This window comes from Bombina bombina, chromosome 2 (assembly GCF_027579735.1).
Source record: "Bombina bombina isolate aBomBom1 chromosome 2, aBomBom1.pri, whole genome shotgun sequence".
Taxonomy (NCBI): Eukaryota; Metazoa; Chordata; class Amphibia; order Anura; family Bombinatoridae; genus Bombina; species Bombina bombina.
This window is the reverse complement of record NC_069500.1, coordinates 402,419,029-402,563,207: the sequence shown is the minus strand read 5'-3', so window position 1 is coordinate 402,563,207 and position 144,179 is coordinate 402,419,029.

The window sequence follows — 144,179 nt, the reverse complement described above, 5'->3', positions numbered from 1 at the left end:
TTGCTAGCTGCTACTGATTCTCTCTGCACTCCACCCACGGGGCATTGCGCTACACCATGTTATCCCTTCAAGGCGCTCAGGCAAGAATCAGAGGTCCCGAGCCGACAGCCGAGTCACTATAATCATACTATATTCTATATTCATACTATATACTATAATCTTACTATAAACATACTATATACTATATTCATACTATATATTATAACCATACTATCTACTATAACCATACTATAGACTATATTCATACTATATACTATAACCATACTATATACTATATTCATACTATATACTATATTCATACTATATACTATAACCATACTATATACTATATTCATACTATATACTATATTCATACTATGAGGCCTATTTAACAAAGGTCTTGCGGACCTGATCCGACAGTGCGGATCAGGTCCGCAAGACCTCGCTGAATGCGGAGAGCAATACGCTCTCCGTATTCAGCATTGCACAATCGGGTGCCAGCAGGGAGTGTCAATCAACCCGATCGTACTCGATCGGGTTGTATTGTGGAGATTCCTGTCCGCCTCATCAGAGCAGACGGACAGGGTTATGGATCAGCAGTCTTTAGACAGGCCCCTATATACTATAATCATACTATAACCATACTATATACTATATTCATACTATATACTATAATCATACTATATACTATAACCATAGTATATACTATATTCATACTATATACTATAACCATACTGTATACTATATTCATACTATATACTATAATCATACTATAATCATACTATAACCATACAATATACTATATTCATAGTATATACTATAACCATACTATATACTATAATCATACTATATACTATATTCATACTATATACTATATTCATACTATATACTATAATTATACTATTACCATACTATATACTACAACCATACTATATACTATGACCATACTTTTTAAAGAAATATTATATTTTTTAAACTTTTTTTTCCCTTTAGTGCAGGTACAAAAACAAAAAAAAATATTCCTGTTCTCTTTTATCTTCTTATGGAAATACAAAGCAATCTATGCTCTCCCTGAAAAACACTTATGGCTCGATGTACTAAGCATCGTATGCTGCTTTTTCTTGAGTAAGAAACTTGAAAACTGCCATGTTCCAGCATATTTTCATCATCAAGTAACTACAAAAATTGTGGGTTTTACAATAAACACTGATGTTGCTGTAGCCCCCCAAAGAACATTCATTGAAAAGAAATGAAAACTGGAACTCTCATATTTCTGTTTTAAGTTTATATGGGGTTTCTTCAAAGTAGCAATGTAAATCATCGTTTTTACAAAATAACTTGGATGGAGGAACTTCATCCCATTTTTAAAAAAAATGTGACTCTGTCTCTGAATACAAGTGGCAACTCTACACAGGTGTTTGACATCTTAGCAAAAAAAATAAATCACTCCAGGATCATTTCTTAATAAAGAAAAATGGGGTCCTAACTAAGGCCTGAGGATATGATCTGTTTTAAATAATTATTATAACGAGCAAAGAATATATAAATGCGCTACTGGAGTGAGGTTATACAAATGCTTAAAATAACAGGGTTCAATTAAATATATAAAAAATGCTAACTCCAGCACAATAAAATTCAGCTAACTCTGGCCTAGATTTGGAGTTTGGCGTTAGCCGTGAAAACCAGCGTTAGAGGCTCCTAACGCTGGTTTTAGGCTACCGCCGGTATTTGGAGTCAGTGATTAAAGGGTCTAACGCTCACTTTTCAGCCGCGACTTTTCCATACCGCAGATCCCCTTACGTCAATTGCGTATCCTATCTTTTCAATGGGATCTTCCTAACGCCGGTATTTAGAGTCGTTTCTGAAGTGAGCGTTAGAGCTCTAACGACAAAACTCCAGCCGCCGAAAAAAAGCAGGAGTTAAGAGCTTTCTGGGCTAACGCCGGTTCATAAAGCTATTAACTACTGTACCCTAAAGTACACTAACACCCATAAACTACCTATGCACCCCTAAACTGAGATCCCCCCACATCGCCGCAACTCGATTACATTTTTTTAACCCCTAATCTGCCGACCGCCACCTACGTTATACTTATGTACCCCTAATCTGCTGCCCCTAACACCGCCGACCCCTGTATTATATTTATTAACCCCTAACCTGCCCCCTTCAATGTCGCCGCCAGCTACTTACAATAATTAACCCCTAATCTGCCGACCGCAAAGTGCCGCCACCTACATTATAGCTATGTACCCCTAATCTGCTGCCCCTAACACCGCCGACCCCTGTATTATATTTATTAACCCCTAATCTGCCCCCCACAACGTCGCCGCAAACTACTTACAATAATTAACCCCTAATCTGCCGACCGCAAAGCGCCGCCACCTACGTTATCCTTATGTACCCCTAATCTGCTGCCCCTAACACCGCCGACCCCTATATTATATTTATTAACCCCTAATCTGCCCTCCCTAACATCGCCGACACCTAACTTCAATTATTAACCCCTAATCTGACGACTGGAGCTCACCGCTACTATAATAAATGGATTAACCCCTAAAGCTAAGTCTAACCCTAACACTAACACCCCCCTAAGTTAAATATAATTTAAATCTAACGAAATTAATTAACTCTTATTAAATAAATTATTCCTATTTAAAGCTAAATACTTACCTGTAAAATACATCCTAATATAGCTACAATATAAATTATAATTACATTGTAGCTATTTTAGGATTAATATTTATTTTACAGGCAACTTTGTAATTATTTTAACCAGGTACAATAGCTATTAAATAGTTAAGAACTATTTAATAGTTACCTAGTTAAAATAATTACAAAATTACCTGTAAAATAAGTCCTAACCTAAGTTATAATTAAACCTAACACTATACTATCAATAAATTAATTAAATAAAATACCTACAATTACCTACAATAAAACCTAACACTACACTATCAATAAATAAATTAAATACAATTCCTACAAATAACTACAATTACATAAACTACCTAAAGTACAAAAAATAAAAAAGAACTAAGTTACAAAAAATAAAAAAATATTTACAAACATAAGAAAAATATTACAACAATTTTAAACTAATTACACCTACTCTAAGCCCCCTAATAAAATAACAAAGACCCCCAAAATAAAAAAATGCCCTACCCTATTCTAAATTAATAGAGTTAAAAGCTCTTTTACCTTACCAGCCCTGAACAGGGCCCTTTGCGGGGCATGCCCCAAGAAAATCAGCTCTTTTGCCTGTAAAAAAAAACATACAATACCCCCCCCCCAACATTACAACCCATAACCCACATACCCCTAATCTAACCCAAACCCCCCTTAAATAAACCTAACACTAAGCCCCTGAAGATCTTCCTACCTTGTCTTCACCTCAACAGGTATCACCGATCCGTCCTGGCATCCGGCATCTGTAAATTTCAGTGAGCTATGCAGTAGAGAATATATAAGTGGAAAAAATTTAAATGACCAATAGTTTTACAATAATCTGTGTGCTTTCAGTGTATCACACAAGGATAATTACATTAGTGCCACCTTATAATTCTAATATCGTTATAAAAGGTGACTGTCTCACAATATAAGGTTAATGTGTGCAAATAAGCACTCAGTACTTGCGATAACAATGTTCCTTGGAAATGGTGGATCCGTATCTCCAAACAAAAACGATCCAATGAGTTCCACTATGGGTAATCTCCTACAGGGGAACTCGTAGTGCAGAAATGAACCCAACCCGGTGCAGCTTGACTGTAGAGAGGGATTCCCTCAAATCTCTTGAATGTGGCTGTAGATATGTGAAAACAAACAACAGCGCAACCCGGATCCAAGGCTATAATTTATTAGCAAAACAGGTGCACAAAATATATTGCACTTACTGGTAAAAGAAGATAAAAGCAATATAAAATGTTCCACTCCATATGGCTTTTAAAACCGCTTTTCGGTGTTCACATCCAACTCCAATACCTGCAACTGCTACAGGTTTGTGGGTCTACGGTGGCCATGGAGGGACAAAGATCTCTCGGCTAGATTTAGAGTTTGGCGGTAGCCGTCAAAACCAGCGTTAGGGGGACCTAACGCTGGTTTTTACCGCCCGCTGGTATTTGGAGTCAGTCATTAAAGGGTCTAACGCTCACTTTGCAGCCGTGACTTTTCCATACCGCAGATCCCCCTACGCCAATTGCATATCCTATCTTTTCAATGGGATCTTTCTAACGCTGGTATTTAGAGCCTTGGCTGAAGTGAGCGTTAGAAATCTAACGACAAAACTCCAGCCGCAGAAAAAAAACAGGAGTTAAGAGCTTTTTGGGCTAACACCGGTTCATAAAGCTCTTAACTACTGTGCTCTAAAGTACACTAACACCCATAAACTACCTATGCACCCCTAAACCGAGGCCCCCCCACATCGCCGCCACTCAATTACATTTTTTTAACCCCTAATCTGCCGACCGCACACCGCCGCCAGCTACGTTATACTTATGTACCCCTAATCTGCTGCCCCTAACACCGCCGACCCCTATATTATATTTATTAACCCCTAATCTGCCCCCCTCAACGTCGCCGACACCTACCTACACTTATTAACCCCTAATCTGCTGACCGGACCTCACCGCTACTATAATAAATGTATTAACCCCTAAAGCTAAGTATAACCCTAACCCTAACACCCCCCTAAGTTAAATATAATTTAAATCTAACTAAATAAATTAACTCTTATTAAATAAATTATTCCTATTTAAAGCTAAATACTTAGAATATAATTATAATTTATATTGTAGCTATATTAGGGTTTATTTTACAGGTAAGTATTTAGCTTTAAATAGGAATAATTTATTTAATAAGAGTTAATTTTTTCGTTAGATTTAAATTATATTTAATTTAGGGGGGTGTTAGTGTTAGGGTTAGACTTAGCTTTAGGGGTTAATACATTTATTAGAGTAGCGGTGAGATCCGGTCGGCAGATTAGGGGTTAATTTTTGTAGGTAGGTGGAGGCAACGTTGAGGGCGGCAGATTAGGGGTTAATAAATATAATATAGGGGTCGGCGGTGTTAGGGGCAGCAGATTAGGGGTACATAGGGATAACGTAGGTTGCGGCGGTATACAGAGCGGCAGATTAGGGGTTAATAATAATATGCAGGGGTCAGCGATAGCGGGAACGGCAGATTAGGGGTTAATAAGTGTAAGGTTAGGGGTGTTTAGACTCGGGGTACATGTTAGAGTGTTAGGTGCAGACTTAGGAAGTGTTTCCCCATAGGAAACAATGGGGCTGCGTTAGGAGCTGAACGCTGCTTTTTTGCAGGTGTTAGGTTTTTTTTCAGCTCAAACTGCCCCATTGTTTTCTATGGGGGAATCGTGCACGAGCACGTTTTTTAAGCTGGCCGCGTCCGTAAGCATTGCTGGTATTTAGAGTTGCAGTGGCGGTAAATATGCTCTACGCTCCCTTTTTTGGAGCCTAACGCAGCCATTCTGTGAACTCTAAATACCAGCGGTATTTAAAAGGTGCGGGGGGAAAAAGCATGCGTAGCTAACGCACCCCTTTGGCCGCAGAACTCTAAATCTAGGCCTTAGCTAACTACAATATAACTACAAGTTATATTGTAGCTAGCTTAGGTTTTATTTTTATTTCACAGGTAATTTTCCCATAGGAAACAATGGGGCTGCGTTAGGAGCTGAACGCTGCTTTTTTGCAGGTGTTAGGTTTTTTTTTCAGCTCAAACTGCCCCATTGTTTCCTATGGGGGAATCGTGCACAAGCACGTTTTTGAAGCTGGCCGCGTCCGTAAGCACCGCTGGTATCGAGAGTTGCAGTGGCGGTAAATATGCTATACGCTCCTTTTTTGGAGCCTAACGCAGCCCTTCTGTGAACTCTAAATACCAGCGGTATTTAAAAGGTGCGGGGAAAAAAGCACGCGTAGCTAACGCACCCCTTTGGCTGCAGAACTCTAAATCTAGCCGATAGTTTCCTCGACGTGTTTCTCCCACGCAAAGGCTGGGCTTTCTCTAGAGAGTTAAGTCTAATGACTTAACTCTCTTGAGAAAGTGCAGCCAGAGACCCACACACCTGTAGCAGACACAGGTATTGGAGCTGGATGTGAACACCAAAAAGCGGTTTTAATCGCCATATGGAGTGGAACATTTTATATTGCTTTTATCTTCTTTTACCAGTAAGTGCAATATATTTTGCGCACCTGTTTTTTAAATTATACCCTTAGATCTGTTGTTTGTTTTCACATATTTAAATATTAATATACAAAAAAGGAAGGAATGAAAATCAAAGATTTAACCACAGTCAGACACAGGGACCTTTAAAAATAGGTTAAAGGGCTATGATACCCAAATGTTGAAACACTTGAAAGTGATGCAGCATAGCTGTAAAAAGCTGACTAAAAAAGAAATAAATTTTACCTCAATAGTTCCTCAGTAGCCACATCCCATTGTAAAAGACTTCTAAGCAGCAAATCAGTATGTCTGTCCCAGGACAGCTAAGGGAGTGAGCTTACGTGCACACTCATCTTATTTCCCTATTCAGTTTAAGGAAGTTTACTATGAAATCTCATGAGAGTTAAGTCAAATCTCATGAGATCACAATAAAAGACTTCATGACCTTAGCACTGCTGATGCTGATTGGCTGCTGTTCATTTCTTCATTTTTTATTTTTTTTTACCTGCAGCTGAGCAACTTTTTACACAGAACTTACTCTGCTGAGCTGAGGAAATTGTGAGGTAAAATATTTTCTTTTTTTACATAGAGATGCTCAGGTGATATTTTCCTGTCAGCTTTTTACAGTTATACTGCATCAGTTTCAAGTGATTTAGAATATGAGTATTATGTCCCTTTAAGAAACACAGGGTTCTAAACAATGGCATATAGCACACAGTAAAGCCTTAGGGTTCCCTGCTTTGGTAGTTTTTACCTCAGAGTAACCACAGTGCACCAGACCTTGATAAATTCAAGAAGCCAGAAAGCCAGAGCTCCTATAATTTTATATCTGGCTAACCATATATAAAGAACATTCCTGGTTTGTCTCCAAAAAATATGTGACTAGCTCCTCAATATTCTGTTTAGCTTCTCTGCTTCACTGACATTTGTAAAGTACTGCATTATACCATTGTATCAATCAATGGCACAACTAAACTAAATGTATATGGGACATTTTTATATTTGATAAGCTTTTCTAAAGGCTCAACCCTTATGTTGGATCAGACATCTATTGTATCCCTGTATTGCTGCAGGCCACAATACATATTCTGAATACAGTTTATCTAAAGGTCTTGTTGAGATGATACAGACTAGAAGTTATATAGATGGTACCCAAATGAAATTAATTGATTATGAAATCTTAGCTTGTGCACTCAAATCCATAAAAGACTCTTGCAGCTAGGGCAGGTGGCTTTCATATCTTTTACTACAAAAACATCTAGAATAGTGATTAACACAGTGACTGTCTGGAGATCTGACATTATTTTTCTCCATCTTATTTGGATTAAGTGTCATAATGTTCATTGTCCAGCTGAAACTATTATGCTGACCAATTTTAAGGAACTTATAACTCTGTATGATACTAATGGCTTTTTCAATGAATACTTGCCAAAGTGACAAATAAAAATTGTTTCCTTGATGTAATGGCTTCCCTTGCTCTGTGCCAATAAAAATATTCTATGTAGGAGAGTTTCTCCTTCACCTTAAGAGACTTTTAGAGAGCTCTATTGTCTGTGTTGATTTATTGATTGGATTGACCTTTAACTACAGGGATAAATTAAGCAGTAAATAAATCGAGTGATGTACAAGGTGTGTGTTTCACTGTTCTAATGCATTAATATCCATGTAAATAAGGAGTAAGCTCTTTGTTTAAAGGGACACTCAGGTTAAATTAAATTTTCATGATTCAGATACAGCATGTAATTTTAAACAACTTTCCAATTTACTTCCATTAAAAAAAAAATGTGCACAGTCTTTTTATATTTACAATTTTTGAGTCACCAGATCCTACTGAGCATGTGCAAGAATTCACAGACTATACGTATATGCATTTGTGATTGGCTGATTGCTATCACATGGTACAAGGGGAGTGGAAATACAGGACCGTCTTTAACACAGGGCAAAAGGGGCAGCTGCCCTGGGCCCAGTCTCTGTTGAGGGGCCCAAGAGTCCTAAAAAAAAAAAAAAAAAAAAAAAAAAATTTTTTTTTTTTTTAATGGTTTATACCAGACTGCTGATGTGACATGGGGAACACACACATTCAGTCCTAATACTGTCACAGTCAAAAGTACTCTGCTTATATTTTTTTTAAAAACTGTGCCAGACCTTGACAGTGTCATGTGACATGCCAAGCTAGTGCCATGTGCTGTTTAGATGTGCACTGTGCAGCACTGAATGCAAAGCCCTAACTCGGCATCCAGCCATTTCCCACTGCATCAGAAAAGGTCCTACTGGGGTTACCACTGTTACCAGGTAACTGCTCTGGTGGTGGGGATTGTTTCTGGGTAGGGCTGACTGTAGGCGCATGCATCAGAAAGCTGGAGCGGCAGGCACATGAGGATTTGAGCATCTGTGCAGCTGGATACACTGCTCTCTTCAGTCTTGAGGCTGTGTGACTCATCTCACACTGTATCCATGCAGCCTTGGACAGACAGCATCCAGTCTACTGGTCCCCTTAGCCCTGCTCTTTCTGCTGTGGCCCTAAGATCAACTAACTGAAGTTTGTTAGGGGAATAGTGCTTTGTAGAAAGGTGTCAGTGGGAAGAATAAGTGAGTGCACACACGCCCCTCCCCATGCAGCATTGTCTAGTTCAGGGTGAGAGGGAATTTGTTCCTAGCAAAGAAGCGACATGTGCTGGTGTGGCTGGTGTATAGCGTCATGCTGATACTTCACACATTAATGTAAGGTTTATTTTTATAGTTTTTATTTTCTCTCTGTCTCAGATTTTACAGCTTCCCATAGTAGTTCTGCTGTTCCAGTCAGTAAATTTATATTTGTCTGCACCTCCATGCTTCCTCCTTTACCTTGCTTTGCTCCTGTTGGCTGCCCTAAATCTCTTTAACCAGCTAACCTCACACCAGAATCACATTCAAAAGAATATTAAATGAATCCACAGTGGAGGAATTTATATATTTATTTACTTATTTGTACTGCTTAGGTCCAGTTTCACATATTGCAATTTTTATTTTTTTAAATGATTAGCCCAGCAGTGGATGATCCACCACTGGGCTAATAATAAAAAAAATTGATTTAGTTGTTTTTTGGGATGTTGGGGTGGAGAGCGAAATTGCATGGGGTGGGGGGGGGGGGGCCAAGAACATTTTTGTCCAGGGTCCAATCAATATTAAAGACGGCCCTGTGGAAATATACATAACTTTGAAATTTGTTATAAAAAAATCTACTACTCATTTGAAGTTCAGACTAAGTGCTATTGCATTGTCTTGTAATCTTGCATCTGTTGATTATGCAAATCTAATGTGTTGGCTGGTCCTTTAACCTAAACACAAATTACACATTCTATAAAAGTAAAGTCCATTCATTCTACATAACACCTGGGATTATAGCTTCACAATTTAGAGCTCTTCAACCCAAAATATTTATTTACAATGAGATATTTATATACTATAGAGATATGTCATTTTAATCCAGTCAAATATAAAGTAATCTAGTGTGAAGTGTGCTGGACATACCATTACATTTAGAGACTGGGCTATTGTCATTATATGTCTTTGCAAGGTACATAATATAACTATGTTGTAGTATTTGACAATTCTACTTATTTATTTCTCAAATTTATATTTATATTTTAAGTTTCTATTTTTTTCTCATCTAAGGTTCAATATACTATTCCAAATGTAAAACCGTGGCTGAGTTTATTTCTGCATATGTGATCTTGATGTTTTTTTCTGTAATGTTAAAAATATTTGGCCAACTATTAGTGCTGCACTGATGAGGATAACCATGGTGATGATCTATAACTTTTATGTCATGGGTATCTATAGCAACCAGTTATTGGTGGTTTTTGAGGCAATGGGCATTTCAAACATATTGAGATGGTAGATATAGCATGGTTGCTTGATTTGGGTCACATTCTGTAACCTCAACAGATAGAATAAGTGCCCTCCTATGTTAGTTATTATGCAATATTTTTCTTTGGCAAAACAGTAGCGAATATTAAAATGAGATAAATACTAAACATTGAGAATTTGGTTACATCTTTTAGCTAGAAAGTGATAAGCAGCCCAGATGAGCTGCAATTTCATTAATTCCTCTTGCATTTTTAAAGGGACATTAAAGACATTTTTAATTTATGCATCAGAAATTATTTACTGCATTAAAAAAATATCGTCACGTGAAATAAATGTTTTAAAGGCATTTTAAAACTGTAATTTTATTACAAAAATATATATTGTTTTACAGGCCTCGGACACACCCCTTGAACAAATAAATTTTAATGCTTTTTATCTTATTTCTTTTGCTGCAATCAGTTAGCGCTAGATGCACATAACCATCTAAACATATTAGCCAATCACTGTACAGGATGTGTGAATGCCAGGCTTCTGCATTTTAGCCTCTCAAGGGGATTGGCAACACTACAATATTTAAAGCTAAATTACATGAAAAGCAGTAAAGTAAATAACAAAAGTGCATTGCAAAGTGTTTTTTTAAATTAAATATAATCTGCCTTTATATTTAAATGTATATTTTTTAGTGGGAAAGGTGCTTATATTTTTGCACTCATACCTGTTTGTGAGTGCCGTCCATATCAAAGTTTTCTATATATTTATTTAAAGGGACATGAAACACAATTTTTTTCTTTCATGATTTAGATAGACCATACACATTTAAAAATGTTCTACTTTATTTCTGTTATCAAATTAGCTTAATTTTTTCGTATACTTTGATGAAGGTGCAGCAATGCACTAGTTGAAAGTAGCTGAACACATATGGGGAAAAAAATCAATCAGCAGCTAGCTCCTAGTAGCAGGGCCGTTTCTAAAGAATCTGGCTCCCAGGGAAAAATTCCAAAATGCGACCCTCACAGATTCTAAAGTCCCCCTCTTAGACCTTGCATGTAACTGTCATTTAGAGGTCCGTTTCAAAGCAGCAGTGCACTACTGGGACCTAGCTGAACACATCTGGTGAGCAAATGACAAGAGACAAATGTGTGTTGCGGCCAACCACCAGTTAGTTCCTAGTAGTGCATTGCTGCTGCTAAGGATATGTACATATGCTTTTAAACAATGGATACCAAGAGAATAATAATAATAGAATTGTCTTGAAATTCTATGGTGTATCCTGAATTATGAAAGTTTAATTTTGACTTTCCTATCCCTTTAAATATGTCCTTTTTCTACTACAATGTTTTTTCTAAATATATTGATATCATCTAAAAATATCTTTATATCTTCTACTAATTGCTATTATATTTATACTTTTCTGCATATTTATTTGTTTAATGCATATCAATCCCTTTACATTCTTATCCAAAATGTATCTACAAAACTTCCAATAGACTTTAAAGTTGAACTTTGCAGAAAAGTCATTAGGTAAGATTTTCTAAAGGATTGCAATATGTCACTGGGTGCATTTTTTTTAACATATTTAGGGGTCTAAATTATTTAGAAAAGTTATAACAATTTTTTTTTTTTACAAAATTCACTATTAAAGTCTATGAGATTTTTGCACATAAATAATTTGATAAATAACTGTAATAGCTGTTTAATTTTCAAATATTCTATACACACATTCAGTAATAGACAGAGATATGCACTTGCAGACAGTAATAGACAGATACATTCACACACAGGCAGTAAGAGATGTGCACACACATTCAGTAACAGACAGAGACATGCACTCACAGGCAGTAATAGACAGAGACATGCACTCACAGACAGTAATAGACAGAGACATGCACACACAGGCAATAATAGGCAGATACATGCACACACAGGCAGTCATAGACAGAGACATGCACACACAGGCAGTAATAGACAGAGACATGCACACACACAGGCAGTAGTAGTCATGGACATGCACACACAGGCAGTAATAGACAGAGACATGCACACACAGGCAGTAATAGACAGAGACATGCACACACAGGCAGTAATAGACAGAGACATGCACACACAGGCAGGAATAGGCAGATACATGCACACACAGGCAGTCATAGACAGAGACATGCACACACAGGCAGTAATAGAGACATGCACACACAGGCAGTAGTAGTCATGGACATGCACACACAGGCAGTAATAGACATAGACATGCACACACAGGCAGTAGTAGTCATGGACATGCACACACAGGCAGTAATAGACAGAGGCATGCACACACAGGCAGTAATAGAGACATGCACACACAGGCAGTAGTAGTCATGGACATGCACACACAGGCAGTAATAGACAGAGACATGCACACACAGGCAGTAGTAGTCATGGACATGCACACACAGGCAGTAATAGACAGAGGCATGCACACACAGGCAGGAATAGGCAGATACATACACACACAGGCAGGAATAGGCAGATACATGCACACACAGGCAGTAATAGACAGACATGCACACACAGGCAGGAATAGGCAGAAACATGCACACACACTCAGGCAGTAATAGCAGACACAAGGACTCACAGGTGAGCTTGTGAAAATGTGCCATTGTCATTATGGAGTAAATGACACATACACACACCCATCACTATTAAGCATTTGTAAACACAAACAGCTAGATTACAAGTTTTGAGCGCTATAGAGAAATTAACAAACGCAACAAAAGTGGTGTTATTTAATCCCCTATAGCGCTGCCATTACAAGTTTTAAAAAAACAGGCTTTTGCGGGCGATATGAGGTTTTTAAGCTCCATACCGCACCAAAAACAAGCGTTGTTCTGACGTGCTCGTGCACGCTTTCCCCATAGACATCAATGGGGAGAGCAGGTCAGAAAAAAAACCTACCACCTGCATTAGCGGAAAGAAAAGCTCCGTAACGCAGCCCCATTGATGTCTATGTGGAAAAAGAAATTACAGTTTACACCTAACACCCTAACATAAACCCCACGTCTAAACACAACTAATGTGCTGCCCCCAACATCGCTGACGCCTGCCTACAGTTATTAAACCCTAATCTGCTGCTCCCGATATTGCCGCCACCTAAATAAAGCTATTAACCCCTAATCTGCCGCTCCTGATATCGCCGCCAATATACTAAAGTTATTAACCGCTATTCCGCCGCACCCTAAAATTGCCCAGACTATAATAAATATATTAACCCATATTCCGCCCTCCCCGACATCGTCACAACTAAATAAACCTTTTAACCCCTAAACTGCCAGCCCCCCCACATCGCAACAACCTAAATTGAACAATTAACACCTAACCCTAACGTAACCCTAACACCCCCTAACTTTAACATAATTAAAATAGAGCTAAATTAAACACAATTATTAACTAAATAATACCTATTTAAAACTAGATACAGTGGGGGCGGAGCTAGCCTAAGAGCAGGGCAGACGTGGTGTGAGAGAGCTCCTGCAAGAAAATAATATAATAGTTGCTCAGAGACACCAGAACACCTTTCCCAGGGGTATTTTATCTTTCGGTGGTGACCGGAAGATCTGCAGCAGTGATAACAAGAGAGATTGGTGTTTTCTCCCTAACACTGAATGCGCACTTTGAGCTGAGACCGCAGGTGACCATCGGGCGGACCGGAATCCAGAGGTCCCGCAAGCAACTTCTCCCCTGAGGCATCTAAACAGTGACCGAGAGTGCCGGTGAGTCAGAGGGACACTGGGGGACACATTTGTAGCTGAGCAAACTTTAAATTAAAGACAGCGGTAAAAAGGCGCGAAAAACCGCCATTGCCGATTGACGTCACAGACAGCAGCAGAGTGAACCCGGAAGACAGAGCACAGTTAGCTAAGGGGCAAGACGCTGCAAGGAGAGAGGTGACAACACAAAGCACTTATAGTTAGTGAACCCTCCAGAGCCTGCAGGTTAAACAGAAAGACGTATGACCAGTGGATATTAACTCTGAACTCGCTCTGGGGGTTTATGAAGAGACTTTTACACTTTGCAATTGCCTCATAAATCAGCTGACAGCCCTAGCAAATACAGAGCTGTTTATAAAAAAAAAACAAACAAGCGGTGCAAATCACGCTCAACATTTTCGTCACTAACGCCAAACACTGGGACATAGAAACGCAAAATAAAAGGTCACAGAAGTGAAGTCATAGCATAGAGCTCCCAATCTTTTGCAAATAAGACCTCACAGACATTCTAAGAACCCATTAACCCCTTTGGGCCCACTGCTTGATTCTTGCACACTTTAACAAGCAAACAGGTGTTTTTGTAGTAGCTAACTACTTTATTGTTGCAGACCTGCAGAAGAGACTTTCTCTGACTTTTACCCAGTGTTTTTTTTTTTTTCCTTCTCTCACCACCCTCTCCCCCCCCCTTTCCTGTCAGCCCTGTGTGGTGGCAGGTCATACCCCCTTTACCCTTCTCCGTGATCATCCTGTGAGGATAAATTCCCTGGGGAGAGGGAAACCACTAAATACCCGCACTCCCTGAAAATCATTTGATAAGCAATATTGGGGAATTGATAGGTCAATAATTTCCTCGATCAGAATGTGAAAAACACCCTAATCTGTACAGGGGGAATCAATCTCTAGCTGTCATAATGAAAACAACATCGATGTAACTTCCTATATGCTGCAATAACAAAATATACCTCAAGTTTCACTATATATAGATTGTCTGCCGGTCTACAACTTTTAAAGAAACATAAGGACCAGACCAGATCCATTATTAGATTAAATACCCCGCAGCTCATTGCTCAGCAAGAATAAGCCTCTGTAACCAATAAAGGAGGCCTGAACTCTTCATAACTTCATAACCTTCTTACTTGACTTATCTAATCCTGACCACCACTAAGATGACTTCCAAAAGATCCACTAAAGGGGATAAAACAATAAAATCTACAGCTGTGTCTCAATTCTTTAAGCCTGCTTCAACAACCAAATCCACTCTGGAAACAGAAATGGACGAAGAATCTGACACTGATTTGCAACAACAACACCAAGACAAAAGTCCATTAACAAAAGCCGACCTCAGAAACCTGGTGTCTAAAAAAGACATTGCAGATAATTTCGAAAAATTGTGGGAAAAAATTGACTCTATACACACCTCAGTAACCAGCAGTCTATCTGAAATTAAATCAGACCTAATGGAGATGGGTAATAGGATAGAGACACTGGAAGATCAAAAAGATTCCATGGTGGACCAAATGGATGAAATGTCTCAAACTATCTCTACACAACAACAGACACTGGAAGAACTCCAAGACAAAATGGAGGATTTAGAGAATAGAAGTAGGAGGAATAATATCCGTCTCAAAGGAGTTCCAGAAGAAGTGACTCAATCAGAGATACTAGCCTACCTTACTCAGCTATTCACCCAGATTACAAATTCTCCAGCTGATTACATTTTTCACATAGAAAGAGCTCATAGAGCGCTAAAACCAAAACCCAAACCAGGTCTACCTCCAAGAGACATTATCACCAAATTAACATTCTTTCCGGATAAAGAAAAAATCCTGCAAGCAGCAAGAAAGAACCCAACATATAAATATCAAGGCAATGTAATCCAATTTTATCAGGACCTTAGCGTCAAAACTCTACAGAGGAGAGGAGCCCTACGTCCTCTTACAAGCCTACTTAGAAAACACCAGATCTTATATAGATGGGGTTTTCCATTTGCCCTACATATCATGAAAGACTCTAAGACTATCACACTCAAAGAACCAGAAGACATACCAGAGATATGTAGTATATTGAATCTAGAAACTCCTACCATCTCAAACACGATATCAACCCCGGCGAAGAACAAAGACACAGACAGACGCCCAGATCCTTCAAAGTGGCAGGCAATCAATCATAAGAAACAAAAGATAAAAGAAACAAAGGGAAAAGTCTCCTAATCTAAACTACAAACAAAGTAGGACTGCAGCTATTTATTTTTTATCTTTCATAAACCTCGTTGCATGAATGATAACTGGGAGTAGATGAAAAGTAGAGGATGGGAGTAATCCAGATTGTCCTCGGACTGTCTGGAGGCGAAGACTTTCTAACCTCCAATTTAATGTAAACACCTTTTCAATGTTACCTGCTCCTAGTGACTTCATGATGCGAGATAAAAATAATGGTTATAAGATGTTGTGGGGATATACCCCCCCTATGTACAGTATTTTCTTGTTTACAGGTTCATGCTAATAATATGTTGTAAGTTATTCCTGAAAAAACCTCATACCGAGGATTTCAGATTATTGTTATTTATGTTATTGACATTATGTTTTCTTTTCAGTTCCCTCCCCATTCCCAATGACGACATGACACAGACCACCAAGTTTAACTCAGACTGCTCACACACTCTAAGAATATTGTACCGGAGCAGAGGTCACCAGGTAATACACATAACCCTGCAGCACACACACCTAAATATAACAAAATGACCCCTAACATAAAGATACTGTCCCACAATGTGAGGGGCTTAAACACAGACGTAAAAAGAAAAATGGCAATGTCACAATACACCTCATTACACGCTAACATCCTATTCCTACAGGAGACCCATTTCCTTAAAGAAAAAATCCCGAAATATTGGGCAAAATATTTCACCACCCATTATCACTCAACTACAACTTCTAAAAAAAGAGGTACATCCATACTTATACACTCCTCACTGAACTTTATACAAGATGATATAATTGCAGATAATGAAGGGAGATATCTCATAGTTAAAGGGCGAATTTCAGACTTGGAAATCACACTCTGCAATATCTATGCACCGAATGAAAATCAACACAGCTTCTTTCAACACATTTCACATTTACTCACACAATGGTCCCATACCAAAATATTTTTAGCAGGGGATTTCAATATCACTATGAGACCCATTAATCCAACAGATGTTAAACCCCTATCTCATAAACAGGCTAGACACAACCGTATTGTTAAATCAATTAAGGACAGTCTTTTGCCTCACTCCCTGATAGAGACCTGGACCACTCTTTATGGCTTAACCAACGATCCTACCTTCTACTCAGCAGCACATAAATCCTATATTAGGTTAGACTACATTTGGGTCAGCCAGGTTTTGCAGCCTTTATTAAGCAACTCTCAGATTCATGCATGCGTATGGTCTGATCACTCGATCATTACCTTACAGGTGGAGGGATTGAGCGATCCGAATAGAAGTAAAACATGGACCTTTGACAAAACTTATGTTAGTGACCCCCAGACATATGACAGCACACTTAAATTATTAGCAGAATACTGGAACATAAACACAGACACGGTTTCTAATCCTGGAATTGTCTGGGCAGCTCATAAGGCAATTTTAAGAGGGATACTAATTAAAGAAAAAACACTGAAGATCAGGAAGTACAGACAAAACCTGAAACAGCTGCACACAGAAATTGAGGATTTAGAAAGACAACACAGGCTCACTAAAACAAAGGCAATTCAACAAACTCTCCAATCTAAAAAAACAGCGTTAGCCACACTCCTTCAAACCCAAGCCACTAGATCCATCCAGAAACTTCAGGCACAATACTTTATATTTTCAAACAAACCTGATAGGTATATGGCATACAAAATTAGAGAACGAAATAGAGCTTCAACGATCGCCCACATTGAGACACCAAACAACAAATTAACCTCACACCCACAGGAAATAGTAGATACTTTTGCGACATTTTATGGTGAATTATATGACGGGAGAAAGGTCCTACATAACAAGGAGACAGAGAAACTCATCTCAGAGTTTTTCACCCACAATTTATTACAAACCATATCTAACGAACAAAGAGATATATTGAATGCACCCATATCCACTATAGAAGTGATAGGGGCTATTAAAGATCTTAAACCAGGAAAAGCTGCAGGCCCGGATGGTTTTCCGGGAGAGTATTATAAGCTCTTTAAATCAGCATTGATCCCACACCTCATTAAATTCTGTAACTATATCATGGAGGGAGGGGATATTCCTCCTGACCTGTTAGCTGCTAAAATCGTAGTAATTCCCAAGCCCGGAAAGGATCACAAAAAATGTCAAAGCTATCGCCCAATATCCCTCATCAATCAAGACCTTAAAATTTTTACAAAGATAATAGCTAACAGACTTAAACATATCCTACCCCACTTGGTCCATCCAGACCAAGTGGGTTTTATTAAAGGTAGAGAAGCCCCAGACAATATACGTAGAGTCACCAACTTAATTCAAACCATGAGAGAGACACGGACGCCTTCTCTGCTCCTATCGTTGGATGCGGAGAAGGCGTTTGACCGAATTGATTGGGACTATATGTTCCTAATATTACACAAGATGGGGTTTCAGGGAACACTCATTAAAGCATTGAAAGCCATTTATTCCTCCCCAGGAGCGCAAGTATCATCGGCGGGTTATAAATCTAAATCCTTCCCAATTCGTAATGGGACTAGACAGGGGTGTCCCCTGTCCCCGTTGCTCTTTGCCCTGTGCATAGAGCCATTAGCAGCCAAAATACGCTCGCAGGTGGATATAACGGGAGTTAAGATCAATAAAATGGAATATAAGCTGTCCCTTTTTGCGGACGATATACTCTTGACTTTAACAAATCCACTGATATCGCTGCCTAACTTATACCAAACCCTAGCGACCTTTGCCGCTATTTCAGGTTTCAAAATCAATGCAGAAAAATGTGAAGCCCTCCCCATAGCGATCCCCAGACAGACTCAGACTCTGATAGAGTCCAATTTTAACTTTAGATGGATGAACCATTCTCTCAAATACCTAGGAATCCACCTCCCTAACTGTCCCACACAGCTTTACAAAGTAAATTACATCCCATTATTTAAACAAATTAAAAAAGATCTATTGAAATGGAAGGGTTTTAATTTCTCGTGGTTGGGAAGAGTAGCGGCGGTTAAAATGAATGCTCTACCGAGGATATTGTATTTATTTAGAACCCTACCCATCAAAATAGTGAAAACAGACCTAGAACTATTACAAAAGGAGATTCAAACATTCATTAGAGGTAACAAAACGAATAGGATAGCAAAATCAATTTTAAATAGACACAAAAAACTGGGAGGTATTGGGGCCCCTAATTTAATAGATTACTATAACGCTGCTAGATTAGCGCAAGACGTCTTATTACTGAAGAGATCTAAAGAGATTGTATGGCCTAATTTGGAAGCGAATCTAGGTGGGTGGAGTGAAAGTGATACAATTATCTGGGACCCAGAGAAAACACAAACCACTAAAGAGACACTAAGACCTTACACTGAAAATCTCATAGTGACTACCTGGAAACGTGCGAGAATTAAATACAAATTACTCCCACAACACTCCCTATACATGCCACTAAGATTCATACTGCCTAATGAACTCAGAACTCAAATTAAAAAATGGGAAAATAAGGGCTTATACAGAGTAGCGGATTATTTAGAGGGTGGAAATGTGATGCCATTTAATCAACTTCAGACTGTAATACACCCACTGAAATTGCACTGGTATCTTTATTTACAAATACAATCAGCTATGCAAGCATATATGAAAAACCCGAGAGAAAGCAACACCACCACAATAGAACTCTTCTGTAAATCAGCAGACCGCGATAAACATGCTATCTCCATCCTATACATAGCCATACAAGCTACACAGAACAACACAAAAACATCAACTATGGTGGCGTGGGAAAAGGAACTACATATTTGTAAAGACACTAAGGAATGGGAAACAATATTTCAGAACGCAGAGAAGGGACTTATAAGTGTAGACCTTAAAGAAAATGTTACTAAAACCATTTACCGCTGGTACTTAACACCCACGAGAACTGCTCACATGCACGCACAAGGAAATATCTATTGCTACAGAGGATGTGGGGAAGTAGGAACATATAGACATATGTGGTGGGATTGCAGAGAAATCAGAGGAATTTGGAGACATCTATCTACCTTCCTTAGTCAAATCCTAGGCGAAAATATCGAGCTCACAATACAACAGGCCCTCCTACACGAACATATAAACATATACAATAAACACATCAACACATTTTTCAGAATCCTATGCACAATCACAAGGACGTGTATAGCTAGGTACTGGAAAACAGGGAGCCCCACCTGGACGGAAATATATAATAAAATTAATCATACATATACTATGTATGAGATGGCATCAAATACCCTAGACAACAGAGACACGGTCCAAGCGGTATGGTATTACTGGATAACTAAGTGAGCCCTAATGATGTGAACACTCAAGGAAATGTTACTCAAGGTGGTTTATATGATCACAACCGACTTTACTCCTTAAAATACATATAACACAGACTGATAGATGAATCATATAGACAAAAAAAGAGGAGATATGTCGTCACATCATATCCCCCCTCCCCCCCTCCCCACCTCCCTTTAATCTAGTTCTCTTTAGCTCACCTTCTCTCAGCGATATCCTATTTAGTTATGACCACCTAGAGTGGAGTAGATATTATTTACTTTATGATGTTTTCCTGTTAAATGTTTAGATAAGATAAATACAAGTCCAGATATTCTAAAAGAACAATTCTCTCTATAATCAAAAGGAAGAATTCTGGAAAGAATGTAAGACCATGGAACTTATACCATGCATGAACGGGAACTGCAAGACTCCATTCTTGTAAATTGTGATACCATAGTTCATTATTAAGACTGTAAGTTGAATTGCAGGAAGGTCAATCATATGCTATTGTAAACTTTATCTCCGAGTCTTCCAGCAACAGAGGTAAAAGGAGAGAAAGGTATGTTTCTTGTTGTTATGATTTATTTCTGAAAATTAATAAAAATTATTCAAACATAAAACTAGATACATACTTAACTGTCAAATAAAAGCTAAGCTAGCTACAATATAACTAATAGTTACATTGTAGCCATCTTAGGTTTTATTTTTATTTAAAAAATAAAAAATAAAAAATAAAAAACCCACCATTACAAAACCCCCCCAGAAATGATCTCTTTTGCTACAAAAAAAAACAAACACCCCCTAACAGTATACAAACCCCCACCCCCAAACTACCAATGGCCCTTAAAAGGGCCTTTTGGGGGCCCTTAAAAGGGGCCTTTTGTAGGGCATTGCCCTAAGTTAAACAGCTCTTTTGCTACAAAAGAAAAACAAACACCCCCTAAAAAAATACATTATACAAAATAACCATCAAATTATCAAAAATAATAAAAAATATTCCTATTCTAATAACCTTAAAAAAAACACCCCAAAATAAAATACCTAATCTAGAATAAACTACCAACGGCCCTTAAAAGGGCCTTTTGTAGAGGTTGCCCTAAAGAAATCAGCTCTGTTTATGAAATAAAAATACAAATACCCACTAACATTACAAACCCCCACCCCCCAAACCCAAAAAATAAAAGAAAACTGTCTAAAAAACTGAAGCTACCCATTGCATTTGGATGGGCATTGCCCTTAAAAGGGCAGTTAGCTCTTTTACTGCCAAAACCCTAATCTAAAAATAAAACCCACCCAAAAAAAACCTTTAAAAAAACACTAACCCCAAGACGATCAACTTACAGTTTTTTAAATCCTGCTTGAACGATCTTCATCCTGGCGGATAAGTCCTCATCCAGGCGGCAAAAAGTCTTCATCCAGGCGGCCTCTTCAGTCTTCATCCCGGCGTGAATTCCTCATCCAAGCGGCGAGAAGTCTTCATCCAGACTGCCTCTTCAAGCTTCATCCAGGCGGCATCTTCTATCTTGATCTCGGTGGCGTGGAGCGGGTCCATAATGAAGACATCCGGCATGGAGCATCCTCTTCATATGGTCGCCGCAGTACACTGAATCTTCAATGCAAGGTACGCGATCCAAGATGGTGTCCCTTGCATTCCTATTTGTGAAAAATTTGAATCAGCCAATAGGAATTAGAGCTGCTAAAATGATGAATCAGCCAATAGAATGAGAGATGCTTAAATCCTATTGGCTGATTTGAACAGGAAATAATATTTTAGCAGCTCTAATTCCTATTGGCTGATTCAAATTTTTAAGCCAGGATGGACCCACTCCGCGCCATCGGGATCAAGATAGAAGATGCCGCCTGGATGAAGATTGAAGAGGCTGTCTGGATGAAGACTTCTCGCCGCTTGAATGAGGACTTTGCTGCCGGGATGAAGATTAAAGAGGCCGCCTGGATGAAGACTTCTTGCTGCCTGGATGAGGACTTCTCCGTCGGGATGAAGATCGTTCAAGTGGGACTTAACTGTAAGTGGATCATCTTGGGGTAAGTGTTAGGTTTTTTTAAGGGTTTTTGGGTGGGCTTTATTTTTAGATTAGGGTTTAGGCAGTAAAAGAGCTAAATGGACAATGCCCATCCAAATGCCTTTTCAGAGCAATGGGTAGCTTAGGTTTTTTAGATAGTTTTTTTTTTATTTTGTGGGTTTGGGGGGGGGTTAATGTTAGTGGGTATTTGTATTTAAACAGAGCAGATTTCTTTAGGGCAATGTCCTACAAAAGGCCCTTTTAAGGGCCCTTGGTAGTTTGGGAGGTGGGGGTTTGTTTACTGTTAGGGGTGTTTGTTTTTGTAGCAAAATAACTGTTTAACTTAGGGCAATGCCCTACAAAAGGCACGTTTAAGGGTCCTTGGTAGTTTATTTTAGATTAGGCTTTTTTATTTTGGGATGTTTTTTGTTTTTTTTAAAGGGTTTTAGAATAGGAATAATTTTTATTTTTTTGGATAATTCCGTTTTTTTTTTGTAATGGTAGGTTTTTTATTTTTTGTAATTTTAGGTTTTAGTGTAAGGTAGCTTAGGTTTTATTTGACAAGTAATTTTGTATTTATTTTGTATTTATTTTAACTAGGTAGTTATTAAATAGTTAATAACTATTTACTAACTAGTCTACCTAGTTAAACTGAAAACAAAATTACCTGTAAAATAAAAATAAAACCTAAGCTAGCTACAATATAACTTGTAGTTATATTGTAGCTAGCTTAGGTTTTATTTCACAGGTAAATATTTAGTTTTAAATAGATATTATTTAGTGAATAATTGTAAGCTTAAAGGGACATGAAACCCCATTTTTTTCTTTCATGATTTAGAAAGAGCGTGCAATTTTAAACAACTTTCTAATTTACTTCTATTATCTAATTTGTTTCATTCTCTTGATATTCTTTGCTGAAAAGCATATCTAGATAGGCTCAGTAGCTGCTGATTGGTGGGTGCACAGAGATGCCTCGGGTGATTGGCTCACCCATATGCATTGCTATTTCTTCAACAAAGGATATCTAAAAAATAAAACAAATTAGATAATAGAAGTAAATTCGAATGTTGTTTAAAATTGTATTCTCTAACTGAATTATAAAAGAACATTTTTGGGTTTAGTGTCCCTTTAATTTAGCTCTATTTTAATTATGTTAAAGTTAGGGGGTGTTAGAGTTAGGGTTACGTTAGGGTTGGGGGTTAATAGTTTAATAAAGGTTGTTGCGATGTGGGGGGCTGGCGGTTTAGGGGTTAATATCTTTAGTATAGTGGTGACAATGTTGGGGAGCGGCGGAATAGGGGTTAATACATTTTATTAGTGGTGGCGATATCGGGAGCAGCAGATTAGTGGTTAATAAATTTAATTTAGTGTTTGCGATGTGGGAGGGCTTCTGTTTAGCGGTTAATAGGTAGTTTATGGGTGTTAGTGTACTTTTTAACACATTAGTTATGAGTTTTATGTTACAGCTTTGTAGCGTAAAAATCATAACTACTGACTTTAGATGGCATTACGGATCTTGTGGGTTTAGGCTGTAATGCTCACCGCAAAACTCGAAATACCGGCGCTATGGAAATAACATTAAAATACGTCATTTTTACAAGTGCAGTACTGACGTTGGGTTACAGTTTAAAAGGCTTGCGGTACACCTATACTGACAAGATTCGTAATGGCTACGTTGCTGTTTTAACTCTGAAAATACCATATTTTTAGCGTTAAAAGACGAAAGCACAAACTTGTAATCTAGCTGAAAGTAAATACATACAAAAAAAAAATGCATAATTTCAAAAAGATTTGATTTTAATTCTACAGTTCTTAACAGAAAACCTGTTCCTTAGTATGTGGAAACCCAATTTTTATAAAGCACCTTTTTTATTTAGTTCAGTAAAACAAAAAAATCTGTACATATTATGTAAAGACCATGAATAATTTGTCATATGCATAAAACATCACCTCTTTAGTGACACAGATCAGTGAGATAGGAGATTGCTTTCCTCAGGGTGATTCCTCTCCTTTTTACTTTCAGTTTTAGCTCTAATTAGTTATCCGGTCTTAACACGCCCCTTTGTAACCTTGTTGCTTTATTAGTATGATTGACATCCAATGCAGCCAATTAACATAACAGCTTCCTTTGAAAAAGATAATATATATATATATATATATTTTTTTTAATGTATATGCTTGTGATCTGTGTATTTTTTTTTGCAGAAATTTTTTTTATTGAGATAAATGAAAAGTTAAACAATAACAAATGGGTAAAATACACAGAGAATGAACAGCCAAAGCATTTACAACAATGAGATGATTATTACCAGGTTATGAAACAACCAGCATAAAACCATACAATAATATGATACACAGTTGTGAATAAAGAGTAACCCATGTTATGATGAGGGAAGGTCTCAATTAGTTTTTTCCTTTTATGGGGGAGTGGGATTAGTAGATGTAAAGTTAATATGAGTAGTTATATCAGAAGTATGAGCGTAGCAGTAGCAGAAAATACCAGATGTATGCTGGGTACAGAGCAAGAAGAGGGGAAATGGTTCCCTGATCAAGGGGCGAGGTGACGGGAGGGGGGAGGGAAAAGAGGGAGAGAGATCGAAACGTTTTTAAGTTCCAGGGTTTGTTGTTTGATGTGATCTGTGTATTTTAACCTTTGCTATACCAGTAGTTTATCAAGCAAGCAAGCACTGCCACTTTAACACAATAAAAGAAATAATAATAATATTAATTTTTATTTTTTTTCAAAGTGCTCCCCACTGCTCCCTATTGCTCCCCGGCTACTGCCCTGTCTGCCCGCCCCTAGAAACAGCCCTGCCTAGTAGTGCATTACTGTTCCTGAACCTACGTAGGCATGCTTTCCAACAAAGGATACCACAAGAATTAAGCAAATAAATAAATAAACAGTATATGTTTATTATACAGTATAAGTATACTAGAAAATTGTTTAAAAGTACATTCTCTATCTGAATTATAAAAGTTTAATTTTTACTTTACTGTCCCTTTAATATATAAATTATTGTATTAAACATAGAATGGTTGTTATTCTCAATTCAGTTCTATTTTTTTTTGTTGTTGCAAAAATAAGCCCATTCGACAGAAGGTGCTAAGCTGCAAAAATGTAAATATTTTGCAAAATACATTGAAGAGTTGTATCTTGCTGAGTGCTTTAATTTAATAGCAGCTACACAAGTATGTTCTATGTAGAGCTTACTGTAAAGCTTGGCACATTGCAGCATATAATTCACACATTTAATAGAACGCTTTAGGAGCTGGCAATTTATAATTAGTGTTTTAGTGTTGGTGAGCTGTATCTTGGCTGCAAACCTTTTTAAAAACTGAGAAAAAATTATTGAAACATTACAATACAATGTGTGTGTTTTTTTGCAGAGTTGCCTGCAGGCTTCCTTCTCGCACCTTACTGACTTTAAAACTACAAATATCTATTTTAGAAATAAATGCTGACATTTGTGGAGCTGCAAAATCATCATAGGATTTTTTTTTTACCATTACATAGTAATTCACCCTTCTCAAAACTCCCTTGTAAAAAATAAAGTTTTATGATCTTGTATGAACTTGTTTATAATATAATCAATTAAACTGACATATAGGGGCCGAATTATCATTGTGCAAGCGGACATGATCCGATATTGCGAATCATGTCCATTGCACATCGATAAATGCCGACAGCATATGCTCTCAGCATTTATCATTGCACCAGCAGTTCACTAGCAGGGGGTGTCAATCAACCGGAACATATTCGACTGACTTGATTTCTGGCGATGTCTGTCCACCGCCTCAGAGCAGTGTAATGAGTAAGGCTATTTGCTGAAACGCGTCTACCTGACTATCCATAGCCTGTAAGATTGATTTCTATACAGTTTCTAACCCCGGGGTGGTTGTATTTTCCCCCCTCACACTGTGTTTGTGTTTGTTTGCTTGCTTTTTGACATGCAAACCTGTTTTTCTTCACTCATTTGCGCATGAGCGCGACTTGTAATAAATGTATTTTTATTTGCAATCCACCCTTGCCTGTGCTCCTCTTATTTCTTTCTACATTTGCTATCAGTTGCCTGCCCTTTGAGTGAGCACAAGCGCCGGGTGTTTACAAGCTCCTGACCGCTAAGCACGTATATGGCTAGGGACGCAACCAGGAGGAGGAGCTACTTACCGCACCGTTAGTGGAGGGCATTCGGGAATCACATGCAACCTTTGGCACGGACAGAGGCATTGGTTACACGGAGGGGAGCGGAATCTTACAGACTGCTCCAAGTGAATGTCCTACGGTCCTTGTTAAACAGAAGGTATGTGCCTTTAAGTTCCGAATACTTTACAGCTTTATACAAATATTGCTTGTTACCTCTTGGGACAATGCCAATAAGAAGCGGTGGGATTGTTACAACATTTGTCCTGTCAGGGCAGGAAACCTTGCGGAACATTGATCCTCTGGGCTATTATCACGTAGCCCGATACGGAGTGCACGCAAGCTGTATAAGACTTAAGTTTCTGAGTGAGTTCCAGCAGTCTTGTGGAGCTTACCGTATTAGGGGTTACTCTTCCATCTTACCTTTCCTATTTTTGATTACATATGTTTTTTTGTTGTTTTTTTTTAAATGTTATCATGTCCGCTCTTTTTGATAAATTGACCCCCCTGGTCTTTTAAGTAAACCTGTTCTATTTGCTCATCCATACTTGTCAACATGTTAATAGAAAGCAGATGATCTGTTCTTAATTTACAACAAATTAAGGGAAAGAGGCCCATTTATCAAGCTCCGGATGGAACTTGAGTGTCCGTGTTTCTGGCGAGTCTGAAGACTTGCCAGAAACAGCAGTTATGAAGCAGCGGTCTAAAGACCGCTGCTCCATAACCCTGTCCGCCTGCTTTGATGAGGCGGACAGAGATCGCCGCAATTCAACCCGATTGAGTATGATCAGGTTAATTGACATCTCCCTGCTGGCGACCCCTTGGCCGCGAGTCTGCAGGGAGCGGCGTTGCACCAGCAGCTCTTGTGAGCTACTGGTGCAATGCTGAATACGGAGAGCGTATTGCTCTCCGCATTCAGCGAGGTCTTGCGGACCTGATCCACACTGTCGGATCAGGTCCGCAAGACCATTGTTAAATAGACCTCAAAGTGTCAGCTCTTATTATCAAAAAACATTTATTATATTATGATTGTAAATATAGTGTTCTGAAATGTATTATAGTTTGTTTTGGTAAAGTAGATATAGCGAGTAAAACTACTTTTAGTTTTCATGTTCATGTGCACCAACAAAGCTGTGGCAATGGTTCTTATCAGCCAGCAATTAATTCGTCCTTATGGATGATTTGTTCACAAACATGCATTTCCCATTAATTAATTAGACCATTTTTACTTAACTTATTTTACATTTTACAAAGTGTGTGGTCAGTAATAGAGAGTTGACACCTTTTCTGGGGGAAAAATACTAGTATGCTCATTAGCATAAATTTGTGTAAATATTTATTCAGCATAATTTAGGAAATAATGCTGCTAGGACTGATTTTAAATGACTATTGGTTTATAATTAGATTTTAACACACTTAGGGCACCATGTACTAAGCAGCGAAAGCTGCTCCGGAGCCTGCTTCCCGTAATGTAAGAAGCAGCAGCCCACTCTAAGGTGGCGAGGAGAAATCACTGAGCCCTCGATTGTTCTTGGAGATTGACAGTCCCTTCTCTCATGCGATTTGTCACACAAGAGGCAGGCTTCACACGCTCACTTAAAGGGACACTGAACCCAAATTTTTTCTTTTGTGATTCAGATAGAGCATGAAATTTTAAGCAACTTTCTAATTTACTCCTATTAGCAAATTTTCTTCATTCTCTTGGTAAACTTTATTTGAAATGCAAGAATGTAAGTTTAGATGCCGGCCCATTTTTGGTGAACAACCTAGGTTGTCTTTGCTGATAGGTGGATAAATTCATCCACCAATCAAAAACTGCTGTAAAGAGTCTGAACCAAGAAAAAAGCTTAGATGCCTTCTTTTTTATGTAAAGATATCAAGCGAATGAAGAAACATTGATAATAGGAGTAAATTAGAAAGTTGCTTAAAATTGCATGCTCTATTTGGATCATGAAAGAAAAATTTTGGGTTTAGTGTCCCTTTAAGCGTGTAATGATACATATGGGCAGCATATCCTGTTCATCCGTTGCAAGTATGTAGCGAAGGCGAGCGGACAGCTTCTGAAGTTGAGAAGCTTGTTTGCTGGTCCTTTAGAATATGTTTCACAATGATAGCATCTTTATTTCTATATTTAATCTTTATTTCAACATTGACCTGAACCTTAAAAATACTGGCCATGTCGGTAAAATTCTGGCTGGGTGGCAACTCTAGTGATGGAATCCTTTTTTTTTTGTTTCCTCCCTGGCAATAAAGTTTTATTTTTATTTCTAGGAATTTATTTTTCAACAGCGGCATATTATGAATTCTAATTGGGTTGCACTTCTTCAGGAGCAAGTGTAATATTTTAAAAAGTCAAAGCTTTATTGATTCATGTTCTTATTTGATAAAATAAAGAGAAAATGCTCATTTATATTTATTGTCTGCCACGTTAATGAATAAGAATACCATTAACATTTTTCCTTTCCTCTGTTTCCTTCAGATATTTTTATATAAATATACAGAATTAACAATTCTGACAAATGGACATTTTACAATACCCCATTTTCTTGCTCTGCACAATTGTAATATAAATTTGTGTGCATCCACTTTGCCTACATCCATTCAGCCTGAACACTGAATGTTAATTACACAACACATATGTTGTACTCTCGGAACCTTGAGGATCGGATATGCAGATCTGTATACAGCTGAATGGAGGAGCTCATTGTATTTGGCGGTGTGTCAAGTGCACTTTTTCTCCAGCTGTATTGCAGACTCAGAGAGTGTTCTCTACCTTATTTCATTCTGTAAGCTCTGAGAGGACTTGGCATTCATTATTTTTTCTAGCTTTAGGCCTAAACGTTCACTCACTCATTGCCAAACAGATCACAAAAACAAACAGTGCAGCTCTGGATATAAAGCGGAACTACATCAAACCAGAGATGGATTCACAATGTACAACTCATATAATGGCGGGTTTGGATTCAATATGACTTGAACACTTGTATTGTAAATGAGAAGCTGGCTTCATAATGCTGCTTAAAATATATAGGCCCCAATTTATCAAAGTCTGGCGGACCTGATCCGAAAGGCACAGGTGAGTGCCGTTTAAAAACACATAGGCCTCTAGTTATCAATGTCTGGCGGACCTGATCCGACAGTGAGGATCAGGTCCGACAGACATAGCTGAATACGGCGAGCAATACGCTCGCCGTATTCAGCATTGCACCAGCAGCTCACAAGAGCTGCCGGTGCAACGCCACCCCCTGCAGACTCGCGGCCAATCAGCCGCCAGCAGGGGGGTGTCAAACTCAATCGGGTTGATTTCTGGTGATGTCTGTCTGCCTGCTCAGAGCAGGCGGACAGGTTATGGAGCAGCGGTCTTTGTGACCGCTGCTTCATAACTGCTGTTTCTGGTGAGCCTGCAGTCTCGCCAGAAACACGGGGCATCAAGCTCCATTCGGAGCATGATAGATAGGCCCCATAGTAGGTATATAGGTGGAGGAGCGCCTCCAGCAGAGGCTTAAGTGTACTATAAACAGAGCATTCAACACTGTGGTTAGGTGTTGCGTTATACCACTAAAATAGTTAAATTGCGATATTGTACAACATATCTGCAGTTACATTTGTAACTTTTTAAATACGCTTTGCTAGATACACTTGCTATACATTTTAGTTACATATCTGTGCAACATTGGCTATACTGATATCACACTCTAGCATCTTTTGCTTATCCGTTCCATAAATATTAATGTTTTATCCGGTCATTTTATATCAGCTCTTCTAATAGCACCAGAATACTATCGCAATTTAACTACTTTAGTGGTATAACGCAACACCTAACCACAGTGTTGAATGCTCTGTTTATAGTATACTTAACGCTCTGCTGGAGGTGCTCTTTCACCTATATACCTACTCCATATAACTAGAACGATTCGGTTAGGCAATCGTTCCCTCTTGAAGTCGAGCTTGTATACTTATTTTTACTTTTGGCGATGTCCTCTATATATATATTCCTTACGTTAAAATATATAGGAAACAATTTCCATGATTAAGAAATAGGTAACTTAGATTTGGTAGAATTGGTGCTGGTTATTACAATAATTAAATACATTAAAAATGCAGTTGCTGCTATGCTCTTACCTAGAAAAATATTACATGGCTGAACACTGATGTTCATGCTAGAGCTTAAATACTTTGGAATTATATTATAAAATGCTTAGTTATGCATACTGAAAAACTGCAATATATTTATTTTTGTCCTCTTTTCCTGTAATTTAAGAAAAAAAGTTGTTGTTTTTCTAGTTCTCAGAATTGGTAGTGTAGTGCACACTGTCTAATCCTGCTACATAACTGTCCCTAACTGGTTTATATAGAAACTAGTCCTAAAGCCCATTCACACGGGCCATTTTTTGCAGTACAGCGGTCCCACCCCTTGCGCTCTCTCCGTCCCCTCTCTTTTGCTCTCTCTCTCTCCCTCCCCCCTCTCTTTTGCTCTCTCTCCCCCTCTCCTTTGCGCTCTCTCCCCCTCTCTTTTGAGCTCTCTCACTCCCCCCTCTCTTTTGCGCTCTCTCTCTCCCCCTCTCTTTTGCACTCTCTCTCTCTCCCCCCTCTCTTTTGCACTCTCTCTCTCCCCCTCTCTTCTGTGCTCTCTCTCTCCCCCTCTATTTTACACTCTCTCCCCCCTCTCTGTCCCCTCTCTTTTGCACTCTTTCTCCCCCCTCTCTTTTGCGCTCTCTCGCCCCCTCTCTTTTGTGCTCTCTCTCTCTCCCCTCTCTTTTGCGCTCTCCCCCCTCTCTTTTGCGCTCTCTCCCCCCTCTCTTTTGCGCTCTCTCCTCCTCTCTTTTGCACTCTCTTTCTCTCTCTTTTGCGCTCTCTCTCTCCCCTCTCTTTTGCGCTCTCTCTTGCGCTCTCTCTCCCCCTCTCTTTTGCGCTCTCTCTCCCCCCTCTCTTTTGCGCTCTCCCCCTCTCTTTTGTGCACTCTCCTCCCTCTCTTTTGCTCTCTCTCTCCCTCTCTTTATCCCCCCTCTTCTGCTCTCTCTCCCCCTCTCTTTTGAGCTCTCTCTCTCCCCCCTCTCTTTTGCGCTCTCTCCCCCTCTCTTTTGCGCTCTCTCTCTCCCCCTCTCTTTTGAGTTCTCTGTCTGCCCCTCTCTTTTGCGCTCTCTCTCTCCCCCTTTTTTTTTGCGCTCTCTCTCCCCCTCTCTTTTGCGCTCTCTCTCTCCCCCCTCTCTTTTGCACTCTCTCTCTCCCCCTCTCTTTTGCGCTCTCTCTCCCCCTCTCTTTTGCGCTCTCTCTCTCCCCCTCAATGTTATGCTCTCTCCCCCCCTCTCTCCCCCTATTTTGCGCTCTCTCTCCCCCTCTTTTGCACTCGCTCTCTCCCCCTCTCTTTTGTGATCTCTCCCCTCTCTTTTGCGCTCTCCCCCCTCTCTTTTGCGCTCTCTCCCCTCTCTTTTGCGCTCTTCCCCCTCTCTTTTGCGCTCTCTTTCTCTCCCCCCCCTTTTGCGCTCTCTCTCCCCCCCTCTCTTTTGCGCTCTCTTTCTCTCCCCCCCCTTTTGCGCTCTCTCTCCCCACCTCTCTTTTGCGCTATCTCCCCACCTCTCTTTTGCGCTCTCTCTCCCCCCTCTCTTTTGCGCTCTCTCTCCCCTCTCTCTTTTGCGCTCTCCCCCCTCTCTTTTGTGCACTCTTCCCCCTCTCTTTTGCTGTGAGATACATACATATACATGTCTAAATATACAGTATATGTATATATTTATATATATATATATATATATATATATATATATATGTTCTATGTATTTATAAATAGAGATATTCCTATATATATCTGTATATATATATACCTATATAATCAGTATATATATATATATATATATAGTACCAAAATACCATCAGATATATGTAGGAATATGTATTTATGAATAAATAGAATATGTTAAGAACTTTGGAATGTGAAATATTTGTATTTTCATGTCAGGTTAGCGCAGTTGAGAATATGTGATCGGGTCTGCATGCAAGCAAAAAGTGTTTACTTTCAACTTTTAATACGAGTGCTGCCTGAAACCTACTCCTAGCGCTGCTCCTTTTGTAATCTGGCCCAAAGTGTTAAATTGTCCCTTTAAGTTGATTTGAATTAAAAGAAGCAGGGTACTTCCTGGTTTAAGCTGCTTCTTCCTGAAAAAGTATAACTTAAACTCTGGCTCCCATATGTCTAGGGTTGCCACCTGCCCCGGTATCACCAGGACAGTCCCAGTCTGGGACTGCATATCCCTTGTCCCGGAATTACCCTCAAATGCCCCAGGCTAAGAGCTCCCCTGGCGCAGCATTGAGCACAGATTTAAAAAAAAATTGCTGGCCAGGGAAGCTCTTAGCCCGGGAGGAGAGACAGAGCCTGGAGTGTGTGGATTGTGGAAGGGGGAAGAGGAGGGTTGAGGTGATTGATTTGTCACGTTCTGCGCAGCGCAGCTGTGATGTGCATAACCATGTGCGCAGATTCATTAGCGCGATCTGATAAGGAGAGGGAGACAAACAGCAGCGGTGTGTGAGTGTGCTGCTGCGTGCAGCAGGATTTACTGAGCAAAATGTAAAACCAATAATTGTCCTAACTACTGGTGCAGAACTACAAGGTAAGGATCAGCAGCTGGCTTCTCTAGCTTGGTGTTCATTTACTGAAAACACAGAAACCTGCATTTATTTCCGGCATCTGTACAAATGTCCTAGGGTAACTAGATATAAAAAAGTCCAGATTTTAGCTGTGGTCAGAGATGGGGAATGCTTGACCATCATATATAAAATATATATCATATATATATATATATATATATTTATAAATAATATATATATATATATATATATATATATTTATAAATAATATATATATATATATAAATAATAATAATATATATATATAATATAAATATAGAAAATAATATATATAGATATTGTATATATAAAATAATATATATATAATATGTATATAATATATTTATATGTAATATATATAAATTTGATTTCATATTGAATTTGAGGCCGCGAAAAGTGACGCCCCAAGCCATGCCCTCTCCACCCCCATTTAAAAAGTGTCCAGGAATCTTCTGGGCAAAAGGTGGCAACCCTACATATGTCACATGTAAGTGGAACTTAAATATTATCTGAACCTCCTTACCAAGAAATCTTAATTTAATAACATACATTTTTTTCCAGGGCGGTAGCAGAATTTTACATTTCAAGGGAACTTTACTTAAGTTCCCTTGAACTGCCGCCACACACGCTTGACACCATCTGAATCAAATAAGTTTTTCTTGGTCTCATCGGACCACAGGACATGGTTCCAGTAATCCATGTCCTTAGTCTGCTCATCTTCAGCAAACCATTGCAGGCTTTCTTGTGCATCATCTTTAGAAGAGGCTTCCTTCTGGGACGACAGCCATGCAGACCAATTTGATGCAGTGTGCTGCGTATGGTCTGAGAACTGACAGGCTGACCCCCCCACTCCTTCAACCTCTGCAGCAATGCTGGCAGCACTCATACGTATATTTCCCAAAGACAACCTCTGGATATGATGCTGAGCACGTGCACTCAACTTCTTTGGTCGACCATGGAAAGGCCTGTTCTAAGTGGAACCTGTCCTGTGAAACCGCTGTATGGTCTTGCCCAACATGCTGCAGTTTCAGGGTCTTGGCAATCTTCTTATAGCCTAGGCAATCTTTATGTAGAGCAACAATTCTTTTTTTCAGATTCTCAGAGAATTCTTTGTCATGAGGTGCCATGTTAAACTTCCAGTGACCAGTATGTGAGAGTGATAACAGTACATTGAACACACCTTCTCCCCATTCACACCTGAGACCTTGTAACACTAATGAGTCACATGACACCGGGGAGGGAAAATGGCTAATTGGGCCCAATTTAGACATTTACACTTAGGGGTGTACTCACTTTTGTTGCTAACGGTTTAGACATTAATGGCTGTGTGTTGAGTTATTTTGAGGTGGCAGCAAATTTACACTGTTAAACAAGCTGTACACTCACTAGTTTACATTGCAGCAAAGTGTCATTTCTTCAGTGTTGTCACATGAAAAGATATAAAAAAATATTTACAAAAATGTGAGGGGTGTACTTACTTTTGTGAGATACTGCAACTGTGTGTTTAACCTTTGCAAAAGAATTAAAGACATATTTAAAGTCAGCTGCAAAACAGCAATGCCCTACTGGGAGCTAGCTGAACAATCTCGTAAGCCAATAGTAAGAGACCAATGTGTGTAGCCAACAATCACCAGCTAGCTTCCAGTAATGTAGGATATGTAAGTAGGCCACACTTCTAAAAGCTGCAATAATACGTAGTAATATTAGTTTTGTGTAACAACAATAGTGATGTTTGTAGAAAAATATTAAGCAGAAGATAAAAATTAAATTCTGTGTGATCTCAACTTCATTGATTGAGGGAACATAATAAATGTCCCTTAGTGTCACATCTGTAATTAACCAAGGGATGCTAGGCAGTGCCTTTACACATAATGCTACTTGTGAGTCTGGTCAAGTAATGCATTCGCTCTCCCTTAACTCAGCCACCTGCTCCAACCAATCAGAGATTGCACTGGAGGATATATAGCTTCTTAGACAGAGATAATATAGTAGTGAAAAGACGTGTTGGTAGTGATGTCACTAAACACAAGTGGAGATGATATGTTAAAAAGAATGCATATTTTGTATTCTTCGAAAGAGGGCTGAAAACATTTTTTAATGGGGTAAAAGCATGAAGTCAACACACATTTGATCTAATATTCCTTTAAAGGGACATAAACCCAACATTTTACTTTAATGCTTCAGATAGAGCAGGCGATTTTAAACAACTTTCTAAATTACTTCTTTGAAATTTTATTTTTCTCTTGGTATCTCTTTGTTGAAAAGCAGAGATGTAAGCTCAGGAGCGTGCATGTGACTGGAGCACTATATTGCAGCAGTTTTGCTAGAATGTTAGCCATTTGCAAGAGCACTATATGGAAGCACTATTTTCTATAGCTTTTGTGAGCTGATGGTGCAACGCCGCCCCCTGCAGATTCGCAGCCAGCAGGGAGGGGTCAATCGTACTCGATCGGGTTGATTTACGGCGATGTCTGTCCGCCTACTCAGAGCAGACGGACAGGTTGATCAAAGTGATTGAACTTGACTGTACCTCATTAAACTCGTCTGTGCCCAAGCAGAGATATTTGCATCCCCTGGCATATCTGCAGCTGTCTGGAGTTGCTTACCAATGGTTTACAAATGTTTTGTAACAATTAGAAACAGTAAATTGTGTTGCTAATAAAATGAAGCATTTTGCTGGTTGGTTCCATTTTTTTTAAACCATATAATGATTTATTAAATATTTTTCAAACCATTTCCAAAAAAACAGGAGAATGAGAATATCTTACAATTTCATCTTCTTGCTAAAGCCAGAGAGAGTTAAAATAGAAGAGAGTGGTGATAAAGAATGTGAAATTATTGTGATCCTTATATCAAGCTCAGTGACAAAATATACTATTTTCAAGTATCAAGATATCCAACTGTGACTGTTCACCTCTACAAGCATCTAACTGTAGAGAGACGGCACACTGTTATATGTCTATAGTTTTTTACTAAAGTGACAAGTCATTAGATGTATTGTGTAAAAAATGGAGATAGTTTTCTTCTTTCGAGTAACACCAAAGGTTCAAAATGTATGTTCTGCAGGCTGACCTGCACTTCTGAATACCTCAACTTCACTTAGTGCTGTATGGGATTTAGAGCAATACAACTACTTTATCATATTAAAATATACAGTTCTCAACCGAACAGATGACAAATACTATAGGCAAGATTACAAGTGGTGCTCGCGTATTACAAATTGAAAGTAAGCGCATTTGCTGGAGTGCAAAGGGAGGTTTTTTTGGATATAGTTTGCTTGATCTGTAGAATTTTAAAGGTGTTTTATTGGTGCTGGAATCCTTCCCAGTGGAACTTGGTGGGATTTTCTGCAAGATATTCATTTTATAAATCATTTTTTTTCCATTCTCGGCTAATGGGGCATATTTATCAAGCTCCGTAAAAACCGCTGCTCCATAACCTGTCCGCCTACTCTGAGGTGGTAGACAGACAAATACGATCGGTTGATTGACACCCCTGCTGGCGGCCGTGAATCTGCAGGGGGCTGCATTGCACCAGCAGTTCACAAGAACTGCTGGTGCAGTGATAAATGCAGAGAGTGTATGCTGTCAGCATTTATCGATGTGCAGCGGACATGGTCCGCAATATCGGATCATGTCCGCTTGCACAATATTAAATCGGACCCTTTGTCTTTGACAATAGAATAATGGGAGTAGATCACCAAAATATAATACTACACTGACTACATTAAAAGAAAATAATTCTAAAATCACTTTCTTATAGCTTGAACTTATAGCCTGGTTTGTTCATTTAAAAACAAAAGGGGGTTACATATATACCCTGTGCCACTCCAGCTAAGGATACAGCTAGTGAGGAAAAGAGAAGCAGGAATAGTTTTATTGTTCTCTGTTACAAACTGCTATTTGTAACTGGCCCTTTAAATGGGAAATTGCCCTGCTTCCCTGGATTTTGGAGAAGCCTATTTGCCAGCCTCCTTCCTCATGACTATGGCCCCTGGAAGATTGTGCCCCTGAGAACATATTAACTTTTATTGGGTGTGTATGGCCCTTTAAGAACCGTCTGGGACATATTGTGACTTTGGTGAACAATGCCCCTTTAAGACTATGTCCCCAGACCTGTAAAATAGCTTGTCCCTGGCTTTCTCCCACTTGGTTCAGTGAATGGGACTTGCTGAGCCAGGTGCCACACAGGCAGAGTGTTCCACAGAGGGGGAGCACTGTTACAGAGGCATTGGTTTTCATTGTGTGCCATTAAGTGCTATGTGACAGACCCTTCGGTCAGAACTAAAGAGATAACTTTGTTCAGCTTCAAGAAGCATTCTAAATACAAGTTTGCTGGGATCAGCTCTAATTAAGTTTAGTGATAAAACATTCCCATTGTCTAATCAGACTGCTAGTGATAAGGTGGACTGCATTGTTTTATTGTGTGTAATGTTATCTGCTGAAGTAATGTATCAAATGTGTGATTGGGGGATTTTATGCCTCCCCCTGAGAGTGTCCCTTTTTTGCATGTAACCTCAATAAAAAGCAGGCTGTGTATTCCAGCACATCAGACCTATTCTGACCCTCTAACTTGCAGCTTTGACTCATGTTTGTAGGGGACAGCTGTAATCACTACAGGGATTGCTATGCTCTTCATACTCCCTTAGCTACAGGGATTGCTAAAGAAGGAAGAGGTTCACCTACTGGAGCCTGGTCGTAGGTCCAGGGTGCAGAGCAGACGGCGAGATACCAGCCCAGCAGCGGTGGTTTGTAGAGTCTGCATTACGTATGGTGGCTACGCAGCAGTTATAGTGTCTACGGTGCTGATGATCCTTTGGGGAGCGCTAGGAGCATCCTTTTCTACGGTCCAACTTCCAGCCAGCCTGGAGGCAACCGTAACATTCTCTAAAGGGACCTTTATAATGGGTGCACCATGTGGCTGTTTTTACTGATCACCCACCTAAAGTTTAATTCAGGAAGTTGTGGGTGAAGGTCGTCTCTTCTGTGGTAAACTGGAGATGGGAATTGAGCTTGCCGGGCAGCTTGCTGTATGCGCACTGTGTGTGCCCTTCTTACATGTGAGTGTACACCCTGTGAGTTATTCATTTACTTACCTGTGAGTGGTAGCTCTACACCATGAGGCGCTTTAGAAGAAAATGCTATAATATTACAAAGTATTACACTGCCCACACCCAGCTTCTCATAATGCCAACTAACTGGCAATATTTTCTGTGGAGAACACAATTTCTTTTGCACCAATCACTGTGTCTCCTCATCATCAGTATAATAGAAATGGAGCGTTCCAGGAGTGTAAATGTAACTACTTTTTTAAACTTTTTTTAAGGGTGTGTGATACATACACTGGATTTGTGTCTATTGTGATATTTAATATAGTGATGTTTCGGAGCAACAATGCCCCTTCTTCAGACCAGCCAAATCAAGTGAAAAAACAAATAAGAAATTCCTTCATAAGCCGCACCCTCAGCACAAAATTGCACCAAAAATGGTTGCCAAAGTGATGGTGTATATTAAAAAAATTATCATTGGCATAATGTGCAACATGTGACTTATATAAATATATAAATATATAAAAAATGTGACAATAATAAAAGTGACATTAATAAGCAATGTGCTCATATAGCAAAAACATGTGCATCATAAAACACCTAAAATGGATCCTTTAAAAAGATATGCATCATCCAGATTAAAAACACAGTACTGTGTACCATATACATCTTATGTAAATATTCATGTTCATATTGTCAGATAATAGATTACAAATCACCACAGACAAGACCATACCCCATGAAGGTAGAATAGATATGCAGTTGCAATGATCAAACATCATTACCAAGTAAAAAGACATCAAATGACAAATGGAAAGTGCAGCAAACACAGAACCATAGCAGTATCATCAATTCAGGACTAAAAACGGAAAATCATTGCATATATTTTCTTACCTACAGAGCTTAGAAGTGAGTGCACCGAAACCCAGCATAGCAGCAACAGGCAGCAGGGAGAACCCCTGTTAAGTGATTGTTACAGCGTAGCTGCTATTTGTGTGATTCATTCACTCACCACAAGCCCCTCCTTAGAAAATCTACTGTGTCATCAAACATAAAGTAGTAATGCTAACTTTTACCCTTTTAACGCTGTTGCAGCGTTCTATTCCGCCCTAACCGCGTCAGGCTTTAGTGCCGTTAGGATGGAATAGAACGTCCAAGCCGTTTTGTTGTCCTGAAGCCAGCGACGCTTCCTGGATGGGATCATGGTCTGGAGGGCGTGCCTAGTTTCATAGGGATGCACCCCTGACCTGATCCCATCATTGAAATGACCCTGTCATGAAAGGGTTACCATATCGCACCTGTGTATTGTGCAGAGTGGAATATAAATCTACACTATCTCATCAACTCCAGACAGTGGGACCGCTTATATAGCGCATAGAGAGGACTTGTTAAAAAAAAAAAGGACAGAAAGAGAACAAAAAAAAAAAAAGAAAAAATCTGTACAGTCAAACCAATATATAATCCAGCATATAACCGCAGTGCTATCCCAAAAAAATAGGATCAACAGGAGTTTGACTTCATCTGCATCTCGATCACTGTACAAAGTATAAGTCATGCTGCATATCCCCATATACCCTAAGATTTGTTTGTTCCACATAAATTAATCTGCTTTAATCACTGTATCTGGGAGCCAGGGGCCTAATCTGATATGCAGCGTCGCCCGCAAAAGCCGGCGATGCCAGTTTTTGCGTGTTTTTTGTATCCTATATACAGCGCCGCATCTAAATGCGGCACGTATATTTCACCCGTCGCTCGCAATTTTTACTCCCATAAGCTAACATGGGGCCGCATCGTGAGTCGGTATCCAATATCCAGCGCAAGGCCTTACGTGGCGAAAATGGAGAAATCTTACTCCATTTTCACCTCACCATAAAATGCAGCCGTAGCAGGCCTTGCTCTGAGTATGGGAGCACCGTAACTCCCTAAAATGCCTGCAAAAAAAAACATAACACCTAACGCATCGCAATGTCTATCTACCTGTCAGCCGCAATCCCCCACCGCAATAAATAATAAAGTGTATTAACCCCGAAAACGCCATAGCCCACACAGCAATAAACCTATTCTATTATTAACCCCTAAACCGCCATAGCCCACACCGCAATAAACCTATTCTATTATTAACCCCTAAACCGCCATAGCCCACATAGCCTATTAAATCTATTAACCCCTATTCTGCCGCCGCCAACGTTGCCGCCACTATAATAAAATTATTAACCCCTAAACCTAAGTCTAACCCTAACACCCCCTAACTTAATTATTACTTAAAAAATCTAAATATTATTACTATTATTACAACCCACCGCCCACACACCCAACCCTACTCTAAACCCACCCAATCCCCCCCTTAATAAAACCTAACACTACCCCCTTGAAGATCACCCTACCTTGAGCCGTCTTCACCCAGCCGGGCACAAGTGGTCATCCGATCCGGGCAGAAGTCTTCATACGATGGGGCAGAAGAGGACATCCAGACCGGCAGAAGTCTTCATCCTATCCGGGCTGAAGAGGACATCCAGACCGGCAGAAGGCTTCATCCAAGCGGCATCTTCTATCTTCTTCCATCCGACGAGGAGCGGCTCCATCTTGAAGACATCCGGCGTGGAGCATCCTTCCAGCGCGACGACTACTCGACGAATGACGGTTCCTTTAAATGACGTCATCCAAGATGGCGTCCCTCGAATTCCGATTGGCTGATAGGATTCTATCAGCCAATCGGAATAAAGGTAGGAAAACTCCGATTGGTTGATTTAATCAGCCAATCGGATTGAAGTTCAATCTGATTGGCTGATTGGATCAGCCAATAGAATGCGAGGTCAATTTTATTGGCTGATCCAATCAGCCAATCGGATTGAACTTCAATCCGATTGGCTGATTAACTCAACCAATCAGATTTTTCCTACCTTAATTCCGATTGGCTGATAGAATCCTATCAGCCAATCGGAATTCGAGGGACGCCATCTTGGATGACGTCATTTAAAGGAACCGTCATTCGTCGAGTAGTCGTCGCGCTGGAAGGATGCTCCACGCCGGATGTCTTCAAGATGGAGCTGCTCCTCGTCAGATGGAAGAAGATAGAAGATGCCGCTTGGATGAAGCCTTCTGCCGGTCCGGATGTCCTCTTCTGCCCGGATAGGATGAAGACTTCTGCCGGTCTGGATGTCCTCTTCTGCCCCATCGGATGAAGACTTCTGCCCGGATTGGATGACCACTTGTGCCCGGCTGGGTGAAGACGGCTCAAGGTAGGGTGATCTTCAAGGGGGTACTGTTAGGTTTTATTAAGGGGGATTGGGTGGGTTTTAGAGTATAGGTGTAGGTGGTGGGTTGTAATGTTGGGGGGGTATTGTCTTTTTTTTTTACAGGTAAAAGAGCTGATTACTTTGGGGCAATGCCCTGCAAAAAGTCCTTTTAAGGGCTATTTGTAATTTAGTATAGGGTAGGACATTTTATTATTTTGGGGGGCTTTTTTATTTTATTAGGGGGCTTAGATTAGGTGTAATTAGTTTAAACTTCTTGTAATTTTTTTTATTTTCTGTAATTTAGTGTTTGTTGTTTTGGAATATAGTTTATTAAATTTAATTGTATTTAATTTTAGCTAATTGTAGTTAATTAATTTAATTTATTTATTGATAGTGTAGTGTTAGGTGTATTTGTAACTTAGGTTAGGATTTATTTTACATATAATTTTGTAATAATTTTAACTAGGTAGCTATTAAATAGTTATTAACTATTTAATAGCTATTGTACCTAGTTAAAATAAATACAAAGTTGCCTGTAAAATAAAAATAAATCCTAAAATAGCTACAATGTAATTATTAATTATATTGTAGCTATCTTAGGGTTTATTTTATAGGTAAGTATTTAGTTTTAAATAGGAATACTTTAGTTAATAATAGCAATATTATTTAGATTTTTTAAGAAATAATTAAGTTTGGGGGGTGTTAGGGTTAGACTTAGGTTTAGGGGTTAATAACTTTATTATAGTGGCGGCGACGTTGGCGGCGGCAGATTAGGGGTTAATAGATTTAATAGGCTATGTGGGCTATGGCGGTTTAGGGGTTTATACTAGAATAGTTTTATTGCGGTGTGGGCTATGGCGGTTTAGGGATTAATACTAGAATAGTTTTATTGCGGTGTGGGCTATGGCGGTTTAGGGGTTAATACTAGAATAGGTTTATTGCGATGTGGGCTATGGCGGTTTAGGGGTTAATAATTAGGTTTATTGCATTGTGGGGGATTGTCGGTCTAGGGGTTAATACATTTATTATTAGGAGTGAGAGGGGGGATTGCGGATATAGGGGTATACGTGTCGGGCTTATTTTTGGGAGGCAGTTACGGGAGATTTAAAATTTTAGTTAGTTTTCTTAGGCGTCGGCAGTTTCTAAAGTGCCGTAAGTCACTGGCGACTCCAGAAATTTATACTTACGCTAATTTCTGGACATCGCTAGTTTATCCGACTTACGGCACTTTATGAACTGCCAGCGGGGTATATGTAATACCCCGATGTGCGAGGTGAAATTATGGGCGGTACGGGTTCCCTTGCTTGCGCCGAAAACTACGCCATATATCGGATCGCGCCCGAGGTCCCTAAAATAAGACTCATAATCTAGCCTATCCCATCATGTCCCAGTTCTTTAAACCATATGAATAAACAGGTCACTTTACATGAACCTATGTAAATATGCTCATTATATTATACAGTATAATTGATCTAAAGCATGTGGGTATACAGCTCTACAAGTACTGAAATCGATCCCAGGACCTCATACTAGTATAATAATGTGACATTTGTATCATTCTAAGAGAACATCATAGGTAGCAGTGCCAGTAATTTTTTATATTCAAACCATTCGGAACTACCATATTGAGCTCATAGATCCATCTGGATTCATGTATATATATGTGTTTATGTTCATTTATATATGTGTATACATATATACATATGTAAATACATAAATAGACATGTATATGCACACGCACACACACACACATATATATATATATATATACACACATATATACATAGACATACATACACACAGTATATATATACATTATAGCCCTTTCCATTCAAACACCTTATATACTATACCTTTTAACCATTATAAAAATTTGTATTAATATTTATATAAATAATTTTTATCGCATAGTGAATATATGAGTGTAACACTTTATTTTCATGTATTTATCTTATGTTTGGTGCACATTGTTTTTAACTTTTACTCTTTAAGCTAGGTCTACACTTGTGCTAACCTGACACAAGCAAATTTAGTTTTTACTCAAGCGAACGCATTTACTTTCAAATTGTAATACGTACGCAAGTTAGCGCTTGTGCGATATTGGTTATCGTGACCTACGCTAATAATAGCACGCCAATTGTAATCTAGGCCGGTGTATGTAATTTTAAACTACATTCCAGTTCAATTCTATCATCACTTTTGTTTTGACCTCTTGGTATCCTTTGTTGAAGAGTAAACCTAGGAGCAGCAATGCACTACTGGGAGCTAGTGGAACACATTGGGTGAGTCAATGACAAGAAGCACCAATCACAAGCTAGCTCTCAGTAGTGTATTGTTGCTCTTGAGCCTACCTAAGTATACCTATAGAACACAGCACGTTTAATAATAGAAGTTTGTTTAAAATTGCATGCAGTGACTGTAATATTGAAAAAGGAAATTTCACAACTCATATAATCTTACAGCTAAGCTGTTTATTGTGCTATGTACTTGTGTATTATAAATAACTCTTTGTTTTATAATATATTTATTAAAGTATACATAGAATGTAAAAAATATCATTCATTTTTCTTTCATACATTACATTTCTAAGTAGGAACTCATAATATGAACTATTTATTAGGTCTATTTCAAACAGTTAGTTTCCACAGTATATCACATTTTATATCAGTTAAACCACACAGCTGATGTAAAGTCATCTGCTGCCCATAAAGCTCACACACCATAATACAGTTTTGTTACATTAAAATGCATCGCAATAACCTATAAAGTAAACAGCAGTAAAAATGCAATAGCTTAACTTGGGAAGTACCAGATTGTCCCTGGACTGAAGAAGTTATTGGCTTTGGCATGCGTGTGAGAACGCAGTTGGAGGCTCAATGTCAGCTCGCTGTGACATTGTGAGAGAGATAGAAAATAGCTGGCAAAGTGCCTATCAGATCTATCCACAGATTGAACTGCAATACAGACAGCTGCCCAGTCTGCTGCGAAAAGACACCACAGGACAATGTAGTCAATGAAAACTCATTTAAGGAAGCATTTGGAATATATTAAAGGATGTTCTAATACTACTGACCTTGCGTTTAAAACAAAGAAGGATGTGAAGCCTAATAAAGAATTCTGTCTTTAAATTGTGATAAAAATAGGTGTAGGTTATTCAAATAACATATTTTCAAGATACGAAGAAGCAAATTCCCATCTTGCATCTGCCCCTTCATGTTAACATCAGTTTTTGGATTTGACTTGTGAGACTGGAGATCTACTCTGTTCTGTTCTGCTGCATCCTGGGGAACTTGCTATACAGACAAAGAAATGAGGTTTGACCTTTCTTAGTGCAGCACTACTGTAATGCTTTAGCCACTGTCCAGTTGCCAGGAGTATTGCAGGCAGTGGGTAGCTGTGAGGCTTAGTGGGATTTTACAAACACAAGCAATATTACTGGCTTCTCAGCTTTCTGGACTCTGGGGGTAGAGTCTATTCCAGATGAAATGATTATCCACATTATTCTGCAAAATTCTCAATTAAACTATATAGGAATCCTTGTATATAAATTATGTGGCAACCTTTATTTTTCGTGAAACATCTTTCATTTTTAGCTGAACTGCAGATTTATTGACAACACTTGCTTCAGTACTTGTCTATCACTTTGTGATGTTTTATGCTATACACTGATGAGTGAATACACTCACAATGCTCTCTCAGTGCAAACCAGAGGAAAATGGTGACATTATGCATGTAAGTTACATCTCTGCCTGCAAAAATGACTGATAAGTAGTTGCAGTGAGTGAAAACCACTAACGGGGAGCATTACAATATGTTCCATGTGGGACACATAAAATATATGTGCACAATTGTATAATGTTTTATGCAATATTCATGTTTCATATTGAAAGATGTTTGTTTAATTGTATTGTTTTATATGGGGCTTATAATAATTTTCTATGAAAATGCAACTCTCTGTTGTGAGAGCATAGGACTCCTATTTTGTAATAATTTACTATGAAAATGCAACTCTCTGTTGTAAGAGCATGGGACTCCTATTTTGTAATAATTTACTATGAAAATGCAACTCTCTGTTGTAAGAGCATGGGACTCCTATTTTGTAATAATTTACTATGAGAATGCAACTCTCTGTTGTAAGAGCATGGGACTCCTATTTTGTAATAATTTACTATGAGAATGCAACTCTCTGTTGTAAGAGCATGGAACTCTTATTTTGATATGGACTTATGATCCTGAAGGATTGTGGGAGATCATGGGTGGAGCAATGAGACTGTTTTTGTTTTACCTCATAACCATTGAGGATTCTGTGAAGTGCACACCCATTCTCCTTATTATTTCCTGTTATAACAGGTATGCCTGAAGAAATACCACACAAAATACATCAGGTGTAAAAGAGATATTTAATGTACAGCTGTACTCGATCGGATTGAATTCCGGCGATGTCTGTCCGCCTGCTCAGAGCAGGCGGACAGGGTTATGGAGCAGTGGTCTTTAGACCGCTGCTTCATAAGTGCTGTTTCTGGTGAGCCAGAAACACGGGCCCTCAAGCTCCATTCAGGGCTTGATAGATAGGCCCCTTTGTATTGTTTTAAAAGATAAATAATCCCTTTATTACCCATTCCCTACATTTACATTACCAACACAGTTATATTAAAACAATTGTTACCTCTTTGATTACCTTGTATCTAAGCCTCTGCCAACTGCCCTCTTATTTCAGTTCTTTTGACAGACTTGCATTTTAGTCAATCAGTGCTGACTCCTAGGTAACTCCACATGCATGAGCACAGTGTTATCTATATGACACACATGAACTAACACCCTCTAGTAGTTAAAAACTGTCAAAATGCATTCATATAAGAGGTGGCCTTCAAGGTCTTCAAGAAATTAGCATATGAACCTCCTAGGTTTAGCTTTCAACTAAGAATACCAAGAGAACAAATTGGTGATAAAAGTATATTGGAAAGTTGTTTAAAATTGCATACCCTATCTGAATTATGAAAGTTTATTTTGGACTAGACTGTCCCTTTAAGGGGTTAAACATGGAAGTGCAGACACAGCTATATTCTACATAGTAATTGGTTGCACACTCTAGTAAGCCATTTAAAATCATTACTACTTGGCCTCAGAAAAAATGGTAACCTAATTTGCAATATGGCAGCGCCCACTGCTTTACCATAAATTTTTCATGTATTTTAAAAATACATGGACAAATTATTCTCAGAATTATTCTCAGACTAATCATGGCTCCGAATGCATTATTCAAGCAATAATTTATTTAGGGCTACATTAGGAGTGGAGTGCAAACATTTGCGAGCAAGTGATGTTGGGTTTTCCCGATCATTTGCACGCAGGTTAACGTGCGCTGGTATTACAAGTTAAAAGGACACTTAAAGTTAATGTCGTCAGGTTAGCAAATCTTCAGAGCTGTGGTTAACTGTTTTGCGAAACAAAAAAGTCTCACAAAACACATAAAAAGTATTTTATAAATTACAGTTACACTCATTATAACACCAGCTACTAAAAAGAGCTAAAGATATGAGTTCTCAGGTGTTAGAAAAAAAAAGCCAGGCAAAGGGCTTTAACACTGAGATACATACATATACAACGCTAAAGCTCTAAAGATGTATATGTATGTACAGTATATATAAATAACTAAATATGTGTACATATTTATTTATATGTGTACATATTTATTTATATGTGTATATATGTATAGGTGTATATACACATATAACACATAAATACATACAGTATGTACATATATAGACACACACATATATATTGGAGCCCTTTGCAGTTAAGTGGATGAAAACATGAAAAAGCATATATATATATTTAATAAACTGTTATACTGTGTATTTACTGTAAATATGTCCCATTCCAATATTCTGCACATAAAATATAAATAGATATTCCTGGAGGCGGAGCGAGCGGCTAACCAAGATGGTCGCATGTAACTGAAGCTCCTCACGCAGGCTGGGCAAGTTAACCCATAACCACAGACAACAACGGGGCACAGAGATATAAAACCCCTATCTGAGGACCGGAATATACTAAGAACGTTTGTTGAGATTTTGGTCCCGATCCGTACGCTATTACGGACAATATTTGAGCCGTTTACAACTGCGCCACGAGGCCTATAAGCTCAAGATGTAACACAGACCGCTTCAAGTCCAGACACCGATCCGGATCGCCAATCACAACAGACACAGGTGATATGTTTAACTTTGTGAAAGAGGCAAAAATGCTTATACTAGTTACTACTCAGTTTACTAACTAAAGATAAAGAGCAGACAGCATTTCAAGATCCACCTTATCCGCATGACACAAGGCCGAAATTTAGCAAAGGGGATATAATTTGCCTTTTATACACGCATGTAATTCAATTCAATGCCAAATCAAGCCCACACACATGAACTGAACTGCTGCATTTGAAATACCTAACCTACATCGTTACTCAGACTTATCATATATCTGTCTGTGAGACATGGGATGCAGCCGCTAACCGAAACGACCTAGACAGCAAAGCCCAAGCTGACACCCTGACACATCACAACACGTATCAGATGTATTCTATCTCCTTACAGACAAAAGTAAAAATCTTTATGCAGCTGTAACTTGTTGTCTGTTCTCCCGGTGGTTGGACACCAAACGCTCAAATTTAAAACTGAACAACTGGCTAAGAAGAACACCCTCCTATTCCTCTTCCCACTGTTCTAAGTAACAGTGGGTCGAATCCACCACCTTTTCCCGAGATCGCTCTGTGAGAGCAAAAACCCCAAGGAGAGGTGTTCCGATTCACCTAGTCTCAACATCACTATATAATAAATATAACCAAACACCTGTTATAACCTACCAAAACCTCCATGATGTCGCAGAGAAAATTGACCAGAAGTGATAAATCCCAAAAACTGCCTATAACATCTCAGGGAGCCATGAACTCTTTTTTCAAGCAAGCTGACAAGCAAAAAAGCAATAAAGCTCTAGATACCACACTAAGCTCACATGATGAAAGCTCTTGTGAAGCTGCAGATCCCTTGTCAGACCTACAACCAACAACTGCAAATGTTGGAAAAGATGACATAATCACCTATGGTGCTATGGAAGCTCTGATAGAACAGGTTAAAACTTGCATTAAAAATGAGTGTGCAGGTTTGAAGAAAGATATATCGGACTTATGCTATAGAGTTGATACTTTAGAAGAGCATGAATACATATCTTCCCAGAAAATTGCAAACCTGTCCTCTAAAGCCTTTCAACATCATCATCGTATGACAGACCTAGAGGATAAATTAGATGATTTAGAAAATCGCTTCAGAAGGAGTAATCTACGCTTCAGGGGAATACCTGAGACCATACAAAACAATGAGATACAGGATTATCTACAGTCCTTTTTTGCAGACCTGGTAAAGAACAACTCTGGCACTCCATCTGACATCATCTTGGACAGAGCACATAGAGCCCTACGTCCTAAGCCATCAGACAACTCACCTCCTAGGGACATTATAGTGCATTTTCAAAACTTCCAACATAGGGAGACTATCTACAATTATACAAGGAAACAATCTTCTATCCAGTTCCAGGGTCACCGAATTCAAATATTTCAAGATTTATCTGCAAGAACACTCCAAAAGAGAAGAGAACTTTCCTTTTTAACATCCCATCTACGTACTTTGAAGATCCAGTACAGATGGGGATTCCCAACATCAGTAATTGCTGTCAAAAATGGAAAAAAAATCGAATGCTCTTACCCACAGGACCCAGAACATTTCTGCCAACAGTTGGGGATCCCGCTACCTGACCCCCAAACCTCTACTGTGCAATCCTCTGCATCAAGCAAACAGGAAACCTCTAAACAGCAAAGAAGACCCTGGATGGACACTTCAATTCCTTTAAACAAGCGGCGACAAACCAGTAACGAGGAAGATGAGGTTCAACCACCCTGAAGGAGATACGTAACTATATGTGTTGTCTATGCTGTCTATACAACATTTGTTTGTAGACTTTTTCTCCTTTTATTTCAGGTTTCTATGGAACTGTCTTCAATCACCCTTTAGGTTATATTATACTAGACTTTATGTGCTTAAGGGAACTCTCCTCTATGTTTTATGTTCTATATTTTGAGGAAAAGAGTTCCTAGAGGTTCATTATGTTTTGATGTGTTTTGTTCAGTTATTCTGTTATTCTTAGATCACATGTTTTGCATAGATATACTTTTGCAATTGTATGATAATAGTCATGCTTATATTCAGTAATACGATATAATAATTTATGATTGAATTGTTGAATGATCTCACAAGCTAGCTGTTAACTGTTAAGACAGGAACAACTTTAACCGTAACTGAATATAAAGTCCCCATTTATTCTCTTTCTCACTTATTACCACATCTCAAACAGAGATAGTAGCCCCTTAAATGACTTAAATTTCTTCAATGTATTAAGTGCCTTAATCCCCAGAAACTAATTAGACACTAACCTATCCATTATCTGCACACTTTATTTTGCGAAACAAAACTGCTTTAGATAACAATAGTACAGTGATACTTACTAGATTCACGTGTACCCCTGTATTTATAAATGTAAATTATGTACTATTGAAGTAAAATATGCCACCTTGGTTCCCCAAAGGGGATACAAAAATACAAAAATGTCCTGTTATACAGAAAGTACTATTTTATTCACAATGCTGCTATGTAGATATCTGTTTATATGAAAGTTTTTCTTCAACCTGGACGGTTTGGACGTCTTATACATAATACACCTTTTATCCCCTCTCCCCTCTTCCCCTCCCCCTTCCCCAGCTACCCTCTTATCATTCCATGTGCCACCCTCACGTTCACTACAACACACCAGGGGACATTTGCCCAGCTTGCCCAGAAGCCTCCACCAATTCAATTCAAGTTAATTTAATCTAAATTCCCCTGCCCCAACTATTTACTACCTCACTAAACTCTTAACCATACATTTTCCACTCCACTTTTACACATTGGTTCCCCTGTACGAATCTCTAACTCCTCTACTTTAGAGATCACACATATTCATATCCTTTGTAATGCCTAACCTTCCACGCGAAAGATCAATATCAATAGCCACTCAAAATGTGAAGGGATTCCTATCAGCTGAAAAACGTTCAATTGCTCTCCATGACCTTTACAAGAGAAATCTTGATATCATTATGATTCAAGAGACACATTTTAAAAGAAATCATGAGCCTACACTCTCATCCAAATACTACGATAAACACTATCTTAGCTCAGGCCTGACCAGACATAACGGTGTATGCACACTATTTAGACGCAATACTTCTTTCGACCTACTACAACAATTCAATGATCATGAAGGTAGAATTTTAATACTAGTAGGACTCTATTATGGTAAGCCTATTACCCTCGCAAACATATACGCCCCTATCAGACCCACCCCCTGCTTCTTCAGAAAAGTCACCAACAAACTTCTAGATATTGCTAAAGGCCCAATCATACTAGGTGGGGATTTTAATTACCCTTCAGACCCTATACTAGACACTTCAACAGGTCACTCCTACCTAAGAAACTCACAGATTAAGAATAATAATACATCTCTCCGCACACTGAAGCTATTTTATACCTGGAGAACGGTACACCCCTCCACCAGAGATTATACATTTTTCTCCCACCCGCAAAAATCTTACACCAGACTCGACTACATACTATGTGACCAAGCCTCTTTGACGAATTTGATTGACTCAAAAATCTCACATACTACGTGGTCAGACCATAGCCTAGTCAAATCTATCTTTAAATGGACAAGTAAACCTAGTCACAGTATAAACTGGAGATTAAATGAATATATTCTCACAGATAACGAAATCACAGACCAACTCATTAAATTTACAGACGAATATTTTGTGTTTAATATACCCGAAGATACGAACACTGCAAATAATTGGGAATCCTACAAGTGCTATATTAGGGGAGTTATCATACAACTAACAGCGAAACTTAAAAAGCAGAGATCTGCTCAATTCGACACCTTGTCTAACTCACTAGAGAAAAAAGAAGCTTTACATAAAAAAGACCCAAAATCCCCACAAAAATTATCCGCAGTTATGGAAGCTAGGGAAAGCCTTAATAAATTCCTGGTAGAAAATGCACATATGCGCGCCCTGACAACAAAAGCTAAATTCTATGCTGAATCAAACAAAGCCGGAAAAATGTTAGCCAGATCTTTAAAAAAAAAAAAGGCTTTCCTCTCATATTCAATCCATTAAACAAAACACAGGAGTAGTTTGCACTAAAAATGAAGATATAGCTGACAGCTTCGTTAAATACTACACCTCACTTTACAACATAAACAACACAAATGATCAGGGGAGTAGAGATAAGCTACAAACATATTTAGACTCTATAGACATTCCCTCTATCCCTGAAGAGGACGTGTCTATGCTAGACTCCCCCATCTCTTTACTAGAAGTGGTCAACACGATTAAATCCATGTCCAATGGAAAATCACCAGGACCAGATGGCCTCACAACCAAATTTTACCAGTTATTAGTAGGTAATCTTGCCCCACATTTACAGGAGCTATTTCTCTCTATAGACCAGGGTCTTACATTCCCCCAATCTCTTTTAAATGCTATGATAACAGTAATTCCGAAACCAGATAAACCCAGAGATCTTGTTAGCAACTATAGACCGATTTCTCTCTTGAATGTGGATATTAAAATATATGCTAAGATTTTAGCCAATCGTCTTGCTCGAGTCCTACCGAAGGTCATCCACCCTGACCAAGTGGGATTCGTTAGTGGCCGTTAAGCAAAAGACAATACCACTAGACTCCTTCATACATTATTAACATCACACGATCAAACAAGCCCCCTAGTGCTGCTATCTACTGATGCTGAGAAGGCCTTCGACAGGGTCGACTGGCAGTTTATGTGGTCGGTCCTGTCGAAATTCGGCTTCTCAGACAAATTCTTATCCAGAGTACAAGCCTTATATCACAACCCTCGAGCCACTATTAAGGTCAATGACATAATATCTCAATCCTTCCCCATCTCTAATGGCACTAGACAAGGTTGTCCATTATCTCCTCTTCTATTTGCCCTCACGGTAGAAATCTTAGCTATTCAAATCAGAAATAATCCAAATATTTTGGGAATTAAGGTAGGTAACATTCATCAAACATGTCTACTATTTGCCGACGACATCATCTTCACTCTGCAAACACCGCTAACTTCCATTCCAGCCCTAATAAGAGATCTGGAGATTTATAAACAATTTTCTAATTATTCGATTAATATGAATAAGTCGAGCATTATCCCCATCCACATAAACTCAATGGAAATGGACTATATTTTACATAAAACTCCCTTCCCTATCGTTAATACCCTTAGATACCTAGGACTAAACATACCAAAGAACCCTAAAAATTTATTCCAAGAAAACTATATTACACTTCAAACTCATGTCTTCTCCCTATTACATACATGGCATAAACAAGGGCACCTCTCCTGGATAGGTCGCATAAATACAATAAAGATGATGATACTCCCCAAATATCTATACACATTCCAAGCTCTCCCAATATCATTACCGAGACACTACCTTCGTACGCAACAAAAGATGCTAGACTCTTTTATTTGGGCTTATAAAAAACCAAGGGTATCAAAGAACTCTATGTATTTAAGCAAGGAGGAAGGTGGCCTAAGTGTCCCAAATCTATTTCAGTATCACAAAGCGACACATTTAACTCGAATAGTCTCATGGTCTCACAACCCCACATCCAAACTATGGATCCAAATAGAAGCTGCCTCCCTTGGTTTAAAAGGGATGCGAGATCTTTGTTGGCCCCCTAAATCATTCAGTCCCCCCATAACTAAGGCTAATGAATGCATAAAAACTACCTTAACCATATGGGACTCCCTCATTCGAAATCCAAACACTCTCTCTTCCCCAATCTCTCCAATGACTCCTTTGTTAAATAACACCCTTTTTTTATCCCACCACCAGTTCAAATTTGAACCAGAAGATTCTTCCCTGAAAAATATGCCTATATTTTTACTAACGGAAAACTCCCAAATAAGAGATAGAATTGCCTTAAGAGATTCAATAGGCTCTCCCTTCCACTGTTGGTTTCCATACCTCCAAATACGCCAAACAATTATGGATAGCCCTCATAAAAATGATTGCCTCCGTCCGCTTACTCCATTTGAGAAGTTATGCAATACTAAAGACACTCAGAAATCCCTTCTCTCTCACACACATAAACTCTTAAGAGCTATTAACACAGTCAAACTACCCTCATATACCACCAAATGGGAAACTGAACTTCGAGTTCAGCTCCCAAAAGACACCTGGCTAAAATGTTTCAACACAATCCACTCCTCCTCCTCCTCACTCATTCTGACTGAACTTAATTATAAGATCATCTCACGCTGGTATCTTACACCCCAAAAATTGAATGAAATATACCCAGGTGCTAACTCAAGTTGCTGGAGACGATGTGGGGAAGTGGGCACACTTTCCCATATATGGTGGTCCTGTAATAAAATGTCCACTTACTGGGCTCAAATCGAGCGTAGCATCAATCTTACATTAAATACACAAATATCCCTTTCGGCAACCATGATCTTACTAAACCAAATCCCTAGACTGGAATGTATTTACCGAAGGAAACTCCTTCAACTAATGTTAACTTGCGCTAGACGCATTGTCCCTCGGTATTGGAAACAAGCTCATCCCCCTACTTATGAACACTGGGTATCAGAAGTCACACACATACTAGCTTTAGAGAAGAGACATTATTGTTTTATAGGAAAGAGAGATTTTATTCTAGATATAATCTTCCTATGGGAACAAAGAACGCCATAACTTTACAAAACAGACCCTCCTTCACAGTTAAATACCACAGGCTCTACAATTCTTCGGAATAAGTATTTCATTCTCTGCAAGGATTAATTGCAAAGGATTTACATGGAACCACACTATAATACACTATATTATTTTATAATTCACCTCTAAATATTTTTATTTTTATGTTTGTCCCCTCCCCCACATTCCTAACTGTCACCTGCCCGAATCCCCCTCCTACCCCTCCTCAGACCTCCCTCCCCCTTCTCACTTTAAGACAAGACAAAGACTCAAAATAGCTGGAGAATGTTTGATGATTTCTGCTGTTTAATTATCTATCCAGACGACACCTAAAAAGTAAAAAAATACAATAAAAGACGAACGCTAGGAAATTACGTTATATTATATTTTACCATGACACTTGTTACCCCTACATACCTGCACTCTTTTATTTTTGATGATTGTCACCCGACTGATTTCTATTGCTGACACCCTATCCCTTTTCATTCCCCTATTTATTCATCCTTCCTCTCTCCCTTCCTCCCCCTATACTCCCCCCTCCTGTTGCATACCTTTTTAATTTTTCACTAATTTCTATTATTATCTGCCCTCACCCTCTCCATACCCCCCCCCTCTGTCCACCTTCCTCCCTACTACCCAAAGAATTTATCTTTAAATTTGCTTTTTGCTTCCCTCAAATAAGGGGAAGAAATGATCACTGTGATATTACAATGCCTTACTGTAACTGAAAAACTATTATTGATTTATGTTTGATGTTCATTATATGTCAATGTTCCTTGTTTTTCTAAAAAATCAATAAAAAAAATTATTTAAACAAAAATAAATAAAAATATAAATAGATATTCCTGTATATATCTGTATATATTTATACCTATACATAAACATGTATATATATTGGTATAGATAAATATTGTACCAAAATACAATCAGATATATGTAGAAATATTTATTTATGAATAAATAAATAGAACATATTCTTCTATGTGCAGAACATTGGAATGTGAAATATTTATATGTTCATGTCAGGTTAGCACACATAAGAATAAGTAATTGGGTTTGCACGTGAGTATGGTGTTTTTTTTCTAGTTTTATTTTTGTTCCATTGATTTCTATAGGGGAATATGGTATTGTGCTCGCGTTATTGTAAGTTCAGCTTTATGCAGGCTTTAGGTTAGTGCGAGAGCACAACCCAATATGCACAAAAAGTTTACTTTTGGCGCAATTAGCGCTTTAGCGAAAGCTCTAAATAGAGCTCCACTCGTAATCTGGCCCTTAGTATTTAATGTCCCTTTAAGGTTTATGTCAGTAAAAGCAGCCTATCTAGTTTTAGCTTAAATACTACACCTAATTAACCATTAAAGGGACATTAAACACTTTGAGATGGTAATATAAAATGATAAACTGTATATATACTTTAGTATAGTATACTTTAAATATTTATTTTGTCCCATTTTCCTGTAATTCCCTTCTGAAATTGTGAGCTTTTTGGTTCCTGTTAGAAATGGAAGTGGAGAACACTGTTATAACAGAAATACATTGAAAAGTTGTCTGAAATATTATGTTCTATCTGAATCAGGAAAGAAAACATTTTGGTTTCATGTCCCTTTTAAATGTACATTATATACATTTAAATTAAGCAGTTTTTAAAATATGCAAACTCAGAGAGCTTGTCATAATGCGTTCCATTACAGGTCACTGCTCATTTAACTCTTTGGTTCCTAGAAAGTGTTCATTAATATATTGCAGCCATTTCTGGCAGCTAAGGAATTAAGACATTTAAAAACATAAGAATTTGGCATTCAGATTTGTTGCATTCATCTGAGAACAATAAACAAACAATTCTTTAAAGAACAAATGAACTAGCAAATTCATGCAACAAAATGATTTAGTTTATTCATGTGGTTAAAATTGTTGCTCTGATTGGGGCTATGATTAGCTAGAAGCTCAGCACTGTAATTTTCCTGATGCTTTTGTCTTGGACTGAAGCACAGTTCTTTAGGTTTTTTTTCCGTGTTACTGATATGCTTACACTGAAGGAAAGAGAATAGTAAGATGGATCTGAGATGAATAATGCAGGATTAAGCCAGTTTAGGAATTGCCCATAACAAAGAGTGTCTCTTAATGGTGCGATCACATATGTTGCATGTTTTTCTGCACAACCGCTGAAACCCACGTAAATTCACCTCGCACATCGGGTGAATCCCATAAGATTGGATGATGATTGAAGAAGAAGGTCCCGTAATGGATGAAGATGTTTCACTGCCGGGATAAAGATGTTTCGCTGCCCTTCATCAAGGGTGAGTACCAATTTTGGGGTTAGTGTTAGCTGTTTTTTTTTTTTTTGGTTTGTTTTTTTTTAGATTAGGGCTTTTTTATTTTTAATTGGCTGAAAAAGAGCTGAATGCCTTTTAAGGGCAATACCCATACAAATGCCCTTTTCGGGGCAATGGGTAGATTAGGTTTTTTATTTTGAGGGTTTAGGGGTTAGGGAGTTGTAATGTTGGGGTAATTTCTTTATTTAATTGTTAACTGTTAACTTTAGGGCAATGCCCTACAAAAGGCCCTTGGTAGTATTGGTAGTTTATTTATAGATGGTTTTCTTTTTTTTTTTTTTTAAACGGGGGTATGTGAATAGGAATAACTTTTTTTATTTTAGATAATTTAATTTGTTATTTTTTTATTTTGTGTATTTTTTTTTAGGTAGTTAGTATCTTTTTAATTTTGTTTAAGTGTATCTTTATTGGACTTAAGTTAGGGGGAGTTAGGTTAGGGGGCTTAGTTATTAGTTTAATACTTTGCGTTGTGGGGGGGGGTGGCGGTTTAGGTGTTAATAGTTTAATTAGGTGTTAGAGTTGTGGGGGATTGCGGTTTAAAGGTTAATAGTTTAATTAGGTGTTTGCGATGTGGGGGGATGGTGGTTTAGGGGTTAATAGTTTAATTGGGTACTTTGCATTGTGGGGGGTGGCAGTTTAGGTGTTAATAGTTTAATTATGTACTTTTCATTGTGAGGGATATCAGTTTAGGGGTTAATAGTTTAATTATGTTCTTTGTGTTGTAGGGGGATGGCGGTTTAGGGGTTAATAGTTTAATTAGGTGTTTGCAATGTGCAGGGTTGGCGGTTTAGGGGTTAATAGGTTTATTTAGTAGTTGCATTGTGGGGGGATGGCAGCTTAGGGGTTAATACATTTTATTAGTGATTGCGATGTGGGAGGACGGCGATTTAGCGGTTGATACTGCGCATGCCATAGGTGTTTGTTAAGGCTTCCATGGAGTTACGGTGCTTTTTTACTGTGTGCAAGGGTTGCTGTGTCTGCCTATGTGTGGTGAGCTGAAAATGGCGTAAAATACATCCATTCTGCACGTGTAAGTGCTGTTTTCCAGGAATTTATTAATGATGTCCTAAGAGATATGTTGCAACATTGTGTTGTGGTGTACTTGGACGACATCCTCATACACTCACCCAAACTTGAGGATCATCGTTCTGATGTTACACAGGTTCTTCAGAGACTACGTGAGAACGGCCTGTTTTGTAAACTCGAGAAATGTGAGTTCCATCAGACTCAAGTAACCTTCCTAGGTTATGTTATCTCCGTTGCAGGGTTCTTCATGGATCCTGACAAGTTATCTACAGTTCTGCAGTGGCCTCGCCCAGTTGGTCTTCGGTCTATTCAACATTTGTTGGGGTTCGCCAATTACTATAGAAAGTTTATTAAAAACTTTTCTTCCTTGGTCAAACCTATCACAGACATGACAGAGAATGATCCACTCCATTGGTCACCTAATGCCATTAAGGCCTTTGATAGTCTTAAGACTGCATTTGCTGCTACTCCAGTTCTGGCTCATCCTAACCCTGTCCTGCCTTTCGTTCTTGAGGTCGATGTGTCTGAGACTGGAGTAGGGGCCCTCTTGTCTCAACGTCCTACACCTGACAGTTCCTTGCATCCGTGTGGTTTCTTCTCTAAAAAATTGTCTCCAGCGGAGTGCAATTATGAAATTGGCGACAGGGAATTACTGGCCATAATATTGGCACTCAAGGAATGGAGGCATCTTCTTGAGGGTACTAGCGTGCCAGTGTTCATTCTTACTGACCACAAGAATTTAACTTATCTGTTTGAAGCAAAACGTTTGTCGCACTGACAGGCCAGATGGGCGCTATTTTTGTCTCGGTTTTATTATGTGGTCTCCTACCTTTCTGGTAGTAAGAATATTAGGGCTGATGCCCTCCCTCGACAATTTTCCCCTCTGTCCACGGAGGAGTCTGTACCTACTCCAGTTATACCTCCTGACCATATTTTGGCTACCATACGTACTAATTTGACTTCTCCCTTGGGGGAGGAGATCCTGGCTGCACAAACCAATGCACCTCCTGAGAAATTTAGTGGTAAGTGTTTTGTTCCTGAGAATCTTCGAACTAAACTTTTGCACACCTACCACTATCCTAAAGCCGCAGGTCACCCAGGCAAGAACCAAATGATTTGGTCTGTCATTTGACAATTCTGGTGGCCAGGTCTTCGTTCTGATGTTGCTGCGTATGTTGCCTCCTGCTCAGTTTGTGCACAGAATAAGACTCCTCAACGTCTTCCTGTGGGTCTTCTTCAACCTATTGCTAATGGTGAGCTTCCTTGGACACATCTTTCCATGGACTTCATTGTCGAGCTCCTTGTTTCCAATGGCAATACTGTTATCCTTATGGTGGTTGACCGTTTTTCTAAAATATCACATTGCATTCCCTTGAAGAAGTTGCCTACCGCTCAGGAGCTTGCTTCAGTTTTTGCGCTGGAGGTCTTCCGTTTACATGGGTTACCCAAGGAGATAGTGTCAGACCGGGGTAGCCGGTTTGTCTCCAGATTTTGGCGTTCCTTTTGTGCTCAAATGGGGATCCAGCTTTCCTCCTCCTCGGCATATCATCCTCAATCCAATGAGGCTGCGGAACGGTCTAATCAATTTCTGGAACAGTTCCTCCATTGCCATGTCTCAGATCACCCAATAATTGGTCTGAACTATTACCTTGGGCAGAGTTTGCTCATAATAGTGCTATTAATGCTTCCTCCAAGTTATCCCCGTTCATGGCAAATTATGGGTTTCAACCATCCTTGTTAGTCAATTTATTCATGTCTCAGGGTATTCTGGCTTTGGAGGAGCATCTCCGTCAACTCCGTTCCATGTGGGTGCAGATTCAGGATTGCCTTCATCGTTCTATGCAGTGCCAAAAGTTCCAGGCTGATCGTAGGCGTCTGCCCACGCCTTCCAACCAGGTTGGTGAGAGAGTTTGGCTGTCCTCCCGCAACTTGAATCTTCATGTGCCTTCCAATAAACAGGCTCCCCGCTATGTTGGTCCTTTTCGAATACTCCGACGGGTCGATCCTGTGGCCTACACTCTTGACCTTCCTCCTGCAATGCGCATCTCCAATGTTTTTCATGTATACCTCTTGAAACCATTGGTTTGTAATCGGTTTACCACTGTGTTGCCTCGTCCCCGTCCTATCTTTGTTGACAACCATGAGGAGTATGAGGTCAGCAGCATTATTGACTCTCGTATGTCCAGGGGCCGCGTACAGTATTTGGTTCACTAGAGGGGCTACGGTTCAGAGGAGCGTTCATGGGTTCCCTCCTCTGATGTTCATGCTCCCGCCCTCCTCCGTGCCTTCCATGTCCATTTCCCCAATAATGCTATATAAAAGACAAAACAAAGGGGCGCCTCATGTGTAGTATCATCAAATAAGTATAAAGCCACAGAAAAAATCCAAATGAGTACTCACAAGGCTCTGGAGCACACCTATGTGCTTGTAGGGACAGGCTGCATATTTTATCAGGTGTGACAGCTCACCCACAGAGGATATCAGTCATTAACTGTAGTAGGAAAATAAAACACAGGAAAAGCACCAAATTGTGCAGATCACAAAGGATATGGTGTTTGACTTAGCACAAAGAAAGATTGGGTACTCACATATTAGATGAGCACACTTATGTGCTAGTAGGAGCAAGCTGGCATATTATGGTAAGGTGTGTCAGCTCACCACCAAGGGACTTTTCCTTAGGATGCAATATCCAAAAGTGGCAGACTTCAGTGTGTTAGGTTCCACTCCAAGCAGGTGCAGGCAGGTAAAATCACTCAATCACTCACAAGAGTATTTTTTAAAAATTAAAAAGTTCTATTTATTAAAAACAAATTAAAATACATATACAAAGGAGTGAACTAGGGGCATACAGTCAAGCCCCCTGTAAATCCCAAATGACTGTATGCCCATAGTTCACTCCTTTGTATATGTATTTTAATTTGTTTTTAATAAATAGAATTTTTAATTTTTAAAAAATACTCTTGTGAGTGATTTTACCTGCCTGCACCTGCTTGGAGTGGAACCTAACACACTGAAGTCTGCCACTTTTGGATATTGCATCCTAAGGAAAAGTCCCTTGGTGGTGAGCTGACACACCTTACCATAATATGCCAGCTTGCTCCTACTAGCACATAAGTGTGCTCATCTAATATGTTAGTACCCAATCTTTCTTTGTGCTAAGTCAAACACCAAATCATTTGTGATCTGCACAATTTGGTGCTTTTCCTGTGTTTTATTTTCCTACTACAGTTAATGACTGATATCCTCTGTTGTTGAGCTGTCACACCTGATAAAATCTGCAGCCTGTCCCTAAAAGCACATAGGTGTGCTCCAGAGCCTTGTGAGTACCTATTTGGCTTTTTTCTGTGGCTTTATGCTTATTTGATGATACTACACATGAGGCGCCCCTTTGTTTTGTCTTTTATATAGCATCTCTGGACCATTGTTGGTGAGGAGGAGGCTGCCATCGTTGGGAAGAAAGATACACTTCTTAATCTGAAATTAAATTTCCTTTAACATGCCAAATTGCTGGCAATTCTAATTGTATTTACATGCTTATATATCATTGAGGTTATCACTAGCTATTTATTAGTGCTCACCCTTTTGTTGTGTAGATCGTTTCCCCAATAAGCCTTTTGTCCTCAGGCGGAGGTGGGGTCGTTGAGGGGAGGGTACTGTCAGGGTTTTTTTTCCCTGTTTTGTTTGCCATGTGCTGCTGGCAGCCATTTTACTCACCTCTCTTGCTGACTCTGGTGCATACTGTGTGATGCTGCTCATTTCCTGCACTTCCTTTGATGGCCAGACTGGTGGACATCATCCTGGGAGACAGGATGCAGTCTCAGAATTGTGATGTCATCACTTATTATTTAAAGGGACTCTGTTCAGTATGCTTTGCCCTTGCTTTGTCTGTTTGTAAGAGCTCCTGTGTATTACCTGGCTGTCTGATGTCCCTCCTGGTTCCTGATCCCTGGCTTGTTCCTGACTCTGCTGTTCTCCTTTTTCCTGATTCCGGCTCATCTGACTACTCACTTTGGCTCTGATTACCAGCTCTGGTTTTGATTCCTGGCTTGTTATTTGACTTGTGGACTTTTTTTTATTATTTTTTGCTATTAATAAAGGTGTGATTATTTTTGCACTTCTCGTCTCAGTCTGATTCCTGGCACCCTGACAATGAGGCTCTGATGGTCTTAATCTACTATATATTTACAATTTCTTCTAAGTCTCTTAAATTGTCCGTATAGCACATTCATTCTCCAGGGTGAATGGTGGTTGCTAGTATAATCCAAATAGCTATTGGAATCCACTTTTTTTAAAATGATTTTTAGATCCAATACCACCATTCACACTGGAAAAAGATAACAATAAATCTAGACAAAATATAGATTTGTCTTCTATAATACTAGAGAAAGTGAGTCCCATATTGTTAGTGTTAATAGAATTTGTAAAAGATTCAGCAGTGGTGCGGTCACCATTCCATATGATGATCAAATCATCAATATACCGCCCATAGTATATCAGGTTTGTCCCATAGTCTGAGTCATAGATGTAATCTTTCTCAAATTTGCCCATGTATAAATTTGCAAAACTAGGGGCAATCCTGGTACCCATGGCAGTGCATCTGGTTTGAAGGTAAAACTCCTCCTGGAACAGAAAGTAATTATGTTCCAGAATGAAAGATATTAACTGTAGAATACATTGTTTTTGAAGATATGGTATATATATATATCATTTTCCAAAAATTCCTGTACCACTTTGAGACCAATATTATGTGGGATGTTAGAATACAATGAATGTACATCACTAGTGATCCACAACCAGTTTGGTTGTTTAGGGGCAAGATTTTTTTGTTTTGTTAGCAAATCTGAGGAGTCCCGTATATATGACTCTAATACTACTACATATTTTTTTTATTTCTACATAGGATGATATGTTATTGGTAAAGCTCCCAATCCAGCTATTATTGGTCTCCCAGGTGGTGATGTTTCATTTTTGTGGATCTTTGGGTGATGATAATAGAACACTATATTAGGTTTTAAAGGGATCAGATATTCGTTTTCATTTTTATTAATAATTCCTTCGTTGAAGCCAAAATCTATGATTCCTTTAGGATGGTTGTGAACCTTTCTGTGGGATCTGATTTAAATTTAGCATAATAGTCTTGGTCATCTAAAATTCTTCTTGCCTCTATGAGGTAATCTGGTTCTGGAGGACAATCCCCCCCCCCTTGTCCGCTTGGCGGATTATTAATTCTGAGTTCTTTTTAAGGCTGTCAAGGGCTGTTTTTCCCCCACTATTTAGATTATGTCTCCAATGAACTTTATTCTGTATTTTGGACAAATCTTCTAAGACCATTTGTTTGCATTAGTCAATATATGTATATATACAGTACAGGGAGTGCAGAATTATTAGGCAAGTTGTATTTTTGAGGATTAATTTTATTATTGAACAACAACCATGTTCTCAATGAACCTCATTAATATCATAGCTGAATAGTTTTGGAAGTAGTTTTTAGTTTGTTTTTAGTTATAGCTATTTTAGGGTGATATCTGTGTGTGCAGGTGACTATTACTATGCATAATTATTAGGCAACTTAACAAAAAACAAATATATACCCATTTCAATTATTTATTTTTACCAGTGAAACCAATATAACATCTCAACATTCACAAATATACATTTCTGACATTCAAAAACAAAACAAAAACAAATCAGTGACCAATATAGCCACCTTTCTTTGCAAGGACACTCAAAAGCCTGCCATCCATGGATTCTGTCAGTATTTTGATCTGTTCACCATCAACATTGCGTGCAGCAGCAACCACCGCCTCCCAGACACTGTTCAGTGAGGTGTACTGTTTTCCCTCCTTGTAAATCTCACATTTGATGATGGACCACAGGTTCTCAATGGGGTTCAGATCAGGTGAACAAGGAGGCCATGTCATTAGATTTTCTTCTTTTATACCCTTTCTTGCCAGCCACGCTGTGGAGTACTTGGATGCGTGTGATGGAGCATTGTCCTGCATGAAAATCATGTTTTTCTTGAAGGATGCAGACTTCTTCCTGTACCACTGCTTGAAGAAGGTGTCTTCCAGAAACTGGCAGTAGGACTGGGAGTTGAGCTTGACTCCATCCTCAACCCGAAAAGGCCCCACAAGCTCATCTTTGATGATACCAGCCCAAACCAGTACTCCACCTCCACCTTGCTGGCTTCTGAGTCGGACTGGAGCTCTCTGCCCTTTACCAATCTAGCCACGGGCCCATCCATCTGGCCCATCAAGACTCACTCTCATTTCATCAGTCCATAAAACCTTAGAAAAATCAGTCTTGAGATATTTCTTGGCCCAGTCTTGACATTTCAGCTTGTGTGTCTTGTTCAGTGGTGGTCGTCTTTCAGCCTTTCTTACCTTGGCCATGTCTCTGAGTATTGCACACCTTGTGCTTTTGAGCACTCCAGTGATGTTGCAGCTCTGAAATATGGCCAAACTGGTGGCAAGTGGCATCTTGGCAGCTGCACGCTTGACTTTTCTCAGTTCATGGGCAGTTATTTTGCGCCTTGGTTTTTCCACACACTTCTTGCAACCCTGTTGACTATTTTGAATGAAACGCTTGATTGTTCGATGATCGCGCTTCAGAAGCTTTGCAATTTTAAGAGTGCTGCATCCCTCTGCAAGATATCTCACTATTTTTGACTTTTCTGAGCCTGTCAAGTCCTTCTTTTGACCCATTTTGCCAAAGGAAAGGAAGTTGCCTAATAATTATGCACACCTGATATAGGGTGTTGATGTCATTAGACCACACCCCTTCTCATTACAGAGATGCACATCACCTAATATGCTTAATTGGTAGTAGGCTTTCGAGCCTATACAGCTTGGAGTAAGACAACATGCATAAAGAGGATGATGTGGTCAAAATACTCATTTGCCTAATAATTCTGCACTCCCTGTATGTATATTAAATAGAGCAAATAATGATAATAGAGATGGTTATTTCATTCCAAGGATAAATAAAGAGAAAAATTCCCTTAACGAAAATTAATGTCTTTTTGTGACCCAATATAACACTAGCCACAAAAAGATAAATAAGATTATAAATAAACTTTGGGGCATCCTTTTAAAGGATCCTATTCTGACTAAAAATATCAAGGATAAACCAAAGTGTGTCTTTAGACGGGCTCCAACTCTGAGAAATTTATTAGCCCCAAGTAAAATAGTTGTGAATAAATCTAATATAAAACAAAGCTTGATGCTAAATAGTCAAAAAAATCCCCCCCAAAAAGGGCGTATTTAAATGCTCAAAGAGGAACTGTAGAATGTTTACCTACATAAAACCTGTAACTACGCATTTCATTTCCAACACTGGCGGAACCACATACCCTATCTCACACCACTTAACTTGTGCATCAATCTATGTGGTATATGTACTAACATGCAAATTGTGTGGGATACAGTATGTGGGCCGTACCTCTAGGGTCATACATACCCGATAGAATGAACACTATCGCAACATGAAAAATAATATTAAAAAAAAACACAGTGTTCCTAGACACTGTAATTTAAGACATAAAGGGGATTTAGACATATTTAGTATTACTCCAATATAATTCATTTCTGCATCAAATTTATACAACAGATTCAATAGACTACGCCAGCGTGAGACCTTTTGGATATACCAACTGGGCACATTATATCCAAACGGTCTTAACATGAATATGGATTTAGCGGCATTCCAGTAACTGATGTTTTAATTTTATATTCCACTTTCTATGATGTTCTAACTTTATATTCCACTTTCTATTTGAATTACACCTAAAATTCTGATTATCCTAATTCTTTGAAGGTATAATCTAGATTTTATTAAAGACACAGAGATGAGTATTTTGCATATCTTTCTTTACTACTCATATGCAGCCTTTAAAAGTAAACCATAACATATACTGAAATACAATAAGAAGCTAACATGAGAGCTACTTATAACAAAGAAGAAGAAAAACAGCCAATCAGAGAAGGGAGTTGACTATAAACAGACCCATATACTGTCAAACCTCCTCTATCTAGTTGATGCTCACAAAGAACATGATATTAATAAACATAAATAGTCTAAAAAGTCCAAAACAGCATAGAATCACAGAAGCCAATGAAATGAAAAAATGATTGAAGAATTCTTTAGAACTGATGAAGTTGATAGAAGAAATCAAAGCCGTCCAAATTCCCTTTGATGAAAGATGGTTATCTTGAAACGAAGGGTTAAATCCAGATAAAAAGAATGGGTTGCATTCAGATGGAAACTGTTAAAGACAAAAAATGATTAGTAATATATATAATTGCCGAAAAAGGGAGGGATATAACAACATATTTTTGGTGGGAAAATACTCGTCTCTGTGTCTTTAATAAAATCTAGATTATACCTTCAAAGAATTAGGATAATCGGAATTTTATTACAAGACCAGAGACTCCTTTTTAAAGCTTAATAGGAAATAATTAGGAAAATAAGTTAAGAGAGGCGTGTTGAATGGGTCTGAAATAGAATTGTTTAAAAATAGACTCCGAAGACCAATCTGCCGCACTCAAAATTTGTTGAAGAGGGGCAGATTTTAGAAAGGCCTTCAAGGCAGCTGAACCTCTAACAGAATGCGCTGTAAAAGAGATATCGATACCGGCTTCTTTCATGACCCATTTAATCCATCTCGCAATGGAAGTAGAAGAGATAGGAGCATAAGGAGGAGCAAAAGAAATCAAAAGTTGATTGACAGAAGGTTTTCTGAAAGACAAAGTTCTTGATTCATAAGATTTCAAACATTCAACCACACAGAGAGAAGGTTCAGCAGGAAGATAAGGATAAAAAATGGAAATAGAAAGAGTTTTAGTCCTACGAGACAGAAAAAAGGTAACTCCTTCAGGGGAAATACGTTTAGAATTCCAATTTAAAGCTTTAACATCAGAAACTCTTCTAAAAGAAATTAGACAGAGAAGAGTAGTGAGTTTGGCAGAAAGTTGTTTTAGGGATAAGGAAACGTTATCGGGCCAGGATTTAAAAAGGGAAAAAATTAAATCAACGTCCCAGAAAAATTCATGTTTAGGCACCGGAGGACGTTTTAGTCTGATAGCTTTGAGAACCCTACAAATTAGAGGATGCTTGCCCACAGAAAGATTATTAATTAGATTATGTCATGCAGAAATAGCTGAACGATAAAATTAATAGTTCTGTAAGCAAGACCTGAATCAAAACGATGAGACAGGTAATTGATAATATCAGTTACATCTGAAGAAAAGGGATCCAAATTTCTCCACAAGCACCAGCAAGACCATTTAGACCAAGTAGCATCTATGAGTCCCTGGGGCCCAGGAATCCTGGATGAGAGACTTAGCTCCTTCCGAAAGGCCTCGGAGAGACCAGGGTCCCCTGAGATCGTCCTCGCTACTAGGAGAAGAGAACCTTGGAGAACTAGGCTGTGAAAACTGCCTTCCGGATTCATGAGAAGATGAGGCAGGGGAGGAAACAGAATCAGGAGATTGATGGACATCTCCAGGAGAGAGGGGTACCATGATTGTGTCGGCCAAAAGGGGGTCACAATCGTTAAACGAAGAAGATCCCTGAAAACAGTTGAAATTGTTCTCAGAAACATTGAAAAAGGAGGGAAAGAATAAGCTCTCTGAAGGGGCCAGTGATGAAGAAAAGCATCTATGGCCGCTGCCTCTGGATCCGGACGCCAACTGAAATACGGACAAATTTGAAAATTGGTCCTGGATGCGAAAAGATCCAAACAAAAGGGACCCCTGAGCGATTGGAGAGAGAGGAAAATGTTCCTGTCCAATTTCCAGTCGCTGAAATCCGTCAAATGACGACTCAAGATCCCCAATCCACAGCTGAATTTGATTGACCTGGAATATATTCTGATTTGATAGAAATATTCCTGTCCAAACAAAGGTGAATGAACTATTTGGTTATATTGGATAAATCTCTGGATTTGGTACCTCCCAAACGATTGAGATACCGCACCGCCGAGATATTGTCCATACGCAGGTGAATAGAAACTGGAGAAGAAAATTTGGCAAAACTTTTGACTGCAAACGAGCCAGCCAATAACTCTAAACAATTGATATGAAAGCGTTTCTCTTCCGGAGTCCATTTGCCACCTGTGATGGAGGGACCACAACGAGCACCCCAGCCTGAAAGACTGGCATTGGATTCGATAATGAAATCTGGAGTCTTGCCAAAAATGGCTCTTCCATTCCAGGCATCCAAATGAGAAAGCCACCAGAAAAGTTCGTCCTTGGCTTCTGAAGAAAGAGGAATCAAATGAGAATAAGAAAAAGCTTTTCTCAAATTAAGAATTTTTAGTCTCTGGAGTTCGCGATAGTGTAATGGAGCGGGGAATATAGCCTGAATAGAGGATGAAAGTAACCCTACTATCATGGCTATAGTCCTGATAGGAACTGAATCCTTGGTTAAAGTTTTCAAAATTTCTTTCTTGATATTCTTCACTTTGTCTGAAGGAAGACTCAAGGTAGATAGGACAGTGTCTATTTGGAATCCTAGGAAAACCAAAGATCTGGTAGGGAAAAGAATTGACTTCTGTTTGTTTACAATAAAACCTAGAGATTCCAATAAGGAAATTGTTGAATAAAGGTGATTCTGAAGAGATAGGAAATCTTGATCCATAATAAGAATGTCGTCCAAATAAATTATTAGACGAACACCCCAAAGTCTCAGCCAAGCTACCACAGGTTTCAATAACTTGGTGAAAATCCAAGGAGTGGAGGACAGACCAAAAGGAAGGCAGGTAAAATTACAAAATTGGTCTTTCCAACCGAAAGACAAATATTTCCAATGCAATGGTCAAATACGCATCTGTGAGATCTAGGCGAACTAACCAATCGTTTTCTCTCAGACATTCTCTTAAAAGATGAATGCCCTCCATCTTGAAATGATGGTAATGAACATAAGCGTTCAAGGATTTTAGATTTATCACTGGTCTGATTGTTTTTCTTTTTGACCAGAAAAAGGTTGCTTAAAAAAGCATTGTGAGGGTATAGAGCTGGCAAAATTGCTCTTTTGGAAAAGAGTGTTGAGATTTCGTCTTGAACCAGAAGTTAGTCACTTTTGGAAAAATGGATAGGGTGAGGACATTTTTTTTTGAATAGGTTGAGAAACAAATTCTATGAAAATGCCTGAGACAGCTTGAAGAATCCAAGGGTCTGAGGTAATTGAAACCCAATTTTGGGCAAACAATGCGATTCTGCCACCAATTCTGTCTGGGGAAAAAAGAGGATGAGGAAGAAATAATGTACATACCTGGAGCTTGTCTTGTCCTGCCCCTGAAACTTCTTGGGTTCCATGGGCGCCCTCTTGGGAAAAAGGAGGAAGTTGAGGGTTCTTGGTAGTTCCTCTGGTAATGAGATTGGAATTGGGGAGGATAGTGGGATTGATGTGCCTGGAAGTAGTGAGACCTTGATATGAATGGTTGACGGCCGGGAAAGCGGCCTCTGCCTCTCCCGGCCCTGTCAGAGAAATTCTGAGATGGATAAAAGATTTTCTTAACTGAGGATTTTACTTTATTAAGGTAGGAAAAGGTGTTGACGTATTGATTCAACTCCTTTAAATAAGAGTCTCCAAAGAGGAGACCATTGTTATCTAAGGCAATACTATTCAAAGCAAAGTCACATATCTTTGGGTCGATCTTTCGAGAGACATGGCAGAGTTGGTATTACCAACAAAACAAAGGAGTCTTTGGACCCATTCTCTAACCACAAAAGGATCCAATGGAGCATTTTCAGCAACTCCCATTTCAGATAGTTCGAACAGTTTAGTTAGGGGACCTACAGTGTCAAGAAGCTTATCTTGACAGATCTTCCACGATCTGTCAATACCCTTTTTTAATTTGTACCCTGGGGCTCCAATAAAATTTTAGGACTTTGGGGTCAACCTCGGGGGTGAGGGCAGCATTTGGAAGAAGGGGGTGAGGGCATTCTGTTCTCATTTTGTTTCTGGTTTGCTTCTTTAGGGGCTTGCAAAGCTGAAAATCAATAAACAGCAACATCAATTGAAGAACACCATTCCGATGAACGGGGATGGTGTAACTCGTCTGGGTTAAATCTCGGGTTACCAAGACAATCCAAAAATTAATTTTCCTCTTCCTCATTAAAATTTTCTAATTTTTTTTTCATCTTTTTGTGTTTTTTGGCAGCTGGAGAATAATTACAGTCTTCTGAGTTATCAAATGAATCAGAATTAATGTCAGTATAGTCATCTTCATCTGAAGAATTTGAATTAGAAGAAGGGATTTTATCAATATTTTTTACCTTTGATTTTGATTTTGACATTACAATAGAATCCCCCATTTGAGTACACTTGGGGTGCAGGGTTCGCTTAACAGCACTTTTACTTCCTTTGCTGTGAGGAAAAGTGTCAGAAAGTAACTGACGTGATTTAACAATTCATTTCTTGCTTGCTTGAACAGCAATAGATGGATTCTTTCTTTTTAAAGACTTTTTGTTAATCCTTTATACTCATTAAAGTGGTCATTTTATTGAATGGTTTACTCATAGAAGAGTCAATCATAACTTGCACAGAATGTGCAGTTAAAGGGTTATTCCCTTCAGGGATTTCAGACATGTTAATTAATGAAACTTTTTTAAATAAATAAAACAATCTAAATTTCCAGCTGAAAAGGAATTAATATATGGCAAAATATATATAGATACTGTAATAACCCTTTATTAAAACAAGCAAATAATTATAATAAATTTTTATCACATAAAAACACACTTAGCTAATATTAAATAAAGAATAATGTGTGGAATGCTAAAGTTGTGATATTGGCCACAAGATGGCAGCGGAGGCAAGAAAAATAATTATTTTTTACAAAATTTAGTTGAGGAAGCAACCGGAGAGACACAGTGTTGCTTATTTGTCCACAGGAGATGAACTGAGGCGTCTCTCCCACACGTCATACAGGAGGGCGGGAAGAGAGCCTCAGGACAGCCCCCAAAATGGCGGCGCTGATCGCGCAGAAGAAAGGAAGCCTGAAATGGATCCTCAGGTGAAGGGGAGTAGAGAAAGTGTGGCGAAAGCGACCACAAGAAGAATACTAAAAACTGGAGGTAAAATTGAAGGGAGGGGGAGGAGAACAAGGTATAAAACCAAACGGGCAACCAAACCAAAAAAATTTTTTTGTTTTTTTTTGTTTTTTTTGACAAAATAATTAGAAAAAAGCACAGAAGGAATAAAAGGATAACATAATAAAAGACAATTAAAACAACAACAAAAAAGGTTTAATTAAAAATATAAGTAAACAAAATGAGTAAATGAAAACCCTCACTATGTGGTGCTTACCTTATCATGAGCAGCAAAAGAAAGAGGAGGTTTGACAGTATATGGGTCTGTTTATAGTCAACTCCCTTCTCTGATTGGCTGTTTTTTTCTTCTTTGTTATAAGTAGCTCTCATGTTAGCTTCTTATTGTATTTCAGTATATGTTATGGTTTACTTTTAAAGGCTGCATATGAGTAGTAAAGAAAGATATGCAAAATAGGAGTCTCTGGTCTTGTAATAAAATCTATTTTTATATTATTTGTACACAAGTGAGCATCACACAACAAATAGGCGTGTTATCCAGCGCACATACTTATATATGGTTTGGGATATACATATGATCCCAACCCATATCTACCATTATGGTAGCTACTTGGTTAGATAGTGGGTGAGACTAATATACACACACACCTGGAATATATATCTAACTGCAGTGTGAAATATCAACACTTATCACACCACCACAACACTATTTTACTTTTACTTTTCACTTAGACATGTTGGCATTATAATCGGATTATAAAGCCAAGATGTAACAATATTAGATGAACCACCATAACACAGTTTTAGTTTCCACTAGATATTTTGGAATCACAAATAGATTAAAAGCCAAAATACTAGTACACAAGAATATCACATTCCATCACATCACCTTGTGAGTAATTTATGATATCTGTTACCGCTATTACAGATAACCTTGTGATATTCTATCTGCACTATTTATTTATTTATTTATTTATTTAATAAATATACAATGTGGATGTCATTCATACACATATTGATATCCATATCAACTGAGTATTACATATATCACTCATTTACGTATATTCACGCAACATTCCACATAGAATTATATTGGGGCCACAAGATAGTATACTCCCTCGCACTTTATAACATAAATTTATTTATCACAAAAAGTCACGATATGGTGGATTTTCAGTATACACATAGCATATCACTTTAGCATAGAAGAGACGTACTGCACACACCCCTATGACATTACGGTCATTCACTTATTATGATTGCTTAAAAGAGCAAATAACCACACCGCCAACATGGGTATAAACTAACAGCGATATGTGTCTGACTAAGTTTAAGACACTAATATGTAGTGCAACCCGCAACAACTTTTTTATTCATTTCACGGTAGGAACATTATTTGTATTATTTATATAACAAATACAAAACGTGGATGTAATTGATTTATATATTGACACCAATATCCACTCAGTGCTACATATATCACTCATTTAAGTTTAGTCATGTAAGATTCTACACACAGCATATCACTTTAGTATAGAAGAGACAAACTGCACACACCCCTATTACATCATGGCCATTCACCTATCATGATCGCTGAAAAGGGTAAATAACCACACCCCCAACAAGGGTATAAATCAACAGTGATATGTGTCTGATTATGTTTAAGACACTTGAATGTAGTGCACGCTATAATAATTATTTCAATAATATAACAGTAAGAAGATTAACCAGTTCTCCAATTTAGTATTTCTCTCACATGTCCTTTCATATTCTTATATATTTTTACATATGTTTGATACTATAATAGATTTACACAGTAATGATCAAAAAAACGATTTGCTGACAGTTTGATGTTACACTTATCAGCGTCGAATGATTCATTATAGCTGATATAATAAAATTCAATATACATCTGTACTAGAAGTTACAATATGGCATATGTATTATATAAATCATGAAAATAAACTCAACTTTTATCACTTAGTTTGTCTCTGTAGATGTGTATTAGAAATGTGCAATAGTTTGTGTGTGTGTATATATATATATATATATATATATACATACAAAGATAATTTTTAGATAAGACACTATGGTCTGTATTAGTTTAGTTAATATCTATATTAATGCATTTTCTGTCATAAATGTGCACTAAAACATTTTTAACAAATTTGAGATATAGAGTTTGTATACTGCATGAAATTGTCATGTTAAACCAATTCATATAGTAAACACACACCATTTAATAAGTCATGTGACCAGTAGGGGTGTGTGTGTTTATTTGGCTCTCCGATTGGTCAGCCATGTGTATATAATGTAGCAAGTAATTACCATTTTTATCAGCCTGAGGAAACAGTAACATTACTGAGAAACGCGTCACTGTATTTTATCTGTGTTTAATAAACACTTGTTTTTAGTTTTTTAAAGTTACTTGCTATTTTTTTAATCTATTTATTCACAATAACAATCCTGTGTTGTGGTTGTTAATTACACCCTGCCAATTACAACCTAAACTCTGGGAGCAAGCTTAAAGACTCATTATATACCTGGGCATACACCTGGTTCCACTTGATCGTGGAGGAGAGCTTGCCGGACAGCTCAGAGGCTCTGGCCTGCTTAGTCTGCACTACATTACAAGTGAGTGTAATTTATCCACCTATTAGCACAATATTTTTAGTTATACAGTATTATGCTATGTGGGCTTTGTCTCATATTTATATTGCATATATCAGAGTGAAACATACTCCTTTTGTTCCTGCCATATATACCTGAGGAGAGTTTACCGGACATCTCAGAGGATCCAGTCTGCATAGGTTGCACTACATTACAGTGCTTGAATACATGTGAGTGTATTTGTTTCACACTATATATCCAGCATATATTTGCAGAATCACACTATGTTGGCGCCTTCTCCCTTTTTTATTTATTATTATGTGCACATGACAATACCAATTTAACTGATCAAAATGGACCATTAAATACTGATTGGTGAATATATATTTAATGGCACAAGAGTTATATGTATGCTTCCTTTCATGGCTGCAGTTAGCATCCAAATTACATTTTATGTTTTAGGTTTTGATAGTACAAGGGATAATTATGTCTGGAACACAATAAGGTTTAACTTCTCTTTTGTAATTGTGAAGTTTTGTGTGTGTGACAACATTGTTGCAAATAAAGTAGAGATGGTTTTTACTTACTGTGTAAAGGTGCTGGCAAAGTTTTAGGCAGGTGTAAAAAAATTGCGGTAAAGTAAGAATGCTTTTAAAAATAAAAATGTTGGGGGGCGGAGCTAGCCCGGGAAGGGAACAGTCGCATCACTGCAGAGCTCCGTATCTAAAATCTAAAATTGCTCATTATTTATGGTTAAAAGTCTGCAAATCTGCTCTTTTCAGACTGATATTACCTCTACGCTATAGATACCACTCTGATGACATCTTGGAGCACACAAAGCCCTATCTGCTTGAGTTTACAGTCCGGGGCGTAAAGATGCTCCAGAGTGAACAGAGGACTTGGTATGACCATAGTGCCGACTACAGTACACACTAAGAGGCGAATTGGGAGCCCTGTTTATCTGCAGATAATCAAATGCAAACAAACTCTCTGCCGTGCTGACAACTTTTCTACAGCTTCTCAAGCAGCCACTTCCTACAGGTCCAGCCTAATTAGAACTACCGCTGCCATCTTGCCAGCACCATGCGGCTATGGGAACACCGCCGCTTTGAATAACAGCAGGAGCAGGTACCCCTAGTTCACAATCTGGTGTACAGATTGGATGGCATATGAACAATAGTGACCTTTATAGCTAAGCTTCATAAAACCATAGGACACGCAGCCGGCTGTAGCAATATGGAGGGTTCCCATGACGCAGTATGCCACCCAGACACCCTGAGGCTAGTCATTTGCCTTCTACAGGATATATCCACTCGCCTAGACCAGCACTACATGGCTTGTTCGACCGCCTTGCAAACCAGTGCTGGTCCACCCGTTCTCCCACCAACTGACCCTCACCTTGCCTCTGACCCGTTAGAAGCCAGACAGAGCAAACAAGTGGAACAGGGGGTACTTGAGTTACTGGAGGCCTCCGGAGCAAATTTATATCTAGATGACTCGGCGCAACCTACCGCGCACACTGAAAATGTCTCAGCAGTGTCAGGGAAGCTTATGCAACGCGTTGCAGCACAAACCATATCGATAAAGGCTATAATCTTTGGAAGACATCTCTGTTAAATTGCACACATTCAGATCCGGCTGGCGGTCTGGGCAGACGCATTGTCTTTCTCCTGGAAATAAAAGAGCAGAGCTGGTGGCCGAGCACCTGGCGAATGTGTTATGCAACTTCTTTTAGCCGGATGGAAGACCCTTTTGATCCAGGCGGTAAGACTCAATTATCCAGTGACATACTTGCGGCCTCTACAACTAACTACAGATGGAACTGTGTGCCGTACTATACTTTGCACCTAACATCTTTTTGAGCAGACTGGCACGGACACTAGCTGTGCATTTATATTACAGATTCATTGGTTATTCTATGCAGTCATACACCCTATAACTTGTCAAGGGATGCAGGAGTACTTTTATATCGCTAAACAGTGCTTAAAAGTTCAAAGACATATTTACTTGATGCCGCAATTTTTCCTGATTGTTAACCTTACTAGAGGTTTATATGCAAAGCCCTAATCTGCCATACTGCATATTCTCGAATTTCACTTTTTAAATGTGATAATGCCCTACATTACAGATGTCTCTTATATCCTGACTAGCCATACAATCAGCCTAGTTCAATGTTAACTCCTCTGGTTATTAGTAATTATTTTTATTTATTTCTTTAAGATACATGTTGTATCACATCATAGAAAATTTGTGGTTAAGTTTCAAAATACCCTAGCTGTCACTTATCTAAGCATTTTAGTTTAAATATCCAATTAATATTATCACATGACTGTGCTATTACCTAAATTTCCCATATACTTGGGCGCCCTATGTTGGGTAATATTGTTTCTATATCTATATCCTGCCATTTCACCCTAACTAGTAAAGGGTATAGCTTGTAATATTCTCATGCCCTTACTGTCCGACGATCCACACTGTTGAAGATATCAGGGTATGTCTAGCTCTATTTATTTATAAGATTAGAAGGTCCTTTTCTGACTGTATAGATGTGTATCGAACTACCTACTGTGCATTAGAGACCACTATGTATAGTCATCTTTACACTCTGGTCGTGATATATTATACCCACCTCCCCCCCTGGTGTTCTCTGTCGGGGCTGTCGCAGCTTGAGAAAGTTAGAAATGCCTATGCAAGCGACTCCCTTATCTCTTTTAAAGTACCCCACTGCATAGATGCCAGAGGCCTTACAATACCTCCTTATAATTACCATTTATTACCTGCTGAGAGTTGTACGTTTTGCAGTTAGCGGTCCTCTACACCTTCTATTTACCCATCTATTTTATATGTGAAGTTCGCTATTATAATGTAAACTACCTTAAGGGAAAACTTTCAATTGTGCTCTCACTTTATTTATAACTCCCTTCTTTTACAAAATAGGGATATATATGTGAGCCATATTGCAAGCCCTATTATAAGGGCAAAAGTATACCACACTATATTCTAAGTATTGCTATACATTTAATGTTTCTACTAACTTCTTTTAAGCTTGTATATGAGGCACTCATTGCTTTCTCTGGACATAACTCTCTCAGACACTTTCCAATTCCATCGGACCCCTCTCCTCCCTTTCCCGCCGGCGTTTATTACCTGCGGGTCATATCCCTATTCCTTTAACCTGCATCGCCTACAGTTGGCACCTCCCCAGGAGAGGGGCTCATGTAGTAGTCCTTTATCTTTCGCATCTATAGAAATCTCCCCCCGTCTGTATCTCTTCCAAAAGCCCTGATATCCAATTCCATTCCATTTTAAATAGCAATATAGTCTGCATTCTCATAATAATTTAACTAGCTCCCCCCCCCCCTCCTCCCCCTCCTCTCTCCCCTTTCCCCTTCATTATGAGCGGCTCTTGTCCGCTGAATCCCCCACCCCCCATACACTCAGGCATACAGGAGGCCTGACAAAGCTAGCTCCCTACCCCTCACTATTTTCAGCTTATAGAATACCTCATACCTAGGAGTAGGGACCACTTGCTACCCGTATTAAAAAATCGAGGCTTTATTGCTAAATGTCCCAGTCACATATGTTTTGCATACACTGTTTACATTTCATACTTAAGGTCATAAAGGTAGTGCTATAACTTATGTCAACTGTTATTTCTCTGTTTTCGACTTAGATATCTCCCATGTCATTGACTCTTAATTTTTATAAATATTGAAACTTTATCGACCTGTTACTAATATAGCAAATATTATATTAACACATCAATGTTTTAATTATTGTATGCCCTTCATGTGTGAAATGTATCAGTCATTTTTATTGTTTTTGTTTTGTGTCGGCACATACTCTCTTTTGTGTTATCTCCATTCAATGTCTCAATAAAAAAATTATTTAAAAAAAAAAAAAATGTTAATGATTTTTTTTTATAATTAACAAAATGCAAACTATGGCCTAGATTTAGAGTTGGGCGGTAGCCGTCAAAACCAGCGTTAGAGGCTCCTAACGCTGGTTTTGGGCTAATGCCGGTATTTAGAGTCAGTCGTTAAAGGGTCTAACGCTCACTTTCCAGCCGCGACTTTTCCATACCGCAGATCCCCTTACGTCAAGCGTATCCTATCTTTTCAATGGGATCTTTCTAACGCCGGTATTTAGAGTCATGTCTGAAGTGAGCGTTAGAAATCTAACGACAAAACTCCAGCCGCAGAAAAAAGTCAGTAGTTAAGAGCTTTATGGGCTAACGCCGGTTTATAAAGCTCTTAACTACTGTGCTCTAAAGTACACTAACACCCATAAACTACCTATGTACCCCTAAACCGATGTCCCCCCACATCGCCGCCACTCGATAAAAAATTTTTAACCCCTAATCTGCCGACCGCCACCTACGTTATACTTATGTACCCCTAATCTGCTGCCCCTAACACTGCCGACCCCTATATTATATTTATTAACCCCTAACCTGCCCCCCACAACGTCGCCGCCAGCTACCTACAATAATTAACCCCTAATCTGCCGACCGCAAAGCGCCGCTACCTACGTTATCCTTATGTACCCCTAATCTGCTGCCCCTAACACCGCTGACCCCTATATTATATTTATTAACCCCTAATCTGCCCCCCTCAACGTCGCCTCCACCTGCCTCCACTTATTAACCCCTAATCTGCTGAGCGGACCGCACCTCTCCTATAATAAAGTTATTAACCCCTAATCCGCCTCACTCCCACCTCAATAACCCTATAATAAATAGTATTAACCCCTAATCTGCCCTCCCTAACATCGCCGACACCTAACTTCAATTATTAACCCCTAATCTGCTGACCGAATCTCGCCGCTACTGTAATAAATGGATTAACCCCTAAAGCTAAGTCTAACCCTAACACTAACACCCCCCTAACTTAAATATAATTTAAATCTAACAAAATAAATTAACTCTTATTAAATAAATTATTCCTATTTAAAGCTAAATACTTACCTGTAAAATAAACCCTAATATAGCTACAATATAAATTATAATTATATTATAGCTATTTTAGGATTAATATTTATTTTACAGGTAACTTTGTATTTATTTTAACCAGGTACAATAGCTATTAAATAGTTAAGAACTATTTAATAGCTAAAATAGTTAAAATAATTACAAAATTACCTGTAAAATAAATCCTAACCTAAGTTACAAATACACCTAACACTACACTATCAATAAATTAATTAAATAAAATACCTACAATTACCTACAATTAAACCTAACACTACACTATCAATAAATAAATTAAATACAATTCCTACAAATAAATACAATGAAATAAATTAACTAAAGTACAAAAAATAAAAAAGAACTAAGTTACAAAAAATAAAAAAATATTTACAAACATTAGAAAAATATTACAACAATTTTAAACTAATTACACCTACTCTAAGCCCCCTAATAAAATAACAAAGACCCCCAAAATAAAAAAAATGCCCTACCCTATTCTAAATTTAAAAAGTTCAAAGCTCTTTTACCTTACCAGCCCTGAACAGGGCCCTTTGCGGGGCATGCCTCAAAGAATTCAGCTCTTTTGCCTGTAAAAAAAACCCATACAATACCCCCCCCAACATTACAACCCACCACCCACATACCCCTAATCTAACCCAAACCCTCCTTAAATAAACCTAACACTAAGCCCCTGAAGATCTTCCTACCTTATCTTCACCCTGCCAGGTTCACTGATCCGTCCTCGGAATTCTTGATCCAAGCCTCGGAAGTGTTGATCCAAGCCCAAGCGGGGGGCTGAAGAGTGACGTCCATCCTCGGGCTGAAGTCTGGATCCAAGCGGCGACTGAAGAAATCCATCATCGGGCTGAATTCGGAAGTCCATCATCGGGATGAAGTCTTCTATCAAGCAGCATCTTCAATCTTCTTTCTTCCGGAGCGGAGCCATCTTGTTCCCAGCCGACGCGGATCCATCCGCTTCTAACGACGCCTACTAGCCGAATGGCGGTTCCTTTAAATGATGTCATCCAAGATGGCGTCCGTCGAATTCCGATTGGCTGATAGGATTCTATCAGCCAATCGGAATTAAGGTAGGAAAATTCTGATTGGCTGACGTCTAACGACGCCTACTAACCGTCATTCGGCTAGTAGGCGTCGTTAGAAGAGGATGGATCCGCGTTGGTTGGAAAGAAGATGGCTCCGCTCCGCTCCAGAAGAAAGAAGATTGAAGATGCGGCTTGATAGAAGACTTCATCCCGATGATGGACTTCTGACTTCAGCCCGATGATGGAGTTCTTCAGCCGCCGCTTGGATTTAGACTTCAGCCCGAGGATGGACGTCACTCTTCAGCCCCCCGCTTGGGCTTGGATCAACACTTCCGAGGCTTGGATCAAGACTTCCGAGGATGGATCGGTGAACCTGGCAGGGTGAAGATAAGGTAGGAAGATCTTCAGGGGCTTAGTGTTAGGTTTATTTAAGGGGGGTTTGGGTTAGATTAGGGGTATGTGGGTGGTGGGTTGTAATGTTGGGGGGGTATTGTATGTTTTTTTTACAGGCAAAAGAGCTGAATTCTTTGGGGCATGCCCCGCAAAGGGCCCTGTTCAGGGCTGGTAAGGTAAAAGAGCTTTGAACTTTTTTAATTTAGAATAGGGTAGGGCATTTTTTTTATTTTGGGGGTCTTTGTTATTTTATTAGGGGGCTTAGAGTAGGTGTAATTAGTTTAAAATTGTTGTAATATTTTTCTAATGTTTGTAAATATTTTTTTATTTTTTGTAACTTAGTTCTTTTTTATTTTTTGTACTTTAGTTAGTTTATTTCATTGTATTTATTTGTAGGAATTGTAATTAATTTATTTATTGATAGTGTAGTGTTAGGTTTAATTGTAGATAATTGTAGGTATTTTATTTAATTAATTTATTGATAGTGTAGTGTTAGGTTTAATTGTAGATAATTGTAGGTATTTTATTTGATTAATTTATTGATAGTGTAGTGTTAGGTTTAATTGTAACTTAGGTTTGGATTTATTTGACAGGTAATTTTATAATTATTTTAACTATTTTAGCTATTAAATAGTTCTTAACTATTTAATAGCTATTGTACCTGGTTAAAATAAATACAAAGTTACCTGTAAAATAAATATAAATCCTAAAATAGCTACAATATAATTATAATTTATATTGTAGCTATATTAGGGTTTATTTTACAGGTAAGTATTTAGCTTTAAATAGGAATAATTTATTTAATAAGAGTTAATTTATTTCGTTAGATTTAAATTATATTTAAGTTAGGGGGGTGTTAGTGTTAGGGTTAGACTTAGTTTTAGGGGTTAATCCATTTATTACAGTAGCGGCGAGATTCGGTCGGCAGATTAGGGGTTAATAATTGAAGTTAGGTGTCGGTGATGTTAGGAAGGGCAGATTAGGGGTTAATACTATTTATTATAAGGTTATTGAGGCGGGAGTGAGGCGGATTAGGGTTTAATAACTTTATTATAATAGCGGTGCGGTCCGCTCAGCAGATTAGGGGTTAATAAGTGTAGGTAGCTGGCAGCGACGTTGTGGGGGGCAGATTAGGGGTTAATAAATATAATATAGGGGTCGGCGGTGTTAGGGGCAGCAGATTAGGGGTACATAGCTATAATGTAGGTGGCGGTGGTGTACGGAGCGGAAGATTAGGGATTAATAATAATATGCAGTGGTCAGCGATAGCGGGGGCGGCAGAATAGGGGTTAATAAGTGTAAGGTTAGGGGTGTTTAGACTCGGGGTACATGTTAGAGTGTTAGGTGCAGACGTAGGAAGTGTTTCCCCATAGAAAACAATGGGGCTGCGTTAGGAGCTGAACGCGGCTTTTTTGCAGGTGTTAGGTTTTTTTTCAGCTCAAACAGCCCCATTGTTTTCTATGGGGATATCGTGCACGAGCACGTTTTTGAAGCTGGCCGCTTCCGTAAGCACCACTGGTATCTAGAGTTGCAGTGGCGTTAAATTATGCTCTACGCTCCCTTTTTGGAGCCTAACGCACTGAAAACCCAGCCATTCTGTGAACTCTAAATATTATTGTAAACAATTAATATTTAATATCTATATAAAATATATATATATATATATATTCTGATCAGTTAATCTTTATATACACATTTATTATATTTATGTAGTAGCTGAATATTACCTATGACCAGTTATATCTATCAAATAATCAATACAATATTCAAACATAAAGCAAGCTATAGAGATATTTAGATTAATTACTATTCAATAGATACTATTTATTATCCCATGAATGGACAAAGTATTTCTATAAATTAACCTTTGCTCAGAATGAATTAAAGGTACCTCAGTATTATGGACACAATATTTCTATAAATTTACCTTAACTCAAAATGAATCACTTAACAAATATCCCACATGAATTTTTGCAAAAACAATTTGTATTTAGCCAGTAATATTAAATAATTCAATATACAGTATACAGCTTATTTAACAATGTTATATCCAAATCTCACAGTAAAATCTTAACATAACTCCCACAAATCTAATGAAATTTCCAGGGAATACAATTCACTATATTACCCCAAAATAGCCTTATAATACTTTAAATAATCAACCAGAGATTTTTATACAAATTTATCAACTCAACAAATACCACTTAATATAGCATTAAATAGTTCCAACTTAGCCACAATTGTAAATGCAATTTCTAAAATATATCATTAACTCAATCGAATTTATAAATATTAATGCCTGCCCCTTTTCTCAATAATAATTGACTTAGCGCTATTATATTTAATATATGAAACACACTGGTCTATTTAATACTAGCGTTGCAACTATAAAGTACCTCTTTAAATACCAGCTTCAAATGGAGGCTCCAGTGGAGGCTCCTCCATAGGAGCACAGCCGCACGTGAAACCCCTGGCTAGTAGCTCTTGAAAAAGGCCTGTGAGAGGCCGAAACACGTTGACCAAGCATCTGGTAAGCCTTATTTCTACATCTATATCTACTTCGAGCATACTACACTATATTGATTATCTTTCCCAGATAAATCCAGCTAGGTGTAGATCTTTCACAGATAAATCCAGCTAGGAGCAGAACATCCACTAATCTCGCATCACCCAACTGAACCTTGAGAATATTTTTTCATTCACTAACTTTCATCATTTAGACTTATATTGCACCTACGAATGTATTTATCCTAACTTTAACACATTTTTTCATCTTTTTTCATCAATGGCATCTTTTGGCAATGTATTTTTATCTTTTGATGAAGGATTATCCTTTTTTTCTCTCACTATTTTGCACTATTTTTTGAGCTTTCAGTCATATCCCCTTATTTTCTCCTACACCATCACTAATGAGGGATCATCTATAACATAACTATATTGGACTCTACCTAAGTATGCGCTTGGAAATTCTACATCATATTTTCACTGAACCTGGGATTACAAATTACACTCAACTGATAGGAACAATTTGTGACTTCTCACTACACCACGGCCAAGACCCCGCTGGGCGCTTAGTGCCCCATTTGTGTACCAAGGAGGTGTAATACTGCTTTAGTGGTACTTTCTTTAGTGGTACTTTTCCATATATATATGTATATATAGCTTGTATTTGCATATTATTATCAAGATTGTCTACTGTCACATCTTACCAGTCCTTTTGCATGTTGATAAACATGGATCCATGTTAATGTACTATTTAAATATTCCACATAGGTACCTTTACATATTGCATATTATTTATTGTCTTAAACTTTTGTTTTAATTATTGTTTTAAGTGTTTTAACTGTCAACATTTATTGTCATTAATAAATACACGTATACTACCTATTCATATCCTAGCCCACTTCTAGTTGAGGCTCTCAGGCTACATCCATATATTCTTAGAGTTCCTTATTGACAGCTAGAGGTCAAGACAGCCGGATCATATAAAATTACACAGGTGCTAGGTATATATTCCATCAATTCCTGAGAAAGAAAATACATTTTTTGGCTGAATAAATATAATTTCTCCAATAGCCCCCCTATTGGAAAAATTATATTTATTCAGCCAAAAATTTTTACAGTCTAGACTCTGCAGTTTAATAATAAAAAAAAGATCCCTTTTATATACCTCTATACCTCTCTACCGCACGTGTGGTAGAGAAGTATAGCCTGCCATATCCATTTGCACATTTTTTATAAGTGCCTGCTGTGCAGCCCATAACAGAGCCTATACCTTTGCTAATTGCACAATTTTCAGTGTACAAGTTGGGCCATTTCTATGGGCGGGCAGCAGGGGGAGCACTTTTTTTAAAGTTTTTTTTTTTTAAGGTGGCCAGCCATCACCACGTAGTGGACGTACTGCTGGCCTGAGCAGCTCCTCCTTTCACCGGCCCTCCCTCTCCTTCTCCTGGTCTCGATCTGAATGAAAGCAGGGGGATTGGCTGCATATCTAAAGCGCAGCGGGCCGAGGGGAGTGTGAGAATTGCCGGCTAAAGACAGAGGTGAGTGACGGCGTGTGGGGTGGAGAGCTCTGATTACTGCGGGACTGTGACTTGCTTTATCCTGGGAGGTGCTCAGGGTCGCTGGAGGCCCCGGCAACTAGGGACCATATACCCCCACAGGCAGGACCCAGGGAAGCAGGGACATGGCATGTGGGGTACAGAGAGCAGTGACCAGGAAAGCAAGACCTTGAAACACAGGGACAGGCGATGGGGACTAGTGAGAGCAGGTGCCGGGGATCACATATCCATCACCTGGGACAGCACAGAGGATTAGGAAGAGCGGTGACAAATAACCATATACCCATCACCTGTGACCTATTGACAGGAGGGACATGCCCATGGAAGTGCTAGTGGGTGCAAACAATGGAAGAAATAAAACATTTTGACAAGCTATAATAAATCAGGGTTTGTTTACAGTATACACATTCCTGTGTGTAGGGAAGTAGGAAGGGGAAATAGGGGCATACTGTGGACTATTTATTCCTCAGAATGGGAAACACGGCGGGGAATTGCCAATAGAGCAGGAGGTAGGACCATTTATACATTTCCCCCCAGGACTTAGGCAAGAAAGAGAAGAAGGAATTAGCAATGATTAGGGGGTGCAGGCTCTTGCGAGCTACTAGCCTGACTCCAAAGCCATTCTCCCTTACTCCTTTGCACTGCTAGTCTGACTCCAAAGCCCTTCTCCCTTACTCCTGTTATATAAGTGGGAATTGTGAAAAAAAACTAGGCTGGTATTTTACCACATAGGAATTTTATACATTTTTGGTGTGATACATTTTGTGATATATATATATATATATATATATATGTATATATATATATATATATATATATATATATACATATATATATATACATTAAAAATATACTGTGTGTGTGTATATATAAATATATATATATATATATATATATATATATATATATATATATATATATATATATATATAACTATTTTACATAACTGGTTTCTGAACCCCAATTTGAATAACCCACGAGCCGCCACTGGCATCAAATAAACTACAGCAATAAAGAATATCTTTGCTTTAGAACATTATAGGGACAGTCTTGTCTAAAACAAACTTTCATTATTCAGATAAGGCATGTAATTTTAAACAATTTTCCAATTTACTTCTATCACCAATTTTGCTTTGTTCTCTTGGTATTCTTAGTTGAAAGCTAAATCTTGGAGGTTCATATGCTAATTTCTAAGCCCTTGAAGGCTGCCTCTTCGCTCAGGGCATTTTGACATTTTTTCACCACTAGGGGGTGTTAGTTCATGTGTTTGATATAGATAACACTGTGCTCACGCACATGGAGTTCCTAGGAGCCAGCACTGATTGGCTATTAAGAAAGTCTGTCAAAAGAACTGAAATATGGGGGCAGTTTGCAGAGGCTTAGATACAAGATAATCACAGAGGTAAAAATTGTATTTATATAACTGTGTTGGTTATGCAAAACTAGGGAATGGGTAAAAAAGGTATTATCTATCTTTTAAAACAATAAATATTCTTGTGTAGACTGTCCCTTTAAAAATATAACAACATCAAACCGCTTAACACATTACCAATTAACCAATTTGAGAGTTCAATATTCCAGATATTACCTTATAGTCATACGTGAAGATATCACTATTTTTGCAAGGGTACAGGTCACAGAGTTATCTCTCTTGCCCAAAGAGAGTTTTTCCAGCCAGGGTTCAGAGAAAGTAGGCCCAAATGGTGTGTATCTCTGTTTAACAAAATTAGTCTATTTATTTATTGCATGGTGTGGCAGCTTATATCAGTCATAAACCACTCCTTCATTCTGTTATCATTCCATAGAATCTGGATACGCCTTTTGAGTCAGAGCTCACCTCTCATAGGTTACTGGACAATTGCCATGTGGTTATCCAATCCCCATGATTGAATTTCTTTGGCTGCAATTCTCGTATTAAACACCGGGGGAACAACAGGAGTAGGGATGTAGTTTCATTTGTCAATGATATTAACTGTCTAAAGATATATATATATATATATATATATATATATATATATATATATATATATATATATATATATATATATATTTATAGAAATGTACATTTAATACATCTATTATTTCCCAGCTTTAATAAACTATTTGTTCAGTATATGGCCCATCTAATATAATTTAGCATGTATTTTTGAGACTAAACATGAGTACACTTAGAATATATATACATCTAATATATATTTCCTACTATTTTATATCATATACAGTATGTAGTCTGTAAGTAGCAGTCTGATGTAATTAATCATATAGCCATATCTATATTTGAGCATCATTCCATTTTAATATAACTACAGAATATTCCATATTAAGTGTACACCACATTTTCCAGTCCTCTCTATATTCCATACGTACCTCCAATTGGAATTCTGTAGTAATCAATTAGATAGATATTTTTGTATCTGATCTTATTCCATTTACTACACATATTGCATATCTGTGGATATCCCATTAATATTAAGTGCATAAACTATATGATATGAGTCAGGGCACACATTACATAGGCATTTATATACCAGTATCTACTAGCCATATTTGGAACCTCATTCACCAATACAATTATTTGTTCACTCTACTTCATATTTAATGTATATTGTGCAACATGTGATGTATCCCCTGGATTCATATATATTATTCATATAATCTGGGCATATTAATTTATATAAAAACAATATGGACAATTTATCTAAACTTAGAAATTTCACATCTTCCACATGCCTTCCATATAGACGTAAGTCTGAGCTTCGTGTATTGAGACTCAGTGTGTACTATTTTGCACTGAAGTATGAATTATTTAAATTGCTGGTCATCTTGAAATCTTGCTAGCTTCAAAGGGGGCATCTCTAGTAACACGTTTATCTTGTCAATTTAAATTAGATTTTAACTTGATATACATCACAGAACAAAAGCTCTCTTGAAGTTTATACCTTATGGTTTGGAAACAAATGTCTGTTTTGAACTCTGAGATGTGTATTTGGTCACCTCAAGCATCCTGAAACCAGGGCCTTAATGCAACTAACAGTACAGAAGTTATATTTAAAATAGTTTCATATATAGATGAATTAATCAACATGATATCTATGCACATAGCTTATAATGATATCTCACCTTTTGCATGACATAATTGCCATTCCAAGATATGAGGGACACATGTATTGGAATTGATAGAAATCCAGTGTTAATGGGTGAGGGTATATACAGTATGTGCATTATAGACATTCTTACTGAGAAGAGAGTCCGTTATTTTTCTTTATTTTTTTTCAAACAAGCTTTATTAAAATATAGAGTACCAAACAGAAACATACATTTTGAGGGTATTTGCGCCCATATAAGATGTAATGAAAATGTCATTTAGATTAAGTTAAAGTCCAATTCGATGTGTCAGCACGAGGAGAACCCCTCCGTTATATATTGAGGGCCCGACCCGCACCGGCGTGCGAGTTTAACAGGTTGTCTTAGGATGCAAAAACATTAGTCTCTGAGGAGTAAAGCTTGACTTTTCAACAAAATTTTACAAAGTTTTACAACAAACAAATATATATACCTTTATGGACAGAATATTCGGGTTAAAACAACCCATACACTCCGGGTACTGGGATAAAGAAGAAGAAAAGGGGGAAGGAGAGAGGAAAAAAAAACAAAGGAGAGGAGTTTTCCAGGATGAATGAGTTCTGCCAAAGTCCTTTGGGAGTTAGTTTTATGCTTAGGGGTCTTTAATTATTTTGACTAAGGAGGGGAGGGGTTCCAAATGGCCAGCATCATGTCATACATGACCATTTGGTTGCTCTTAATGTAGTGCAGCTTTTCCAAAGTTAGTAGCTCATTTACGGCTGATCGCCACTGAAAGAGAGTAGGCACCTCCATTGATTTCCAGAGTCTGGGGATAAGCCTCTTCGCTCCTGTGAGCATGATCAAGAGAAGGGCCCGTTTTTGTCTATAATGTCAGGAAGATTTAGGAACAAAATGGTCTCAGGTGTGACTGGTATGTGTGTGTTTAACTTGTCTGACATTTCTCCAAGTACAGTCGCCCAGTAGTTTGTTATTCTAGGACAGGCCCACCATATGTGTATAAGGGTACCTACTTTGCCACAACCCCTCCAACATGTGGCAGAGGCTGTTGGGAAGATTCAATGCAGTTTGGAGGGTGTGTAATACCATCTGGTAAGTAATTTGAGGTGTATTTCCTGAACTACTGCGGAAACAGAGGAGCCTTTTACCATTCTGAATGCTTTGAGCAATTCCTCTTCCTCTATAGCATTATTGAGATCCCTATTCCATGCACTTGTATATGTCGGCAATTGCGTGTCAGGTGGTGTGAGCAGCAATTTGTATATTTTTGAGATTAGTCTTTTTGGGGGGGTAAGATCCGTGCAAAGGGCTTCGAATGGGGTAAGTTCCCTAAGGAAGTCAAGTTTGCCTTGTGGTGTGTTAAGTAATGGGATAGTTGGTGGTATCTCAGCCAAGGAGAAAAAATATTCCCGAATTGTTCTATCAATTCTTGCTGTGGGCGAAGTCTTCCCCCTACAAGTGCAAAGTATAAAGTACCTACTCTCAGGCTGTGCGGTTTACACTTACGTTTGCTCAGTTCGTAATAAGGTATATCTGGGTTTTCTAGAATTGGAATTAATGGTGATCTGATGTTTGAAATGTGTGTGCTGGTGGAGATTAATCTGTCCCACTCTAAGAGGGTTTCTGTTATTAAGTGATAATTGTTCAGTATTTTGGGGCGTTTAACTGTAGGAATCCAAGCAAGAGAAGCTACATTATTGGAGTGAAGGATCTGTCCGTCTATCCTGACCCATTGTTTTTGTGAAGTGTTATGCGACCATTCAGTTAACCTCTGTAATAGTATAGCCCTTCTGTATAATGTTAAATCCGGAAAGCCAAGGCCCACTCTGTCTCTAGGAAGGTAGAGTGTCTTTTTGGGTATTCTGGGCTTCACACCAGTCCAGATGAACTGTTCCAAGGTTCTCTGGAGGTTAGGGAGGAAGTCCGTGGGTAAGTGAATAGGGACAGTTTGCATGACGTATAAAATACGTGGTAGAATGTTCATTTTAATTAAGCGTATCTTAAGCGTATCTTTCCCAGCCATGATAACGACTTATTCTTCCAAGAAGATAGGTCATTAATTATTTCTTTCTGAAGTGTAAGGTAGTTATTTTTTTAGAATTCGGATGAATTTGCCGACAAATAAATGCCTAAGTATTTCAATTTGGAGGCTGCCAAGGGAACCTTATAATGTGATGCCAATAACTGAGTGTGCTCAGGGGGAGAGTTAATATTAAGAAGTTCGGATTTTGAAAGGTTTAGATGAAAATTAGAAAGTTTTCCGTAGACCCTGAGTTCTGTGAGGAGCCCTGGGATCGACGAGTCTATGTTAGTAAGAGTATATAGAACATCATCAGCGTATAACGCCTGTTTGTGTTCAACATCCCCGATTCTGATGCCCCTTATATTGGGATTAAGGCGTACCTTTTGCGCTAGTGCTTCAATTGAGAGGGTGAAAAGTAAAGGGGATAACGGGCACCCTTGACGGGTTCCGTTTGATATAGAAAAGGTGTTCGACAAGGATCCATTTACCCTGATCTGGGCATTGGGAGCTGAGTAAAGAGCAAAAACTATATTAAGGAAGGGGTCTCTGAAATACATGGCCTTCATGACCTGACGCAGAAAAAGCCAATCGACCCTGTCGAAGGCCTTCTCTGTGTCAGTCGAGAAGAGTGCCATAGGCACTCCCTCAACCTGCGCATAATTAAGTATCTGTATCACCTTAGTGGTATTATCTCGCGCTTCCCGGCCCGGTACAAAGCCCACTTAGTCAGAGGAGACGAGAGTCGCAAGATATTTGTTAAGACGGTTTGCTAATATTTTGGCCAAAATTTTGATATCCAGGTTTAATAAAGAAATAGGCCTAAAGTTTTCTGGGGAGTTAGGGGGCTTTCCCGGTTTGGGTAGGATAGTAATATGCGCTTCCAGCATTGTGCCTGAAAGCACTGGCTGTTATATCAGGTTATTAAAAAGTTGGAGCATCAGTGGCTTTAATGTGTCAATAAAGGTCTTATAGTACCTCAAAGAGAACCCGTCTGGGCCAGGGCTTTTTCCACTAGGAAAATCCTTTATGGCTTGCGAGAATTCCTCCACGGTGATATGTGAGTCTAAACTATCTCTCTGCTCAGAGTCCAATTGTGGTAAAGCAAGTGCTGCTAAATATTGATCTATAAGATCCCTCCTGTCCAGTGTGCCTGCATGAGGAGCTAACACGTCTGAGGTCTGGCCTATGTTGTATAATGTTTGGTAATAGGAGTGGAAAGAGTTAGCTATTTGTTTATTGCCTGTAATTACAGAGCCATCTGGGTTTTGTAATTGGTGTACGTGTGTTTTTAATTGTTTTCTACGTACAGCCCTGGCCAAAAGCTTTCCAGGCTTGCTACCCCCCTCGTAGTATTGCTGCTTCACATTCAGAGTTTTACGATGGTAAGCTTATAAAAGGTGCGCCTTGAGGTCTTTTCTAGTGGTGTCTAATGCTTCTTTGGTTTCTGTTTCTGATAGGTTTCCCTTGTGCTTCTCTTCTAGTTGCGTTATAGTATGTAATAGTTGGACATGCTTTATTCTGTATTGTTTGGTGACTCCTGGTAACGATAATGTGGATTATCTGGGGAGTGTTTCAGACTGGCCAGGTCAGAATGGCCAGTGGAAATGAGAGTTTCAGAAGGGATGGGGTGAGGTAGGAAGTGGGGGTGGGTGAGAAGGGAGGTGAGGGAGGGGAGGGGGGAAGGGAGGGGAGGGGGGAAGGGGTGAAAGGGAAGGGAAAGAGGGGGGAGGGGAGGGAGGAGAGGGGTGGGGAGGAGGGAAGAGGAGGAGGGAGGGGGAGGGAAGGCCAGGAGAGGGTGGGAGGAAGGGGAGGAGGGGGGAGAAAGGGGAGGGGGGAAGGGGAAAAGGACAAGGAGGGGAAAGGGGAAGGGAAGGGGGAAAGGGGGGGAGGAAAGAGCGGGAGAAGGAAAAGGTAAGGGAAGTGAGAGGAAAGGGTGAGTAGAGGAGGGAGAAAGGAGGGAGAGGGGAGGGAGGGGGGGGAGGGAGGGGGAGAGGGGAGGAAGGGGGAGAGGGAAGGAGGGAGGTTTAGAGGGAAGAGGGAAAGTAGATTTGTGCGAAGAAATAACTGAGTGAGTTATGAGACCAAGGAACCTTGTGTGAGGGTCAGTAACCAGGACATTATTCAGTCAGCCATATAATGGCATAGGTAAAAAAAACATAACAAATTGACCATAGGTCAAACAGATTTAACTAACATTTTAGTTCAACACCATCAGGGGAAAGCGAAAATACATAGCAACTAGTGCAAACATTTCAAAGAGTAACTGTGTGACCTAGTAAATTCAACAGTATAACAATATAACAATACAGTTTGTGCATGGGGAATAGTGTATTGAGTTACAGGTAATTATGAGAGCATATGCCCATGATCTTTTCCCCCCTTGGGCCTGTCACCCTATAGGGTGTGGTGTGTCTCTCTGACCTGTAACCAGGTCCATTCTCTTAGCTGCTTGCAATTCTGGAGATGTGAGCGTCTATATACAGTAGTTGACCTCCACTGCATAGCAGGTTACCCAACCATAATTACAAATACCTGATAATAATAATAATAATAATAATAATAATAATAATAATAATAATGATGAAAAGGATACAGCTAGAGTGTTTCAAACAAGGAGCCATGGAATCCGTCCAGTCAGGGTCGTATCAACCAGCAACTGCAAACTCATGAAATTGCTGAGGAGTTTTCAGGGGCGGAGCCCCCAAGAGGCCGATCCTTGTCGATTGAGAGGCCGGAGTAGAAGGCCTGCTCGTCTGAGGCTGGGTGGAATATTACTGATTTATTCTGATGTGTAGCCACAAGTGAAACTGGGAAGCCCCAGCTATATTGAATTTTGTGGGCCCTTAACTTGGCTGTGATGTGACCCAACTCCTTTCTTTTCTGGAGAGTAGTAGGCGACAAGTCAGAGAAAATTTGTATTTCCTCGCCTGCATGGTGACCTGGATGTTTAAGTCGTGCACATCAGAGGATTTCTTCCTTGTCTCTGTAATTGAGGAAGCGGACAATGATATCTCTGGGGGTGGGGGGGCTTGGGTGGTGGCTTGGCACTGAGTGCTCTATGTGCACGCTCTAGAATTATGTCTGGTGAAGATGGAGAGTCCTTCAGGTTGCGGAACAAACTATGGAGGTAACCATTTATGGCAGGGGGATGGATTGCTTCTGAAATTCCTCTGAAGCGTAGATTGTTCCGTCGGCCTCTGTTGTCTAAGTCTTTGATTTTGTCGGATAACTCTTGTATTACCTCTGAGTTGCTTTGAATGTCGGTGCTCATAGCTTTTACTGAGGCTGAGTGTTCCTGCTGTTTGGCTTCTACCTGGGAGACTCTGGTATCCAAGACTGAGATGTCTTTCCTTAGCTCATTAAAGAGGTTGCGCATTTCTTGAACTGCATCTCTGATGTCTTCCTTGGAAGATAAATGTTTAAGGTCTTCCTTTGTGATTGCATATTGTGCTTGTATATCTGAGCCTTGTTGTTGTGCGTGGTTAGCGCCTGAGCTAGCATCCATGGTGTCAAGTGGGGAAGGGGTAGACAAATCTACTTGTTTCAAGTATTTATTGAGCGTGCCTGCAGGGATGTTTTTGTCTGCCTTTTGCTGCTTTTTGCAAGGCATTCCTCAGCTCTCCTTCTTAAGTATGGATAATGAATTAATAGAAGTGTCCCACTTTCTCAGTGTAAGGATATAGGAATGTATACTTGGTAAGATGGAGATGATATTTCACAGCTGAGGGCTTAAATTGTAGTGGTCCAGATTGTCTGGGTTATAAAGGTGGATTTCCTGTATCACAACAGACTCGCAATTCTCAGAGGTGGTATCAATAAATGCCAAACCAACCAATGTTCTTTATGGCTGCTTAAAGTGGTAATTGCAGCTCCATTTGATCCTATTAGGAGACTATTATCCGATATCACCAGTGCAGGCCTAAATTATAGTGGGGGACCAAAGGTTTGATCGTTCAAGCGGAAAGACTGCCCTGCATTTGCGCCGTTGATTTTAAGTGCAGGCTGACCCTTGATACTACGCTCGTCTGCACCCCTTTCCCCCCTGCAGTGGCCAAGATCTTCTCTCACCCTTTAATCGTGATCGAGCCAAAAGTGCCAAATTATTTTTTTTTGTCGCTATGCACTATGCGTTCTTAAGGGCCGGTCTTACAGTGTCTCTTTATGTCTCTCTGCAAGTGCAAGTGATGGGCCGTCAGGCAGGTATGTGATATGCGTGTGCGACTATGGAAGATGAGTGACGCACTTAGGCCCTGTTGCTTCCTCTGTGTCGTCGTAGTGCATGTGGGCTGCTGGCAGTACAGTCATGGAGCTAAGCAAGTCCCTGTGCGACTGGTATCTTTTTGTTTTGCTCATAGCGAAATTCTAAGGGCCAGCCTTGTAATGAAAGAGTCCAAGCTGTTCTGCGGCTATTGGACAGGTTCCCATCTCTTATTTTCTCACTTTGCAAATATAGCAAAGGTTGGTGGGCCGTTTCTACAATAATTTTCTTGCGCCGTATGTAGCTGCAGAAATTTTGTAGAGCACATACAGTAGATAAGAGGGCTTTTTCACAATCATTAAAAAAAAATTCTACAGGGGATAAAGTTTTGTTCGCATATGCAATGACTTTGCTTAAATGATCATGTTTTTGGTATAAAACAGCACTCATGCTTACATCTGTGTATCCTGTCTCTAGGTAGAAAGGTTACCGCCTTCAGGGTAAGCTAAGCAAGGTGCTTGAGTGGCACAGGCCAGCCAGACATGTAGATTCGTTTGTGTGCTGACTTAAAACAGCTAAACAAATGCCATTGTCCATTGGGCTTAAGAATACCTAGAATAGGATTATTATAAGAGCTATGCACCTGTCTGATGATGCCCCTTTCTTCCAAGTTTTTTTTTATTTCTGCAAGAGAAACATATGAGGCTAAAGGGAGTCTGTATTGCTTACCAAATACAGGTGGTGCATTGGGATCTGTTTGGATTCTTGCAATGTGTAGGTCTGTAGTCCCACACATAAGAATCCCTAGCAAAAATATCCTGGTATTCCATCAGGATTTCTCGTAGCTGTTGGCGTTCATCATTACTGGAATAGCCATTAGCTAAGGAGATTTGCTCTTCGACTATTTGCTGAAATCCTGGAAAGATTTCAGGCTGTCCTATCTCATAGGCTTCTTCAAGCATAGATGTGAGGTCCCCTTGATTATGTTGAAATATTTCTTTATTATTAGGATCCCAGGGTTTAATATACAACAAAATATCCTTAACCACGGAAGTGGCTGCAAACAGCAATATCAAATCACAATCATTAACACTTGTACAAAAAAAAGGATTCTTATCTCAACTCGTATTGTGACCAAGAAGCAATCCCGTAAGAGGAACTGCTGTCACCCATCAGCCCCACCTCCCATTCACTGAGATCCCTTTTACTTTATTAAATAAAATTCCAAAACAATAACAAAACACTGTTCTGGACTCAACCATTTGTTCCAGAACTAACAAAATTTATCTGTGGCACTAATTGACTGGCACTTTTTCTACTTCAACTCCTGTCTCGTCTCATCTCTCCTCATGAAGCTACTAACCTATATCTAGTGAGACTAGACTCCCTGATAAGGGTAATTCTCTATAGATCGAATACCTATTATTCTTGCAGTTCCATACTCCCCACCCTCTGCTCTATCTTCTCGCTCTATACATGATCCAGTAGAACCAAATGTTCGTGAAGTGTTCTCTGGTCCCCTGTGCGTTGGCCGCTATCTCTGACATAGCATATATGTGTGTAATCTTATCCAACACCTCTGACCATTGTGGCACCCCCATTTTCCAGTGTCTGGTGATGCAGACCCTAGTAGCAGTGCACACTGTCCGAATGAAGGTATTAATTACTTTATTGTATGGTCTTAGTCTGCTATTAAGAAGCGCATGAGCCACCGTCAGGTTTACTGAGTCTCCCAGTACTTCCCCCAAGAGTACCTCTAGCTGTTCCCAAGTTGACCTAATCACTGCGCACTCCCACCACATGTGTAAATATGTCCCTTTGGCCCCACATCCCCTGTAGCAACGATCCAAGCCATCTGGAGTAAAGTGTCTTGTCCTATCTGGGGTGAGATACCACCTAAAGGCTGTCTTAATACAATTTTCCCTAAGGTCAGCACTAATCAACCCCTTGCTCGAGTTGAATAAAATCATATCCCACTGAGACATCGAGAGATCCAATCCCGTGTCCTGCTCCCATTTGGTTACGATAGACGACCGGTTTTGAGATTTAGCTCCCTTGAGGGCTAGATATAATGATGAGATCCCTTTTTTCGATCTCACTCGCGAAATACATATATATTCTAGTGTAGTAGGAGTCTGTGTGGTCCCCAGGGAGCAGTATTTCTGTAGGGCCGAGGAGATTTGTAGGTAGAGAAACCAGTGCAATTTAAGTGGATGAATACTGTCCTGAATCTGAGAATACGTCCGTATGCGGTTACCTTCCAGGAAGTCGGCTACTCTATAGAGTCCTTTGTTCTGCCACTTTCCAACCCGCACTAGTAGGTCTGGATGCAGTAGCAGGACTAGTGGCCTAGCCCTAGAATTTCTATGTATCAAAGCTAAAGACCCCGTGAGCAATTTCCACCCCCTAACTGTGTCTGCCATGGCCTGAGTCTTAAAGGTGGGACCCTCAGTTGCGTGTCCTGTTTCCCATAGTACATCTGCTGGGTATGCATAGCCCCCCTGGTCTGCCTCAAGTCTCATCCACATAATGTTATAATCATTTTTACTCAGTAGAGAGTCCTGGGCTAGTCTGGCCACCCTGTAGTAGTCGATCAGGTTTGGGAGGCCTACCACTGCCAATTGTCTATGCCTGGTTAGTATATCTGATGCTATCCTACCCCGTCTCTTCCCCCTCAGATAGTTGGTCAATTAAGTTTGTAGCCTCTGTAGCTCAGTGCCCGGCACTGCTGAACAGATACAGAAGTCTTGGTAGAATGTTCATTTTAATACCTGAGAGCCTGCCGTACAAGGAGAAATTAAATGCCTTCCACTTCTTCAAATCCCTATTTATAGCGTTATATAATGGAACGTAGTTCAAACCATACAGGTGCTGATACAAACCCGCTAGTTTAATACCTAGATAGGTAAGGAGAACTCAAAATCAGTTTTTTTGTCTGCTGAGGGAGATTCAAGGGCAGCGCGTCGCACTTATCCAGGTTGATCTTAAAACCTGAAACAAGAGAGAAGTCCTGAAGAATTTGGTATAAGTTGGGCAAGGATATCAGGGGTCTAGTCAATGTCAACAGGATATCATCTGCAAAAAGTGATAATTTGTATTCTGCATCCTTAACCAACACCCCTGAGACATCTGGGTTATTTCTAATATTTGCCGCTAATGGCTCCATACACAAAGCAAATAAAATAGGCGAGAGAGGGCAGCCCTGGTGGGTCCCGTTTAATACTTCTATAGTCTTAGATTGAAATCCTGCTGCCCTAAGGACCGCCGTTGGTGTGGAGTATATTCCCCCTATTGCCTTCATAAATGGTCCCTCGAAACCCATTTCCCCCAAAACCGCGGTCATATACTTCCAATCTATCCTGTCGAATGCCTTCTCCGCATCCAAAGATAGGAGCAGAGAAGGCGTTCCTCTCCCTCTTAGGCACTCAATTAAGGAGACCACCCTCCTCACGTTATCTGGAGCTTCCCTTTCTGAAATAAAGCCCACCTGGTCTGGGTGGACCAGTTTCGGAGCTATCCTCCTGAGCCTGTTGGCCAGGATTTTAGTGAGAATCTTAACATCCTGGTTAATTAGTGAAATAGGCCTGTAGCTTTGGCATCTTTCTGGGTTCTTACCTGACTTGGGTATCACAAAAATTTTGTCACTAAGCATTTCAGAACGGATGGCCCTACACCGCATAACATTGTTACAGAAGGTCTGTAGGTGGGTTGCTAGTTCCTCTTTAAATATTTTATAGTACTCCCCCAGGAATCCATCAGGACCCGGGGCTTTTCCCACTTTCAGGTCTTTGAGAGCTAACAGGATCTCCCCTCTTGTAATGACAGCATTCAATACGTCACTGTCTTGTTTACTAAGTTTGTTGAGGGTTGCGTTAGTCAATAGCTTCCTAAGGAGTTTGTGAGTAAGAGGGGTGTGTTCCACTTTTTTGCCATCATACAGAGTAGTGTAGTAATCTGCAAAAGAATCTGCTATCTCTTGGGGATCAAAAGTTCGCTTGCCGTCTGCTCTCAATATCGAGGGGATAGAGAAGGCACTATTCCTCTCCCTAATTTTATGCGCTAAGTATCTATCCGGTTTGTTCGAGTACACAAAATACTGTGAATTCAGTCTCTGTATAGCTCTAACCGAATTGGAATCTAAGATTTTCGCTAGCGTCTGTCTTTTTAGTTGAAGGAGCTTAAGTGTAGACCAAGACAATGTCTGTTGATGGCTTTTCTCTAGTTCCCCAACTTCCCTCTGCAATGTGTTGATTGTCTCTATGTGTTGTCTGATAAATTTCGCTTTTTCCTTAATTAATAGGCCCCTAAGATATGGTTTGTGTGTCGGCCAAGTGTTAAGTGGGCTAACAGTTGTCTCTATGTTGTGAGTCCAGTATTCCTCTATCAGCTTCGCAAAGATCTGTTGGGTCTGAGGGTCTCTAAGAAATGTTGAGTCAAAGGTCCAGGAACGTTGTCTACTGTAGTTGATTAAACCCGTCATCTCTCACAGTATGAGCGAATGGTCCAACCACACACATGGCTGGATAGAGGATGCCATTATATTCGAAATCAGTGTTTGACTCACAAATACATAGTCCAACCTACAGGGAGTGCAGAATTATTAGGCAAGTTGTATTTGTGAGGATTAATTTTATTATTGAACAACAACCATGTTCTCAATGAACCCAAAAAACTCATTAATATCAAAGCTGAATAGTTTTGGAAGTAGTTTTTAGTTTGTTTTTAGTTATAGCTATTTTAGGGGGATATCTGTGTGTGTAGGTGACTATTACTGTGCATAATTATTAGGCAACTTAACAAAAAACAAATATATACCCATTTCAATTATTTATTTTTACCAGTGAAACCAATATAACATCTCAACATTCACAAATATATATTTCTGACATTCAAAAACAAAACAAAAACAAATCAGTGACCAATATAGCCACCTTTCTTTGCAAGGACACTCAAAAGCCTGCCATCCATGGATTCTGTCAGTGTTTTGATCTGTTCACCATCAACATTGCGTGCAGCAGCAACCACAGCCTCCCAGACACTGTTCAGAGAGGTGTACTGTTTTCCCTCCTTGTAAATCTCACATTTGATGATGGACCACAGGTTCTCAATGGGGTTCAGATCAGGTGAACAAGGAGGCCATGTCATTAGATTTTCTTCTTTTAAACCCTTTCTTGCCAGCCACGTTGTGGAGTACTTGGACGCGTGTGATGGAGCATTGTCCTGCATGAAAATCATGTTTTTCTTGAAGGATGCAGACTTCTTCTTGTACCACTGCTTGAAGAAGGTGTCTTCCAGAAACTGGCAGTAGGACTGGGAGTTGAGCTTGACTCCATCCTCAACCCGAAAGGCCCCACAAGCACATCTTTGATGATACCAGCCCAAACCAGTACTCCACCTCCACCTTGCTGGCGTCTGAGTCGGACTGGAGCTCTCTGCCCTTTACCAATCCAGCCACGGGCCCATCCATCTGGCCCATCAAGACTCACTCTCATTTCATCAGTCCATAAAACCTTAGAAAAATCAGTCTTGAGATATTTCTTGGCCCAGTCTTGACGTTTCAGCTTGTGTGTCTTGTTCAGTGGTGGTCATCTTTCAGCCTTTCTTACCTTGGCCATGTCTCTGAGTATTGCACACCTTGTGCTTTTGGGCACTCCAGTGATGTTGCAGCTCTGAAATATGGCCAAACTGGTGGCAAGTGGCATCTTGGCAGCTGCACGCTTGACTTTTCTCAGTTCATGGGCAGTTATTTTGCGCCTTGGTTTTTCCACACGCTTCTTGCGACCCTGTTGACTATTTTGAATGAAACGCTTGATTGTTCGATGATCACGCTTCAGAAGCTTTGCAATTTTAAGAGTGCTGCATCCCTCTGCAAGATATCTCACTATTTTTGACTTTTCTGAGCCTGTCAAGTCCTTCTTTTGACCCATTTTGCCAAAGGAAAGGAAGTTGCCTAATAATTATGCACACCTGATATAGGGTGTTGATGTCATTAGACCACACCCCTTCTCATTACAGAGATGCACATCACCTAATATGCTTAATTGGTAGTAGGCTTTCGAGCCTATACAGCTTGGAGTAAGACAACATGCATAAAGAGGATGATGTGGTCAAAATACTCATTTGCCTAATAATTCTGCACTCCCTGTAGAGTATGAACGGTGCGCAGAGGAATAGTATGTATAGTCGTTTGTCTTACCATATTTAGCTTCCCAAGTGTCCAGTAGGTTATGCATTGCTAGGGATTGATTCAGAATGATTCTGAATTGGGACCACTGAGTTAGCAAATGTGAAATGTGTATAAAGAATGCCCCCTGTTTCTCATTGGGAGCGTACACATTGCATATGGTGACCGGGGTGGCTTGAATGGACCCTCTAACTATAAGGAACCTCCCCTCCAGGTCCGTGATCACTTCCTCTGTATGGAATTGAAGCGATTGGTGAATAAGAATGGAAACCCCCCTCTTTTTTGTGTCCGTCACTGAGTGATAGTGTGTAGGGAATTGCCTAGACCAGTACCTAGGAATAACTGAATTGGTGAAGTGGGTCTCCTGTAACAAAATTAACTCTGCCCTCGCTCTCATGTATTGTGTGAGTGCTGTTTTTCTCTTCACATCTGTATTGAGTCCCCTCACATTGTGTGTGATTATTCTAATAGACTTATCCATCTATCAGGTCCTACCTATCAGGTTGTCTCTTGTACCCCTATCTCTACATCTGGTGCAGTACCCAGTGCCACAGTAACCAAACAATAATGAACATATTAAACAGTGTAACATTGTAAAATTAACATTGTAAGTAGATAATGGGCCTAAAGCCCAAATCTAATTAGTAAGCATTTACAAGCAGTACCCACTATGTTAACGTAACAACACTCGTGCATTTAATATTTATACTTTTAAACCTAAACTTTGAGCTCAAGGGAGCAGCATATTTCTTGTGTACTTAAGGCAATATATATCCCCCCCACCAGCTTAAAAATTCCTCCCCCACCCTCCCTAGATCCCATAGTCACAAAGTCCATGGTAAGTCTCTTGGACTCAGACCCTAGTAACCTTTGTACTAACAAAAGATGCTCATACTCATCTGATTCTGTTCAGTCCATGAAAGGTAAGAGTCCCTGAGCAATTGGTGTCCCCATTCTTCTACACTTCTTAATCCGATTCCCCCCTAACAGGGAGGTCAGGTCTTTTGCTTCTTTTTAGACTGCTTCACCCAGCCCTGCCTCTGCGGAAGAGAGCGGGCTCTATTGTAATCCTTGCTGTTAAAGTCCGGGAGGTCAGTAGGTATTTGAGGAGTCTCCAGACCTAGATGATTGCAAATCTCCGGGATGTCTTTAGCTTCTCTAATAGTAAATGTAGCTCCTTTATGTAGCATGATGAGAGCGAAAGGGAATCCCCATCTATATTTAATGTCATTCTTTTTGTGTAAGGGACATGCACTCAGGTCCTGATAGAGCTGCACCACCGTCCCCTGGAACTTGAAGGTTGGATTTTTCCTCGAGGCTGCCAGAACAGCCTCCTTCTCTCTGAAGTGGAACATACGTACAATGCCATCTCTTGGAGGGGCATCCCCCCTAGGTTTTGCCCTAAGGGCTCTGTGGGCTCTCTCCATCTGAAAACAGCCTTCCTCAGAGTGGCCCGTAATGGCTTGAAACAGCTGAGATAAGTAGCTCTCCAGACCTTCTGGGGGCACCGATTCCGGAATACCCTTCAGGCGAATATTGCACCTACGGCTACGGTTCTCAAGATCTTCCATCTTGTCCTGGACCAACTCCAGCTCCTGTTTTTGGATCTCCACCTGTTGTGTTGTGAAATGGAATTAACCTCCTCTAATACTGTAGCTTCGCCATCTTCCAATGTAGACACCCTGTTGCCCAGATCTTGAATGTCTTGTTTAATATGTGCCAAGCTGCTGGTCACTGAGTTTTGCATTGCATCTATCTTCTCCCAGAGTTTGTCAAATGTATTTGATATGTCCTGTTTGGAGACTAACATTTTAATGTCAGCCTTAGTGACTGAGTTCTGGTCTGTATGAAGCTCAGAGGCACTATTATCAGAGTCTGCCTCTTCCTCTTGCTCTGCCTGTGAGGTTACCACAGCCTTATCCCCCTTCACCTGCCTAAAAAAATGGTGTGTAGCAGTGGTTTTACTTCCCTGGGGAGTCTTGGTTGGTTTCTTTGCTGCCATCCTTAAAATGTGTTGCCACTGTAGGGCTGCTCTGCCAGTAAAACGAAAAGGAAAACAGAGTGCCTTTCTCCTCTTTTCCCAGCAAAAATATCAGCTGGTTAATTCAGGTCTCTTTATCAGGAGAGCTAGTGTCCATTTGTCTCTCCTCAGGCTCTTTACATATAGATGTATGCAGCAACCGGGAAGCGCTCAAACATTCAAACACTAACTGTGAGTAAAGTCCCCGACGATCAGTGCACTTCATGTAGTCAGACACACCCCCTTGACGTAGTGGTAACGTGTTCTCAGAATACTCAGCTGTCCTGGTGCGGAGAAAAGAGCGCTTCCATCCACGCTCAATTAATAGAACAACACCAACAATCAGCGCACCCAGTAAAGCCAGCAGCAGCTGCACAGGAAGTACTTCCTGTGCAGCTGCTGCTGGCTTTACTGGGTGCGCTGATTGTTGGTGTTGTTCTTTACATATAGACCAGGTGAGGATTAGTTGTATAGGACCCTGCTGTGTGACCCCTCAATCACCCTGTGCCCCTGTCAGGGTCTTTGCTACTGTCCATTTTGAGTAAGCTGGGGGGGGCTGCTCTATCATCTGAGCCTCAGAGAAGCATGCCTTTTTTTTTTTTTTTTAAACCTCCTTTTTCCACCAATATGCAGCCCTTTATTGTGTTAGGGCTAGTGCTGTGCTCTGTCAGGGATTTGAATGGCCGTTTCTGCTATGGCCCCTGTAGTCCTAGTCTCATCTCTATTGGCCTTTTATAACCTAGTACATTTATGAGGGGGCCCATCCCCTTTGTGCATACCTCTTATAGCTGTCTCCGGATCTTCCTTTCTCCCTCTATGGCTTCCCTGGCCTGTGAATAGTGCTGACCGGCCTGCCACGTGGAGATCCAAGATGGCCGCCACACTCTCTATACCACAGTATACCGTGAGCTGTGCGATCATGGCGTTATGCCCCTGATCCGGTCTGACCCTCAGCAGAGTGACTCTCAGCCTAACCGCATGCTCTGCTTTCCAAATGGGCCCCCTCACAGTGGCAAAATGTGGCTATTAGGCCCCCTTGAGCTCCGGTGTGCACAGAGCTGTCACGAAGTGCGTCTTACTCCATTGCCCTCTAGGCTCCGCCCAGGTCCCCTTGATTATAATTTACATAACCCCCATGATTCTAGATATTGGGGTATTCTTGTTCTTTGATCGGTTGATCAAATACTAGGGAGGCATCTTTAATTTTACAGATGCCTTCCTCTCAGCTGAAAGGGTAAATAGATTGAATTGTAAATAATCCTTCTGGCATGGATGCAAAGGATTGCTCTATTAACTGTTCTCAGTTAAGTATCTTTCAGGTATTAGACCGATTATATTATTCTGGAATCCAAAAGTATAATAACTGGATTCCAGAGCATATCCTATGGTAGTTCCCTTGGATTAAGTGATATCCTGTGGGGTAACATGATAACATAACATGTATTGGAATAGTTCCAATATTTACCATAGGAGTATGGGTCATTGTTATACTTATACCCATATTTTGCATTCTCTGAGAGATGCAAATTAGTGCTTCAGAAGTTTTTAATTTCTGACCCCCTTTTACCTGAGGGTCTCTCTTTAAATTGCTCCACAGGCAAAGGTTAATCAAATCTATTTGAATGGCATATCTATGCAAGAGATCATTGCCAATGTATTTTTGATTATGGGGATTATTTAAAACTAAAAACAGGTGTTTTGCTTATTTATTACCTATGGAGATAGATAATAAACATTTAGCTATAATGTTATAGCTTTCAGAATTATCATCTAGGTCATGGGCCCAGTGATCTTGGGGAGAAATATATTTAAATAATTTAGGTCCAGCTATCTGCATCAATAAGCATTTGCTTATATAGCTAGCTTCCTTTTTTAAAGGGACACTCAGGTCAAATTAAATTTTCATGATTCAGATAGAGCATGTAATTTTAAACAACTTTCCAATTTACTTCCATTAAAAAAATGTGCACATTCTTTTATATTTACACTTTTTGAGTCATCAGCTCCTACTGAGCATGTGCAAGAATTCACTGACTATACGTATATGCATTTGTGATTGGCTGATTGCTATCACATGGTACAGGGGGAGTGGAAATATACATAACTGAAATTTGTTAGAAAAAAATCTACGTCTTATTTGAAATTCAGAGTAAATGCTATTGTATTGTCTTGTTATCTTGCATTTGTTGATTATGCAAATCTACTGTGTTGACTGGTCCTTTAAGTTTAATTTAGCTTACTTGGTTTTTCCAAGGTCATGCACTTGCATAGGGATAAATAAATCATCCTTAAATCTCTCAATTTCTGCAAGGAATTGAGTGATCACCCCTTTAGGGGATTTAGGATCCCCTTGGTGGAGAGATACGGTTAATAAATCACCGTTTAGGGAAATATTGGCTATTTTCCCGAGCGAAGTTTTAATGATATGACCATCAGAGCCATTTAGGGGAGTCTGGTCATTTATTTTTAGGACAGTTATTTCAGGTACAGAGCTATTCCTGAAATGAATTTCTACAGCATCTGGCTTCTTTTCCATCCCATGACAGTTATGTCTGGTGTGAGGTATTCTGGACCGTTCATAATTAATAGGTATTTTGACTTGTGACCAAATTATATTATTTATGCAATCAATTACAGTACTTAATTCCTTAAGAAGATCAATACCAATTATTAAACGATCATTTGGCAGATCCACTATAATGAGAGGGTGTCTTATTACCCTGTTTCCCTGTTTTAGCTTTAACCATGCAGTGCCCCAGACTTTAAGTGAGTCACCCCCAACACCTATTAATGAACCATCAAATTCCCTGAGTTTGGGTTTGTGGGGTGTGAGTTCTGTGATTTGTTGGTAGTACCTGTGGGATAAAATAGTTGCCTGAGATTCATTGTCAATTAATCCTATGATAGGGTTGGTAACTGAATCCTGGAGCTCAGCTAATACATGATATCTCCCCTCAGTTTCTACCATTTCACACATTAAATTTGCATGTTTAAACATTGGTGGGCTTCACCACGATTTATCTGGATTCACTACATTACCTTACGCGGTACAATTCTTACCAACCACCTCCTCTGTAATAGGGATAACGGGTTTCCTGCGTACTGCGTTGCAGTCAAGGCTTCCTTCTCCAGGTGAGGACTGCTCTGCACATTCACCTGTGGGAATAAGGCTTAGGGAGAACTGCAAAAGAGGATATTTATTAATATTTCCAGACTGGGGAAAACTGTCCTCACTGTCAGGCTTTCTGTTGCTGAGCTGTGGGAAGAGAATCTGATTAGTATCATTATTAACATTCATTATCCTTTCTGGCATTTCTCTCCCACAGATAATATTTGAGTATTTACGCTTGTGCCTGTGGCACACTGTTGGCCACTGGCATCACCCCTAAAAAAAGGATAATTAGGTTGCTGAGCCATGAAAACTTGGCTCATATTAACAAATTGTTCACATAATTGATTTAACTGTGTACTAAGTTGACCCACTTGATTGTACAAATTATTTCTACCCATGGGCTGATTTTTTGATGCCCCAGGGTAGTGATTCCTGGATCCTTGTGATCCCTCAGAATCATAGCTATTGTATCTATCTTGATGCAGTTATCTTTGGGGTTCAACTTATCTGATGTTAAAATCCCGGGGTGTACTGTTTAATTGGGGTGTCTTGTTATCCTGAGAGTATCGGCACCTCTTATTGTATCTATTTTTATGGGGATACCGATTATCTTGTGGGTATTTGTCTCTTTGGTGATACCTATTTATCTGGGTATGCCCCTCATTTTGAGTATATTCCCTTCTATCAGTCGGTAGACTCTGCGCCCCAGCCCTTGGTGGATGAGGGGCAGACTCAAAAATTTGTGGGGAAGGCCGGTTTCCTCTGGCCACTTCCGCATAAGTTTTCTTTTTGGACTCAAAATTTAGGGGGATAGGTAACACCCTAGCTTTGGTTACTATTTTAGTATTCAGCCTTGTTTCTCTATTAACCCCCTGTTCATTGGACTGCTGAATGGAGTATAATTTTGTACTCTCTCTGATCAGCCAATCAAATTAACAGTTATCATCAAAGTCTCTAACCAGATTTACTTTGATGTGTGAGGGTAATGCTTTATAAAATAAATTTACAAATTCTAAGCTTTCAAATTTGGGATTGTTTTCGGCCATGCAGTAAGCTCCTTTTAGTGCAGAAAGGAATTCGATTGGGCTTTGGTTGGGGCCACATTTCAAATTGTATATAGCCGCTTTTGCTACGGTGGCGGTGTAATTCTGCCCAAACTCCCTTTTACACTGTTGCGATGTTTCACTCCAAGAATGGACATGCATATCTTTTAGTGAAGCAAAGAATTTCTGGTGTTTACCATCAAATACCCATGGCAGAAATTCAATTTTAGACTGCTCACTATTAACATTTAATATAGACAAAACATTTTTATAGGCCTCTAAGTGATTGATTATAGAAGTGGTTCCCCTTATGGAGAATACAGGTACTGCATGGCTTACAAATTTAATTATCTTAGGGGTGTCATACACCTTATTGGGTACATTTTGGGTCCTCCTAGGAACCTTATTGTATGGGCTGGAGCGCTCCCTATCTGTCCAATATTTACTACGGGGAGATCCTTATGTGAATTATTATTATATGGCTATCTGGGTAGCTGGCTCCACCCTCTGACTCACTATAATAGCTGGCCTCTTCTTCTGAGGTGTAGAAATTCCCTGAATTTAAAACATTAGGTGACTGCCTATTTGGGAAGTTTATTTCTGAGCCAATCGGGGTCCTCTGTTTAATTTCTTCCCTAATGCTTTATAGTTCACCTCTCATAAATTATTTTAAGGATTTCATAATATCTGCATTATTCTCATTATTTTCACTACTAGTGGAGGGTTTCCTATCATTGCTATACTATCTTTTCAGTTAATATAGCCTTTTGCTGGTGATGGGTTTCAGCCCTACAATATTTTTCTCTTAACAATTTTTTTTCTTCCTCGCTGTCTGTGAGCTGTTCATACAAGCTTTTTATTTTGGCTACTATTTTTTGGCTATGCTTTTCTAAGACTGCCATGATCTAGGTAAGTGTATCAATTTTATTTTGGACTTGTTCTATATCTTCTTCACCTAGTCTTAAAGAATAATTTGCATCCCTCAGTTGCTCCAATTGTGAGTTCTGTCCTTCAATCTGACTGGACATTTCATCATTCACATAGAGGAGCAGACCCCAAGTTTGAAATTTATTTCATCAGGCTTTTTGGGTTTTTGGGGCTGGCTAAGATTTAATAACCCTTGAAATATTTCACTTTTGTCACACCACATATGATTTTAAATATTTTGTCCTTAGTCTTAAGCATCTTAATATAAGTGTCTAATTCTCCCTTAATATTTAATCTATTTTTAGGTGAGTTATGGCTTCAGTTTTAAGTGTTTCTGCCTGACTAATGGGCTATTTTGGGGAATATATTTTTAATACTGGGTAAAGATTCAATTGAGTCACTTCTTGTAACAGACATTCACCTAGATTATGAGTTTTGTAGTACAGCTATTCCGCTGAAAAATTGGCCATTGTGTGTGGAATGGCCAGGAACGCATATTACGAGTCGCGGCGGTATAGCTATACCACAAGCATTCTAGCTTTTAACACAACGTCCATTCCGCACTCAAAAAAATGACGTTTGAGTGTGGGATTTTCATAGCATCGGTATTACAGTTTGTGTGGTCCGGGTTAAATGCTTGCGGCTCTATACTGACACAATCCATACCGCTATCTGCGAGCAGTAGTTATGGATTTTGTGTGGCAAAAATGTTTCACAAAACTCATAACTAAAATGTTACAAAGTGCACTAACACCCATAAACTACCTATTAACCCCTAAACTGCCACCCTCCCGCATCACACAAACTATTAGAATGTATTAACCTCTAATCTGCCTCCCACCCACATCACGACTATTAAATAAATGTATTAACTCCTAATCTGCCCCCCACCCACATCACCAAAACTATTTAAATATATTAACCCCTGAACAGCCGCTCCCCGACATCGCTGCCACTATAATAAAGTTAATAACCCCTAAACCGCTGCTGCCGACATCGCCGCCAATAAATAAACCTATTAACCCTTAAACCTCCAACCTCCCACATCGCAAAACATTAAATTAAACTATTAGCCCCTAAACCTAACACACCCTAACTTTAAATTAAAATTACAATATAACTATATTTAAATAAATAAAAACTTACCTGTGAAATAAAAATAAACCTAACATTAAACTATAAATTAGCCTAACCTTACTATTCTAATAAAAAAAAATTAAAACTAAACCTACAAAAAAAATAAAAACTAACATTACAAAAAATAAACACTAAAAATATGTAAAACAAAAAACACTAAGATTACAAAAAATAATAAACAAAATTATCAAAAATAAAAACAATTACACCTAATCTAATAGCCCTTAAAAAATAAAAAATCCCCCCAAAATAAAAACACCGTCTAGCCTACACTAAACTACCAATAGCCATTAAAAGGGCCTTTTGCCCTAAGTCAAACAGCCCTTTTACCTGTAAAAACAATTCTAAAAAAAAAACTAAGCTACCCATTGCCCATAAAGGGACATTGGTATGGGCATTGCCCTTAAAAGAGAATTCAGCTCTTTTGAACTGAACTTAAAAGGGCATTCAGCTTTTTTACAATTTGCCCAAAGCCCTAATCTGAAAAAAAAACACCCCAAAACATAAAAAATAAACACTAACCCCAGAATATCTACTCACGGTTCCTGAAGTCCGGACATCCATCTCCATCCAGGCGGCAAGAAGTCTTCATCCAGGAGGCAATATCTTCATCTATCCTGGGGGCGTCTTCTATCTTCATCCCAGTGGCATGGAGCTATCCTAGAAGCTGATGCCATCCTGCAGAGAGTGTCCTCTTCATATGGTCACCGCCGTACACTGTATGAAGAGGACGCTCCATGCAAATTTAGTTAATTTAAAACACTAATACAATTTTTTTTAAAATAATTTTTCATTTTAAATTATCACTACATTGTTTATAATTATTTCTGCTTTACTACAAGATTATTATATCAATGTGATAAAGAATAATGATCTACAGCCATGCCTCCAGTAATGTTGATACATCTCAGGAGTATCCTCCAGTAATGTTGGCATATTTATAAGCAGCAATTGCCACCAACGTGTTACATATTGCAATTATGAATATTAATAATTAATAGCAGTATAAAACTATTGTCAGTGATATCTCCAATTAATATAGCAGAATTTTGTCAATACACTCCAGTAAGATGTTATATCTCTGTAGTGTATTTCAAACTAACACTATGGAGATATCTATAAATTTGACAACAATATTATTATTAAAAATGTATATTTAATCTCAATATAAAATATTCCTAAATTCTGATCAGTTAATCCTTATATACACATTGATAATATTTATGTAGTAGCTGAATATCACCGATGACCAGTTATATCTATATGGACACAATATTTCTATAAATTAACCTTAACTCAAAATGAATCACTTAACAAATATCCCACATTAATTTTTGAAAGAACAATTTGTATTCAGCCAGAAATATCAACTAATTCAATATATGTAGCTTATTTAACAACGTTATATCCAAATCTCACAGTAAAATCTTGACATAACTCCCACAAATCTAATGAAATTTCCAGGAAATACAATTCACTATATTACCCAAATATAGTCTTCTAATACTTTAAATAATCAAAAAGAGATTTTTACACAAATGTATCAACTCAACATACTGTATACCACTTAATTTAGCATTAAATAGTTCCATATGTAACACAGATAAAAGGTGGTGCAAAAAATATGCTGGTTTGTGGAGAAAACAGAACAAACTAAAGCTGTTAATTTAAATGTTAAATAACTGTGTGTTCCTCTTTAAATTAAGTGATAGGATATCTTTTCCTAAAAAAGTGCTAAAAGTGTTTGTGCTAAAATGAAAAAGTTTATACTTAAAAATTAATTAATTAATTTAAGAAGCAGCGTATGCTGCTGTTTCCACATGAGCGGAATCAGGAGTTAAGAAGCAATGGTCTTAAGACTGATGCTCCTTAACTCGTCCTCCACCTCTGAGGCAACGGACAGCAATCATCCCGATCGGATTGGCCGAGAATGTGCAGGGGGTGGCATTGCACAAGCATTTCACATGATTATGTCCACCTGCCACTTGTCTTAAATTGGGGCCTCCAAGGGCTTAAACTAACTTTATATCATGCTCCCGCAAATGAGCCTGAAACTAGGGATGCCACCTCAGCCTTGTTTTCTTGGACACTTTTGAGTTACGCATGCTGCAGGGTAAGCAGGGTGGAACATGTACGTATTATGCCTCTGGACATCACATAAATTGTGCTGATAAATTTTTTTTGCCTTTTTTAACCCCCCCCCCCCTGCACCTAGCAGTTTTTGGGGGCTAAAGTAGTTGGCTGTTAGAAAAAAAAGGCACTGAAAAGTGCCTTTACATTGGGGTCTATGGGATCTATCTGTTTCCTGTAAATATGCAGGTATATGCTTATATACATACATATTTACATTTGCTGCCCATCGGTGCACGTCTTCCTTCCTTCACTGCAGTAGTTCTCATGCTGCGTCTCATGGCATGGAGCCTATGGAATCACTCTCTCTCGTGAGTGCAATGCTTTAGTGCAATTTGAATGTGAGGTCGCATTTGCATTGCATCTCACCTGTAATACCAGCACACATTTGCGTGCTCTGGTATTACAAAGGGGAGCACAAATATCACTTTTGCGGAGGTTCCTAGTGGTCGACTGCTCGGCCAGTAGATTTACCACACTAGTGAGGGGAAAACAAATAAAGCTGAGTGTCGCAGACCTACGGCCCTGGTGATAAACTGTAGATACCGGTCTTTGAACCTCAGCTCTTCTCCACTCCATACGAATATCCTGGGGCCTTGAAGTGCATGATCCTACAATTCAAGTACAACAGGCACTTTCACCTGTGAAGCACCCACGTGGCTACCGGAGAAGGCCTCACCCGGGACTGCATTACATGGTGAGTCAACACTGAAGGAAACCTTTGTACACCTAATCCCCTGAAGCCTCCCTTCTCCCAATATTTTAACAAAGCAATACCTCAGACTGTTGTTTTTCTGGAGGAAGACACCTATAGATGCTCTGCAGCTCACATAATATTGTTATCCAAACACAACTGCAGTTAAGCCACTGGCACCACTACTTTCCTCTCAGGGACTGTGAGGCTGCTCTACCTATATTTTTTTCTATGGCAGCCTAGATCACACTTGAAGAATCCCTCTTTATCTATCTAACAACACCAGCTCAGTCTAAGAGGACCTACCTGACATTTATTTCAGCTACTTCCAAACAGGGGTTCATAACTAAATAATTTCTTGCTGGGAATACAATTATTGGACCAAAGCACTCTGCAATCATCTGCCCTTCTCACTCTACATAAGCTTAATCTCTTAAACTCCTCACCTCCCTTTCCCGTAGGCCTCATTTACCTACGGGTCATATCCCTCTATCCTTTTACCCAACCTGCTCAGGGAGAGCATTTGCCCCAGGTGAGTGAGGCAGAGCTTTATTGTTAGACACATTGCCACCCACCATCTATCTTGGGGATATAAAACATATACAACAAGAATCCCCCCCCCCATCTCCTTTCTTAGCCTCCCAACAGGAGGGATGATGTGCTAGGTGCACCTTGCAGGGGGGGTGCCGAATCTACACCCTTCGACCACTGATTATCATCGGAGGGGGCAGCTACCTAATTAGAACCTCTGACACTGCTTCCCATTCTATCGGCATTCAATATGTCACATTCACAAAAAAAGAAATCAAAGCATACGGAACTTCCGAAAAGAACCCTATCTGATCATTTTCTTCATAAAGCCGCATATGAACAAGACATGTCAGACGAGGACTCTAGAGACTCACTACCACTAAGGAGCTACATAGATCTGCTTCTCATTCTGCAGACAGGGCGCACTCCTCTATCTTAGAGTCTATCAAAGATTTATCTGACAAGATGGATTCCCACCATTCTTCCCTAAAACAAGAACTCAAAGCCTCAGTTTCGGAACTTAAAAGAGATATTTCTCTTCTAGGAGAAAGGACTGAAAATCTAGAAAAAAAACAAGAGGATCTACACTTAGACCACTCTAATCTACTGGCGTACACACAGTCACTTGCGGAAATGATCACCGACCTTGAGTCAAAACTGGCGGACCTCGAGGATAGGTCGCGCCGCAATAAAATTAGAATCCGCGGCATTCCAGAGGAAGTGGGCACTACAGACCTCCCTAAATATCTTGCAGAGCTGTTTAAAGAATTGCTTGGTTCAGTACAAGAACAAGAGGCCCTGATTGATAGAGCCCACCGTGCTCTGCGACCAAGAACTGCCCCCTCTGGTTCCTCTAGAGCTGTGATCCTAAGACTACACTATTTCACGCTTAAGGAGAAGCTACTCAGAGCCTCATACCAAAACAAACAACTAAAAGACCCATACCAAGCCATCCAGATCTTCCCTGACTTATCTACGCACACGCTGAATAAAAGACGCTCCTTCCAGCAAATAACCCAGACCCTACGCCAAAATAATATCAAATATAGATGGGGCTTCCCGGTCAAACTATTTTTTCAGATAGAAGATCAGTCATATACTGTATCTACCCTTGAATAAGGATGTAAGATTCTTCAATCAACCGGCCTCCTTCGTTCTCAAAATGATCTGAAAGGTTCTGCAGCCCAGCCTGGGAAACTTAATGCCACTGAATTGGAATGGCGTCCTCTCCCACAACGATTCAGTTACCAAGCTAAAAGAAAAGAGGTTCATTCCACACAAGAGGATCCCTGATGCAGCTCAGAATGGAAAGTCTTTTTACAGTCCAATCCTTGATCTTCATACCAGCAGATTATTTTTTCCTTTTTTTTTTTTTTTCCTTTTTTTGATACCGCTTAGTACATGAAGGACTAATCACATATCAATCCTTGTGGATGAAACAGTCAATCTCACATTTTAGAGACCACATCTTTGATGGACACTACTGTTGGTAATGTAACAAGATCTGTTATGCTCTTTGTTATGATGTTGCCAGTTTCGTTAATGTTTTGTTTCTTCTTCTTTTTAACTCTAATTTTACTAAGTTCTAACCCAGATATTTAACATCCGTTTTCTTGTCTAAGGTTGTACCCCTAAGATAGTTTTCTTTATTTTTCCCTGTAGGGGTCACATAATAGAAAGTGCGCTAACTTAACTTCCAGTAAAGTATTTTTCTTCTCTGGACATGACCCAGGTCATTGCAAACTTTGAATAGCCATACCCCCCTCTAGACTGCGTAAAGCTGTTTGCCTCACACTGAGGTCCACATTTTATCTCCCTTACTCAATAACAAAATCCCTACTATCCTTAATACAATGCCCTTTTATGCTTAAACTCTGGCCCTTGTTTTTTTTTTTTCTTTTCCTGGGTATGACATGTCACTTTTACTCATAGCAAATAGATGTTGTAATGTATTGTTATTTCTTATGAGGTTAACTAGATTATATAATTGTAATAATCATCCATATCTATATGTTTTCGCCTATTTATTGTTGACAAAACTCATAAATTTGATGTTCCACAATTCATCTATATTAACTAATAACCTCCCTCCGCACTGTATTTTGGCACCCCCCCTTTCCCTATGTGCTCCCCTTTTTATTATTCTTGCAAGTTCTCTCCTATCTTAATTTCTAATCTTTGACAGATAGAAACACAAATCTTCTCATATAATATCCCTACCTCCAACTACCTATAGCACTTGGTTTACAAAAATTTCTATAGCACTGTGTACCTGTTATATTGTCTTTTTTTTGCGTCTTTCCTGGCCCTGTTATCTCTACAGTTACACATCATTCTAACCCCCCCATCCCCTATCCTTTTTATATACGAGCGGCTCTCGCCCGCTGAATTCCCCCTCTTATTTGAAGTTTATAGCAATGTCATGCATTTGTTCTAATTTACTTCTCTCGTAGGTTCATTAGCGTTCTATATCAAATTCTCCCCCCCCAATTTTTTTTCTTCCTTTCCCCACACTCCTTCCCCTCCCCTCTCCTAGTCATGACTCAGTTCCGCATATTAACACTCAATACTCAGGGCCTGAATTCTCCCACTAAGCGTAGCCTTCTGTTGGGTATGCTGCAGCGTTCCAGAATAGATGTAGCCCTTCTCCAAGAAACCCATTGGCTCACTAATCCTGACTTTACCCGCAAGTATAGAAGTATCCAACTATCATTGAGGCCTCATTAAGTTCTAAATCTAGGGGGGTTGCAATCCTTATTAATTCCCTAGTAAACTATGAACCTATCTACACAGAAATTGACCCACAGGCCCGATACATCATCTTGACATGTAAATTAAATGATGTATTATATACCATAGTAAACGCCTATGCCCCCAACACAAAACAAATTAAATTCCTCAGACATCTCTTAGATCAGGCCTTCGCTGTCAAACAAGGAATTTTAATTATAGGAGGGGATTTTAATTTGATATGGGACCCTTCATTAGATAGAATGGGCCCGAAGATCTCGGCAACTGAGAGATCCACACATCCCCTCTCCCAAGCCTTCCAAAATCTAATTTCCCAATATGACCTCTATGACACCTGGAGAGCATTACACCCTTTAGATAAAGAATTTACTTTCTACTCCTCCCCACACCGCTCCCATTCCCGTATTGACTTCTTCTTCACAGGTTCTCGTGTATTAGAACAAGTGACACAAGCTCAAATTCTCCCAATCTCCTGGTCAGACCACGACTCTGTCACTCTAACCCTAGGACCTCACCCCTCCTACATGCCCCCTCCCACCTGGAGGCTTAAAGACTTCCTTGTCACACACCCAGTCCTTAAACATGAAACACAGGAAGTAATAACCTGCTTTCTAGATCTCAACGACTCTACCGATGTCACTACAGAAGTCCTATGGGCATCCCTCAAAGCTTATCTTAGAGGTCACTATATTACCAAGGCAACACAAATGCATAAAGCTCAGCATGCCTCTCTCGCTGCACTGACTGGCCAACTCAGATCACTCAAGAGTCATCTCTCTACCTCTTACACTGCTACAACCAATATGCAAATCTCAGACCTTACGAGACAGATTAAAGATTTAGAAACCCAAAGGACACAGGCAAATTTAGAAAAACTTAAACAAGTTTATTATTAGAAAAGCAATAAGGCTTCCCCACTTCTGGCCGCTAAACTTTGCAACAGAACGGCGCAAGCAAAAATTATGAGACTTTATTCAGGGCGTGGAATAGTCACTTCCCCGAAAGAGATAGGAGATACCTTCCGAGAATTCTATAAAGATTTATATAACCTTGAGGACTCCGACCTGTCCCCTCTCCTCCTAGTCCCGGAAATTAGTAGATGTTTAGAATCCCTTGATCTCCCCCAGGTCACCTCAGACTTTTCCCAAGACTTAACCACTTCGATCTCTTTGGATGATGTCAGATTTAATATAAAAGAACTCAAACTAACCAAATCGCCAGGCCCGGATGGGTTCTCTGGCCAGTTTTACAAATCTTATATTGACATAGTGGCCCCTATACTTTGCAGAGTGTTCAATAAAGTGATGGGCAAAGGTTCTTTCCGTAAGGAATATCTAGAAGCGTCTATAACCACCATCCTCAAATCTGGTAAGGACCCCTTAGACTGTGGGAATTACCGCCCTATCTCTTTATTAAACCTTGATACTAAGCTATATGCCAACATTTTGGCTAATCGCCTCGCTAAAATTATACCCCCCCTAATCCACCCTGATCAGGTTGGCTTCATACCCTCGAGAGAGAGGGCCCCGATGCGACAAGACATGTACTTGATGTCCTGGCTAGTGCAGCTGATCAGGGGACCCCCATTCTCGCCCTGTCATTGGACACTGAAATGGCCTTTGACAGGGTGAGATGGGATTACCTTTGGGAAACAATGAAAGTGTTTCGGTTCCCGTCTAAATTTATCACAGTAAAACAGGCCCTCTATTCCAACCCCTCAGCTACAGTTAAAGGTGTAGGCTTTCAATCTAACTCTTTCCAAATCTCTAATGGGACCAGGCAGGGCTGCCCCCTATCGCCCTTACTGTTTGCGCTCTCTATAGAACCCATGGCTCAGGCAGTAAGATTAGATCCAAAAATTACAGGGTTCTATTCACCTGACTCACAGCATAAAATCTCACTTTATGCCGATGATATCACACTTCTTCTAACACAACCTTCCAGTTCCCTCCCCGCTATCTTTGACTTACTTAAGTTGTTCTCTACACTAAGTCATTATAAGTTGAATATATCCAAGACTGAAGTGCTGTATTTAAACATCCCACCCCCTGACTTGGACAGACTACAGAGTTCATATAAATTTCACTGGTCCGCACAATCTATTAAACTTCTAGGTATACATCTTAGTATGGACACCTCCATTATCATCTCTAAAAAAAATTCTGACAGGCTCCCCGAATGGCGTAAACTTCTTGATTCATGGGAATACCAAGAGATCTCTTGGACAGGCAGGATTGCTGCGGTCAAGATGTCTTTTATCCCTAAAATCATCTACTTATTTAGGTCCCTTCCGATAAACATTCCTAGACCTATACTTAACAGGCTGCAGAGTCCTATCACGTCTTACGTTTGGAAAGGCAAGAAACCTAGGACAGCTACGCAGACCTTACAAAGAAACATAACCAAAGGAGGGCTAAGTTTTCCTAATATTATATTCTATTACCAAGCAGCTCGCCTAACCCACTTATTAAATTGGAGCTACACGACTAATGTAGCCTCTTGGAGAGCAATTGAACAGTCTTCCCTGCCGGCCGGTCTCCTGTTAGAGGACTTACCTTGGGTACCTACTCATTATAGGAAAGCCCTTAAATTGACTCACCCTGTCATCTCCAACACTTTACAATTCTGGGACCTAATCAGACATTCCCCTAATATTGCCCCTCACCCCTCTCCATGTCAAACAATCACCAGCGTATTAGTCTGCCTCCCAGACTCACACATTCTAGCATGGGCCAATCTAAACATTAAATATATCTCGGACATATACGATCAGGCACATACACTCTCGCACAACAGTCTCTGTGTAAATCTTCAGATTCCCCGCCCTCTGACTTTTGAAACCTTTCGCCTTTGTTCTCTTCTCAAATCCTGGGGTTTCCCTAAAGCTTCCCTTAGAGCAACCTACAACTGGGAAACTAGATGGCTGTCAGCTACACAGATTAGGGGTGCCCTCTCATACCACTATGACCTACTTCTTGACCCATATGCACATCACAAGATTTCACAACATACAGCATGGGAAAGGGAGCTGAACTTTACATGTGACTTAGACACTTGGCATAGGGAAATTCTTGCCACCAGAAAGATCCTACATTGTGCCACCCTGTGGGAACTGCATTTTAAAATAACTGTGCGCTGGCACTTGGTACCGACCACTCTGCACAAAATATACAACTCCCACCTTCCAACCTGTTGGAGAGGTTGTGGCCTTAGGGGAACTCAGAGCCACATATGGTTGCATTGCCCTTTGCTCACACCCCTCTGGACGCAACTTTTCGGCATTCTCCGACAGCTAAGCATCACACTCCCCCTCAGCCCACAAACATGTATTCTCCACCTAGATTTCCCTCCACTCTCTACAGCACAGAAAAGCCTAATGATTTATGTCCTCATGTCCATCAAACTTGAGATAGCGAGGGCTTGGAAACAGAAATCCCCCCCATCTATCAGACAAGTCATAGCCACTGTCACCTACCTCAGTGATATGGGTTATACGCATATAAGGCCAAGGACGCACTGGATTCCTACTTAGATATATGGCGTCCATGGGTGGAGAAGTTCCCCACCTAAAACTACTCCTCGTATCAATGAGACTAACTCTGTTTAAATCTCCTTCCTCCCCCCCCTAACCGCTTTCACCTCCCCCCTCTTGCCCCTCCTCCCCTTTTTTTTTTTTTTCTCTCCCCCCACCCCTGGTTTTATATGAGAGTATTATATATTTAAAAGTTTAGCATCTATTGTTTAATATCAGGAAAATGAGAAGTTCTGCTAGTAACCTTAAAGACTTTCTAATTTTTTATTGGAGGTGTTCTCCATTTTTACTGTTATTTTTCATAGTTTTTTCTGGACAATCTCTTAGCCTTGTCTTCGAATATATGGATAATGTACCTTCACAAACATTTTGTCATCCCTGCGTGGATGCTAAGGTTATGTCTATGTGTACCTAAGTTTCTCAATAAAAAAACTTTTATTTAAAAAAAAAGAAGCAGGAATGTAATGCTTAGAAGCCAGCCCATTTTAGGTTCAGCACCCTGAATAGTGCTTGGTTATTGGTGGCTACATTCATCTACCAATAAACAAGCATAACCTAGGTTCTGATCCAAAAATCGGCCGGCTCCTAAGCTTTAAATTCCTGCTTTTTAAATAAAGATAGCAAGAGAATGAAGAAAATTTGATTATAGGAGTAAATTAGAAAGTTGCTTAAAATTGAATGCACTATCTGAATCATTAAAGAAAAAAAATTGGTTTAGTGTCCCTTTAAGTTTTTTTTTTTAATTCCTTAAATTTTTCTTTTAGTGTTTTTTTTTTAACTTTGACATTCAGAATAAAAATATAAATAGAAAAGATATCTAGCAGCAGTAGGTCTCTAAGAAGAGGCTTGATTGAAGATTTCCTAGTAATAAGAACACAACTAGAAATGACATGCTTTATCATGTAGAAATAATTTTTATACTATAAACGCAGTGTACCCTGAAATCAAAGCTTTGACAGCTCTGAATATGTTAAGGCAGAATTGACTCTCAGCATTAGAATTAACCTTTATTTATTACTTCCTCTTATTCCTATTGCTAATTCATCAGAGCCATCACACCCTGAGGCTAATCAAAATGCATAAGAGAGGTTATAAGCGCAAGTAGTGCAATTCTCAGATTTGCAAGTTAAATGCCCTTAATAGAACCAAATCACATTTACATTTTTTAAGAAGCAGAACTGCTGTTGGTTTTGCTACTGGGAGAACTTGGTAAATCTACAGAAAACATTTCAATATTTTTACAGTGGGATAACTGCAGTTTAAAGCCTTCTGGAATATAATAGTATACAATCTATGATAAATTAGCTGGCAGTGTTAATTAATTCAGAAATTCCAAAAGTCCTATTTGAGGAATTCTAAACCGGTCTCTTGACGGGAAGAACAGATGTAAACTGATGAGAAATTCTTTTACTTTTATTTGCAAGGATGTTGATCACATTAGTAAAAAATGTGTCAACCCAAAACTTTTATCTATCTATTTATCTATCTATATATTCTGTATCAAATAAAAAAGGTAATATAATTTAGGGCTAGATTATAATAATAACTAGTATTTAGTTAGTGCCTTTCTCCCAGTGAGACTCAAAGCACTTTCTCTTGGAATTACCCAAATCAGCAACTGAATAGTAATAGTTGTTATTACCCAATTTAATGGTACTCATTTTATTGACCTTGGAAGGATGAAGGGCTGAGTCAGCCCTGCTGGGATTTGAACCTGTGACCTTGGATCTTTCATACAGCAAATGGTGTGGCACTAATGGCTTACGCGTTTCTTCCCGAAAGCCGTAGTCATAGCCTATGACTACGGCTTTCGGGCTGAAACGCGTAAGCCATTAGTGCCACACCATTTGCAGTATGAAAGTTTTGATGTTGCTGCCATTACCAAGTGTTTGGTTTTTATTGAAGTGTTGTCTTACTTGAAGACGAAATAAAGTTTGGATTTTACTCATCATGTGGTGAATTCTCAACTGTTTGTATATCTATGCTGATGGCGGTTCATTCATCACATATTTGGTGTTGGAGGAGGTGTGAGCAGGAGTAGCGCTATCATTGGATCAGAGGAACAGAGGACGTCACTGGGCGTGACCTGGAGCGGCGTGTTTCCCCTACGAGGACGCTAAACCTAGCCGGTGAAGAAGCGAGGCCATTTTTTACAGATATATGGAGATATTGATGCCCGCTGTTATAAGCCGTGGGATTTCCTTTCCCTAAGTGACTATTCGTTTATGCGCTTATACTCTGTTTATTTACTGTCCGAGTCTGTATTTACGGACTTTCACTGTTCAGAGGTTCAGAGCTTGCTCTGTCTGTATATCTTTATATATGTATATACATATATATATATATATATATATTATAAACATATGAACACATATATAAACATGTATATAGACATATATATATATATATATATATATATATATATATATATATATATATATATATATATATATATATATATATAACCATGGAAAGGATTGCACTCTTAGGACTTTTTCAATAAGTAGTCAAAAATACTTCAGCCAATCAGATTCAAGTTCAATCCAATTGGCTGATTGGTTCAGCCAATCGGATTGAACTTGAATCTGATTGGCTGATTCAATCAGCCAATCAGATTTTTCTACCTTAATTCCGATTGGCTGATAGAATCCTATCAGCCAATAGGAATTCGGCGGGCGCCATCTTGGATGACGTCATTTAAAGGAACCTCATTCGTCGGGAAGTCGTCATGCCGGAAGGATGCTCCGCGGCGGAGGAGCGAAGTAAGAAGATTGAAGATGCCGATTTGCTTGAAGACGTCGCCGATGGAAGAAGACTCTCTGCCGCTTGCTTCAAGACATCGCCCGGATGGATGAAGACTTCACTGCCGCTTGCTGGAACACATCGCCTGGATCGGTTCGGCCCGGCTGGGTGAATACAAGGTAGGGAGATCTTCAGGGGGGTAGTGTTAGGTTTATTTAAGGGGGGTTTGGGTTAGATTAGGGGTATGTGGGTGGTGGGTTGTAATGTTGGGGGGTGGTATTGTGTTTTTTTTTGCAGGCAAAAGAGCAGATTTCTTTGGGGCATGCCCCCACAAAAGGCCCTTTTAAGGGCTGGTAAGGTAAAAGAGCTTTGAACTTGTTTTAATTTAGAATAGGGTAGGGAATTTTTTTATTTTGGGGGGCTTTATTATTTTATTAGGGGGCTTAGAATAGGTGTAATTAGCTTAAAAATCTTGTAATTTTTTTTTATTTTTTGTAATTTATTGTTTGGTTATTTTTGTAATTTAGTTTAGTTTATTTAATTGTATTTTTAGATAGATATTTGTAGTTTATTTAATTTATTGATAGTGTAGGTGTATTTGTAACTTAGGTTAGGATTTATTTTACAGGTAATTGGGTAATTATTTTAACTAGGTAGCTATTAAATAGTTAATAACTATTTAATAGCTATTATACCTAGTTAAAATAATTAACGATTTACCTGTAAAATAAATGTAAATCCTAACATATCTATAATGTAATTATTAATTATATTGTAGCTATCTTAGGGTTTATTTTATAGGTAAGTATTTAGATTTAAATAGGAATATTTTAGTTTATAATATGAATTAGATTTATTTAATAAGAATTTAGTTAGGGGTGTTAGGGTTAGATAGAGTTAATATAGTTTATATAAATACTATAGTAACTATATTAACTATATTAACCCTAATATAATTAGGGTTAATATAGTTAATATATATAATGTAATAACTATATTAACTATAATATACTTAGGGTTAATATAGATAATATAGCTGGCGGCGGGGTAGGTAGATTAAATTAGGGGTTAATAATTTTAATATAGATGGCGGCGGTGTAAGGGGTTCACATTAGGGGATAGATCAGTTAGATGGTGGCGGTTTTAGGGGCTCACAGTAGGGGGTTAGTTTATGTAGATGGCGACGGTTTAGGGGTTAAATACTTTATTATGGATTGCGGCGGGGGATCGCGGTTGACAGGGAGATAGACATTGCGCATGCGTTAGGTGTTAGGTTTATTTTAGCAGCCAGTTTAGGGAGTTACGGGGCTCCAATAGTCAGCGTAAGGCTTCTTACGGCTGCTTTTTGTGGCGAGGTGAAAATGGAGTAAGATTTCTCCATTTTCGCCACGTAAGTCCTTACGCTGTATATTGGATACCAAACTGCGCGGGTTTGGTATACCTGCCTATGGCCCAAAAAACTATGGGCGACGGCAGAAATATACGCGCGTAACTTCTAGGTTACGCCGTATATAGGATACCAAACCCGCGCAAATATTGGCGTTGCCGACTTTTGTGGGCGACGATTTTTATCGGATCGACCCCCTGATCGAGTACAACTTATTTGGTTCAAGCCGAACATACATGAACAGATGAGGTTGTGCATATGTATGGGAAAGCAACTTGCTGTCAATGATCCGGTAGTGTGTATGAATGAGTGACCACCCACGACCACCTGGACTTTCACCCAGCAATCAGGATACAAAATGCTCCCAACGCTGGGTGCTGTCAGCACAGGAAAGACAGCAGCCGCAACAAGTGGGACCACCTGACTGTCCGTCGCCCAACAAAGTCCCAGCGTCATGAGGATGTACTCCCGGTTTGTGCCACACTATGCGGAGTTACATTAGTGCTTTAAAGTCCGGTGTTGTATTCAATCCACCCGGATGTATTGTACCCAATCGATATATCCATTGGGCCTCACGCAGCAACAACATCCTTTTTCTGTCTCCCCCTCGATCCAAGACAGGGACATGATCAAAAAGAACAACATCCTTTTTCTGTCTCCCCCTCGATCCAAGACAGGGACATGATCAAAAAGAATGTACCGGATTGAATACACTGGATGGCCTTCTCTGGCACAATGTCTTGCTACCGGTTGGTCAGAGTTGTAGCGCCAATCGAATTGCATGCCTATGGTTTGCCATGCATTCTCTTAGTGTACCAGAAGTTTTACCCACGTAAAAACTGGAACATGGGCAAAACAATAAGTATACAACGTGTGTGGTGGTACGTGATAAAGAATGTCTGATGACATAGTTCTGGTTGGTGTGTGGATGATGAAAGGATTTAGTGTTGATCAGTCCGTTACATGTAGTACAACCCAAGCAACGATAGGACCCTTTTGTATTAGCCTTGGTCTTGATGGTATAACTCCATTTGGGATCCGTCTTCATCAATAGATCCTTCAAATTGGTTCCCTGTTACTCGCAAAATGGAGTTTTGGGTCCGATGTCACAATTGCCCAGTGGGTTTGAAGTATTTGTCCAGTTTTCCTGGTACTTGGTGTAAATGTAGTGGCCATAATCAGCTTGTCCCTGGATTCCAGCTTTGGTTTCACAGTGATTAAGTCAGACTGAGTTAGGAGTGACACTTCCTCGATCATTTCTTTAACCAAACTTGGTCTGTATCCTCTTTGTTTGTTTGTTGGAATTATTACGTATCGTCCTAATCATTTGGGACCTAACAATGCCCTTCAAGAGGGCAGGGGGGTGACAACTCAATGACATTACAGTTCTCACCTGGAACACATGGTCATCAGGACCAACATAGCCTGTTGCAAACCTATAAATCACATTCTACACCAAGCCATTTTTTAGGGGTCACTACACGGTCCTGAGGGGGAGGAACAATAGACCACATATTAGGCAGGTGGGGTACCAGGCACAGACCACCAAGGAGGGGTAGGCAGAGGATATAGTGACAAATCTCAGCTCACATACTTTATCTGTCATTGAACATAAGGTACTTAACAAAGGTCTATCATTTGTGCCTAGCACCTCATTCTCAGAATTTGATAAAAAATTAGATATACACAAACTTGGTAGGACTATGAAAATAAAAGAGTTTTTCCAGAACACAGAGACTGCGTTAAGTTCCCCACTGAATACAAGTGTAAGAAACCGAGTTCTTTTGAACCTATTAACTGCAGCCCTAGCACTAAAACATTTGTTCGTTTGGTGACACAGGATTTGGACAGGGAAAGAATCCACACACCATGGAGAAATAACTTATCCCACGAAGAAAGTAAAGCCATTAAATCTCTTCAAGATGACCCCTCTATAGTCATCAGACCCGCAGATAAGGGCGGGGCTATTGTTCTCTTGAATTATCCTGACTATAGAGGTGACATCCTTGAACAGCTCACAAACAGACACACAAGTATACTCCACTGCCTTCAGATCAAAAAATATTTAAAAAAACAAAAAAGATATAAAAAACAGCTGGATACGCTCATAAGATTGGGCCTTGAACAGGGCTTCATTTTGTAACAGATCAGTGACTTTTGCACTACCAGGTATCCTAGGATCCCTATTCTTTACACCATCCCTAAGATCCACAAAAGGTTAGAGAAACTCCCTGGGCACCCCATAGTCTCTGCTATACAGTATTTACTGCAGCCAGTAGCCCAGTATGTGGGCATTCTACTCCAGCCAGTAGTTAGGGATACCCGGTCCTTTATCCTTGATACCAATGATTTAATCAGACAGCTTAGAAATGTATCTATTCAGCAGCGTGACATTCTTGTCACCCTAGATGTTAATAGTTTATACACTATTATCCCACATCAGATGGGTCTTACAGCAATTAGGGAACACCTCACAGGCAGCCAACTGTATGATGGCCCCCCGTGGAATTCCTGCTATCTTTCATTGATTTTTGTTTACAAAAGAATTATTTTATTTTTTAAAATGATTTTTACTTGCAAATTGCGGGTTCTTCTATGGCCCCCTCGTACAACACAATTGAGAATTAATACCTGTGGGGCAAGTGTGATGAGCACATCAGGTTTTACCAAAGGTATATAGATGACATATTTTTGATTTAGAGCAGGGGCCTAGAAGAACTCCATGAATGGTTTTACATATTTTATAGTACAGATACCATTGTCAGATTCAAAATGACAACTAGTGAACAGGAAATACACTTCCTAGATCTGAGTATCTTTAAGGAGTTTCGGTTGAGAGACAGACAAAGGTTCTAGCACTAACGGTTAATCCTAAAGAAGTAGTTCAATAACTGTGATATGGGTTTTCCCTCTTGCTTCTTTAAGCACAAATCGACCTCTTTCGGCCTTCTGTTACCAATTTACAAATGTCAAATAGACATGCCCCAGAGCAATGCAGTCCCAGCACATTAGTATATAGTAATAGAGGGCAATATATGTTGCTTACCCGCTCCGTGCGGTAACAGTCACCAGCAAATGTGTCTCGTCTTTCTCTAAGGGTCAGTCCACAGGAGTCTTGATGTCCGGCTTTTGAACCAAACCAAGCTCCCTCCTCGATCACCTCTCAGACGGTTAGATCACTATGCCGCTGCAGGGTTTCTCCTCCTCCTCTATTAGTGCTCTGCTTGTGTCTCTGTCTTTCCAGGAAAACCCGCTTTCACTCACAGTCTGACGGGTTACACCTGTGCTCACTCCTTCTTTCCCCTATTGGTCCAATAACCGCTTTCAGAACGGTCAATGAGGATCACCAGGCAATTTTGCGTTGTATAAAACTTTACTTTTATTATAGCTTGTCAGCTCACATTAAAACTTAGTATATAGTATCAACATGGAATAGATAGATCAGCTTTCTCCAGCTTACGCGTTTCGGCGACAGCCGTAATCATAGCATGAGAAAGTAACATACACAGTACATTTTTAAAATACCCACCACCACTTGATTGGATAATCTAAAAACAGTTATCTGACTATCTCATTGGATGTTGTTTCTAACACTCCCAACTCTGTTTCAATCTACTGAGCTTGAGGTTTCACTATTAACCCTGTTTACGGATACTAATGATATATAAATTAAATTCCTGTATGTTGAATCAGTATTCACTTTAAAGTTGCCACACTTCTTGTTACATTTTCCACGCCAACTTAATCCCTTACTTGTTGCCATTTATAACATGCAAATTTTCCCATTCTAGCGTGATCTCTTGTTTAAAGATAGGGATTTATATATGTCATGTTAGTTTACTCTTGTTTATTATTTATTTACTTGTTATTCTTCTAATTTTGCAATTGAAATTATTAAGTTAGCTATAACTTGCATACTTCGTGTCATTTAAATTATCCATTATTAAACCTTCTTTGTTAAACTCATAGTTAAAAAGCATCTAGAGCGGTTATTTAAATTATTTTTGTTTCGTTTGGACTTTTGAATTTTCTTTCACTGACTTACTTAGTAAAATATTATTTTATTTCCAAACATTATTAAAGAACATATGTAAACAAACTGGCTCAGGTATCATATTCAGCCTTTATATTGCTTTGTTGCATATAGACTGATGAATTTATGCTTGTTTTATTAATATCATTTGGTGTTTCTTGATTAATATACTAACCGAAGCTGAATGTCCTGTGGATACCTCCAAATATTTGTTTTCCCTTTTTGATTATAGACTCAAAGTTGTCTTCTATGGTGAAATGTCTGAAACACTTGTGACTTTTCCTTCTTGGGTATAAAAATTGTTTTATATACCATTGTATCTATATATACATGTATATATACATGTATATATAATATTTGTAGATGTGTTTACTCTGATGTGAACCTATTTCTGCCAGAAATTTATTAGGTCAAATTCTGAATTAAATCCTAGAGGTATTCTGGTTTTCAGCTTGTGTATCCAGAATACCTCTCTTAGGGCCAAAAAATTCTCCCTATCTCTATTTCCTTTTTTGGGTTTCTCTATAATTGTCCACCTTAGGGAGCTGGGATCCCTTTGGTGTATTGTCTTAAAGTGTTGGACCAATGGTGTAGTTAAGGTACCAGCTTTAATATTTGAAACATGCTCTCTTATCCTCTCACGAACTTCTCTTGTTGTGAGCCCGACGTACTGTATGTCACAATTTATGTGAGTAAGTAAATTGCATTGCTCTCTCTACAGTTTAGACACATTCTATGGTTAAATGTTTGCCCTGTAACTGAACACTTAAATTGATTTCCTGTTTGTAAGAAATCACATGCTTTGCAAGTGGTATTGCTGCAATGAAATGTACCTTTAAATCTTAGCCATGAGCTTCCCTTATCTTCTGTATTTCTTAGGCGTGTGGGTGCTATCCTGTTTCCTACTGAGATGCCTTTCTTAAAGAAAATCTGCATCCTTGTCTTGCCTCTTCTGCCAGTTTATCATCAGCCTGTAACATAGGCAAGTGTTTCTGTATGATATTACAGATTTCGTGAAATTGGTTACTCTACCGGGTAACAAAATTGACTCTATCACGTTTTGTAGCCTGTTTTTTTATCCATTTTATCTTTAAGTAAGTCTGTTCTTTCAATTCTGGATACTATATCCTTACTTTTTTGTATTAACCTATTTGAGTATCCTCTATTTTTCAGTTTTGTTGTTAGTACATGTGCATGTTTCTCAAATAGGGTATCAGTGCTACAATTTCTTTTCAATCTTGTAAATTGCCCTTTGGCTACCGATCCAAACACTCTCTTTGGATGGTTGCTTTTTGCATGTAACAGAGTGTTACCTGCTATTGGTTTAGTATATACCTCTGTTTCCACATGCCCTTCTGCCATTCCTCTTAGTTGAACATCTAGATAGTGTATTTCTTGTTTTGCCCATTCAAATGTGAATTTTATACCTACATTATTTTTGTTTAGTAATGAAACAAATTCTTCGGCACTTTTATGATCACCGTTCCAAATACAGATAAGATCATCTATAAAGCATACACTATCCTTTTTGGGAGGGGGTCTCCACATTCATAGATGAGATGAGATCTTGCAACCATTGGTAAGAAAACTAAACAGCTATTTACTTGACACGAAACAACTACTGAAAGAGTTAGATAAGATCAAATGGGACCAAGAGAGATATAGCTGGCTTACCATTGATGTACAAGCATTGTACTCATCTATACCTCATGATATGGGTCCAAAAGCCATAAAGTTTTTCATCAGCAGGTTAGCTGGACAGGATGTAGCTTTTTGTAATTACATCTTAGAGGTCACAAATTATCTTCTAACCCACAACTATTTTTCCTTTGAGGGGGTTTTCTACCTTCAGAGATGTGGGACAGCCATGGGGGCTTAATTTGCCCCCTCCTATGCCAACCTTTTTATGGGTTGTGGGAGCTGTCCCACATCTATGAATGTGGAGACCCCCTCCGAAAAAGGATAGTGTATTACCGACGCTTTATAGATGATCTTATCTGTATCTGGAGTGGTGACTATAAAAGTGCCGAAGAATTTGTTTCATTGTTAAACAAAAACAATGTAGGCATAAAATTCACATTTGAATGGGCAAAATAAGAAATACACTATCTAGATGTTCAGCTAAGAGGAATGGCAGAAGGACATGTGGAAACAGAGGTATATACTAAACCAATAGCAGGTAACACTCTGTTACATGCAAAAAGCAACCATCCAAAGAGAGTGTTTGGATCGGTAGCCAAAGGGCAATTTACAAGATTGAAAAGAAATTGTAGCACTGATACCCTATTTGAGAAACATGCACATGTACTAACAACAAAACTGAAAAATAGAGGATACTCAAATAGGTTAATACAAAAAAGTAAGGATATAGTATCCAGAATTGAAAGAACAGACTTACTTAAAGATAAAATGGATAAAAAACAGGCTACAAAACATGATAGAGTCAATTTTGTTACCCAGTAGAGTAACCAATTTCACGAAATCTGTAATATCATACAGAAACACTTGCCTATGTTACAGGCTGATGATAAACTGGCAGAAGTAGCAAGACAAGGATGCAGATTTTCTTTTAAGAAAGGCATCTGAGTAGGAAACAGGATAGCACCCACACGCCTAAGAAATACACAGGGCCGAACTGGGAAATCAGACCAGCCCTGGAAATTTGTATAGACCGGCCCAACCCCGCCCCCTCCAACCTAGCCACGCCCCATCCAAGCAAGCCAACTATGCTCTAGCTACTTTCCCTTCAACTCGCATAGATATATACATATATACATGCTGGCATTTCCTGCAATTGTTAAGAATATATACTGTTTGTGTGTGAGAGTGTGTGTGTGTATATATATATATATATATATATATATACACACACATACCCACACACAGTATATATTCTTTATAATTGCAGGAAATGTCATTGTGTACATTTTACAGATAAGTGTAAAAATACAGCTTTGTACCATTTTTAATTTATATACACACATATTAATACATGCATACACACATATAGAGATACATATATACACTCCCCACTGCTGGAGGTATGGTCTTTATATTCAAATACCTTCTTGATTTACTGTTTTAATGGCCCATCATATTTCAAATTATGTTCAGGTAATTTGTACACTAAGGAGTTCTCTCTCTTGCTGCACATAATTGGGTTTAGTGCTTTTTTTGTTCTTTGCCCCCTTCATTTTGCTCCCTTCAATTAAGTTTAATCAAAATGGTCTTCAGTACACAATACTGGAAATATTACAAGAGTTTTAGCTTACATTTTGCAGACTGTATAAAGTACATAGGATTACAAATGGTGGGTTCTGTACAAATTAAATGGAAATTAAACTAGATTAAAGGGAGATAATCTAAAAGTCATTTTTATTAATATTGGCTTCCTTTATATGAATGTGAATTACAACTATATACTTTGCAGAACAAGAAATCTAAATGTTGCACATGTATGTATAGCTATTAAAGATAATTAATATCCGGAATAAAAATTACCTCCTGCAGGTGTCAAGTAACGTTTTCATCTGCTTTCTGCATTTTTGTTAGGTTATCCTCAGCTGGTTTTGCTTGGACAGTGGGCACTACATAGCCGCAGCACGCCCTTCCCTTAGTGGATATGCCCAAAAAAGCATCATGTCAGGTGAGAAAGGAGAGGGAGAGAAGCGCAAGCAGAATTCCCCCGAAATTGCTGGCAGTTAACCCCCACTTAGCAGTGGGAGTCTGGGAGAGTTGCTATAGCCCTGTCGCCATGCAACACACGTGACGCACACCTCGCCTGCGCAGTGCTCTTTACCTTTACAAAGGCGCGCACGGCGCACACACTTAGTCACAACTGCTGGGCTTGGGCCGGGGCCCCTCCAGAGGAAGTCAGCCTCCCAGGCCTGGTCGCAGTCGCAAACGGTGCGACCGGCCTTGTTCCGCCCCTAACTCTCTGCTACCGGATACTTAAACTTTTTAGCTTGCTACATACACACTCCCCTTCCCCTTGCCTCCTCTCACTGTTATGTGCGCTATTGCAGCTGTCAGCGGCAGCGCTGCAATCTGCCAGCACACAGTGCAGTCAGAGAAGACAGAGCAGGCAAGGGGAGTGTGTAGCAAGATCAAGTTAAAAAGTATTACCATAGCAGTCAGAGGAGAGATCTAGAAACAAAACCACAGTAATGGTGAACGGGGCTAATCAGCCGCCCGCATCGCATCAAAAATGTGCTGCTCTCAGCCTCTCAGACAGTCTCTGCAACAGCTGAGCCAGCCCAGCTGAGCTGCCGGCCGGCGGCCCACCGGGATTCTTCCCGGTATCCCAGCTGCCCAATCCGGCCCTGGAAATACAGAAGATCAGGGAAGCTCATGGCTAACATTTAAAGGTACATTTCATTGCAGCAATACCACTTGCAAAGCATGTGATTTCTTACAAACAGGAAATCAATTTAAGTGTTCAGTTACAGGGCAAACATTTAACCATAGAATGTGTCTAAACTGTAGAGAGAGCAATGCAATTTACTTACTCACTTGCATAAATTGTGACATACAGTACGTCGGGCTCACGACAAGAGAAGTTCGTGAGAGGATAAGAGAGTATGTTTCAAATATTAAAGCTGGTACCTTAACTACACCATTGGTCCAACACTTTAAGACAATACACCAAAGGGATCCCAGCTCCCTAAGGTGGACAATTATAGAGAAACCCAAAAAAGGAAATAGAGATAGGGAGAATTTTTTGGCTCTAAGAGAGGTATTCTGGATACACAAGCTGAAAACCAGAATACCTCTAGGATTTAATTCAGAATTTGACCTAATAAATTTCTGGCAGAAATAGGTTCACATCAGAGTAAAAACATCTATAAATATTATATATACATGTATATATACATGTATATATAGATACAATGGTATATAAAACAATTTTTATACCCAAGAAGGAAAAGTCACAAGTGTTTCAGACATTTCACCATAGAAGACAACTTTGAGTCTATAATCAAAAAGGGAAAACAAATATTTGGAGGTATCCACAGGACATTCAGCTTAGGTTAGTATATTAATCGAGAAACACCAAATGAGATTAATAAAACAAGCATAAATTCATCAGTCTATATGCAACAAAGCAATATAAAGGCTGAATATGATACCTGAGCCAGTTTGTACATATGTTCTTTAATAATGTTTGGAAATAAAATAATATTTTACTAAGTCAGTGAAAGAAAATTCAAAAGGCCAAACGAAACAAAAATAATTTAAATAACCGCTCTATATGCTTTTTAACTATGAGTTTAACAAAGAAGGTTTAATAATGGATAATTTAAATGACACGAAGTATGCAAGTTATAGCTAACTTAATAATTTCAATTGCAAAATTAGAAGAATAACAAGTAAATAAATAATAAACAAGAGTAAACTAACATGACATATATAAATCCCTATCTTTAAACAAGAGATCACGCTAGAATGGGAAAATTTGCATGTTATAAATTGCAACAAGTAAAGGATTAAGTTGGCGTGGAAAATGTAACAAGAAGTGTGGCAACTTTAAAGTGAATACTGATTCAACATACAAGAATTTAATTTATATATCATTAGTATCCGTAAACAGGGTTAATAGTGAAACCTCAAGCTCAGTAGATTGAAACAGAGTTGGGAGTGTTAGAAACAACATCCAATGAGATAGTCAGTTAACTGTTTTTAGATTATCCAATCAAGTGGTGGTGGGTATTTTAAAAATGTACTGTGTATGTTACTTTCTCATGCTATGATTACGGCTGTCGCCGAAACGCGTAAGCTGGAGAAAGCTGATCTATCTATTCCATGTTGACACTATATACTAAGTTTTAATGTGAGCTGAAAAGCTATAATAAAAGTAAAGTTTTATACAACGCAAAATCGCCTGGTGATCCTCATTGACCGTTCTGAAAGCAGTTATCTTTAAGGAGTCCCAGTCCTTGGGTACTACATTGTATAACAAACCCACTGATAGAAATTCGATCCTTAGGGCTGATAGTTGTCACCCTCCTGCCCTCTTGAAGGGCATTGTTAGGTCCCAAATAATTAGGACAATACGTAATAATTCCAACAAACAAACAGGTATCTCCCAGCTGACCGGAGTAGGCGACAAGTTCCTACAAAGAGGATACAGACAAAGTTTGGTTAAAGAAATGATCGAGGAAGTGTCACTCCTAACCCAGTCTGACTTAATCACTGTAAATCCAAAGCTTGAATCCAGGGACAAGCTGATTATGGCCACTACATTTACACCAAGTACCAGGAAAACTGGACAAATACTTCAAACCCACTGGCCAATTGAGACATCGGACCCAAAACTCCATTTTGCGAGTAACGGGGAACCAATTTGAAGGATCTATTGGTGAAGACGGATCCCAAATGGAGTTATACCATCAAGACCAAGGCTAATATAAAAGGGTCCTATCGTTGCTTGGGTTGTACTACAAGAAACGGACTGATCAACACTAAATCCTTTCATCATCCACACACCAACCAGAACTATGTCATCAGACATTCTTTATCATGTACCACCCTTCACGTTGAATATTTATTGTTTTGCCCATGTTCCAGTTTTTACATGGGTAAAACTTCTGGTACACTAAGGGAACGCATGGAAAACCATAGGCATGCAATTCAATTGGCGCTACAACAGGGTGACTCTGACCAACCGGTAGCAAGACATTGTGCCAGAGAAGGCCATCCAGTGTATTCAATCCAGTACATTCTTATTGATCATGTCCCTGTCTTGGATCGAGGGGGAGACAGAAACAGGATGTTGTTCCTGCTTGAGGCCCAATGGATATATCGATTGGGTACAATTCATCTGGGTGGATTGAATACAACACCAGACTTTAAAGCACTAATGTAACTCTGCATAGTGTGGCACAAACCGGGAGTGCATCCGCATGATGCTGGGACTCTGTTGGGCGACGGAGAGTCAGGTGGTCCCACTTGTTGGGGCTGCTGTCTTTCCTGTGCCGACAGCACCCAGCGTTGGGAGCATTTTGTATCCTGATTGCTGAGTGGAAGTCCAGGTGGTCGTGGGTGGTCACTCATTCATACACAGTACCGGATCATTGACAGCAAGTTACTTTCCCATACATATGCACAACCTCATCTGTTCATGTATGTTCAGCTAGAACCGAATAAGGTGTACTCGGTCAGATGTATAAATGATCATTGTATGGATGTGCAAGCACAGTGAAATAGTGCTCTTGGACATGGTGGTTCAAGTATATATAAGAGTATATTTAAGTATACAATCTTACAGTATTTTTATATTTGTACAATTATGCTAAGAGCTGGCTTATATATCAAGTACATGAGTATGGTGTGTGGTATACCATGGGCTAGGATCTAAGTGTGTCATATACCGAATTACATTAGTCACAAATCCTTAGATGTGAGCTTGATTATGGTATAGCTAACATACTAGAGGATAATGTATGCACTCAGATGATGACAGTAATATGAGAGGTCCATTCAGTATGCAACATAGCACTCAGATACAATTAGTATGACATAACACAGTGTAGCTCGAAAGTGTAATTCTTTTGAGTGTAATTTTTTTTGAAATGTATATAGTCTGTAACATTATTTGCTCACATTGATGCACATTTCAAGTGTGAATTGCACATATCTAATAACAATCATGAGGAGATCTAGTATATATGTTTGCAGAGCAATATTGTGTACAATATTATCTTGATATAGCCACTAAGGTGGTTTTATCTTGCTGGTGGGCATTTACTATGAGTCAAGATATGACAGCATTTGTATTAGTTACCAGTGCATGCAGTGACTATACTACCGATGCAGGTACCGATGCTACGAGCATAGGGTTACAAATTAACTTGTTGGTAGTTTTTGAGACACGTACTGGCACTTTAAGACTTTTATCAACAGCTGTCTATGTGATCTTTGCACTACTATATAGCTATACATGTTAAGTATGAAAATTTAGCCATCACTTGAGACACGGGTATTGTGCAGCTTTAATACTGGTTCTCTGTGGCCATATTTACCAGGATAAGCAGATCACGACAGTTGTTTATGTTGATTGTGGTTTCCATGGCAACAGAGCCATGCTTCTGTTTTGTAAGACACTATTCACTTGAGGCATTATACACAGCTTTTTGTTATTGCATCATTATACTCTACACTACGGTGTGATAATTTGTATACACAGTTTTTTCATGTTACACACATGTTACACACATGTTTTTTCATGTTTTTTAACACACTACAATATGTTACATACATAGTTCCGGAAGTAACGTTATCACACTTCCGTTCCTAAGAGACAGTGGAACACAAGATGCGTTCCATCACGGAAATTTGGCGCCACTTACACGCTAGGTATGAGATTTGTTTGTTTAGCACTTATTATAAATTGTGTGATTTTCTCTCACTTGTTATGCTGACGAAGGGGACAAGATCACCGAAAACGTTTCATTAAAGTATTTTTGACTACTTATTGAAAAAGTCCTGAGAGTGCAATCCTTTCTGTGGTTATTGTATTATATCATTGCACCCAGGCAGTTGAAGGTTGGTGGGTTGAACTGCAGCTTTGTATATATATATATATATATATATATATATATATATATATATATATATATATATATATATATAGAGAGAGAGAGAGAGAGAGAGAGAGAGAGAGAGAGAGAGAGAGAGAGAGAGAGAGAGAGAGAGAGAGAGAGAGAGAGAGAGAGAGAGAGAGAGAGAGAGAGAGAGAGAGAGAGAGAGAGAGAGAGAGAGAGAGAGAGAGAGAGAGAGAGAATAATTCTCTCTATACATTAACAAATCTATATCAGGTGTGTCGTTGTGAACCTAATTTGCATATCTTACCCAGAATCCTTTGCTGCATTGGAAACACTGTAATTCAGAGGTTTTCTGTGGAAAAAAAACAAGCCTTCTGGCCTGTCTAGATTTGTTAATTCACTACACATTGAGTTATTTTCTCTATATTTTGTGTGTAGTGGAGGATTTTAAACTCACCTTTTACTTCCCCCTAATTACAAATATATATATATATATATATATATATATATATATATATATATATATATATATATATATATATATATATATATATATATATATATATATATATATACACGCTCACACACTTTGGAGCCCTTTCCACGCAAATACCTTAAAACTTAAGGTTATTTTAAAGCTCTATTCATGTAAACCCTTTGTTCACACTGCAAGGAAAATACACATTTGCACGTATGACATTAAGTTATTGTCATAAGAATATATCCTCCACACCCATTAACCATATGAATGTGATAAGTGTCTTTGGATGATGGGCATACTTCTATAGTCACTTCAGAACAGCGACAGAAATGGTTCGTGTTTGTATTGCTAGGAGCGCACTTCTCGTTCTCATGCCATGTAACTTAGCACAGCTAGCTCAACGATGGGCAGCAGTGGTAAATATATATGTATATGATTATATACATATATATATATATATATTCATGTGTTAATATGTGTGTATAAATATAATAACACATAAATATATATGTATATCAACATATATTTACAGGGAACACACAGTTCCCATAGACTGCAACTTAAAGGCACTTTTCAGTGCAATTTTTTTTTTCTAACACCCCACATTGAATCTTTTAACCCATAATAATTGATTTTTGCAGTTATTTTATTAAAAAATAAAGATGCTACTATCATACGGCTAGATTACGAGTTTTGCGTTATGAGTAAAAAAGCAGCATTAAGGCTCATAATGCTGCTTTTTTACTACCGCTGCTATTATGAGTCTTGTAGGTGCAGCTGTCCCGCACACTTTTTTGGCCTTAGCGCAAATTAACGTACTCAATTTGCGTAAAGTCTTTTTTCAATGGGACTTCCATTGCTCCGGTATTACAAGCTTTTTTTTTTAGGCCAAAAACTGAGCGGTATAGCCTATCACCCAAGATTCGTAACGCATTCTAAAGTCAGTAGTTATGAGTTTTACACTACAAAGCCGTAGCATAAAATTCATAACTAAAGTGCTAAAAAGTACACTAACACCCATAAACTACCTATTAAACCCTAAACCGAGGCCCTGCTGCATCGCAAACACTATAATAAAATTATTAACCCCTAATCTGCTGCTCCGGACATCGCCGCCACTATAATAAACATATTAACCCCTAAACCGCCGCACTCCTGCATCGCAAACACTAGATAAATATTATTAACCCCTAATCTGCTGTCCCTAACATTGCCGCCACCTACATACATTTATTAACCCCTAATCTGCCGCCCCCAACGTCGCTGACACTATACTAAAATTATTAACACCTATACTTAAGTCTAACCCTAACCCTAACACCCCCTAACTTAAAGTGTCAGTAAACATAAAAAATAATGTTACATTATTCTGCACATAGTGCAGAATTATATAACATTATATTAGCAGCAGCTTTATAAAACCTAATATTCCCTGTGAATTTTTTATAAAAAAATTACTATTTTTCAGTCCCGCTCTCTGTGCTCTTCTGAGTGGGTCTGTTTTTATCACAGAGCGTATCTGGCCAGCTGTCTAGTTACAGCCTAGCCTGACCGCGCCATTACACTCAGTGCAGCTCGCTCCCGCTTTCAGACACAGCAAGAGCGAGCTGCACTGAGTATAATGGCATGGTCTGGCCAGGCTGTGACTAGATAGCTGGCCAAATGCTCTCTGTGATAAAAACAGACCCGCTCAGAAGAGAACAGAGAGCGGGTCTGAAAAATAGTCATTTCTTTTACAAGATATGATGAGTCCAAGGATTTCATCCTTACTTATGGGATATCGCCTCCTGGTCAGCAGGAGGAGGCAAAGAGCTCCACAGCAGAGCTGCATAAATAGCTCCTCCCTCCCCCCCCACCCAGTCATTCTCTTTGCCTGTGTTAGTGATAGGAGTGAGGTAAAGTGAGGTGTTAGTTTAGATTCTTCAATCAAGAGTTTTTTATTTTTAAATGGTGCCAAAGTGTGCTATTTTACTACCGGGCAGCTTCTGGAAGAACCATTTACGTTATGGGAACTTGAGAGGTTTTAGTCTCACTACGCCTCCCATATTGGTGCTGCCTGGATATGGACTTAGTGAATTTTCCCTAAGACCCTTCTTTCTTCACAGGACCTCAGGAGGAAGAGTTGACCTCTTGACACTGTGAATATTTTCATGCTGTTCCTCAGCATGGAGGTAAGTTCAGTCTCTTTATTTCTGGGGCTTGTGGCATATACTCAGAACTGACTGTACTCTACTATTGCAGTTTGGGGTTTGGGCTCTGATAAAAAGGGGTCCCCCTGTGCAAGTATGTTGGATGTCAGTAGCTAAAGTAAACAGATGACGACCCACACACTGTTAATTTTTTCTAGACAGTCTGGAATCTTTTCACATTAGCCAGAAGCGCTGGGAGGTTTATTATAGTGCTCAGCTATGAGAGTATAATGACGGGCCTAACTCTGTTTATTTATATTATGTTTGGCTGACGCTGGGGAGATAGACTGTTGGAGTTTGAATTTAGTTCTTAATGTTCTTCAAGGGGTTCCGTTTGAACCTATGCATTCCATAGATATTTAGTTATTATCTTGGAAAGTTTTGTTTTTGGTTGCTATTTCTTCTGCTCGCAGAGTTTCTGAGCTTTTGGCATTACAATGCGATTCTCCTTGTCTTATTTTTCATTCTGATAAGGTGGTGTTACGTACCAAACCTGGTTTTCTTCCTAAGGTTGTTTCTAACAAGAATATTAATCAGGAAATTGTTGTTCCTTCCTTGTGTCCTAACCCTTCTTCTAAGAAGGAGCGTCTGTTACATAATTTGGACGTAGTCCGTGCCCAGAAGTTCTACTTGCAGGCGACTAAGGATTTTCATCAAACATCTTCATTATTTGTTGTTTTTGCTGGGAAATGTAGGGGTCAGAAAGCTACGGCTACCTCTCTTTATTTTTGGCTGAAGAGTATTATCCGTGTTGCATATGAGACTGCTGGACAGCAGCCTCCTGAACAAATTACAGCTCATTCTACTAGGGCTGTGGCTTCCTCATGGGCAAAGGATGCTTCTTTTGAACAGATTTGCAAGGCTGCAACTTGGTCGTCTCTTCACACTTTTTCCAAATTTTACAAATTTGATACTTTTGCCTCGCCTGAGGCTGTTTTTGTGAGAAAGGTCCTTCGAGCTGTGGTGCCTTCCGTTTAGGTTCCTGTCTTGTCCCTCCCTTTCATCCATGTCCTATAGCTTTGGTATTGTATCCCATAAGTAAGGATGAAATCTGTGGACTCGTCATATCTTGTAAAAGAAAAGGAAATTTATGCTTACCTGATAAATTTATTTCTTTTACGATATGACGAGTCCACGGCCCTCCCTGTCGTTTTTTCTAAAGACAGGTTTTTATTTTTGTTAAACTTCAGTCACCTCTGCTCCTTGGCTTTTCCTTTCTCCTCCTAACTTCGGTCGAATGACTGGGTTGGGGGGGAAGGGAGGAGCTATTTATGCAGCTCTGCTGTGGAGCTCTTTGCCTCCTCCTGCTGACCAGGAGACGTTATCCCATAAGTAAGGATGAAATCCGTGGACTCTTCATATAGTAAAAGAAATAAATTTATCAGGTAAGCATAAATTTCCTTTTTTTATAAAAATTCACAGGGAATATTAGGTTTTATAAAGCTGCTGCTAATATAATGTTATATAATTCTGCACTATATGCAGAATTATATAACATTATTTTTTAGGTTTACTGGCCCTTTAAATATAATTAAAACAAATCGAAATAAAACCTACTATTAATAACTAAATAATTCCTATTTAAAACTAAATACTTTCCTATAAAACAAAACCTAAGCTAGCTACAATATAACTAATAGTTACGTTGTATCTAGCTTAGGGTTTATTTTTATTTTACAGGCAAGTTTGTATTTATTTTAACTAGGTAGAATAGTTATTAAATAGTTATTAACTATTTACTAACTTCCTAGCTAAAATAAATACAAATTTACCTGTAAAATAAAACCTAACCTGAGTTACACTAACACCTAACCTTACACTACAATTAAATAAATTACCTAAATTAAATACAAATACCTAAATTAAAAAACAAACAAACACTAAATTACACAAAATAAAAAAGAAATCATCAGCTATTTAAACTAATTACACCTAATCTAATAACCCTATCAAAATAAAAAAGCCCCCCAATATAACCCCCCCTAGCCTAAACTAAACTTCCAAAAGCCCTTAAAAAGGCCTTTTGCAGGGCATTGCCCCAAATAAATCAGCTCTTTTACCTGTAAAAAAAATACACCCCCCAACAGTAAAACCCACCACCCACAAAACCAAACCCCCCAAATAAAACCCTAACTAAAAAAACCTAAGCTCCCCATTGCCCTGAAAAGGGCATTTGGATGGGCATTGCCCTTAAAAGGGCATTTAACTCTATTGAACTCTATTGAACTTCAATCCTATTGGTTAATCCAATCAGCCAATAGGATTGAGCTCGTATTCTATTGGCTGTTCCAATCAGCCAATAGAATGCAAGCTCAATCCTATTGGCTGATTGCATCAGCCAATAGGATTTTTTCAACCTTAATTCCGATTGGCTGATAGAATTCTATCAGCCAATCGGAATCTAAGGGACACCATCTTGGATGACGTCACTTAAAGGAACCTTCATGCGTGAGGAGTCGTCGGAAGAAGAGAATGCTCCGTGCCGGATGTCTTGAAGATGGACCCGCTCTGTGCCGGATGGATGAAGATAGAAGATGCCGTCTAGATGAAGACTTCTGCCCGTCTGGAGGACCACTTCTCCCGGCTTGGATGAAGACTTCTCCTGGCTTTGTTGAGGACTTCTTGCCGCTTTGTTGAGGACTTCTCCCGGCTTCGATGAGGATGGATATCGGCTCTTCAAAACTGTAAGTGGATCTTCAGGGGGTTAGTGCTAGTTTTTTTTAAGGGTTTATTGGGAGGGGGGTTATTTTTAGGTTAGGGTTTGGGCAGCAATAGAGCTAAATGCCCTTTTAAGGGCAATGCCCATCCAAATGCCCTTTTCAGGGCAATGGGGAGCTTAGGTTTTTTATTTAAGGTTTTATTTGGGGGGTTGGTTGTGTGGGTGGTGGGTTTTACTGTTGGGGGGTTGTTTGTATATTTTTACAGGTAAAATAGCTGATTTCTTTGGGGTAATGCCCAGCAAAAGGCCCGTTTAAGGGCTATTGGTAGTTTAGGCTAGGGGTTTTTTTTATTTTGGGGGGGCTTTTTTATTTTGATAGGGCTATTAGATTAGGTGTAATTAGTTTAAATATCTTGTAATTTGTTTTTTATTTTGTGTAATTTAGTGTTTTCTTTTTTTTTGTAATTTAGGTATTTGTATTTAATTTAGGTTTTAGCGCTGCGGAATCTGTTGGCGCTCTACAAATAACCGATAATAATAATAGGTAATTTACTTATTTGTAGTGTAAGGTGTTAGTGTAACTCAGGTTAGGTTTTACTTTACAGGTAAATTTGTATTTATTTTAGCTAGGTAGTTAGTAAATAGTTAATAACTATTTAGTAACTATTCTACCTAGTTAAAATAAATACAAACTTGCCTGTAAAATAAAAATAAACTAAAGACTAAAAAATAAAATAAAGCTAGATACAATGTAACTATTAGTTATATTGTAGCTAGCTTAGGGTTTATTTTATAGGTAAGTATTTAGTTTTAAATAGGAATTATTTAGTTATTAATAGTAGGTTTTATTTAGATTTCTTTTAATTATATTTAAGTTAGTGGGTGTTAGAGTTAGGGTTAGACTTAGGTTTAGGGGTTAATAACTGTAGTATAGTGGCGGCGACGTTGGGGGCGGCAGATTAGGGGTTAATAAATGTAGGTAGGTGGCGGCAATGTCGGGGGCGGCAGATTAGGGGTTAACATTATTTAACTAGTGTTTGAGATGCGGGAGTGCAGCAATTTAGGGGTTAATATGTTTATTTTAGTGGCGGCGATGTCCGGAGTAGCGGATTAGGGGTTAATAAGTATAATGCCGTTGTCGGCGATGTTGGGGCGGCATATTAGGGGTTAATAAGTGTAACATTAGGGGTGTTTAGACTCGGGGTTCATGTTAGGTGTAAACATAAATTTTGTTTCCCTATAGGAATCAATGGGGCTGCGTTAGGGAGCTTTACGCTGCGTTATTGCAGGCGTTAGGCTTTTTTTTCAGCCGGCTCTCCCCATTGATGTCTATGGGGAAATCGTGCTCAAGCTCGCACAACCAGCTCACCGCTGACTTAAGCAGCACTGGTATTGGAGTGCGGTATGGAGCTCAATTTTGCTCTACGCTCACTTCTTGTCTTTTAACGCCGGGTTTATAAAAACCTGTAATACTAGCGCTGTAGGTAAGTGAGCGGTGACAATAACGTGCAAGTTAGCACCGCACACCTCATAATGCAAAACTCGTAATCTAGCTGTTTATTGTTTAAAAAAATATGTACACTGTATTTTGGGGGCATTTGGGGGACATTTACAAAATTTTATAAGTGCTAATTGCTACCGCGAGCTTGCTGTAGCAATAACCAGCCACTTGTAATGGCTGGTTATTTATCGTGCGCCCCGTAAATAGGCAAATTTTGTTTGTGGATACGTGATAAATTGGCGCTCCACATGTAATCTAGCCAATTGTTTGTTAAAGTACCTTTTCCATTTTAGCATGAACTGAAAACAAAATGGCAACTATGGGTTTCTATGCAAAGTACTTGCACCTTCACTGTTCAACTCACAGCCACAAATGCTTATTTCAGTTCAATAAGGCACAAGCACTTTGAAAGGCACTCTCGTGAACGAGTTTGGACTTGGCTTGCATGAAAAATGAAAAATAAAAACCCATCATTTGTAAATGTTGTGGTTCTGAAGTAAATTTTCCTGAAGATCCCCTTAGCTGTACAAGATATCATGTGGTAAACACATCTACATATGTTTATATAAATGTGTGCTGTGTTCATTGTATATAGCCTCTCCAAAAGGGATGAATTGAGTTTTAATGAATCGATACCATGAATGTTAATAGACCTCTAGAATGTCTCCTGTGTTCCTGTGTTTTCAACATGAAAAAGATACGACTGTTTGCTGCAAAATAGTGTTAAAGATGTCTAAATTACCGTTTTGAGGACTTATCAATTGCCTAGAAGTGTCAAATTCAAACAGGCAAAACTGCAATTGAAAAATTCTTGAAAAGAGATTGTTATCAGTGAGAACTTTTCAGCCCCATAAGAGAAGTAGGGCTTTTATTGAGGATCTTAAAACCCATTTGCGCGTGTGGAAATCAGCCGAAAATGTGCTATTGTTTTTTTGTCCCAAAAAACCCCCGAAAAGGTCACTGCTGAAAGATTGTATCTGAGGCCTAAGTTTGCTGGCTAAATCACATGCAGGTAGATTACAAGCTGTGCGTTCGAGTTTTAACGCTGAAAAAATGGTAATTTCAGCATTAAAACAGCAACGCAGCCATTACAAGTCTTGTCGGTATAGCTGTACCGCAGCCTTTTAGCCTGTAACGCAACGTCAGTCCCGCGCTAAAAAAAATGACTTTTTTTTTATGGGACTTCCATAGCGCTGTCATTATGAGTTTTGCGGTGAGGCTAAAAAGCTTGCCTTACACCCTATAACGACAAGATCCGTACCGCCATCTGAGAACAGTAGTTATGAATTTTACGCAACAAAACTGTTATATAAAACTCATAACTAAAGTGTTACAAAGTACACTAAACACCCATAAACTACCTATTAACCGCTAAACCGAGGCCCTTCCGCATCGCAAACACTAAATTAAACTTATTAACCCCTAATCTGCCGCTCCCGACATCGCCGCCACAAATAAAATTTATTAACCCCTATTCCGCCGCTCCCCGACATCGTTGCCACTATACTAAAGTTATTAACCCCTATTCCCCTGCATCCCAACATCGCTCACACTATAATAAAGCTATTAACCCCTATGCTGCTACTCCCCGACATCGGTGCCGCTAAATAAAGTTATTAACCCCTAAACCTCTGGCTTCCCACATCACTACCACTAAATAAACCTATTAACCCCTAAACCGCCAGCCCCCCACATCGCAACAACCTAAATTAAACTATTAACCCCTAAAACTAACTCTAACCCCAAACCTAACGCTAACTTTAACATAATTAAAATAGAGCTAAATTAAAGTTACAATTATTAACTAAATAATACCTATTTAAAACTAAATACATATGGCTAGATTACGAGTTTAGCGTTATGAGTGAAAAAGCCTCATAACGCTGCTTTTTTTTACTACCGCTGGTATTACGAGTTTTGCAGATATATGTGTACCGCACACTTTTTTGGCTGTAACGCAACGTAACTACCGCAGCTTTCAAAAAGTCCTTTTTCAATGGGACTTCCACAGTGCTGATATTACAATTTTGCCTGTCTGGCCAAAAAGTGAGCGGTACAGCCCATAACTACAAGATCCATACCGTAAACTGAAAGTCAGTAGTTATGGCTTTTATGTTACAAAGCGCTAAAAAGTACACTAACACCCATAAACTACCTATTAAACCCTAATACGAGGCCCTCCCGCATTGCAAACACTAAAATAAAATTATTAACCCCTAATCTGCTGCTCCCGACATCGCCACCACTAGAATAAACATATTAACCCCTAAACCGCCGTACTCCCGCATCGCAAACAATAGTTAAATATTATTAACCCCTAATCTGCTGTCCCTAACATCGCCACAACCTACATTACTGTTATTAACCCCTAATCTGCTGCCCCTAAAATTGCTGCCACTATATTAAAGTTATTAACCCCTAACCCTAAGTGTAACCCTAACAACCAGTAACTTTAATATAATTAAAATAAATCTAAATAAAAATTACTATCATTAACTAAATAATTTCTATTTAAAACTAAATACCTATAAAATAAACCCTAAGCTTGCTACAATATAACTAATAGTTAAATTGTAGCTAGCTTAGGTTTTATTTTTATTTCACAGGTAAGTTTGTATTTATTTTAACTAGGCTGATTAGTTAGTAAATAGTTATTAACTATTTACTAACTACCTAGTTAAAATAAATACACATTTACCTGTAAAATAAAACCTAACCTGTCTTACACTAACACCTAACCTTACATTACAATTTAATAAATTACATTAAATACAATTAACTAAATTACAAAAACAAACAAACACTAAATTACACAAAATAATAAAGACATTTTCAAATATTTAAACTTATTACAACTAATCTAATTGCCCTATCTAAATAAAAAAGCCCCCAAAATAAAAAAAAACCCTAGCCTAAACTTAACTGCCAATAGCCCTTAAAAGGGCCTTTTACGGGGCATTGCCCCAAAGAAATCAGCTCTTTTACCTGTAAAAAAAATACAAACAACCCCCCAACAGTAAAACCCACCACCCACACAACCAACCCCCCAAATAAAATCCTATCTAAAAAACCTAAGCTCCCCATTGCCCTGAAAAGGGCATTTAGTTGGGCATTGCCCTTAAAAGGGCATTTAGCTCTTTTTCAGCCCAACCCTAAGCTAAAAATAAAACCCACCCAATAAACCCTTAAAAAAGCCCTAACACTAACCCCCCGAAGATCCACTTACAATTTTTGAAGACCGGACATCTATCCTCAACGAAGCCGGGAGAAGTCTTCATCCAAGCGGGCAGAAGTCCTCAACGAAGCTGGGAGAAGTCTTCATCCAAGCGGCAAGAATTGGTCCTCCAGACAGGCAGAAGTCTTCATCTAGACGGCATCTACTATCTTCATCCTTCTGACGTGGAGCGGCTCCATCTTCAAGACATCCGGCGCGGAGCATCCTCTTCATACAGTCACAGCCGTACACTGAAGGTTCCTTTAAATGACGTCATCCAAGATGGCATCCCTTTAATTCCTATTGGCTGAATTCTATCAGCCAATCGGAATTAAAGGTGAAAAAATCATATTGGCTTATGCAATCAGCCAATAGGATTGAGCTCGCATTCTATTGGCTGATTGGAACAAAATAAATTTTGTTTCCCCATAGGCATC